Genomic DNA, 139,873 nt, shown 5'->3' with positions numbered 1-139,873 from the left:
GCCCTGCAGGAGGGATGGTGAAATACTCAGGTGAAGGAGAGAAGACTCTCTGACAATTATGAGAAAGGAGATCGAATCTTGTCATCACACGTTAATACCAAAAATGCTATTTCTTTTTTTTTTTTTAAGATTTTATTTATTTATTTGACTGACAGACATCACAATAGGCAGAGAGGCAGGCAGAGAGAGAGGAGGAAGCAGGCTCCCTGTTGAGCAGAGAGCCCGATGTGGGGCTTGATCCCAGGACCCTGAGATCATGACCTGAGCCGAAGGCAGAGGCTTTAACCCACTGAGCCACCCAGGTGCCCCCAAAAATGCTATTTCAAGGGTAGTACTGATAACCTGTTAGCCCAGTAAAATATTTGGGATAGTTAAACTTCCCATTTATATGACGCTCACTGCGTGCCCGACATAATTCCAGTGTAGGCGGGCTGCATCCATGAACACATTTAAAACTCGCACTCACAGGGGAGGAGAACTGAGGCCCAACATCACCTAGGCAGTAGGTAGTATAGTTGGCATTTGAACCCAGGCAGCCTGGCTCTTCGTCTGCCTCTCCAGGAGCTACCGTTTAGCTGAGACTTTAGCTTCCTTGTCCTAACTAGCCGTTTGGAGTAATAGCGTAAAGGTCTGTCTGCTAGAGGGGGTTGGTGTTGCTCCTTAGGGTTAGAAAGAGAGGGCGCGGCTGGAGAGTTTGCCCCGGAACAGAAGTACAGGGCTTGGGTTCCCACCCGGGCAGGAATGGAGGCGCCTCCTGCGCAGGCGCACCGGCTGGGAGTGGCGGGCGGGTCCCGCTGTGGGAGGAGCAGGCGGCCTTCCCCCTTCCCCGCCGACCTGCAGACGTGGCCGCGGGCAGGGCGACAGTGAGGAGCTGGGTGGGAGCGGGTGGACTCCGGGTAGCCCTGAAAAATGTGGAACCCGGAAGGGCCCTCGGTGCCGCGCGTGGTGTGTGAAACCTCGAGGATACCATGGCCTCGACCTGGGGGAGGATCGGCTCAGTGCATGCGCCCATTCTGCAGATGGGCAGACTGAACCCTGCCCTCCTGGGAGCGCTGACGAGAACTTCGCTTCCTTTTTCTTTGCTCGGAGCCGGGGGTTTCTCATCGGTGGAATGGGACGCTCTGGGGGCGCCTGGGTGGCTCTGTGGGTTAAAGCCTCTGCCTTTGGCTCAGGTCATGATCTCAGGGTCTTGGGATCGAGCCCCGCATGGGGCTCTCTGCTCAGCGGGGAGCCTGTGCCCTCTCCCTCTCTCTGCCTGTGTCTCTGCCTACTTGTGATCTCTGTCAAATAAATAAATAAAATCTTAAGGGGGGGGGGAAGAGGAACAGGACTCTGGGTGCCTGGTCCTGTGGGTTTGGAGAATACCAAGCACTGTGCTAAGTGCTGCTGACTCACAAGACTGTCGTGGGGAAATCAGATGAGATAACAAAAGCGCTTGGCACGCTTTTAAGCGTGTTATAGATGTGAGCTCTTAGGAACTCGCTTTTGCGTTTGTAGTCATTTTTATTAAGAAAGAGTTTAAGCTTTACTGTTTCCTGGCCTCGGGTCACCCCGCTCTCCCCGGCCAGATGTCTTCTAAATGGATCCAATGAGTCACTGGGAGAGCTGAGAGTAGCATTGGCTCAGTGCAGACAGATGACTACCAACCCTATCGCCCTGGCCCTGCAGGGTATCTTGACGGCTCCTTCACCCCGGTTAAAGTGAATTGGCGATTTGTAACTGCTCTTAAGTAGTTCTCTGGCAGGTTCGGAATAGATTTCAATCTCCTGATGAGTTTGGGAGGTTGAAAATTGTTGATGTCGGAATGGAACCCTTGGCTCCTGCCTTCCTTCCTTCGCCCTTGGGTTGATAAAAGCCCAGGGATAGGATCAACACCCTTGTCATCCCCTTTCCTTCCTCCTTGCGTTCATAAGCATTGGGGCTCCATTTGTGGACGTATAATAGAACATCTATTTTCTAGTACGTTAAAACATGTTCGTACTAAGACTAAGTTGGACAAGATGTTGTGCCAAGCCATCAAGACATAAGGAAATGACTATGATATGGTCTCTGGTCTCAAGAGGCTTACGGTGTTGAGGGGAAAGAATGTGGTAGGGGATCGAGTTAAATTAGGACTAAATAGGGATTTCACAGAAAACCTCCATTATTTTATTAAAGCCGTGGGTTGTTTCATTTTACTTGTGATTGGCCTTGTGTCTTCCGGGAACGCTGTTTAGAGCCAAAGTTACATGCTTTCCCAGTCACTTATTTGTCCTAAAAAGTAACTTAAGTACTTTACCTGCTCCTGCTCAACCCTCCACCATCACAGACATTCCCCTGCTTCTGGGAACATATTCTCAAAGGAGCTGGGTGAGGGACAGAACAGGAGAATTTCTGAGCCTTAATTTTGCTTTTCTTGTTAGCATTGTGGCTTTGGGTTTTGCTGCCCTATCCCACGGACACATATTCTTGGCCCTTAAGATCTCTTACCGTTATTTCAAGGCACAGGGAACTATGTCTGTATCATACTGATCTTCTTTTTGTTTAAACAGTAGCATTCACCATCCATGGCTCGTACCTGGACATTTAACCGTAGACCACTTTGCACTATTAGTTAACTCTCATATACGTTGTGTGCTGTTGAGCAGGGATTCAGGGACACTCTACAGTAGATGAAAAAGCACAGGTTTGGGAGATCAGCAGATCTGAGTTTGAATTCTGGTCCTGCTACTTAGTGGCTAGGTTTCTAAAAGTTTGCGAACCTCAGTTTGTTCCGCTGTCACGTGTGAAGCTGTCTTCTGCAGGAGTGTTCCTCCTAGGTATGTAGTGAGACTCAGATAATGAAATAAGATGGGAAACATCTTTTCAATTTCCCCTTCCCTCCTCCCCTTTATGTTACCTCTTCCGGGCCCTATCCAGCATTCGTGTCTATAGGCTCTTTTGAATACTAGTGGGATGAATGAAGGCCTGTCACTTAGAGTTAAATTATGAGTGTGGATTGAGGTTTTCACCCAGAATCATAGCATTTTAGAGGACATGTCTTCTGATTCTCTGTCCACTCCACTATTTGGCGTAACCTACACTATTTCTTTAATACATATTAAGTTCAGAATACTGTCTCTTCAAAGAAATAGATGAGGTTGGGTTCCAGTACCCAGGAGGTTTCAGTCTGTCTGAGAAGCTATAGATCTCCATCTCCTATGTGTGTTGCCTCTAACCCAACAACTAAACCTCTGAAAGTTGAGATGATCTGAGGAATGGCCCAAGTCATCATTTAGCTTTAACAGTCTCCTTGGATGAGCTGGCCCACCTCCCTGGCTTTGAAAACACAGTACATGCTGGAGACAGCCAAACTTATATCTGAAGTCTAGACCTTCCTTTTAAACTTGAAATATGTAACTACTTAACAAATGCACTTACCCCGCACCTACTTCAAATTAAACTTATCTGAAACAAGCCTCCTTTTCCTCCAACCCTGTTCTGCCTCCAGTGTCCCCCATCTTCCTTGCAGTCCCCTGTACCTCATCCCTCTGCCCACATCCAACAAATCACGAAGTCATACAGTTTCTGCATTCAAAATGTAACTGGACCATGCAATTCTCTCCAGCTCAACATTTGAACCGCCATCTGTCTCCTGTGCCACCATAACAACTGCCTCTCAACCATCCCCTCTAATCCGTTTTCCATGTGCCGCCTCTTTTTGGCACAGAGCTGGTCAGGTCACTTTCCCACTGACAATACTCTAATGGCTTTGCTGGTAGGTTAAGTTTCTGAGTCATTCCCAGCCCCCAACAGTCCATACACATTGCCCCACTGACTTCTCTGATGCATCTCCTACCACACCTCACCCAGTTGCCTCCTTCCAGACACACGGAGTTCTCTTGTGCACCGATGTTCACTTTTTCAGGGAAATCTTCCCAGACCTCCACTAGTTGGATAGGTTCCCTTATTATACCTACTTGTGGAACCCTGACTTTTCTTGGGAGGGTACAATTCATCTTAATTGTAATTATATAGTACTCTTTGCATCAATATTTGGTTACTGATTTGCCCACTAGTCCATAAGCTTCTTGGGAACAGACATCACATCTCCTGAGTACCCAGCCCTGTGCCTAGAATACACGGAAGCCCATTAAATAACAGGTGAAAGAATGAACAGCAAGGTGTCAGGTATCAAAGAAAATCTCAAAAACGATGAATGTGATGAGAATTCAGAGGCAGAAGAGTTCACTGGGGCCTCGGGTGGCTGAGACTTCAGTTATTTCTGAGGGGAAACAAGATTCAAAGGTGTCCGTGGGCTTTGAATATTCGGGTGACAAAGAGTGTGCCAGTTGACAGAAGGATAGTTTCATATAAAGAAGCAGTTCAAAATACAGGTTGGGAAGCAAGTCAAGGCCATCTTGTGGATGTCCTTGGGTGCTAAGCTGAGGAATTTAAACCTTGTTCTCTAGACAGTAGGAAAGCATTGATATTTTTGAGCATGCGTGGTAACGTTTGCAAATCCGTGGCAAACCCTTGAACTCTCAGTTGCCAGTGAGAGAAACCCATTCCAAATAGGCTTAAATAAAAGGGAATTTATTCACTTATATCAACTGGGAAGTCCAGGAGTAGACCTTACTTTAGGCATAGCCTAATCGAAAAGCCCAAACAGTATAACTGGTTTCTTTCTGAACCCTCTGCCCTCAGCATCCTTTGAGTAGGCTCCTTTCTCTGGTAGGCTCCCCCTCATGGTGATAGAATGGTTGCAGCAACTCCAGGATCACATCTTTCCAGACCGAAGTCCAAGAAGAAGGGATCATCAACTTTTCTGGTGGCTCTAATAGAGATCCTGGAATTGAATCTAGATGACTGGGACAACCTGGTTTGGTTCAGGTGCCCCTCGCAGGTCCAGTATTTGTTACCAGAGGAAAGCAATATGCCAGGTGGCTGAGGCCCACATAATTCAAATTCACAGCCCTGCTTCCCCAGTTCAGGGTGGAGTCGTCCCCGGCCAAACCACAGTGAAGGAAACCCGGGTGGAGTGAGTTTCCAAATGAAAAGAGAATTGTTGCAAAGTACTTGGAGACTAGACCCCAGACCAGTGAATGTCCATTACAGGAAAGAGGGTCAGTCTGGCGATATACAGAAACAAAGGAAGCAGGGAGCAGTGCCCTGCTGGGGTGGTCCATTCTTTGATTTCTGCGGTGGCCTGCAAGCATGCATCTCTGTCTCTCAGTTCTTTGCAACTATCTGAGTGCCTCTTACAACTCTCTGTTTGCCAGAGATCACCATAGATCTGCTGGATTGTCTCCAGGGCGATAAATCAGAAGGGGAGGAAGGGGCTGGGAGGCAGACAAGGTGCCTAGGAGCCCACCGATCTCCTCACCCACAAATTGGTCACCTGCTGGCATTCAAACAGAAGACACATTTCATTTCGGAAGCTGTTGCAGCAGTCTGTTTGGAGGGAGAGATTGAAAATTTCACAGGACTGTTAACCTGTCTAGGTTCATGGGGATTTCATTCTTTCTGGATGAGTTGTCATAAAAATTGGGTTGGGGCGCCCGGATGGCTCAGTTGGTTAAGCATCCGACTCTTGGTTTCAGCTCAGGTCATGATCTCAGGGTGGAGGGATCAAACCCCATTTGATTTGGGGCTGATCCCACTGAGGAGGGGCTCCCCCACTCAGCAGGGAGGCTGTTTAAGAGTCTCTCCCTCTGCTCCTCTCCCCCGCTCTCTTTTTCAAATAAACAAATCTTGTTAAAAGTTGGGTTAAAAAAAAGACCGGATTCTTTTTAAGTTTTCTCATCATTTTTATTTATTGCACAAATAACATCACAACAATAAAAGAAGAATAAAAGGTGGGGGTTGGATAGCAGGCTACTGTAAATGTCTTCTTAATAAGACACAAGGCCCGTGGCAGATGTATAAACTGTGTCTTCAATTTATCTCATATCCTCTCAATGTGCACTTGTCAAAAAAAACCCAAAAAAGCAAACAAACAAAAAAAACCCACAAAAAAACCACCTCATTTTGTAATAGTACCAAGAGGCACATTAGTACAAACTGTAATGTAGCTCTGGCAAAGTTTTTAACAAGGACTGGCTAGACAAGAAAAGCTATAGTCCATACTCGTCCCATTCAAGGAGGAGGAGCTTAAGGAGAGCCGAAAGGAATCCGTATAAAGTGTTTTTACTTTCTGCCTGTAGGCATTTCTTCTACTGCACAGTCTTCCATGTGAAACAGATGCAAATTTTCTAAACCATTTTCCATCTTCCGATGTCATCTCTTGAGAGCTGGCTAGGTCCATGAGCTCTCAACTTCCTGAAAACTCCATAGAACCACGCGAGCATTAAACACATGTTTGTGAACAAGGGTGATGAATTGTTTTGTGGCGACCTTGGCTGAGAGGGGGATGGGCTGGTGTGGGAAGCTCTCGTGGAAAGATTGCCATCTGACGGATTGACCTACTTTGATGCAGGGTTCCCCCCACCCCCTCTCCGGGACTCTTAAGTCTTTTTAACAATTCATGGCCCATCTATTAATTTAATGTGATTGAGACGAACATTTTCAGACTGTAATTGAAAGAGCATAGCTTTTTCAAATGTGTGGGGAAGACTAGCATTTGTAAAGCCTCTGGACATCAGGAGCATCTGACAGGTATGTAGGTGGTAAATTGAATAAATACGATCTATCATGTGCTGGAAAGCGGCTTCTGTAAATAGGAAATTAATGTTGCCCACAATGAGTCAGATCTGAAATAATGGTGTTTAAAACCGTTGACTCCCACTCAGGTATTTTAAGGACTAAGTCAGCCACCCCTAACCCTTTTCAAAATGCAAGGTACTAGAATACGACAGGCAGCGACCCTGAAGCATTATCTCTCCCCTTTGGGTTCATCTGCAATACACACAAACACACACACCCCAGTACAATCAACATTTATCAGCTCATGCCCTTCAAAATTAATGGAGCCATTTCCTGAATGCTTCTGCGGAGGTGTCTTTTTCCCTGTCTCTCTGACATGCAGCCTGCTGTCAGCTGATTCTCCTTCCTTTCCTGCTCTTGCAAAAGAGGCTCCTGTCTTCTCTCCCTGGCGAGGCCGAAAGAAACTTTAGCTTGCTGCCCCATCTTCCTGGCCTTCCACACCTATTTCAAGGTCCTGTCTACTTTTGTTGGGCACAGCCCCCCATAAACTCCATTCTTTCTTCCCTTCGTAGCTTCGTTTTTGTGAAAATTGAATATAATAACGATGTCATGAATTATACAGTGCAGACACCTGACTCATGGGACCAGCAGGCCGAACCTGGCCTTTCACTGGAAGCAGCGCCCCTCTCTGTTGCAGCAGGTGCTTTCTTAAGTGCAGACAATGGTGAATGGCATCACCTCCCCTTCTTAATCCCACCGTGTTTCCACCTGTCCTGGATCTTTGGGGAGCCGGGCTTTGACCCTACGTAGTCCCCGCCCTGGCCCCCGGCCCTGTGCAGTCTGTATTTCCTGAGTCGGTCCCTGATCGGCAGTGGATGGGGGTAATTCCTCCCCGCAGTGCTCTCTTCGTCAGCCCTGAGCATCCCAAGTGCGAACGTGGTTGGCAGGAGCAGCTGTGTGCTGTGCACCCATCCTGGCTCAACCTCATTAGCTGTCTTTCTTCAAGGCAGAGCGCCAGGGAAGCACACGTTCCAGCCCAGCTACTGATGCTGGAAGCCGGATGTTCGGATGCTGGCAGACTTCTCCCTGAGCCGCAGCTGCTTCCTCCTGTTTTCCTCCCGTGCATTCTTGAACCCAGTTTGCGAAAATAACATCCTTTTGACGCCTGGGCCAGGATCTAACCCAGTTCTAAATGGGTTGAGGTGTAGCTGTTTGTCAAATGTCTGTCAGGCCGAAGTCACATCCTCCCTGTGACATCTTTTAATCTCTGTACCAACTCCGGGGGTGGGCGTCGAGTTCGAAAGACCTGGGTCTGAAGGCTGGCATTGCCACTCACAAGCTGTGGGACCTCAAGGGGCCTCTCTGAGCTTCATTTCCCTATCTGAAAAATGAACATAGCCATCCCCCCTCCATAGGAATGCTGTGAGATTTAACAGGATGGTTGAAGGAAAGCCAGTGCCCTGGTGTATAATAAAGGCTTAGAAGGGGTAGCCACTATCGTGGAGAGTTTGAACTTGGCCAGGGTGCTTGACTTAAATAAGGTTGTACACCTAGCAAGTGATAGAAGAGCTATGTATCCGGATCTTTGTAAGCTGTTGCCCCTTCTCCCTCTCCTCCTTTATTAGAAAGGCTGCAGTGTCCCTACCAGAGCACTGCAAAAAAGCAACTGGGGCTCCTGGATACTTTGGCAGTGAGCTGTGCAATTAAAACCAAGGCTAATAATAATTTTAAAAATTACAGTATGATAGCTAGTATCTATTGAGTACCCACCATACGGGGTGGGAGGCGTATGCTAGGAAATTGGCAGCATCCTCTATTCTCTTCAACAGTGTTCTCCAAAACTCAGTCATTTGTGTTCTGTCTTCATGATTTTTACCATTTTCTGTATATCACCTATACCATTGTCTTATTCAACTGTCCTTAAAATCGATTCACATTATCACCTAAGTAAGCAAATTAAAAAAAAAAAAAAGTTGTTGCCACCATGGCAAATAGATAGCCAGCATCATTTATCATAAATAGAAGGTGGCCAGGAACTTAAATACAAAAACAAAGCAAAAAAAACAAACAAACAAACAAACCAAAGCAGTATTGTCAAGGTCCAGCCAGATGATGCTCTTGATGCAAGGTCTCCTCTCTGTTCAAAAGGGAGATTAGCAGGTCTCAGAGAAGCCATGAAGATATCCTGGAGCCCAACAGGTGGGTTCTCTGCTCTCAGCTGGAATGACTGGGAGAGAGGAACATTCTCACGTGTTCTTCAATGCCCTGCCAGGATGCAGCTGGCCACTGCAGTGTCTCTGTCTCCTGCTGAGGGACGCACTGCTGTGTGTAAGGCTTGCAGGGGAAGTATCCTTCTCCCCGGCTACCGATGATGGTGGCAGAAGCTCAGAGAGGTCACATCATTTACCCAAGATCGTGCATCTAATAAATGATCCAGGGTAGAGTTAGAACCAAGGTCTTTTGTCAACAACACAGGAGAGCAATGTGTCAGACTTCCACAAGTTTGATGACAGGGTCCACTCAGGGGTGCCAGAGTGCTCGCTGGAATTTTCCATTCCAGGCTCATGGTCATGGAGCTCACTGACTTGCTGAGGACCTTAGCAGCTGGGGGAACCCTGACACCCCTGGGGAGGTGGATGGTCCAGGTGGCTGGACTTGGGCAGGAGGGGAATCCGTGCAGTTGGCAGCCACATGCCACTGGACCCTGAGCTGTGGGAGTGGACTCCACCACCTCCTGCTGGGGGCAGGCCTGCCTGGGTCTGCAGTGGGACATGGGGGAGGCAAGAAAGTGGCGAGACCTGAGGCTGTTCTAGGCACGCTAAGGTCATTGACTGGAGGCACCATAGTGGTGGTGGGAAGCGGAGAAACCCCAGTCCAAATCCAGTGAACATGGGAAAATGTTAGCCTTTTTGCCTCTCGGTTTCTTAATCTGAAAATCAGGGATAATACCAATACCCTCTCTCAGGGCTCTATCGAAGATGAAATGAGCTAAAGCTTGAGTATCTAGCACCATACTGAACGCTCACCGAATAATAGCTTTCTCTTGTCCCTCCTCCTCCCCAGACAGGCCCTGTCTGCTTCCCTAAATCCTCTTTCCCCCTCCCAGCCCCGCCCTCCCGAAAATATATCTAATCTTGAGGACAAGAGTAGAATTCCTTGCATCTCTGGCTAGGGAATATAATGTCTCTTACGGATTAGGGGTGCCTTTACCCTCTGTGCTTATTGATAGTCTCCAACAAATCGAAGATTACAGCCTGGACAGGGTTTTTTTTGTTTTTTTTGTTTGTTTGTTTTTTCATTAAGAAACCCTTGGGCTTTCTGCCTGTTGCCATTCCCACCAGAGAAAACATCACGGCGTCTGACATTTGCTGAGGTCACTATTCTCTCCTGGGTGGTCTCTTCTCTCTCTTTCTGGTCGTGTGTGTCTGACCAGCTTTCCTGAGCTTGGGACTGTCACAGTGGGTTGACTCTAGGAACTCCCAGGGCCTCCAGCCCCCTTTTCTGGGTTCTGCCTGACAAGGCAGGAAGAGACACAGACAGCGAGGAAGTAGTTGTTTTCGGAGAGGCAAACCTCCAGAGGATAAGGTTATGTGGCCAAGACCTGGTGTTTCCCAAAGGGGCTGGAGCGAGTGTATCCTGTGTGAATTCATGGCAGCCCTGGTAGCTTCACTTTGTTCCTTCTGGATGGAGGATTGGGTTTCTACGAAACCAGGGAGGAAACCTTTATGTAGTAGCCTTCTGTCTTCCCCAGGTGTGCTCTGGGGCTTCTGCTCCAGTAAACCATCTTGTACAAATCTCTGTTTCTGGATCTGCTTCCCAGGGAATCAGCTGTCAGCAGAGATGCACTCAGCAGAAATGTCCACCCTCTTGTGCCCCAGCATCCGGGGTATAAGCCTGCATCTTGCTAACAGGAGACAGAGAATGACTGGCGAGCCATGTGGTCTAGACCAGAATCTGACTGTCTGCCACCCACCGTGGCGGGCTCTTGCAGACTGACTAGTCTGCCCACGACCCCAGGTTCGTTATCCGTAATAGGAGCATAGTAGCATCCTCAAGCTCATCCGTGTTGGTAAGCCAGGTAGCAGATGCGTGAGAAGAGAGTCCAGCAATGGCAGGAAATGCTGGGTATCCCCACTAGTAAATGCTGTCAAAAGCGCCCTCATTTTCTCCAATTCCTCCGTCTCCTTGAAATCACCTCTGTGGTTCACCTGCTTCTCTTCCCCATTAGCTCTTGGTCTCCTTTGCTGGCCCCTCTCCCTCTTCCTGCCCTCTAAATTCGGGGTGTTCTTCCGATTCTGGCCCTTTTCCTGCTCCCTCGTTCCTCCTTTCCCCCTGTTCTTTCTCTCCAGTGTCTCCCACTGCGTTGAAAGTGGCCCATAAACCCTCCGGGGCTGTGAATAGCCCTCCAGTCAGCTGCGTGTATTTTATTTTTTTATTATTATTATTATTATTATTATTTTTAATGCTACAGCTTTTAGGGAGGACGGGCAGACCCGTCATTTGCAGGAATAAACCAGAGCATCTCGCATTTGGGCTCCGAAAGTCAGTCTGTCAAAGCTTGTGAATTGTGTTAGTGATTTTGTTTTCAACTTACGCCCTTGAGTAAGGGCACCCTCTCATCTTGTAACAGGGGCTATTGTCAAGGCTGATAATGCAGGGAGGCAGGAGGAGGCAGAGAGAGAGGTAACTACCGTTTGATGCTCTATGACAAGAGATGGGATTAAAAAGATTCTGCAAAAGTCCTAGAATAATGAGGACAATGAACCATTATTCTCAGGGCTTCATTTTTAGACTGTTGCGGTAAGCACCCCCAATCTCCATTGTTTACACAGGAATTCCGAGACTTCCAGAAAAGCCCATGAAAATCATAGGCAAGGAATTGTACTGATGGTCTCGTGTTTCGGGTTCAATTGATCTCCGTTAAATCGATGAAAATATATTTTCTGACTTCAGAGGTTAAAGAGTGTGTTTCTAGGAGGAGAAGAGGAAGAGAGGGACTGAACCGTAAAAGGGGAGGAAGAGAGGAGACAGGAACTCATATCTGCATGCTCAATGATATCTTCTTAGTTAATAGCCAGAAAACCTTTTTATTTTTTTTAAAGATTTTATTTATTTATTTGTTAGGGATAGAGGGAGAGAGAGCGAGCAAGCACAGGCAGACAGAGAGGCAGGCAGAGGCAGAGGAAGAAGCAGACTCCCTGCCAACCGAGGAGCCTGATGCGGGACTCCATCCCAGGACGCTGGGATCATGACCTGATCCAAAGGCAGCCGCTTAAACAACTGAGCCACCCAGGCGTCCTGCCAGAAAGCCTTTTTAAGGAGGGGGTTGTCACTCCCATTTTAACAGGTAAGGAAACAGGGACTCGGAACAAGGAAAGACTCTCCGTTAGGCCACGGCAGCAGGGGTGGCCTGCACACTCCACCCGCTGGCAGGGCTGACAGGGCACTAAACAGGGCTCTGTGACGTCATCGTAACTTCAAGATGCTCTTTAGGCAACTTCAGTTTTCTCACCACCCTTGTGACATGGAGGGCCAGTGCTGCAAAGGGCATGACCAAACAAGACATTCCTACGTACTGACCTAGATTTGTTGACAATGCCAACCAAGGACAGTTTTGGGACGGATGCCTACCTCTCCCCTTCCCACCCCGCCGACCCTGGACCCTCCCCTGAACTCACACAAGGCTTTGGAGGGCTTTAATTCTGTACCTTCTCACACTATCTATGGTTCCAGTGGTGTAGCCAGATGGATCGAACCTACTTTCAGAGCTTAGAAAATTCCGGAGGCGGAGTGGCGATTATAATATCTTCACTCCCCGTACCAGCCAGCCGCCACACTGAGTGTGCCTACAACTGCAGGAGGTAACCGGCGGTGGCCCCTGGGACCATCTCAAGTGGAAGAGACCCAAAATGAGGGACAGGAAAACAGTGAAGTGGGGGCATAGGCGGGCGATGTTTTTGAACGATCCGATATGATGGAGATATGGTGCATGGAGATCACTAAGGGCATTTTACGTGTCAATGTGGAAATCAGCCTCAATTTTTACAGTCAAATGCATTATACCCTGAGACAGCCAATCTTAGGACTTCTCACAAGCATGTATGCCTCTTCCCCTTCTTGCCTATAATCCCTTTTTCAACTGACAAGTTTCGGAGCAGTTCCTTCAGAGCAATCTGAAATACCATCTCCCCAGTAAGACCAATACAACAGTGACTAACCTAATTTCAGGTTGGCTTTTTTTTTTTTTTTCCAACTGACACGTGTGTGGAAAATTCTTGCTTCTGTGAAGAGCCTTACCAAATCCCTTCTTTGATGTCCTTTTACCACTACCGCCAACACAGGAAGAGAAAGCAAAATTATTTTGAAAGAAAGAGTTTAGGAAATAAATAAAGATGTTTTCTTTCCTCTGTGCTTGATTTTTTTTTTTCTTTTTCCAAACTTAGCGGTTGAAATTTGGTGCTTGTGGTTTTGAAAACTACAATTCCCCAGTCTTTATGTTGGACGTCCACCGGGCGCTGAGCCGCCTTCCATCCCACAGTCTGTTCGGAGCGTGACCAGGACACTTCAGATTGGTGGCTGAAAGGAACACATTAGCTGTTGAGCACCTCTCCACCCCCCACCCCCCCACCCCCGGCCAACAGCTCAAAGTGAAGTACTTTTAAAATAGACTGTTGCAAGGCATGGCACGGGGTTTGCATGAATCTTAGGTTTGAGACCTCTTTCCAAGGTCCTTCTTGGTCCTTCTGAAGTCCAGTGGTTTCATAAGGTCAGAGAAAGTCATCCAGGAGAACGTGTGTGGACAAACTGAGCTACAAGCATCAATTTTGTTTTCTGCCTTCATTCCTGCAGGTGGAATATTTTCCAATTAGGTGTCCCCGTGTTATTCTTAACCAAGCCATCCTTTGTGCTTTATCGTCCTGGACTTCCTAAGCACGGGGCTGAGCCATTAGCTCCCTCTCTCTGGAAATCCACTGGCAGGAACAGAGTGTGTGCCACGGCCTCAGGTTAAGAAATCCGTTTGCATTTCTTGCAAGTGTCTTGTCCAACCTGCCCCCAACCTTCGCTTTTCAGTTCACACCCCTCTCAGGTTCTGATTTAAACGCACTTAATTAGGATGCTAATTAGAACCTAATCGGGTTGCTAATGAAGTAGTTGACAGCTCAGATCAATTAAAAAAGGGAAAAAACATCCCTGGCCTTTTGTTTGCAGCCTCCACAGGAGATGACATTCTCTTTTTAATTGCTTTGAGCCAGGCTGCGTGGAACCAGTCAGCTCCTATTGCCGCTGCTTGTCTCCTGGTCACGTTGCCAGGGCTGGCCAGAGGCTACGCTGCAGAGGGGGCGCGCAATGGGACTGTAGAAAGCAAGGTTTCTTCTTTCTGTGTGCCTGAAGCTCTAAATCCCACACTTCCAAGAGGACCACCCTGTCTACCTGTCCCTGCTCCTGACTGCTGACATAGCCTATACACACGTAGCTACCCGAAAAAGTGGCAGTGAGCATTGAAACCAAAGAAAGCTTTTAAATAATATTTCTCTTCCTTCTTCTCCTCCTCCTCCTACCCTCTTCTTCCCCTCCTCCCCTTTCTCCCCCTCCTCCTCCTCCCCACCCCCCTTCCTTCTTCTTCTCCTGCTAACCTGGAGACCGGAGTCCACACAGAATTTTCGTGATGAATTTTGTAGAAATAGCAATAGCAAGTGAAATCTCACATGGCAGGCATTACTCAGTAGAAAATAAGATTGCTTTCTAGACTGCAGACATCTCCAGAACGTGTGAGGGTTGCAGTGAGGCCAGGCCTGCGAACCCCAAGGTGATCCTGATGACCGGAAACACCAGGAGATGGGGACCCAGGAGAGGAGGCGCCAAGGAGGCGAGCATCGGAGGGCGGTACGTGCTTGCCCCGAAGAAGAGAGTGATGCAAAGCGGTTTAATAAAATATATATATTTTTAAATACATACTGAGCATTCATTGTGTGTCAGGTGCTCTGCTGAGCTCAGGTTATGGAGCAGCGGAACAAAACAAGACAGACCATAAGCAAATGATTGTAGATAAATTAAATGTGCGCAGTGCTGCCAAAGACCAATCCCGAGCGCCATAGGCAGGTCCTGCACAGACGCCGCAGACTGCCCTGCGGAACAAAGCTGCAGCCCAAAACTGAAGGTCAAGGGCGCCATGGGCTTGGCAGTGGGGCCAGAACCATCCCCCTTGTAGGAATAGCCCCTGTGAAGGGAGGCGAGCAGTTTTGGTTCTGGGAACTAAGAAAAAACCCCAGGGTAGGATTCCATGAGCTGAGGCCGGGGTTTTGCCCAGTCATGCATAGCCTTTTAAGCCACAGGAAGGATTTTGGACTGTAAGGGGCTGCGAGGAAGGCATTAACAGCTGTTAAGCAGGGGATTCTTGGGATCAGACTGTGTGCTCGAAATATCCCAGCAGCTGTGTGGGGGACTGATCAGAGGAGTCCAGATGGGAAGTGGGGGGGTCTGTGGTCTAAGTGGCCCGGGCTGGGACGCTGGTAAGGGGGAAGGGTACAGATATGTCGGCTTGAGAGGCCTTTTGAAGAAGGAAGGGGCAAGAGTTGCTGGTTGATTGCATGTGGGGATGAGGAAGAGGAAGTAGCCAGAAGGGTTCCTTAGAGTATGGCTTGAACAGCAGCTTTACTGTGGGACCTTTTGCTGAGTTTAGGGAGATGGGGAGAGAGTAGACCTGGGGTGGGGGTGGGACGATCATAAATCCAGTCTTGGCCATGTTTGGTTGGGGGTCTCCAGTGGTTATGTCAAAGAGGGCAGTGGGATTGGACGGTCTGAAGCTTGGATGAGCTGGAGATGACCGAGCCATCAATGGGCCGACAGGGGTCCGTGATCTGCAGAGCTCCCCAAAATCCTCTTGCAGGGGGAAGAAATCCCCTCCTTTGAGAGGAAACTCAAATCCAGAGGAATTCCAACATTTAATGGTCTCTGAGCAGAGGAGGACTATGGAATCAGCCAAGGCAACTAAGAAGGAGTTCTCAGAGAGGAGAAGAGGAATCAGGGAGGACCTTTCGGGGGACTGGGGTTTTGTATTCAAGGCTTTCCGGGAGGAGAGCACCATGAACAGATCACCACTCCAGGCCCGAGAGCAGTGGTTTGCAAAGGCATTTAAGCAACAGAAGTCCCCTGAGACCGAAACTTTCTGTAGATGTCACCTGGAAAGGTGGAGGCTGGGCTTGGGGTCCTGCTCTCCCTGCCTTGCTCTTGCCAGCCCCACCGCCCACCTCTGAATCCCAGGCTCTGAGGAAGGGCATCCGTAGAGCTCTGCCCTAAAGGATGCCCACTTGAGCCAACCAAAGGTCTGGCTCCTTTGCATGGAGGGAGCTTATAGAATCTGACTTCTCTGCCTTGCTCCGGGTTGAAAGCATTGGGGAGCCCCTTACCAGACGCTACACCTTCTATTCCCATCAACCCCTGTCGCATAATCTTTCAAAACTCAGCTTCCATATCACTGGCTTTGTGAACCTTCCTAGAGCCCATGATTCAGAACTGATCGTGCCCCACCCCCACCCCTGCACGGGGCTCCTCCCTGAGGTTATTTATTTACACACCCTCCTCCTCCACCAGACTTTGTTTTTCCAGGACAGGGACCAAGTCTCTACATCTCAAAGCCAGGATAATGCCTGGCACAGTGTGGGTGTTGAATCAGTGTTAGCCCAATTGGATTAAATTACATTGAATTAAACTTGGAAGGGCCCTCCGATCTGCTACGGTCTTTCCTTCTTTTACCTAAAGGTGAGAATAAGCTTCAACTCTTTGCTGGCAAGCGTGATTTCTGGAATCCCGAGTCCTGGTTTCAAGCCCAATTTTCTTAGGATCCTTCTTTCAGGGCTCTGGAGTTACCAGCGCTGGATATATATGGAAATGTTGGAGCGAGAACTCCCTGGTCTGCGAGCCGAGCCGTAGGTGGCTCTCGCTGGTTTAAATGGCATTCTCTCCGTTTCACCCACCAGGCCCACGGCGACAAGTGACTTTCTCTGGACTCATTTTTCCCCGAGCAGAAGTGGGACTACGTCTCCTGCTTGTCCTCACCACCTGTCACGGCTCCGGCTCCTTCACGGATTCCCCATCCCTTTGAATTCTTACCTTCAAGAAAGAGCCCACTTCTCACATTTTCTCGTGGAAATGCTTTTTTGTTTTCTTTTCATTTCCTTTTCCAGGATTTGGCCCAAGGATGGTTCCAATATAAAGGCTCTGCCGCGCTTTCTCTGGGTGGACAGGGTTAGGGAATTCCTCGCGGGGGAGGCAGAATTGGCCTCCCTCCCTTGGAGACTTGAGTAATGGTTCTTTTTTTTATTTTTTTGACGACTAGGTAAAAAAGTTCTCAAGAGCCATCCTTGAGCAGAGAAGCTGTAAACACTTCTCGTTCACCGTCTGTGGCTGCCGTGCTGTGACCCTCAATTTAGAAGGCACAGGCGGACGGCGCCGGGAAGCTGGCTGCTCACTTCTCTCTCCCACTTACCGTGGACCTGGGTCAGGTGCTTGCCTCCCTTCGGATCTCCCCTTCTTCAACCATTCTGCCTCCCTGGCATTCAGCCTAGGATTACCGCCAGCCTACCGATCCGGTTGAGGAAGTCGAAGGAGGCAGAATGAAGGAAAGAGCAAGGGCTCCGGACACGATACCGCATTTAAGCTCTAGACTTACTACCCACGGGAGAGATCTGTCCCTTAACCTCTGGGTGACTTGGTTTCCTCCTCTGCACATTGGACCTGGGAGCCCCTCCCTGCGGCAGACTAGTGGTGGAAATGGGCAAAAATATACAGAAAGCCCCCGGTAACGTGTCTGGCCTATGCAGTCACCTAAGAAACACTTATTGTTCAAAAACCAGATTTTTTTTTCCCCCAGGGGAAATCATTCATTTCACTCACTGTCATCCCAGTGGCGCATCCCAAATGGTCATGATGGATCCGTCTCCCCACCGTGTGCATGGAAGTGAGCACCGCCTGACGCAACCGTGGTTTGCTGTTCTGAATTATTGTTGTTAATGACACTCTTTGGATCCTTATCGATGGGATAGGCCTCTGTTAAAGAGAGATCCTTGCATGAAAAATAGTTGCTTGCAGCTGAATTCTCTGCATACAGAGAATGAAACCCAAATCGCTTTATGAATCTGGCCTGTTTTGTGTTTGAAAAATGTGAATTAATCTGTCAAAAGAAAAAGAAAAAGTGTTTAACCAATGGGGACACTTGGACTAATTGGGTGTTGATTCTGGAGCTACTCGGAGTATCCTTGGCAACTGTTTAGGGGAGCGTGGAGCTCCCCAGAGCTCTGCTTTCAGATGGAGGACACACAAAGGTTATCCTTTCAAAGCTCTCTATGTCTGTCAGCTAATGTCTGCAGGCAATCTGTGCTTTTGAGAGAGGCTGATGGATTACAAGGAAGATGTGGGTGGCCAGATTCTTCCCCTTGCATGGAAATATTACACTTTTTAAACAAATGTCTGATTTTGATTTAATAGGTCTCTGGTTAAGAGGTACCATATAACAGTATCTTAACCCTAGTTTAAAAGCAGCCCGAAATGTTACTCTTTCTTTGCATCTTTATGCTGGAAGACAAAGCTTTTCTATTCATAAACCTTTCCTGAAGGAGCTCTGCTACTTGAGTGACGTCAAATACAATGATGGGATTCTGTTTACTTTTTTTTTTTTTTTTCCAGTATTCAGTATTTGCTGGAAGCTGTTTAAGTACAACTTAGCTGCACGTGAGTGTATGCCCAAAGAACATTAGGAACACCAAAGAAGCTTAAGAGATTCATCTCAGACACCTAAAATGTCTGGCAACAAAGTCCTGGTTAAGGGGTTTGGAACATACCAGAAGATGGAGTTTCACAGAGCCACTGAAAGTTGTACTCAAGGGAAGATTTTCTTAGGAGACATGGGGAAATGTTCATGATGTATGCCAAAGAACATAAAATTGTATGTTGGTTCTGGTCTTGACCTCACTAAGGATACAAAGATTTTGTAAAGATACAAAATCTTTATCTTTGTAAATATACAAAGTTGCCCCAAGTTGTGCATTTCAGTGGAACTGTGGTTTTTATTTTATTGTTCATACATCCCCATATTTTTAACTTTTCATAATACACATTAAAAACTTCAATGGAAATTTCATTGTTATTGTTATTGTAGATTTCATTATTGTTATTGTTAAATGTTATTTAAGAAAGATTAGGATCTAATCTCATAGCTTCATGGAGGTGATAGCAGTAGAATTTTTAAATTAGAAATTGGTAGCAAGGGATAGCTGTTGGGTATTAATGTTTAGCATTTACATAACATTTCTTGGGAGGCTTTTCAGGGTTTTATAGCACCTGAGCTCTCATTTTCATACCATCCTGTATGGTAGGCAACAGGAGTTGTAATGATTTTGTGCATTTAAAAAAAAAAAAAAGCAGGTGAAAAATGAAGACTGCATTTTGCTTGCTTCTACAGATGTTTTTAAGCTGCTAGATTGGACCCTGTGTGAGGACGTATGGCCACTGCTCCTTGTTCACAGATGCATAGGTGGTCAGGATCAGCAGGAGACCTAGAAATAGCCTGTGGTCCCCTACCTCGAAAAGAGGAGACAGAGATTGAAGAGTGAGCTTGCCTAGTGTTTGGAAAGCTAATTCCCACGCCTTCTTCCTTGGCATGGAGAATGTTCTAGAGCTTTTGGTCTCATATATAATGTTATTCCTGCTGAAGCCCTTTAAAAGAGAAAGGGGTGGGGCATCTGGGTGGCTCAATTGGTTAAGCATCCAACTCTCTCGGTGTCGGCTCAGGTCATGATCTCAGGTCGTTAAGATCGAACCCCTCATTGGGCTCTGTGCTGGGCATGGAGTCTGCTTGGGATTCTCTTGCTCTCCCTCTCCCTCTGCCCCTCCCCCCACTTGCTGTCTAAATTTAAAAAAAGAGAGAGAGAGAGAGGGAAGGAGGGAGAGAGAGAAAGGAGGGACACTGAATGATTCAGGATTAAATTGGAGATGGTGTAGAAGAAAGGCTCTTGGCAGCTGGAGAAAGTGGCCCTAATTCCTGCTGGCTGAATTTGAAGCAGGTCCAAGCGTCTGGCAATCTTCTGGTCCTCTTGTGATTGTCAGACGACCTGAGCTCCTCCTCCCCAACCCCTGCTGTCCCAGTCTCCCAGATTTCTCCGTCACTGGTGTCTCTAGCACACTGGCCCATCTCTGATAACTTTCAACTTCAGGAGTCAGGGTATAAAAGAATCTGAAGCCATTCTCCCTCCCAGTTCCCAGATAGAGTCTTTAAGGGTGATCTGGCACAAATTTGGAGGAGGCAAATACACACATTCCCGACAGTTACCATCGCTGACATTTCAATCCGTGCTGACCTGAGGATGGACTTTCTCCCATAGCACTCACCAGTTTGGGACTCCAGAGAGGGCAAACGTTAGTGCAATCGTGCTGCTGTGGGAGTTCAGTAAACACCTGGTTTTGAATGGAGGTTCTCCCTGAGAACCTCTGAGTTTCTTCGGAGAACAAAAAGAAGGTAATGGGAACAGCAGTAACTACGTGAGTCAGGAGGGGGTATGCTTTGCGGCAGTAACAAGGAAATCTGGAAATCCCCGTGTCTTAATGAGGCAAACGTGGATTTTCTTCTACCTTCTTGCAAGATCTGTGCATCATCTGGGCACTTCTCCCTCTGGTGACTCTGGGAAGCAGGTGCCCTCCATCCACCATCTCAATATGTGGTTTCCAGAGTCACCGGGTCAGAGAAGAGAGCTAAAAAGTCACGGACTGGTTTCTGGACATATGTCACTTCCACTCATATTTTATTAACTCAGACTGGGTCTCAGGGCTTTGCTTAACTGCTGGGGGATTGGCCGTTTCGGACACATGGACTTCTGAGTGAGTGCCAGGTGTCTCTGCTGCTTGCCTGCCCTCAACAGAGCCGCTCCTGTAGACTGGGCGACGTTGTAAATGCTTCACCTGTTCACCCCATTCGATCCTCAATCTTACGAAGTAATCGCTAATACCTCCATTATACGGATGAGAAACTGAGCCACAGAGAGGTCAAGGCAACCAGAGCATCCCAGCTGGTGAGGGATGGAGCCAGGACTTAAAGCCAGAGTCTGACTTCAGGACCTTGAGTGCTGAACCTCCGCACTGATTATCTCCCTAATAATATTTCTCTTGGAGGGGAGGGGGGATTTCTGTACGATTATAGGCAATGTCAATAAAACACAGCGTCTGACATGTGATAGTGAATCACAGATGGTAGCGACTTCTGTCAGGACTACTGTGGGCTACCTCAAATCCTTTCTGAGTCAAGGCAGGTTATAAATAGATGACGACGGGATAGAGCTTTATTAAAAGGTATCTCTTTCATCCTGGCATCTGGGGTTGCAGGGAATGCTTTAATAGAACCTTGCAGAGAAGTATCAAGTAATTACCATTGTATGGAAGTATTTTAGCAAGCTGTGCCCATTCTTACCCTGCAAGGGCATGAAAGCAAAGTTTACATTTTAATTACTGGCCTGCCATGTCTCATTACTGGAATCTGCAAGGCTGCTCTGAGCAAAATTTAAGGACACAACAGTAGTTTACTTGTATTTGTTTTAACTAAACATCAGGGCTGGTCTTGACTTGTCCTGTAGGTAGTTACAACAAAAATACTGTGTTGCAAAGTGATGTCTGAATCCCTTTTGCTGCCAGAAGTATATTCGATGTTGAAGTGACTCCCCTGTCTCATTCCTGCCCTTTGTTAATTGATGGCACTCCTGCCCATTATCAGGAAGCCCCAGCAGCTGGAGAGAGCCTGGTGTACAGTGAGCAGGAAGCCCTGCCCCGAGAAGAGGGACGGTTTGGAATTCTCTAGATTTGCATAGACCACTAAAAGATATTATTGAGATTATAGAAGGACTGGGGCAGTGAATGGTGTGCGTAAACCTGTGTGGTTATGGCGGGTGGTCATTCCTCCCTGTGGTGCGAGACGGAAGGCAGACTCTTGGTAATTGAGAAATATTTCTAATTCTTCCCTAATTCTGGGCCCTGGGAGATGGCTCCTTCTTATTTCTCACCTTCTTTCAGAAGCCCAGTTTCTGCCATGGATTGCAGCTCACCGTCTCTGACAAAGGAAGGTGCGCCCTCCTGGGAATGGCTCACTCTCTGAGTTTAATCCCTGCGCTAGGCAATGGGCCAGGAGAGGAAGGTAAGGAGACACCGCCCCAGTGCCAACCACACACAGGGGTAAACAATAAGCTAAGTGAGACTGAACTTCAAATGTGCTCCACAGAGACACGGGGGGGGGGGGGGGAGACATGCAGAGGCGGGGGCCAATTAACTCTGAGGATCGGGGTAAGGATCGCTGAATCATGTCTGTGGGTGCCTCCTTGCCCTTTGAGACTAATCAGAACCTGGGGATGTTACTATTTCTAAGAACTAAATGGGTCGCGTTCGGTAACATGATTTCCCAGTATCCTTTTAGCTTAGGCTGAGTATCATTCTTCGGATCAGGTATTGACAATTTGGCATTGGAAACTATGTGAGCCCGATATTGGAAAAATATCGACCAGTTTCTTGAAGGAAGAATTCTGCAAAATAGCATGATTTCTATGCCTGCAACTACACCGAATTATCCAGGTATATGGCCAGCATCCAGGTGGGAATACACACGGGGAAAGTACATATCTTATAGTGGTAAGATTATGAATTAATATTTTATGAAATGGATTTCCTATGTAATATGGCCTTCAACTTGAGAAGAACCAATAATTATTCTGTTATATCCCAAACATTGCATCTTTTAAAAATCAATGGGAAAATCATTAATAGTGAGGTTCAGAAAGGGAATCTTTAAATACAACTCAAGAACAGTCACTCTTGATGGAAATTCTGACCTTTGGGCAGAGGGCTTGAAAATGGGTTTTATAAAACCAAAACACATTTTTAGGGAAATGCAGGAAGATTTTTAGGGATCAGGAACTCCTGATCATCAGGGATTTGCTATTGACATTTTTTTAAATACATCAGAACAAAACTAAGAACGCTCTAACTTTAATAAGAAAGAAAAATTCTCCCACTATGGCACAAATGTCGTACACAAAACTATGTTTCTCTTTGTCCTTTATCTCATAATATTTGCCCACATACCTGAACAAAATTTAACATAGCTTTAGACACTGGTTTTGTCCTCCCCCTACAAAAGACTGTAAGTAATTTTATCCAATACTGCATTGTTTCAGATTCTCTAAAAAGGACTTACTGGCTACATTTTAAAATGTGGCTGTCCTGGAACATTTGTTGAATTAGCTATTTGACATCTCTTTAAAAAAAATAAAAAGCAAGTTTATAGTTGAAAGAATGTCAGTCTTATTTTTGACTCGAACAGACATGCAGGAAGGTGCTGGTCACAGGGGACCAGGACACTCTCAGCTCAGAGGGGACACACCCTAAGGTCTTTTTAAGCAGAGTCTTTGAGCTGCCAGGCTGACATTCTAGAAGGCAGAGCCTTAAAGGGAGGTCCAGCACAGAGCCTGCACCAGAATCCTCTGGGACTCTGTCCTGGCAAAAACAGCAAATACATGTGGAAACAAGGGTGACATTGTGGGAATCAGAGGCTAAGACCTGCCTAGCTTGTCCAACCCTCACCAGAATGTTATCCCTTTAAAACCAAGTTGCTTTTTGAAATACAAGCTCCGGACCAGTTCCTGTTCTGTCCTGATTCAACCTGCAAAGCCCAATTGCACCATCTTCGCCTAGTCCTGGCAGAGCAGTACCACCCTTGCTTTCACAGGGCTCCCAGGGTGAAACTACGGAGCAAATAGATTAATACCCACCAGACTGAGCCAGGTCCTGCAACAGCAATTGGAGGCACAGTGCCATCTAGTGGAAAAGTGGAGAAAAGCCCCGCTCTGGTCCTTTTTTTTTTTTTTTTTTAATTAGCAGAGTGTCATTGAAATAGACCAAAGAATCAGCTGTCCTCCTTTGATATCAAAGAAGCTTGAGAACCAGAGAAGGAAATGCGCTTCCCAAATGTCACACAGCCAGCCAGAGGCAGCTTCAACATTACAGAATCTCGTCGGTCGAGCCTTGGTTCCGCCCTCTTGTAGCTGTAGATTCCACAGTAAAGAAATCAGAAGATAAACGAGCTTCTAGTGTCTGTTAGGTGGCATTTCAGACCTCTGCTGAGGTGGAGGGGAACACAGGTGGGGACCTCTGTTATTTTCTGTCCTATAGAATGCCTTGGCCGCACTCTCTCAGGGATGGGTGCAAGGCTAGAACAAAGTCAGTTGTCCATCTTGCTGCCCCTGCCTCCCCAAAGTCTATCCTGAAACTCTGCATGGGATAAGGCCACATCCATGACAATGTGTGATGGAGTAGGAGATGCAACAGGTTACCTGTGCCCCGAGGGGAGAAGAGAAAGAGGGGAAGGCAGCCATCCCCAGCCCTTCCCAAGCTCTTGCCCTCCTGTCCACTCTTTTGAGAGCCCAGGAAAAGCTTGCACCTCTGATCTCAAGCTTACGTCCCTCTCCCACCTCTTAGAAATTTCCTGCAAGCCTGTGTTCCCAGGTGCCCAGATGCACAGGCTACCCAGATCCCAGCAAAGGGATGGGGTGGAGGAGGGGACGCAGGACCCCCGTTTCCTGCACTCTAGGGACTGCCTGACCTCGGGTTAAAGCAGATTGCCGGGAGGAACCACACACCATGTGGGCTTCTCGGCCAGTCTCTAGCTAAAAGGCATGTACACGGAGTAGCCTGTTACCCACGATTGTGGAAACCGCACGCTGCATTATTCAGTGTCAGTATGAGGGATGCAGGAAAAGGTGAACGCCAATGCCCAACTTCATTCCCTCAAAATAAAATCCTAAATGTTGACTCGAAACATATGGCTAGGCCTTGGGATAAATCTTAGTCTAGTTTCTCATCCTAAAACAGCAGAAAGATTTCTTGACTGCATTCTCTTCTTTCTGAGTCAGGGCCTTCCCTGGACTCCTGGACCGTCATCATGCCGGCCAGAAGGCCGAGCTTGTCCTGCTCCAAACCGAAGATTCCTGGCAGAGTCCTGAGTCGTGAACGTGAGTATCAAGGGTGTGCTGTTAACATTTAAATGTGTTCTTTTCATTTAATTTCTTCGTAGTCGATTAGAGTAGGGGAACTTTTCATGCTGCTTTGCTTTTCTAACCCAGGGACTCAGACTCAGGGACTTTTGTGGACTGGAATGCCCCAAATTGGCCAGGATCTGACAAAACCTTCAGTGCCCAGGGCACTGGCTGAGTCCCAGTGCAGCATCGCATGGCCTGGTTTACCCCAGGACAAGTGTTCTGAGGTCTCTGGATGATGGCACTGCCTCTGGACGCCGAGCTCCGAAGGTCTGCTGCCTGGCAGCTCCCGGAACAGAAAGCCCTCCCCGCCCCCACCCCTGGGGAGGTCCCGCTTCCACCTGCACCTGCAGCCTCTCCACTGTCCCTGTCCTGCCCTCCAACATTAATTCTCCAACATGAATTCTCAAAGTGTTTGGTGAAAGCTGGCCTTTGTTGTAGCATCCAGGACTCTGTGGAGATGCAGACGCAGACAGCCCTGCTTTCCAGCCCAACACGTCCCTGCCAAAGAGGCTGTAAAGAAGATCTTCATGATGCAGACTATATTTTCCCACAGGAACACTTATAATTGGGGTCCCTTGCTCGCCAGAGGCCTCGCACCAAACGGATCGCAGTGACATCCGCAGCCTGTCCTAAAAGCCAGTATGTCCCCGAACCTCTGTAATCATCCATCAGAAGAAAATCTCTGACTCGCCTGTTTCCTCTTGATTCTGGCGGGGCCTCAGCTCATTACTCAATGTTCCTGAACTGAGCTGTCCCTCCCCAGCTGCACACGCCGCAGCCCCTTCCTTTCCTCGCTGGCCTTGATCTCGAGGCCGCGAGCCCCCTAGTTGTGCTGCACGGGGCCGGCTCTTCTTTCTTCACCGAATCCCTTTAACTAAAAGGCCTTTGAACACTTCACAATGTCCTCTGCCCTCCTCTGCCTCCAGCCCCGCATTGACACGGTGCACATGGCAGCGGGCAGCTCTCCAGCCAGTCACAACAGTGTCCCTCCCCAAGCTGTTGAATTTGGACCGTGATTAGCATGTAAAAAAAAAAAAGGTCCTATATAATGCACGTATAGGTCAGAGCTCTAAAGCAGCAAGATATATCCCAAATCCACGATGCCTGAAGGTCAATAGGACGCATTCATTTATTCCAAAGATAGGATTGATTTCTTTCTGCATGCCAGGCATTTCCCAAGGCATTCGGGACGTAGCTGTGAATAAAGCAGATAAAAACCCACATGGGGCTCTTGAGGGGAAGACATAAATGACATTTGTCCAGTGAGTCGAAAGACCGCTGGCTCTGGCGTCAGGAAGCCTCGGGAGCCAGTCCAGATGCTGTTTCCACTAATCAGCCAAGTGACTTCTCCCTCTCTGATCTAGTCTCCTCCTCCGGAGAAGGGAAAGACTTGACTCCGTCCCGAGTAAGGACTTGCACCTGAGACTTATCTAAAAGCACTTTGCTTTGTGACCCTCCTTATACTGGAGAGTTTTTGGCTTCCCAGCCGAGAAAGAAGAGCTCCCCTGCCTCTCCTTAAGTGAGGCATTCAACCAACTTCCCTTTCTGCCTCGCACAGTTCTTTCCTGCTTTGATTATTCTTTGGTCTTTAGAAAGCGTAGAACCTCTCCATCAAGTTCACCTGCCTGCCCCCTGTCTTACGCGCCCCACCGCCATATTCTCCCTTCTCCGTGACCGTGGGGTCGCAAGCATTCGTCAAGAACGGTCAAAGGATCCCATCTTCAAAGGTGTTTTTCGTGAGTGGGATGCCTCTTTGGGGCCACTAGGATGCCTTTGCGGGGGGGGGGGGCGTCTGTTCCCCTGAGCATGCCCAAGGAAGCCAGTGAACAGATCAGAGGGAGGGATGCAGTACAGTTGGTGCAACAGAACCACTGGAAACCAATTAACAGCCTGGAAACCAGAGGAAGGATGGTGGCCAAAGGACAGGCCCCCCGCAGTAAACAATTACCAGTGTGGGCTTGGATGGCAATGTAGGTCAGCTCTCAGCCAGCAAATAGTTCCACCAGTGCAAACTGTGAATCCCTTCTGGAAGCCGAATCTAGGTAAAGGTTTTCTTTCTATATTTGGGCAGATGACCACCTGGCCGCCTTGCAACTCCCCTTGGTTTCGAGAGACAGCTGGCCTTGGCTTCCACCTCCCCTCCACAAGAAAATGGCTCAGGGGCCTTTTCAACCTTGACCTTCTGGTTGGTGATCGCACAAGAGAGGGCTAGATTTTGCCTTAGAAACCAGGTCTGGACGGGGGCGCGTATTGCACTCTGGTAGTCTGACCACACTGGGTCAGAATACGGGGCCTGGTGGATCTTTTCCTGTGTTCTCCAGAGCATGCCTTTCAGCATGTAAAGGCATGGTAAAGATTTACCAGTTCTAGATGAATGTCTGGGGAATTCTAAAGTTAACAACCACACCCCAGCTTTAAGGCTGATTATGGCAGGGGTTTGGTCAAGCAGAAATGGGAGACACTGGGGTTCAGGTCGAGTCCCATAAGCAGTTCGGGGCCCACAGGCAGAGGCTCAGGTGGGTAGGGTCCCTGAGACAGACACTGAGCTCCTAACGTGGCGTGGACACAGGCTTCTATGGTATACAGAGTGCTCCTGCATTTACTCTCTCTTTGGTTCCTCAGACCCGTTCTGGAAAGCCGGCAGAGCAAGCGTCCACAACAGCCCCACGGTGCAGAGGAGGCCGAGATTCACGAAGGCTCTAGGCATCTGCTTCAAGACCAGAGAGGAAACGTCTTCCCCTAAATACCCATGGTTCCCCAGGGAAGCCAGAGTTGTCATATGCTGAGGGCCTCAGAGACCCTCCTCTCTGGTCCCCACTCTGGCGTAGCTTTGCCCTGCGGCCATTTTCCTCACTGACACCCTTTGGCCTCTAGATCATGTGCAAGGGTTGACCGAACCCCGACATCCCCTCTTTCTCAGGCACTGGATGGGGCAGCTCTCTGACATATGGCCCCAGAGACGGTTGGACTTTCTGTTGGCCTTTTCACAGAGGAACAAAGAAATGTTCTCTTTCCCCAACTTGGCAACACGCGTCTCCACCCATGAAGACACCTGCTAACGGCGAGTCGTGCAGCATTTCTTAAAATGGTACATGAGAAGTTTGCAGAAGTAGTTGTTTAGAATCCTTCTGCTCTTAGTTAACTTTGCCGGCTGAGATGTCTTCCTAAGTTAGTAACAGTAGAATCGTGCAGGACTCACCTCCAATCGACCAGACTAGCGGTAGCTCACACTGGCTCCCCTCCCCCAATACCGTTCCGCGCTGCAAATGCTGGACGTGAACCAGGTTGCTTCCAAGTCACTCTCTAGGGCCTCATTAGAGAGTGGTGAATGTTAGGGGGGCAAGGAATTCATTGTGCACCTGTAGAGTTCATTGTCTTTTTAAAATCACGACTTGGGAGACATAACCAATGAGCGCACGGTGAAGACCACAGACCACCTCATTCAACGTTAGAGTCGCTTCTCAGGTTGGGTACAAGTGAAAGTCCCCAAAGAAAGGCCAATTAAGGAAACGCTTTTATTTTTTTAATATGATAAATATTCCGCAGACATTTTGGTAGACAAAGAGCATGTGCTAGAGGCCTTCAGAAAAGCCACTCTGATGTCCGTTGGGATGCGGAGGGATGCAAGAGAGGTGGGGGAAGAGATTTCTCTACGTGATGTGCTCTGTTATCAAACAAGAGCAGCTGGTTGGGGATTTCAGGGTTCCGATGGTTCTGAACTGGTTCTCCCTTCTCTGTGGGGACGCTTCTGTCAATCTGGCTTTTGCTGGCCCTTCTAGAGCCTGTCCCTAGGATGCTCATGGGGTTAAAAGAAAGAATCCGCCTGACTAAGCTTCGCTGTTTAAAGTAGTCATTGCCTGCCTTATTCATAATGTTAGCATCAGGGGAGATGTGTCCCTGTCTGCAAATGGGGAAACAGAGGCAGAGGTCAAGGAGGCCTGCTGCCATGACCACCGAAGGTCTCAGCCGCACTCAGGCTTATCTTCCCAGGCAGGTAGGGTCAGCATGACTGTGGTGGATTCGCCCATGCTACAGGGAGAGCCGCTGCCCTGGGGGTCTGGTTCCACTGCCGCCCCGCCCCCTCTCTGTGCAGGCTGGCGTCCAGATTGTGCTAAGACAGGGATGCTGACCCACCAGGATGGCTATAAATGCAGAAGCACCATGCTGCCCATTATAATAAAGAACCTTAATAACTGCCTAGTGGCTTGGATCGAGGCCACGCTTGATGTTGCCACGGCCTTAGCTCAGACCTTCCAAACCCACGCTCCTGCTTCCAGGCTGTCTGACCCTCGGCTACCCTTCCTATGGCCACCAAGAGGTCCTTCTAGAACCAGCTTCTGATCTGGGACATGATATACTCCTGTTTAAAGGGCCAGTTCTCCTTTGCCTGAAGGGAGCAGCCGCCTACTCCTCTGCAGGGCCTGTGGAGCCCTGTACCAGCCCCTCACCTCCTACTGTCTCAGGAGGACCCTCCAGGCACGCCAAGGTTTTCATTCCGGGCAGGGCAGGCCCTTCCTGACTCCGAACTTCCGCACATGTTCTTCCCACTGCCTGAGGGCTGTTCCCTTCCAGCTTCTCTGCCTGGCAAACACCTCTTTGGTTCTTCAAGACTCAGGTGGCAGGGCGAGCCCCTCTGTGTGGCCTTTCTTGACTTTCTCAGGCAAAGGTCCCACAGTCTTCTGGGAGCAGGAACCTCCTGCCTGGTGTAGGCACCTAGGTCTTCAACGATTCACTCAAGAGCTGGCCCCTGGTTCCCACCACCTGGCAGGTCAATACCAGGCTCGGGCCCTGCAGAACAGTGTAGCCCCGCCACGGAAAACATTCTGGGGCACAGGCTCTCTGCGTCACCTTCCTTAGGAAACATGGTCAACCTTGGCACCAGAAATCGTCCTAGACATGGAAATTGTGGAATTGATTAGGAGACATTAAATGTCATTAATGGTCTCATCATTGGTGTGATGACAACGTGGAGAAACACCCAGAAGGGAATGGAACCCCCAGTAGGGGTTCCCGGTGCAGGGGCGGGGGACAGAGCGAAGGTGTTCCTTCCTACCAGACTGGAGACCGGCGCCCTCCCCAACCCCCAGCCCACCCACCCTCTGTCAACTCCGACCCCAGTGATCACTGAGCATCGGAGACACCCGTGGGCTGGCCAAAGTCACATTCTGAATTCCCACCTGCCTCGTCCAGGCCCTGGCTGGGATGTCTACCTCCCAAGAACATCCTTAAGATCAAAGGAGGGTCTACCTGGGAAGCTCTTAGTAGACACAAAGCAGGGCTCATGCCCCGCCCTTTCCTGGCTGCTGCAGCTGCGGGGAGAGGAGATTCTCAGCCGCAGCACAGAGAGGGGTCAGGGAGCGCTTGGGCAGAAATACACCCCTTTTCTCCCTTCTGTTCCTCAGGGAAAAGCTCTGCCCTCAGACACCTCTGAGCCAGGGGCTGCAGGGATCTGAACTCACGTCGGTGTTCGGGGAAGATCTGCAGGGGCGGGGCCTTTGCCGCACATTTCTGGTCAGCGTCCAAGGGTCCACCTGATTTACTCACGGAGGGGGTGGGGGTGGGGGGCGGTGCCAGGAAGCCTGGCCTCTGACCCGCGGCCCCCCTCTTCCAGGTAGCTCGGCAGGTGGCGCTGTGGAGTGACAGAAGGGACTGAGGGGAAGGATGAGGGGGGCGAGTTGGGAAGGGGGAGGGGCGGGGCAGGCTGGGGACGGACCCCGCCCCCTGCTGGGGGGCATCCTCCGGCTCCAGATGACGTCTGAGCTCAGGCAGGAGGCTCTCCTCCGTGTTCTTTGCTGTTGACAAGAGGGGTCACCATGCGCCACATCCAGTTCTAGGGGCTACGTGTGTCAGCCTGCTCAATTCTCACAACCCTGGGAGCTCGGTACACTAAAAAACCCTGGGAAACTGAGGGACAGAGGGGGTGCAATCCTTGCCCCAGCTGTCCTGGCGGGCAGGTGGGAGGGCTAGGATTGAGCCCAGGGGATCTGGCCCTAGGATGCCTGTTCTTCAACATGCACCGCCCTGCAACAGAGCTCATTTTGCCCCAGCGGCTGACATAACTCTCGTGGTGCCGGCTACCTCTGGCTGAGGCGAAGTCAGCGGCTCCGGTGTGCAGAAGAGACTCCCGGAAGACGGGGGTTCCACTTCCTCTGGTACCTTCTGCTTGCCACCTTCAAGACGCCCAAACCCAGTGGGCGGGGGCTGCCCTTGGATGTGGGACATCCATTCATTTATTCAATGCATGTTTAGCAGTCAGGCAGGGGGTAGCAAGGATCCAGACAGGCAAGGTCCCAGACCTTGTATTGGGGTTGGGAAAAGAGCTAATAAATAAATAAGAAAAATTCAGGTAATCCTAAAAAAGGAAGGAGAGAAAAGATAGGTGAATGAGGCAGAGATTGAATGGTATTGGGTGGTGGGTGGGGGGCAGGGGAGGGCGTGGACAACGCGGGGCAGCAGGGAGATCATTCTGTATGGGTCGTTCTGTATAGATTTTAAACTAAATATGTCCTAGTTCTGTGATCTCCTTCGGACTGAGAAAATGTCATCTGCCTTGTACAGAGAGCTCTATACACACCCACCCGTCTGGCTCCCTCTCTGGTTGTAGGACCGGTCTGGGCACAGGCTAGGCATTAAATAAGGGACGACTTGTACCTGGGAGGGTCTGGAGCTTGGTCAGGCTGTCTGTGCGCCTGCTTGCTCACCTGGCCCCAGGTGCAGATGCTGCGGGAACGCAGTCCCGTTCAGGCTGGGTCACTGGGCTCAGCCTGGGCTCCGAGAGCTCAAGGGCAATCACCGACCTTGAACCTCAGATTTGAAGGGTTTGGAGGAAGGAACCTGTTCATGCTTTCAGCTTGGCAGTGGTGCTTGCTTTTAGCAAAATCTCCAGTTACAAGTCTTCAAGACACCCCCCCCCTCACCGTGCTCTGTGGAGTCGGAGAATTGGAAGGATCCTGAGACATGGCCCAGCCTCTGTCTTCAGACAGGGAATGTGTGATCAACCCTGGCCCCAAAGCCCCATTTCTCTTCTTGGATATATCCAAAGACGGAGGTCACAAGCCGGGGGGCCTCTAATGTTACCAGGGTTACACTCTGCTTCAGGTCGACTCTTTAAGCCCAGGTCACAGTATTTTCATTCATTCAAAAACAGAGTTCCTGAAAGAGGCCTAATGAAGGGCCACTAGAATATTTGATGACTAATATGGTGGCTGTCTCAGCTGCAGACCAGGCTTCTGTTCTTGTGAAAATGCGAAATATTTAGAGAACGGGATCCCACCTGTCTCCACGGCCCTCCCTGCTAAGAATATATTATCTCGATTAAGGCAAGGAGCGGCGTGGGCTGCTCTATTGCCTAAGGATTAAGCAGATGGACTGAACCAACCTGCGTTGGCCAGCACTACGCAGAGCCCTCGTGAGGACACTGTATATCCTGTCCCGTTCACTGGGGACGGCAGGGTGATGGGACACCTTGCTGTGAACTGGCTGAAGGGCACAGATAAGCCAAATGACCCAAGTCAGCCTAATACCTTTGGTGCTAAGCGATTGTTTGGTCTCAAAAGCAGGATCTTCCACGGTTTCATCTGGGGGAGGTGGGTACCCACCATGTGCAGGGCCCGTTGCCAGATGCCCAGTGCAGCCTGAGGTGGAATGAGTCGTGGGCTGTTGTCAAAGGGCCTCATGGTCTGGAGAAAGAGGCCAGCTTTGTGCCCGTCCTAGGAGACAGCTCCTGCCTTGGCTGGAGAGATGCAGAACCATCTCTCCTACGCATCCCTCTGAGCCTCAGCTCCCACAGTACTTTCCAGAACCTTCCTCCATCCTCAATCTGAGATCCCCTACCATCCTTTCATGTATTCATTAATTCCACAAGCACTTAATGAGCACCTGCTGTATGCCCATTGCTGCTGAGACTGGTGCACTCATCCCTTGAGGCTCTAGTCTTCTGTGGACGACCTGCCTGGAGGTCCTGGAGGCCAGGGAGCACGTCTTCACCCTTGCGTCCCCAGGACCTGCCCAAAGCCGCTGCTCAGTGAACATCTGTGGAACCCAGGAGGACAGCAAATAGCAAGGATATCATGTGGGCGGCTCCGAGAATAAAGACAAGCATTTGCACACGTGTTTACAGATGTCACCCTTTCTCAGTAAACATTAAGTCATCAGATTCTTCTCAACAGCCCCTTGGGAAACAGTTGGGCGGGAAGACTGAGGCAGCGTGTGACCCACTCTGTGGAACACGGGACTTTTGATGCCGAGTCCTGTGCTCTCTGAACTCCACACAGGACTGTTTCTTCTCTGAGAACCTGAGGGGGGTAATGAGCCGCAGCAGCTCAGGGCAGGGAGAAACTTCCCTTCCTGCAGAAGCTGGGCTGACGCTGGGTCCAGGCAGCTCCTGACAAGTCAGCGGGGGCGGGGGGGGGGGCGGCTCTGACAGGAGGAAGCCCCAGGGGACATTTGAGAGCAGGCCTGCCCTGGGGTGTGGGTCCAGAGGCCAGTCACTGGTCTGGCCTGCTGGGGCAGAGGTGAAGAGACTCAGAGACCATAGGAGTTAGCAGCGACCTGGATAGGCCTAGCCCTGCCCAGCAGTTCTGAGCCTGCTGACCCTTAGCATGGGGGGAGTTTCTAAATCCATGCTTCCTAGCCTCCAACCCCTGAGCCTTTAATTCAGAAGATCTGGAGCAGATCACTTTAAAAAGCTCTAGAGGCGGGGTGGGTGAAGGGATGGTGCTGGGTGGCTCAGTTGGTTAAGCATCTGCCTTGGTCTCCAGTCATGATTCCTGAGTCCTGGAATCGGGTCCTGAGTCAGGCTCCCTGCTTCTCCCTCTCCCTCTGTCCTTCTCCGCGCTTGTGTTCTCTCTCTCTCTCTCTCTCTCTATCAAATAAATAAATAAAATCTTAAAAGAGAAAAAAAAAAGCTCTAGAGCCTTCTAGAGGCCGAGTCCCCCATTTCCAGTCATGATGAGTCAGAGGTTTGTGGGTGACGGTCTGCATTTCCCCAGTGCTTTTCTGCCAGCTGCACGCTCTCCTGCCTCATCTGACACGTTCCTCTGCCTGAAAACGAAGGGGGGGGCGGTGTGTGGGGTTGACTGCGGGTGTGTGTGTTGTTGACTTCTTCTCTCATGAGCAGGTGTCTGTGGCTCACACCTTGACTTTTCCTAGAGATGGGACTAAGGAATCTAGACTGGTTGGTTACCAGATGCCTTGGCTGGCCCCTCCTGGTGGGGAATGATTGGAGCAGCGACCCACAGCCTGAAGAGCCAGGACCCAGTCCAAGAACATTCCAGTAAGTCCCAGGGTGTCCCCTCCATAGCCCCTCTCCAAGGTAAATGGCATTGGGGGGCAAATGCTCTCTGTAGGTTCCCAGTGCTCCCAGTCTGGCCTTTGCCTCAGTCTGCCTCTCCCACCTCTTCCTGCCCTCTTTTAAAACCCCAATTAAAAGGCATTAGGAGGGCGCCTGGGTGGCTCAGTGGGTTAAGCCGCTGCCTTCGGCACAGGTCATGATCTCAAGGTCCTGGGATCGAGGCCCGCATTGGGCTCTCTGCTCAGCAGGGAGCCTGCTTCCCTCTCTCTCTCTCTGTCTGCCTCTCCATCTACTTGTGATTTCTCTCTGTCAAATAAATAAATAAATAAATTAAAAAAAAAAAAAAGGCATTAGGAGGCAGTGGCTGGCTAGCCTAGGTCCTCAGAGGGGTACCCAACAAATGGGTAGCTCCGTTTGTTGTAAATCAGTAAGGCCATTTTCTGCCACGATTGTACTCAGTGGGTTTCAGACTATTGTGAAATGAGGTGAAAGACTAGTATAGTACTTACTGCATATGGTGTATAGATTTCTTGTTTACATGATTCTTCCCACTAGATTGGAAATCCCAATCTAGAGCCAAGACCTATCTGATTCGTTTTTATGCCCCACCTCCATGCACGGGCGTGGCTAGTTTGTTGGCTCGATGAAAAGATATGGATGTAACTAAGATTTGATTCAGAAAAATCCAACATGCACAGAGTTCTGTTCATGACTATATGTATTTTTAAAAAGTGTAATCCTCGTATCCGGTAAATGCATATATTAATTAATAGGAATATTGAGAACAAAGACATATATCTCCCAGCCCACCAACTGCCCCAGGTTAAGGCAACAAATTCACTGTACTTTGGGTCTTTCGCTTTAACGTCAAAATTATGTTGAAAGACACGTGAGATGTTTAATACTGAATAGCATCAAAAATGTGCAAAATTAGAAAAAACTTTTTTTTTTTTTTTTACAATTTTCAACCAATAAAAGTAAAGAACATTATATCCACAGCAGTAGCTGGGGGTACCGTGATGAAACGTGAGATGCTTGTTATAGGATCCTTCGAAAGCAAAGCAAAATCCACAAGGTGTTGTTTATTTTCTTTGGGTTTTTTTTGGATAATTTGACCTACCAGTCCTATTTCTGGAAACTGTCCTAAAGAAATCATTCAAAAGATTTTGAAAACGCAGATGCAGCGTCAAGCATTGATTTCTATAGCAAAAGCTGAAAACCTAGGAATGTTCCACAACAGGAAAATGGCTTAATAAATTACAGTACAGCGACATGTTGAAATGTTACTCAGCCTTAAAATAATTAGGGAGAGGGGAGAAATTTGAAAAAAAAATTAAAAAAAGAACTTATAACCGCTGTGTTTGTTGAGGTTGCAAATGTTAAATGTATGTGCACCTGCCGGCAAGGGAGTGATGTACAAAATCAATTTCATCCTTAGGAAAGAAATAACATATGCCAAAATATTAATAACAACGGATCTCTGACGGAAAGGATTGTCGGGGTTTTTTATTCTCCTCTTCAATCTTCTCTATAATTTCTAAGTTTTGCATTAAAAAATAAAAAAGGCATGTGTTTTGTTTGGGGGACAGAGCATCGTGGATTCTGTAAGAACCTCTCCTGCCTGGAAAACTGATTAAGAAGGATGATGATGCATATTATGGGTATTTACTTTAATACTGTTTTTGCAAAAAAAAAAAAAAAAAGTAAGTACTACTTTTTAAGATCTGTTTATTTGAGAAAGAAAGAGCACAAACAGGAGTGGCACAGGGAGAGAGAGCATCTCAAGCCGAGGCCATGCCGAGTGTGGAGCCCAATACAGGGCTCGATCCCATGACCCTGAGATCACCACCTGAGCCAAAATCAAGAGTCAGATGCTTAACCGACTGCGCCACCCAGGTGCCCCAAAAAGTAAGTACTACTTTTTTAAAAAGTGAAGGGATGATCTACCCAGCAGCTGACGACCTCTCATAAGGTCTATGGCTATGGCTCTGGTCTTCATGCCTCCCTTGGATGATGGGAAGTTGTAGCTTCTACTTGTGCTTCCACTGGCTCCCTTTTGCCTGTTCTCAGCACAGCAGTCAGAGTGCTGATTTGAAGACACCTCAGGTTCCCAATCCTCCGATCAGCACCCTGCAGTGGCTCCCTATTTTACCCAGCGATGTGCCTGCAGGGTCCCCTGTGATCTGTTTCCCCCACCCCCATGTCTGATGGCTCCACCCTCCCTCACTCCAGCCACCCTGCCTGGGACCCTTCCTCTAAGAGGCTGGATATACTCACTCCTTAGGGCCTCTGCAGCCCCTCTGCCAGGAACAAGGTTCCCCCACCTCCCCTCCTCCCACCCCACCCCCACCCCCTCACCTCCAGCAAGTTCTCTGCCCAGATGCTACTTTGTCAGTTCGGTCAGCCTTGACCACCACATGATGGCTCATCCTCTACCCCACCCCCATGCTCTGCAGATCCCCCTTACCTTGCTCTGTTTTTCATGACATGTATCCGTTTCCACCACATTGCATTATTTATTCCTTATTGTTCTTTTCTGTATCCCCACATTAATTAATGTGTAACCTCCATATGGATAGGGACTTTTGCTCTGCTCTGTTCTGGCATATAGGTTCTTAGTATATACTTTTGGAACGAAATTGTTACAGATGATTTGAATAAGATGAGGGCCCGCTGGGAGCTCCATTAAGAAGGCAAAGAGTGGGGCTCCCGGGTGGCTCATTTGGTTAAGTGTCTGCCTTTGGTTCGGGTCCTGATCCCAGGATCAGTGTCGATCCTGGGATCGAGTCCTGTGTTGGGTTCCCTGCTCAGAGGGAAGTCTGCTTCTCCTTCTGTCCCTCCCACCCCCACCCGCTCTTGTGTGCTAATAAAGAAATCTTAAAAAAAAAAAAAAGAAGGTAAAGAGCAAACTGAGGCCCAGGCTGGGTTGGGGAAATTAATAAACCCTCCAGAGTTTGGATCCGAGGCTTCTGGACTTGGTATACTGAAATCTGGTCTAGGTGGACACTGCAGGGTCCCAAAGCTGGATGCAGGGCTGGAACGGGGGCGGCAGGTCATTCCCAGACTCTACTTCCCAGCTGGCAGCAGGAGAGTTGCTGCCGTTTTCCCACGGTTTGTTGGCGAGGGGCTGGCCACTCTGGGCACCAGTGGGCTGGGCTGGAGCCCACCCAGGGTGTCTGTCAGTGGCATCTGCCAACCAGAGCAGACCTGTCTCTCCCTCACGGGGCAGATGCCGGAACGCACCACTCTCAGCTGCTCACAAAAAGGACCAAGGCCAGGGCGCCTGGGTGGCTCAGTGTGTTAAAGCCTCTGCCTTTGGCTCCGGTCATGATCTCAGGGTCCTGGGATCGAGCCCCACATCGGGCTCTCTGCTCAGCGGGGAGCCTGCTTCCCTCTCTCTCTGCCTGCCTCTCTGCCTACTTGTGATCTCTCTCTGTCAAATAAATAAAATCTTAAAAAAAAAAAAACAGGTGGGTACGAAAATCTTGAAATTTGGAAGCTTTGTTAATTAGGTTGGAGGACAGTGGTTTTCTTTGCCCTTCCAAGAAATACATCCCAAGTCAGCTGCTGGGTTTGAATAAACAGAATGGAGGCAGGCAGGAAAGGAAGGAAAGGGATATAAACAACGCTTTTTTTTTTTTTTTTTTTTTACGGGAACTAATTTAATAAGAAACCTTGGTCAGGAATCATATCCCAAGAGTTAGATGGTGATTCACTGATGTTCAGTGAAGTAACAGTTCTAGTTGCATCTCTTCTCAATTAAAGCAATCAGTGGCTTTCGGATTCTCTGTACACCTCCAAAAACACTCATGTACTTCTTTCCTATGAATATGTTTGCTGGTCAGTGCTTTTTCCCGGCCCAAGCACATATTCGCGGCTGATGTGTCTGCTCGTTTTTGCAGGAACAGCCCCCCGTGGCGATATGGTCAAGTGATGTCCACTTGGGTGAATCCCCAAAACTATCTTGCCTTTTCTTCCCCCCTTAACCGATAATGTGTCCAGAATCTGACACCTCCCATGTTATCTACGGCTGCTGTTCTGACCCAAGTTAGCTCCGTCTCTCCCCTGGTCACTGGCAACGGCCAGAGCTGGTCTTCCGTCTCCCAACCTGACCCCCACAGTCAACTCTCAACACAGCGCCCAGAGTGATCCCCCCTCCCCCAGCACAGCAGACCTTTTGAGCGAGACTTGCTTAACCCTACCCATGAGCAGTTGTCCTATCCGCGGTTCAGCCTCCTGGAATAGAATTCAAGTGTGTCCAAAAATACCTCCAGAGATTTGATCTTCCGCACAAATCACTAGGGAGCGTTGCCGCTTCCTCCGTGACTTGAAAGTCTAGGAGCACAGAGGGGCATCAGAGAGGGCTACCAGACCCTGCCCTCACCAGCGAAGGAAAACGCCATATCACCAGTGTAGACGCAAAACAAAACACCCAATTTTATTTGTACAACGTGAGCTACTGTCTTGTGTGTTGGTGAGTCACCCCAAGTCCGCTCTGCTTGCATTTCGCCAACTCCTCCACCTTGGCCTCTGACCTTGGTCGGGTTTGGGCTGGTTCTGGCTCAGGGTGAGGGTGAACGGGGTCCAAACCTTGCACTTGACAGTGGTGTGTTGCCTCGTGCACGACGGAAACTGATGTTCCTGCGCTTGCTTCGCAGACTGATTCCAGATGGAGGCTGAAGTTGAATCATCTAGTTTCCTTTGCAGCTCTGTTTAAAGGGTAGGAAAGTAGATCCTCTTACCATATAAAAGTCTCATCTGAGATACACCTCAGACTACAGGAAACCACGCACCCTTTTATCTCAACTTATTAAAAAACTGTGTAGAGAGAAACTTTTTTTTATTTTTTATTTTTTGGCCCCTTGGGGCAGCGTGGTTTTATTTGACACGAGAAATGCACACGAGATGGTGGTAAAATGCTTAGACAAAAGCGAAACTTGGTTCCCGGTACACCTCCTTTCGTAATGCATGCCTGGGACAGTGATCCGTCACTAGACTTTAAGGTTTTTCATGGTAATGGAAACCTCAAGGCTTGTCTACGTTTCTTCGCTTGTGGAGTATTTCTGCGGGATCTCTGGAGTGACTACCGGCCCACGGTCACGTTCACCTACATCTCTTCATCAGGACCGCCCTGCCTTGCCGGCTGTTGGCTGGATCCCCAGGTACTTTGAGGGCAAGGACTGTTGTGTTAAAACCACCTGCCATCTGTTGGTGAAAAGTTTTTGGATTCTAAATGATGAGTCACTTATGTCTCCTGCTGTTCCTTCTGCCGCCAGAACTAATTTACCTCTTGGACTGTGTCAGGGGAGATGCTGGGAAAACTGGTCTTGAAGCTTTGTCCTACGCAAAGTTCACGTCCCTAATGATCGCTCTTCCTGGTGCCATCGCTGGAAAGGTGGGGAGGACTCGCCTTTGCAAGCCAGCGGGGAGACAGCAACAGTCTGTTTCCTCCTCACTCCAGGATCCTTCACGGGTAAATCTACAGCCCCTCACTTGGGTCGGGCTCTCAGCTCCCGAGATGGTTTTACGCTTCCTTGTCAATGGTCCCTTGGTGGGACGCCAATGCCGGTCACCCGTGTATGACACAGGGTAGGCCCTACAGTGACCACTGGTTCAATGAATGAGTGAGGTCTGTGACTACAAAGTGGTCACCCAAAGCCACCCATTAGACCGGGGTGCCCACGTGGCAGCGCCATCTGCAAAGTCACCTCTCTGATAGAGAGGCGGCTCTTGCCAACTTCCTAAGGAGAATACTCGGAATGATTTTTCAGAGAAATTCAGGAGACTCTTGCTATAGAGAGCTTGGTGCGATCCTGTAACCTGAAAGCAAGAGCTATGGGAAGGGTGGGGACCCGGGGTGCCTGGGGACGGGGACTTGGACTTAACAGCAGAGCTCAGTGTTTTCCCAAGGAGGTGAGGTCGGTGAGCCCCTCTGTCCGCCAGAGCCCAGGGGACGGAGTCCTGCTTGAAAACAGAAGGCGTGTTTCTCCGCCGACTTGGCGTCACACAAATCAATTTTTATTGTGTCATCATCCTTTTGTCCAAAAAAAAAAAAAAGTTTATCAAGGTGGCTCAAATCTAGCTCTATTCTCATGTCCTAAGATACCCTAAAATATTTCTATGTTTCATGCCTTCCACTTTTTTTTGCCACCCCCAAATTCCAAGCTAAATTGCAGCAGCAAAGCCCTAAGTGCAGAAGATTCTAGCTCCCTCCAGCATGCTCTGTTTCGCTGAAGTTTTCTACAGATTTCCTGCCTGGAGAAATTACCGAGTCCCAGGTGGGTGGGATTTTATTCTTACCACAGAGTAGGTGTGATTTCGAGGGAGGCTCTTCCCCCAGCCTCCTAGGATCAGAGGCGGATAGGCACCCAGGTCCTGGGTGGGAGGTAAAAAGCTCCTGATCAGCATCCATGCTGATCCCCCCACCCCCACCCCCACCCCGCCCAAGTCCCCTCCACTATGGTCGCTGGTTGGGACAGGTGGCCAGCTGCATGAGCTGCCCAAGGTCCAGCAAGTCCCAGCTTTGCAACCTTTGCAACCGAGCTAGTATTGGGAAATTGGACCACACATTATGAAAGAACCCACTCTTGAGTGATCTGGGTGGTGTGGGATGGGGAAGGACAAGGCGAGCCTTCTTGAGAGGAAACGACGTTGGCGTTAATCTCCATGGCGGAGTATCAAGTTGCTGGATGTAACATTTCCAGCCGCCTTCCTTATCTAGGTACAAGGCGCACTTGCTGCTGAGGCCGCCACGCTGATAGGCTTCTGGAACTCCTGCCTTCTCTGTGTACCCAGGAACAGGGAGGGCGCCTCGGTACTCAGTGCTCCGTGATGGCAGAGCTCCTGAGGGACCGACTCCCCTACTCTGAATGGTGATTTGGCCACAACGAGGATCCTGATGAGACCTGGAGGTCTTGCTGAACTCCCGACATAAGAGGACTCTGGCGAGTTGTCCACGTCAACACTTCAGAGTTGGAAAGCCAAGACCCCGTGGTCTTCAACATGGCTATGGGCTAAGGCATTCAGACGCACCACATGCCAATCAGACGGACACGTGGGCACAGGGTCTCTCGGCACGGGTGCAGCCGAGTGAGGCCCGACAGAGGAACCCTTGTCCTCCCTGGGGTTCCGAAATCACAAAACAGGGACACCACTGTCCCCGCTCCAGGGAGTCTCTGTGGGAAGGAGGCGAAACACCGAGACTACATCTCCACACCCCAATGGCGCCTTCAGGGCAAACTTGTACAGACTTGTATGTTCGTATGGTTTTAAAAACACAAAGATTCCATGAGCGACAAAAGCGAAGGAAATCAGAGTACACTGGTTTATCTCAGTTTGGGAAGACTGCGGCATGTAGAGAGTAGCTACCGATGTTTGCAAACCTACTTAGTCTCTATTTAAGAGTGGCTACTTGGCTAATCCACAGTTGTGGAAGCTATATGCTTTCTAGCTCCCAGACTATTTCAGAAACATTGATGTGTTGGGGGATTTGTATTAGTGAAAGACCTGTTCTCTCCTGTGAAGCCACATCACACAAACTGTAATCCCCGAGAAACTCTAGCCACCCGAGCCCAGCAAAGAGGCTGCTTCCAAGATAGTGTCAACTGCCTGTTTCTTAAAGATGTTTGCAAGAAATACAAATGCCAGTTCGACATTTCCTGAGCCCTGGTTATTTACCAGACTTGAATCCTCTCTGGGAAGTATTTAATCCTGCATCAAATACAGAAAGGCAAACCATTGGCTTCAAGAGAGGGAGAGTTCATTTGTAAAGGCAAGCAGGTGCTCCAGAAAGGACCCAGACCTCGGGGAAGGGGGAGACCTGGTCACGGTGGTTTCAGGAACAGCCCTGGTAACTTGCCAGTTCACTCCAATGCTGGAGGGAATTTCAACAATTGGAAGAGAGCCTTCTCAATGTGCTTGGCGCATGTGCAAATTTCACTCCTGCAGAGGAGAGGCTGTGAAGGTGGGTCGCAAGGATCACAGCCCCCCCAAGTTCACACGGCACTTGGGACTGAGCTGCCCGGAAAGCCACAGCAGCCAAGCGTGCTCCTTGCTCAGAGACCCAGGACCCCGGCTAGGGGGCTGCGGACTCAGGGCTCCCCCTCCCCTTCTTCCTGCGAGATGCCCAGCACCGACTTGTGGGGGATTCTGCACTCCCGCAGGGATCTGGTGAGGTCAGAGAACCGTCTCCTGGGCACTTCCATGGTTTCAATGCTGCAGGGCTGGTAGCTGGCCTGGTTCTTGTCCTCGGCCACAGCGACAACCATCTGTAAGGCGTCGGTGGGCCGGAAATGGTGAACGAACCTTCGGCCCGACGGCGACCTGACGGCCAGCAGCAGCCTGGGCTCTTGATCTGAGGGCTCCTCCGGGTCCCCCGCCCTGGGGGAGGTCTGTCTCCTGGTCCGGATGATGACTTTCCTCTCTGGGGAAGAAGCTGGAGCTCTGGACTCTTCTTCATTCTTATTCACTGTGCCGCTCAGCTGCAGGGAGCCGGCCTGTTTCACCACTGTTTCCACAGACCCCTCCTCCAGGCTCTTCCTGTTGATGGAAGGGAGGACTGGGTATTTATTGAGGGAGGAGGAAGCGCCAGCCGGCACCTGCTGCCGCAGCTCGGGGATCTCGCTGGGAATTCCCTGGTTTGGAGACCTGGGTGCGCAGGCTCCCGGCCTCTGGCCGCTGGGCGGCTCACAGGGGATGGCTGGAGGCAAGGAGGCCGGCGGGCGGTGAGGACCCGGCTCTGTGCCCTGCAGTCTGTGCGGGCTCGGCCGCGTCCGTCCCTTGGCGGACTTGGGCCTGAGGACGTGCATGTTCGCCGAGTCTGGCTGCCAGACGAAGCCGTCAGCGGCCGTGTGGCCCGCGGTGCTGCGTTCAGGGGGGGCTATGTTCACAGGGGCCTCGGTGGCCATTGCTTCTCAAGACCCCTAAGGAAGGAGGAGAGAAGAGAAGCCGTGAGGAAAATAAACAAAGTCGGCACCAGGGAGTGACTTGGTTTGGGGGGGTTGGATTCTTATTCTTACGGGGTTGGGCAGGGAGCAGGGAGCACCGTTGCTGATCTCAGCCCCTTGGCCAGAACTCACAGGGAGGTACGTAGGTTCTAGGCCAGGAGCCAGCATAACTTTTCTGTAAATGGCCAGATAGCCAATATTTCCAGTTTTGCCGGCCACGGGGTCTGTCACACAACTCCACAACTCTGCCTGTAGGGTGTGGCAGCCACCACAGACAGCAGGTGAATGAACGGGGGTGGCTGAGTGCCCATGAGTCTTCGCTTGTGGACACTGACATTTGAATTTCATGTCATTTTCATGGGGCACAAAAGATTCCTCTTCTTTCCATTTTCCCCCAACCATTAGAAAGTACAAAACCTATTCTTAGCCCACAAGCCCCACAAAACTGGCAGTGGGCCATCGTGTACCAAACCGGGTCTTAGACCATCTCCATAGGGACGCTGGGCACGAGGTGTAGGACCCAGAACACGTGCTCCGTGCTCACAAAGCCCCCTATCGGCAGAGCCTGGACTTGAACCCAGGTCTTGTGACCCCAGGTCCTGTTCTGGAGGACCAGGCTTCACTTTCTGTCTTCCTAGCTACCTGGAGAACCCTCCGAGGGCCTCCGTATGCGCACCTCCCGCCAGGGGTGCTCATGCGTGCTAGCAAAGTCCCATAGAAGCTCTGAGGAGGTAGTGTGGGCACTTCTCTGTGCAGGCCCCAATGGCCAGATTAAGCCTCCTTTTCCCCCCCTCACCATCTTGATGGCCCCTTCATTAACCCGGTGGCCACCACCCCCCCCTTCCAGGCCCTGGTGACATCCTTTCCTGTACACTGCGGGACGTCTAGGGCTCCCCCACCTTGGAATCCTGACCACCACCGCATAGGCTGACCAGGTGTCTCCTTGCCCTCTAAAGACCTTCTGGTAATTTCCCAGTGCCTCACAGTGCCCAAGGAGCAGCACGTCTGAGTGCAAAGGAACCAGGACCTGATGTCCTAAGTCTGGGGTTCTACTGCAGGCTCTGCTGGGAGTTAGTTAGCTGGGCAACCATGGGACTGTCAATCTACCTTCCTGATACATCCCTTTCCTCATTTATAGAATTAGCCATATGACCTTGAAGACATTATTTAAATACCTCTAAAATCAGTCCCTTTTTCCACAACAGGAAGTCGGTAATACGAAATCACATAACTGTGGCCATAAACACTGGGCTCGGGGCATATGTAGTCAAGGCTTAAGAAGAGGTAAGGTTCTTTTGCTTTTGTGTTTGGTTTTCTGTTTGCTTAGTGCTTTCTATTATTTTAGGTCCAAAAACCTTACCTGTTGCTGCAGAGTTTTTCCCCCAGGGGACCCTCGGTGGTTCTGCTCCTAGCCACCTCTGACCAACAGGGCAAACCCTGGAACCGGTGCCTGCCCCGCCCACTGCACAGAAATGCAGGAAGGTTGATTTCAGAAACTGCCCATGAACTTGGCTCAAAAATGCAAAATCATGTTTTCCTAAGAAATGTCTTCTGATGTCCCACTTTAATTGCATCCTTACCTCAAACCAACTTACACCAAGCTACCTTCGTCACACAGTCCTGAGCAATGTAATTCCAACCCTGTAGCCTTGCATTCTAATGTTATTGTTCTGTGCCTCTTATCCATGTTGCCAAATTTTAGAAAGCATCCTTTTCCTCTCCATTAAAACCATACCCAAACAAGACACAGTCTTCCCCTATATTCCCCAGGCACTAGCCAGTTTGAAAGCTATCCTTCCTTTCTTAACTTAAAGGCCTCTATGTTTGCTCCCTTCTGTCCACAGACTGGGTCTTTCCACACTTCCCATCTTCTACTTCTCGCTAGGTTTTCACACCCAATCTGGCTGCTGGGAGTTCAGGAACCTTCTCCTTGGCATGAAAAAAAAAAAAAAAAAAAAAGCCGGCCTGTCTCCTTGTTAATTTAATCTGTTTTCTGATCAACTGTGAAGAATGTGGTTTTCCCCCTGTTGGCTGAGTTCTAAAGCCTTTTACTTGTAATTAAGCAGCTCTGCACTTTAACTCAGGGTGACATGAGAAGGTCATTATTGTCCAACTGTTCTGCCAAAGATAAGCGCAATTTGGGAACCAGCTCCCCTTCTCGGTCCTCCCTCCCCCCTCCAGCAATGGCTATTAATTTGCCACAGCTTCTACAGAATTATCACAGACTTGGCTTCTAACTCCCACACATGCCTCAGGAAGGTTTAACTGTCAGTAAGTTTGGTAACTTAGAAACCTCTTCCTTAACAACTTTGATGAGGAAAGTCATGTGTTCTCGCAGGCTCTCTGCTGAATTATTTTTAACAGTAAAACTTGACTATGTGCATGCACTTTCTATACCTTTTGGTACTATATAATTATCCATGTTCGGGGGGTGTCATATTCAAGACACCCTGGTCATAAGATAACATGACTGCGAGCTATCTCAGAGAAAAAAAACCTCAATTATGACTAATTCCTATAAGCCCACTCATGGTTATTTAGAGACTAACACCTCCTTCAGGTAAAACCGTTCCATCGAACCTGCTTTCATAACCCACTGCCTCCTCCCGAGCGCGGGGACCATCTGTTACACGGAGGGAACACCAACTCTCCCCAGCATCTATCCCATAGAAAGGGGAAGCTGGGGAGGTGGTGGTGGGGAACAGGTGTTTAAGGACCTGGGCCAACCAGGCTTTTGTATCTACACCTTGGGTCCCGAACCCTGTCCACTCCCCTAGGTGCCGGAAGGCTTGAGCAGTGCCCATCATTACCAGCCCCCCCCGCCCCCGCTTAGCTCATTTCCCCACCTCGAGGCCTGGCAGACGTTCAACCACAAAGTGATTTGACAAGATCTTGGTGTAGGCACCCATCAAGCCACCAACCAAATAGGCAAGTGGCCTGTTTGCTTAAACAGAATAGCTACACCCCAGAGGCCTGCTAGGAGTCAGGAAACAAACATCAGTTAACGGTTTCCAGGGAACTGCCAAAAGGGCAGGTACCCATTGCTTAAGATGAATTGTCCAATCGACTGGAAAGGAAGAACATTGGACAGGAAAGGTGGAGGCCATATTCCTGCTTTCCAAAGGAGCCCACCTCTTAGCACAGGGTCAGACCACCCCCTTTCACTGGCAACCCAAATCTAAACCCACAGCAAATGCAGTAAAATACACCCACCCACGTACCATCTGCTGGTATATACCGAGCATGCATAATTTGAATTGGTCTTTTAAAAATGTTTATCAGTTAATACTATCCCCTGCCAACAACCCCACCACCCCCCAGCCCCAGTCCACCCCCACCTCTGTAAGGCTTTCAAGATGAAAGCACTCAGAAGAATCAACAGGAGATGGTAGTTGGCCTGAGCAGGAGAAAACTTTGGTACCATTCCCAGTTCTACCCCCGGCTAAATGATTAGAATGCGCTGTCCCACGCAGAGTGCAGAGTGCCACCTTTACAAGGGGGAGTGGAGAAATTGGACCACAAGCCACCAAGTGATCAAAGGTTTGGAAAAGGCAGTGGGGATGGTTGCAAGAGCAGCGTGGGGGAGGGGAGGAGGAGGAGGAGGAGAGCTTAATTATTTCCAAGTAGGGACATCTCTAAAAGGAAAGGAGCTGAGCTGGAACAGCAGAAGCAGACATTTGGAGGAGGGGCAAGAAAGAACGTCTAGAAAGTGAGAGGTGCCTTGGGTGAAAGCACATGGGTCTGGGGGAGGCTCTGATCTAGTTCCCGTCTCTCCGAGGGCAGGACGTCCTTTAGTCCCCGTGGGTCTGTCTGTGTCCCAGTCCGTACTGCCCAGCCAGGAGCGCGCATGGCCCGGCTCCCAGCCCCTTCGGCTTCCGCGGAGCCCGGGAACTGTCCCATCCGACAACGGTGAGCTGGGCCGGGCTGGCTGGCTTTGCCCCGGAGTCCGCTTCTCCCCGGGACCCCTTCCTGTCCCCCCGGGGGCGGCCTGTCCCAGGGCGGCGGGCGCGCTCACCTGGCCGCTGCTCCATCCGCCCCGAAGTCGCCTGGCTCAGTCCGGCTGGTAAACAGCCCGCGTCTCCGGGGCAACGGGCTGGAGGGGGCCACGTGCTTCCGGTCGGTGGGGCACCCCGCCCGCCCCAGGGGCGAGCGGGTGGGGGGCCTCCTGGGTCCTCACCTGGGCGGGGCTGGGGAGCACCGTATGCTGTGACCTGGGGGCAGGCCCCAACACTCTCAGTGTCCCCAGTTTGGGGAGTGGCTGCTGGACTGATTCCCGGGGCACCCTCCATGCTCAGCGGCTGATTCTAGGGCTTGTATTGAGTTGGGGCCTCTCTCTGCCTTGTCTGTTCTCAGGGCAATGTCTTTAACACCAGCGCCACACTCCCAGGGGCTTCGGGATCAACTACATCTGCCCCGTTTTGCCTTCTCTAACCAGGACCCCTGCACTTCCAGCAACCCCATCCACCTCCCCCATTCGTCTTTCAAGTGGAAACCGCAACCCATTGCCTTCTAGGCTTTCTCACTGCCCCCGCCCCCCCCAAACCTGCTTGTTTCCTGCCCTGACCAGCCCAGAGTCCTTTACCCAGGCCATTCCCTTTGGAGAATCCCCCCGCGCCCTTGTCCTGCTGCCACTCGGTCCCTCCCACCTGATGAAATTCCATCAGTCCACTTGCATCCAGGGGCTGAAGACACCTTGACCAGTCGCAGACCTTGGCATAATTTGTGGAAAGGTGTGGTCTCCAACACCTACTGGACCCTTAACCCCAGGCAGAAATCCCCCCACTTCCCAGTTCAGTTCGGTCTCCTCTCTCCTTTGGTGGTTATTTCAAACCTTGTCCTCACTCCTGAAACCTCACCCCTCTCCCCTCCCCCTCCTCCAACGCAGAAGAATCCTTACTTCCCTCTTCAGAGACAAAAGAGAAGCCATCCTATGGAAGCCTTGTTAGTGTTCTGTCATCAGACTACACACTTGCCTGCTTTCCTCCATCCCTCCTGCTCAGTGGGAGGGGACATATCCTCTGCCTCTGTCCAAGACCTACTCCTCCAACGGCCCCGAAGCCAGTCCCCTGCCAAAGGCCACACACATATGCTCCAGACCTTTGTTCCTGCTGTCCCTGATGGCTGGAAGAGTCTTCTCCATCCTCCCCAAGCTTTGCCTCCTCTCTTCCTTTGCCTAATGCCCACGTAGCCTTCAGATCCCAATTTGAATGGATGAAGGCTTTCTTTCAAAATGGAATTAACATAGCTTCAAAAGGAGCCCTTACTGGACTACTATTGTGTGCCAGGCATGGTTCTAGACTCTTGGAATTCGCAGACCAATAATTTCGTGATTGTATTATTGGAGGGTAATGTTAGTAGACAAAAACCAAATTATCAGAAGAAAGAATCAGGGTATCCTAGCATTGTGGCCGGATATCTGCTGTCTCGTGTGTGCTGGACACACGGGCATGGGATTGCGCTAGGGCACTACTGTGACCCTCCTCTGAGATGGTTACAGTCTGGTTGAGAAGGCGTGTCACACGCCCTTGAGGAGTTATAGATCAGATTGTTTTCAAAATACAGTTTGAGCCAAGAATGGAAGAGCGGGCAGGGGTTGGACGTGGTTATATGCCTCTGACACCGACAGGAAGGTCTTCGGGCCCCAGGAGGTGGGGATCATTTCAGCAGTGAGGTTCCCTCCTGTCCCAGGAAAGCTGTGCCTGACCTGTGGAAGCTGCGGGTGAGCCATGCCACCTGCTGGGGTTGCCTCCTCCCTGGCTCTGGACATCTGGGGTGGCACCTGGGGCCCCAAAGAGGTGCATGAGGTGACGATCTTAGGAGCCGTTGGCTTCGCAGCTCTGTGCTGGGTGGCTTCTTGCTTGTAAATGATTCTGTCAGAAATATCTAAAGCAATGCTCTTCAGGCCTTTGACGCCCACCCAAAAAAGATTAAAGTAGATTCTTCATCAGCTATTTTAATAACACCTAAGGATTATGCAATCTTTTGGAAAATCAAATCCGCTTCTCCCCCTACCGTGTGTGTGTGTGTGTGTGTGTCCCTACGTGGGCACGCACTGAAATGGGGCTGATGCCTGGGGTCTGTTTAATATTCAGCAGGACGTGTCCTTTGCTCCCCAGTGCTATGTAACGCACAGTGCCAGGGGAAGCTGGGGGGAAGGAAGCAGAGCCCACCCGCCAATGGCTGTGCCTTCCTGCTCTTTAGAGAGAGCCCTGACTTTGCCACCTTTGTCTCCCCTTTCTTTAAAGAACGTGTCTTCAAAAGACAAACCCTATAAGGCCTAGTCTCTGACGCGCGTGCAAAATGGACTCTCAGTAAAGGTGGCCAGAGGCACCTGCTCTGCCAGGTTCAAAGTGGGGTCACCCTCCTTCCCAGCCGTGGTTCCCTTACTCCCCAGATTCCTCCGTGGGTTCTAGCCAGCTTATTGCCCAAACGGGCCTTTGGTCTTCTCATCTCCAGGATCGTTACTCATGCCTGCCCCTGCTTCTTTCCTCGAAGTCAATCCAAATTGACTGATCCTTCAAGGCCCCTGTTAAAAAGTCAACTCTTTCATGGAGGCCTTTCCTGACCACCTCCTCCCCAACCCCAAACCACATTGATTTCTTTTGGTCCAGTGGAACGTGTCCAAGATGGCGCCACCAGGTCAGTTCCTCCGATCTTCAGGGCTCTCTTCCAGAAAGGCATCATTGGCCTCCTTTGCAAAACAAAACAAAATAAAAACAAAAACAAACAAAAAAAAACAATGGACCCTCGGGATCCCTCAAGTTCTTGAGTGGCCGAGCTGTTCCAGAACCCCAATCTGACTGATTCCACCCCGTACTCCAGAGCCCACCCACATGGCACCTTTACCTGCACCCGCCTGTTGCCCTGGTTGTGAGGTAGTGGGCATGGGCCCTGGAATCCGGGCTTGAGTTTAAATCCTGGCCCCACCGCTTGCTAGCTTGCTAGACACCTTGGGTCACTGATTAGTGTTTTCTGGACCTTGGTTTCTAACTCTTAGAGGTAGATGGTTAAGAATGGGATTGCGTTGGGCGTGAAATCAGATGCTACGTGGAAAGGTCTTAGCATGTGCGGGGAACGTGTGACTGCTTGGGGAGGGTTAGTGTTCATTATCATGTTGGTTTCGCCTTCCGTGTGTCCCTCCGTCAGCAGGACCTGAGCTCCTCGGGGCTAGGAACTTGCCTGTGTCTGAGTCCCCTGCTTTGCCCGCACAGTGCCCACTTCATGATATGCGCTCAGCAAATGAATTAAATTAATGAAGAGACAATGCCGATTCCACAGCCGGCTTTTCCACCAAGGGACCCGGCTGACTGCCGTTTGGCATCCCTCAAGGATAACTGGTTTGAAGTCTAAATGACCTCCCCCAGGGCTGGGCTGAAGGCAAGAGCTTCAGTGTCTCAGCAGCTTGTCCCCAAAGAGCAGGTGGCCTCTTTTTGAACTAGCAGGTTCCAAATTTTGGAGTCTATACCCAGTGTACTATTCTGCCCTCGATCCCATTAGACGTGTTGATTGAGACCGTGGGTAATCTTCAAGCAGAAGTAGAACAGGGTGTGTGCCCTGGTGGAGAGGCCAAGACGCTGGCACAATTACTATGCATCCTGATGCCTGAGCATCCCAACAGGACCTGCAAGAGGGAAGTTTCTAGATAATGAAATCTACCTCTTAAAGTGCAAGATTCTACTGCTTCCCCATATTATTAGAAAACATCCATTAATGTTGTGCCTCCTTCCCTGTCTTCTTAAGCAGAACATAGCAAACATGGTACTTCACCTTGGCTACTGTTGGCCAAGTGCTTTTGACCTCAGGAACTTGTTCAGTCTTGCTGGCAATCTGTGGGAGGGGCAGGCTCATTGTTTCCACCTTGCGGATGATGAAGGGAAGGTTCAGGAACTTTCAGTGGCTCTGCCAGGAAGTGGGGGGCCCCCCCGCTCCTACCCTCTTTTCCAACAGAGAAGCCGGAACGGTTTGCCCCCATCGCGGTCTCTTACACAATGCACCTTTTCTTGATGACTCGAAGTCAACAACACTCCAGGTGCAATGGTGTTACTGCCGCCAGAACTATCCGTCCCCACACTCCGTGGTTCCAGGTTTGCAGGCTTGGTCCGTTACCATTTTCATCACTCCCTTCTCTCCCTTGCCCGCCTACTAAAAGCCACCATTTAACTCCCTTCCCGTTCCACTGCTGGGTCTGAAAAAAAGAAGCTGACCCCTTGCTGGAATTGTGTCTCAAGTAAGAACGTTCACTGTGTTTTGGGTAGGTAGAGCCCTGGGCACGTGCCCTACAGGGAAGCAGGAGAATGGCTCAGGGTTAGGGATGCCAGTTTTGGTGTCCACACACCTGCGGCGAGTCCTGGCTCCATCAGTGTGCAGGACAAAACCCCTCACTCCTGCCAGTCTCTGTTCTCCCATCTAGAAACTGGGGTGGATCATCTGGGCCACAAGGGGAGACTTGGAAGAGAATTAAGGGAGATAATCCACAAACAGTGCTTAGTCCGTGCTGGCCCTGGGGAGCGGATGGTTTTGTTTATGTTTCTGTAACTCAAAGCATCATCAGACCCTGATCACTTCCTTCCTTCATTCATTCCTCAAATACGGATTTACCTCCCCCTCTCCGTGCCTGGCTTTCTCATTCGCACGATGAAGTTGATAGCGGCATTTCTCCGGCCGAGGGCTGTGAGGACGTACCGAGTATCTGTCTGCAAAGTGCTCAGAAGCCTCGCAGGGTGTGGAAGTGTGACACAAAAGTGACTCATCCTCACCATCATCCTCGTGTGTGCCAGGCCCTGCGTGTGCCGGGAGGCACTGGGAACAAAGAGGTGAGCAAAATAGAATGAGCTTTGATGATGGAGCTTGTGGGTTCTTTCCTCCTCATTTTCTCGGTGGGGATAAAGCCAGCCCACATTTCAGCGTTGTCTACATCAGATGAATTGATGGGTCTGAGGGCATTGCTCACCGGCACCTGCTGACCCGCCGGCTGCCGCGCTAGAGGCTGGAGCTGGAGCTGGAGCCCGTGCCGTGCTCCCCACCATGCTCTCGCCCTTCGTCACGTCCCCCGGCCTCCGGCCCTGTGCCCCTGCTGTCACCTCAGTGCAGTCCAAAGCACCCGCAAGAGGTCAGTCAAAGGAGAGGACCGTGCCCGTCCCGCCTCAGTCACAGCCATGGAGGCCAGTAGACGTCTGTGAAAATGCTCTGTCACCCTCTAAAGGCCACATGGGCAAGAGGTCTAGGCAGGGAGCCTGGTGAGGTGGAAAGAGCGCTGAATTGGGAGGTCGGGACCAGAGGCTCAGTTCTGGTCCTGCCACTTGGTAGCTGTGAGTCACTGCTCTCTGAGCCTTGCTTTCCTCAACTGCCAAACGGGAAAGTGATAGGCTTTACCTGTGGGGTTGTAGGAGGAGCCAATAGGAGTGGAATACAAATTTAAGGTAGTTTAAGGCTCCCTCCAACTCCTCCTTTTGAAGGTGAGTTCACTGTTTATCACTCTACATGGGACTAAGTTGGCCTCCCTGGACACAGATTCTGAGACGGAGAAGTGCATTCTCGGGAGGATCCCAGGATGAGATGTCCCAGGAGAGACATCTGTCAGGAAGTGAACAAAGATGGATTGGAGAGAGGGAGAAGCTGACACATAAAGGGAGAAGCTGACACACAGGGAGAAGCTGACAGAGAAGGAGAAGCTGACACACAGGAGTAGAAGCTGACAGAGAAGGGGAAGCTGAAAGACAGAAGGAGAAGCTATGCACATGGTGGGAGGTTGACAGAGAGGGAGAAGCTGGCACACAGAGGGAGAAGCAGACAGAGAGGGAGAAGCTGGCACACAGAGGGAAAATCTGACACACAGGGAGAAGCTGGCACACAGGGAGAGAAGCTGACGCACAGGGAGAAGCTGACACACAGAGGGAGAAGCTGACAGAGAAGGAGAAGCTGGCACACAGGGGGGGAGTTGACACTCAAGAGGACCTGATGCATAGAGGAGGACTTGGCGCCCAGAGGCACACTGATTTCATTACCAGTAACACACCCGAGTCCCTTTCTTTGTCTCTCCAAAGCGTCATCACCTGCTCATCTAAAAGACGTGCATGCCTTCTTCTTGGACTACACCATCGCACGGTTATTTTTGCAGACTCAGAAGAGGAAAGGGAGCCAGCCTGTAGAGACGGAACCTAATTTAAAAATTTCCCTGCAGCACTTGGAACGGAGGCTGAATGAGACCAGGCCTGGTCCAGGCCGAGCCTTACATCCTCCAGCAGAACCAGGCCAGAGAGGGGCAGAGGTAGCAAGGACACCTGACGCCCTGGCCCGGGGCCCTACAGCAGGGAGCTCATTCTGAAGTTTTCCCGGGAAACTTTGTCACAGAGAGTAACGCTAGCCAAAGCTCAGTGCCTATCAAATTCTCTGGGCTCAGCAGAGGTACTGTTTGTACTCCGAGTCCTGCTGTTATCAGATCGAGCCTGATTCCCGATGGGCCACATCAAGGCCACTTGCACTTAGAGCTTGTACCGGAACAGGGGTGGGAAGGCTTCTGGGGACAACGGGGGTCCCTGAGCCTCCTCTGTTGTCCTATGGCAAGCGAGCCACATATGAGGACACCTAGTGCTGCAAATAGTATTAAGAAGGGTGTGTTTCGCTGTCCTAGCATTTTTCGGTACCGAACAGATTTACCTGCCTTGTTTCCAAGTCTGCGAAGCTGGGGGCTCTGTGGGTTCGAGAAGGCTCTTCTGACAGAGCCTCTCAGTTTGTGAGGATGAAACCATGGAATGTTCGCAAAGACCTCGAAGAAAACAACATGTGACATTGAGGAACTCCTTAATAACTGTTTGAAATTACTGACAGGTCTTTTAGACTCACTTGATAGGAGGGGAAGCCCAGGTTCAGAGGAGCTAAGCTCTTCTGAAGGAGGAGCTTCCCTTCCAAGGAGGGAAGGAAGACACGGGTGTGGGCCCACCGTGCTAGCGGGGCTGGACTTCCCGGCGTGGGATTTCCATCACGAACACCCTGGATGCCTTTAAACTTGGGAACAGTGGAAATACCGACTCCTCAAAAGAAAAAAAGAGGGGACGGTATTGCCAGAAAAAGAAAAGAAACACTTGTACTCTTCAGACAACAGAGCCCTTCGTATCTTTATATTTAGGCTCTAAACACCAGAAAGGGTATCATATTCAGAGATAATTAGGTTTGAAAAAGATCCCTTTGCTCTGAGCCCTAAGCTGTGATTGGGGTTTGGCACCCACATGGCCTCGCCTCATTTTGGTTATTTTCAGGAGTTTGGCTGGCAGACCCCTCATGAGCAGAGAAAGGTGTGATCGCCCTGCCCCCAACCCCCTGGTGTCCTCGAGAATGAAGGCCATTGGAGTTCTCGTGGTCTTTGCCTCCTGCCGTAAGTAGTATGGAGCTGGGAGAGCTCCAGGGCTCTGTCCTCCTGTCTGGGTGTCCGTGTCTCTGGGCAGCCCCTTCTGACGTGGCATTGGGTTTGGGGGAAATCAGGTGTTACTCAAAAGAGAATCAGAAGTGGAATAGGCGCCCACCAAAGTCCTCCTCCTTCTGTTACTTCTACAAAATGGGCTGGTCCCAGCACTGGGACCTCATGAAACTTTGAGAAAATCAAAGGTTGCTAACCATTTGCTAAGGAAAGGGGGCCTTGACTACTGTTTTACCCCACACCCCCTTTGGAAGCCTCTTATTTTTTCCTTCTTTGCCTTTGTTTAAAGTCATGTAGATTCCAGAACAAAAACGCAGACATATATCTAGCTAATTTAGGGACAATTAATTCTCATCAGAAAGGCTCTCTTATGGTGACTTATGGAATAATGGATAATTATAAGTCATTGCTACCAAGAGATCAGATAACACACCCCTGCACAGTGAGAAAGAACTTGCTAGCAAACTCTGTTGAGTTTGTTGGAAAACTCTTTTGACTCGGATGGGTTGGATTCATAGAATTTTCTCCAGATCCATTTTTCTGTCTGTTTCAGCTTTGTAACTGTCAGGTCTCTAAGTCAAAATGTCAGAAAAGGAGCTCCCATTTTCCCTTTAGTCTGGGGTGGAATTTACAGTTTTCAAGATGGTGAGTCGTTTGGGGGGGAGGGGATATGCAGGGAGGACCATTTCTGCAGCCCTTGTGGTGGGCTCTCTACAAGATCAGTGCCTGGCCTCTCTTTCTAGAGGTGCTGCTGGGGAACAGCTGTGACTACCCCAGGCTTCCCCACCCCTTCTGTGGTGCTTTAGGACAATAAAACCACAGTTTCACATGGGGAGTCTCCTGTGAACATGTTCCACACGCCTCTGTCTCTGTGTTTCTTCCCCAAGTTCATGTTTTTATGTTATTTTATTGCAAAATTAATATATGCAGGTAATTAAAAAGTAAAATAAATGACTATAACAAGCTGAAGCCATTTCTTATCCTTCCCAGATCCTGGTCCTTTTCCTACACCCAAAGGTAACCACTCTTCAGAGTTTGGTAGACATGCTTCTAGACTTTTCCACATGTTCATTTCAACCATTTTAATAGAAAAGTATTACTTGGTCACAAAGTATTACATGGTCACTGTAAAAAAAAAAAAAAAAAAAAAGAGCCAAATAGCATAAAAGTATATAAATGGTGTCTATCTTCTTCTTCACCTACTTCCTCAATCCCACTGCTCAATCCCGGAGAGATTGCTATTAAAAGTAGATGTTTTCAAGACACAATTTAGTTACTCTCCCTCTGTTCGTAGATATGTGGGTGGTGTTCAATTTTTTTGATACCACAAGGGACAAGCTGCAGCAAACATCCCTCTGTGTGTGTGTCTGTGTGTGTGTGTGTCTGTGTGTGTGTGTCTGTGTGTGTTCTACCCCCCACTTCTGTAAACATTCTGTAGAAGTAAAAATTGCCAGGTCCCTGTATATTTGCAATTAAAAAAAAATAAGATTGAGGGCATCTTTTCTGCCTCTTAAGAGATTGTACATGCCTGAGGATATTAGTAGGAACTGGCATCTCTGGTTATAAAATTTTCCCATTAATGTTGCATGAGACCCAAGGGTGTTTCTGCCTGGGGTGCTGGTTTTTCACTTGGCGGGGCGGGGGGTGCGCTGTGGGGAGACGTAGTTGACGGTAATGTTCCAAACATCATGGAAGCTGGGTTCTTGTCCTGGGGTGGCAAGAAACTGGCTCTGGGGCACAGTGTTCTCTGATCCTATTCCTTTCCCCAGGAAAGGGGCTGATGATCTCGGGCCATGCCCACGTCTGGGGGCATGTTTCGGGGTCTCTTGGTGTCCCAGAGGCCACCGCTCTCGGTTCGAGTCACCAGGCTGGCATGTTCTCACTCCCCAATGTCTTCTTTCTTGTGTTCTGGCTGGCAGTGATGGCCCCTGCCCACAGCAGCTTCTGGCAATTTCAGAGGATGGTCAAACTCATCACGGGACGGAGTGCCTTCTTCTCGTATTACGGGTATGGCTGCTACTGTGGCCTTGGGGGCAAAGGGACCCCCGTGGACGACACAGACAGGTGAGTCTGGGGGCTCCTTTCATGTGCACTGAAACCCAAGCCTGAGGCGAGGCAGGGTGTTAGGACGCTCACGCTGCGAGAGACAGAAGCCCATTCGCAGTCCCGCAGCCACCATCTTGAAATCCTTGTGTCCAGACGACGTGCCCCGAGTTCTCGTGCTGCACCAGGCCTTGAAAAATCATCCAGTCAGTCCTGCCCAGAGCTTGAGAAACGTCTTCAGTTCTCCAACGTCACGGCAAACGTGATCTTCGCTGGGCAACCCAGTTTTTAGGATTAGACCGCGGCAAGGCCGCCCTGCTGTCTCCTGGGCCTAATTCCACATTCCGGGAGAGAGAATCCCAGTGGCCCAGTTTGGAAAAGTTGTCCATCTGGGCGAGGCCACATGGCCCATTGTGGCTGCCAGGCCTACTCTTGAGCGTGGGGTGGGGAGTGTGAGTCCTGAGAAGAAGTGGAGGTTGGCATAACCTGGCGAGGGCATGGGGAGGGAGGAAACAGGAAAGATTGTACATCATTCATGTGGAGAAATACGATGTTTCTCACCACTTTTAAGCTCCTGTGTTTAAATCATGTTCTTGTAGTGGGACCCGAAATGTCACTCCTGGAGCTTGATTCCTTGGGGCTGGGCTCCTGAGAGCCTGGAATATTCCATCCAGAGGAATCCCAGAGCACTACAGGGGGACAGACACAGATGGAATCCCCATCCTGTGCTGAGCACTGGGATCGGTGATTGGCAAGTGGGACCTAACTTAATCCTTACATATCCGGTGGCCAAGGCAGTGGTCCCATCCCTAGGTGACAGGCAGCAGCCATGAGGACCCCCTAAACCACCATGGCAAAACCTAAAGACACGCCAGCCCCTGAGTGGCCAAGTTAGGATTTGAATAAGAATTTGCCTGTTTCCAAATCCGGACCCTTGACCCACTGTCCCTCCCCTTCCAAGCCCAAAGGCTGATGACAATTTTAATACCATGAGACAAAGACGACAAAGAGCAAAGAGCCCGCTCCCAGGTAGGGTTGGTGAGAGGAAGGACGGAAGCATCTGGCCCAGAGCATTTGCTTTTCTGTGTCTTAGAATCCGGTCCCCGGTCCTGCCCCAGCTGCTTTCTCTTCTTCGTGTTCTCCCTTTCGGCCCTGGGCCACTCTGAGCACCATGAGAACATGGTGCTTTGGGTGTTTTGGTGAGCCCTGTCTTCTCAGAGACTATCACAGTGCTTGGCACATGGTAGGTGCTCAGGAAAAATTCATTACGTGAATGACCGAGTCACATGGACCTAGGTTTGAGCCCCGTGTGTGTGTGTGTGTGTGTGTGTGTGTGTGTGTGTGTGAGAGAGAGATTTTCCAGCTGTATCCTTTAATGAAATTCCCCCCTTGGGAGCTCATCTCCTCCCCTACAAAAATAGGAACAACAATCACACTTCACAGGGTTACATGGAGGAACTAATGAGATAGCAGAAGGTACTAGAAAGGGCTCACGAAATGTGAGTGGTAATGTTTATATTGTTAATATCTTCAGGAACTTACCTCCTTGTTATCAATGCTTTCTCGCTCTGGGGAGGAGGCAGGGGCGTCCTTTCCAGGGTCCACCCATGGCTCCCCCCGCCCCTCCGTCCCCCATCCCCGATACCCCGAGGCCCTCCCCCATCACCTGCTCTGGTCTGGCCCCCAGATGCTGCCTGGCGCATGATTGCTGCTACGGGAAGCTAAAGCAGTTTGGTTGCCAGCCCGTGCTGAACAGCTACGAATTCCACATTGCCAACGGATCCGTGGCCTGTGAGTAGCCCTCTCTGCAGGGACATGACTTTGAACCTGGGCCTCTCCTTAATGCCTGCCTCCTGGTAGAGGAGCGCTTTGAGATGAAGATGGACAGTTCTAGCAATCGGAGCTTCTTGAGAGTGCTTGCTTGGTCTCTGGTCTGTCCTGTCCGGGGCTGCATCTCCAGCACCTTCCGGGAGCCTGGGGTATAACACCTGTTCGATAAGTAGTTGTTGACTTGAGATTACATTGCATCTTGCAGCTTTGCTTGGCAACTGTTGCTGTCGAGAACATTCCTCTGTCTGTCATGTGTTAACAAAGCAGCTTAGCTGTCTTTCAGTTGAATAAATATTTGTTAAGGGCGAGGACATGCCAAGCCCTGGTAGGTGCTGTCAGGGGCGGCTGGGGGGGGGCGGTGGGGGACACAAAAGTAATTAGGAGGGGTGGGGGGAGGGAACCCATGTGTCATCAAGGCCATTTGAGGAGGAGAGCAAAGAACAGGGGCGGGCAAGCCTGAGTGTCCAGCAGGTGGGGAGTGGCCCCCGCTATCCCAGAGCGTGTTTGGAGGCTCCTGGGGTGTGTGTCTAGGGAAAGTTTGGTCTAAAGAGCAAGCACTTTCGAAGTCCCTGGCTGTAACTTTCTCATAAATGTCATTCTTTCCGGGGGAGCCAGTGATTTGAGTGTCCCTTCCGGCAACTGGCCTCCCACCTGGCCTTGCAGAGTGACACAAACCACTTTCCTCCTTACGTGTATTTGTGCTCGGCTGTGAGTGTGTCGGGATTCACCTGCCCCCCAAGGTCAGGGAACAACCACCTCCCTTCCTTTCATTCCCCCCCACCTTAGAATGGGTGCTCAGTGCCCAAACCCTAGGGCTTCCCAGCGCCGCCCCCCCGAACCCTGGAGCCCTCCCTCAGGACATACCAAGACGGACCAAGCATTAGGACTATGTGGTGTCCCTGACCCAGTGGTGAGACCTGAGCCGGGCAGGGGTGGGGGATGAGGCTGGGGTCTCAGAGCCCCACAATGGGAGGACAGATGGTCAACGTCTCAGCCTCCACAGCCCTCAGCCCCCGGCCACACTGTCAATGGGGAGAACCCCGATTTCCCACGTGAGCTCAAAGAGACTTCTGTGCTGGAGCTCTCTGGCCATGACGGTGCTCATACCTAAAGCCGTGTGTCTCCTCGGAGATCCTGCAGACCATGTGCAGGGGCTGGGATGGGGTCAGGGCCTGGTGGGTGGCCAAGGGAAGAGGGCCGGAGGAAGTTGCCCCCGAAGTGTTGCTGACTTTGACGCATGATGCCCTCAGAGGCAGGGACCAAGCTTCTGGCTGCCTCTTCTCACCCTTCCTCCCCGCCCCCACCCTTGGCAGGAGTCAGGGGGGCAAGCCTGGCGGTTGGCTGGAGCAGGGGCACGCAGCAAAGGTGCCCCTGACTCTTCTCAGCCTGGCTCATGGTCTCCCTTCCATATGGTTTCTTCTCGTTGCTTTTCCTCTTGATCACAACATTTGTCATGTCAAGTGTTACTTTAAAGGTGCTTGAAAAGTTACCACTTTTAGAGAAAATATCCTCGAGGAGCTCTGTCCTCTGGTGCCCCCAGGAAGTGTGGGGACTGAGGAAGAAGGGAAAGGGTGATCTGAGAAGGGAAGTAGAATTTCAGCCGGTGCGGAGCACCTGCCCACACTGTGGTCCCAGGTTTGGGGCGAGCTTCTGCCCTCTGCACCTGGAGCAGCTTTGCTTTGCTTTGCTTTGCTTGCTTGCTTGCTTGCTTGCTTGCTTTCTTTTTTTTTTTGGTGCAGCTTCTTTAACAGTCCTCCTCCCTCTCCCATGTAGGGCCAGAGCCACAGCCTGGGACCCCAGGAGTTGGGGAAGACAGTGATCTGAGTGACCAGATGAACCCCTCCCCTCCCCCCACCAAGGTGGCACACAGAAGCATCCTCTGCTTGACACCTGCTGGGTGGTGGTGGGAAAAGTTTGCTACCTGGGCTGTGCTTCCCACAGATCCTGCCAGGCAGCCAGTTGCCCCTAAAGCTTGAGAAGACCTCCTAGAGTCTGGCACCCTGTTAAGGGTGTTAGCATGGGGAGGGGGTAGGTGCTTCCTAGACAGTGAGTACCAGGCCAACCCCCGTCCCCCCCACCTGACCTTGCCAAGCCCCAGCTCCCAGGAGGAGGGCCAGGAGCTGGTGATCTGAGTTCTGATGGTGGGTCTGCTGCTGGTACCTGCTGAGCCCACAAACCAGACCCAGGCACATTCATTTACTTGTCCAGTATTGCCTGAGCGCCTACTGGGTGCCCACCCAGAGCCAGTGCTGTGCAGGGGCTGGGACGCAGAGCAAGGCAGACTCAGGTCCTGCTCTCCTGGCATTCTCCAGAGCCGAAAGCACCCTTGGGGTCCCTTTAGACCAACCTCTCATTATAGGGACAGGGAGACAGGCTCAGAGAGCATAAGCGTTTGATCTGATTAACAGGCAAGACTAAAACACGTGTGTCTTTAGCTTTTCCAATGCTCTGGAACGCACTGCTTGGCATGAGTTTTCTGGGCCTCAGTTTTTTTAATCCATAAAACAGGTGCATTAGTGACAGCAGTGGTCTGTGAGCATCTGTGATGGGTGCTTTACACAGAGCACGCTAACCCCTGGGATCCTCCTTTGAGGTGAATGTGATTATCAAGAAGGGCCCTGAGGCTCAGAGAGGTTAGTTGAGATGTCCACAGTCACACAGCCAGGAAAAGAGTCCTGAGTCGGTCCCAGGTTGTCTGGTCCCAGAGCTGGTGCTCTGGCCTCGCACTGCACCCTCCCCCATGGTATGGGGCTGGTTAGAGGGTGTTATGGGGGTGTGCTTGGTTGGAGGGCTCCCACAATTGCAAGTCTTGTTGGACTTGCCTTCCTTGTCGGCAGCATCCTCATCAGAATGCGCAGCACCGGCCCAGCGGACAGAGAAAGGCAGATGAATTCGGCTCCTCTGTGATGCCCCAGATCTTTCTGTTCTAGCTTTCTGTTCCCCGTTAAGAGGCCCAGAGAGAGCACACACTTGGGAATCAGGCTTAGAGCTGGGTCTGAATCCCAGCTCCACCACTTCTAGCCAGATAATTGCATGACTACCCTGGGCCTTAGTCTCCCCATCTGTAAAATGGGGCTAATACTCTGCACTTTGTAAAGTTGCTAAAGTAATCGCACTACAGGTCTGGCCCATAGCAGGTGCTTAGGCAATGCTTTTCCTCTTAGAAGCCGGGACTTCTTTTTGCTCCTAAGTTTTCTTTTCCCTTTTACTTTTGCAGAAAAGCACTGGGATTTTCTTCATGACTGTTAGATTTCTCAGAAGCCTCTCATCTGCCCCTGTATCCCCTCAAGCTAACGTTATTAACTCCCTAGAGAAGAAAAGCTCTTCCCACCTCAGTTACACTGCGGTTCAAAGTGCAGCCCCGTAAGGGTTAACTCTATCCCCACCACCACCAACCCCCAACCTTCAAGTTCTGAAATCCCTACCCAGAGCCTGGCCCCAGGTTGCCTAGCAACCTGCAGCTGATCCTGGGATGCAGTTAGTGAGCAGGGAAGGGAAAGGAAAACAACTTGGCCTGTCCATGTCTTTAAATGTCACTGGGAGATCAGTGCAGAGAAAGGCCTATAACCCAAGCCCTGGGGCCAATTTGCCAGGTGGGGACGGCCGCCCTCAAGCAACCGGGGGGACCAGGGAGGTTGTTATCCCTCCTCTGAGTGGGCTTATGTAAGTTCTTGGCATTTGCAAGGGACTTTAAGATTAGCCAGCAGAGACACCCACCCCCTCCACCCACACAGCCATGTATGCGTTGTGCAAGAGGCCATGGGAAGCAGAGACCAGGTTCCAGCCCTGGTCCCTCTTCCACCTCTATGTCTGACAGCCTCTGACTTCTCCCTCCACCGACGAGGGAAGGTGAACATGGCAACCCTGGAATTCGTGGTGTGCAAAGCTCTTCCTCCCTCATTACTGGATGTATCCCTCACAACACCTCACCACTGACACATCGCCCTTTTTTTTCTCCTCACATTTGTCTCTACCTGAAATTGCCTTGCTTGTTTATGCATCCGCTCTCCTGCCAACCAGAATGTGAGGTCTGGGAGGGCAAGGAAAAGGCCTGCCTTGTGTGGGGGGCACTCGTCCCCATTAGAACCCACAAAGAAGGACACCCTGAGAGCTATGCAAAGTGGGGTCTCCAGGCTCAGACCTGTACCTCCAGTGCCGAGCCAAAGGCCAAGCACATGTTCAGAACTCAATACGTGTTTGATGAGTGAATGAATGAACTCATAAAATAGTCAATGCTAATGTCTGTTTCCCAATTTGAAAGCCGAGGAAACAGGCTTGGGGACAAGCAACTTGCCTGAAATCCTAAAGCTCGCAGGCAGTGGGTCTGAATGGAGAGAACCTGCTTCCCGCTGCCTGGGAAGGGGATCTTTTGCTGCCACACAGAGGGTGAACCTCCAGCCAGTGGGGCAGCAGCGCCTAGGGACGGAGTGCTCCCTGGATGTTTAGGTTGGAAGATATGTAATGAGAAGGCATACTCCCTGCCCAGGGAGCTTGCCTCCAGGGAGCGAGTCAATATTCCCAAATATTGAGAAATGAAGTGTTCCAACAAGCCAACAGGATACAGAAGGATGACGACAGGGAGAGGGAAGGACAGCTACTTCAGGGGGCCGAAGAAGCCTTGACGGAAGCAGCATTTAGCCAGTGTGGCAGGAGCAGAGGCCATGGGCATCGGGACCGCGGTGGCTGGTGTCGCACGGGGAAAGGGTCCGCCGGGCTGGGCCGGCAGGTGAGGAGGGCGTCTTCTCCATCCGTTGCAGGGGAAGCCTCCAGAGCATTTGCTGCAGGATACAGTCTGCTCTTGCTTTAGAAAGATCACTCTGGCCACTATCCATGGTGGTTGGGGAACCGGGAGGAGAGATGGGGAGCCATTAGTGAGCACTGCGAGAAGCTTCCACGGGGCGTGGAGTGGAGAAGGAGAGAAGCATCGGATGCCGGGTGTTTTGCAGGTTGATTGTCAGGGGTCGCTGATGGATAAGATGCGGGGTGTGGAAGAAAAAGACCGAATCCAAGGTTCCTGGACCCAGCGGCTGCGCGGAAGGTGTTGTCTGAGCTTGTGCAGATGGGGAAGAACAACAGGCTACGGAGACCCAGCAAGCACTTGGCATGAGGCTTCCTGAGTTTCAGATGCTTATCAGACACCCAATGGGGAAGTCAAGTGTCCGGGAGCATACGGGAGTCTCGACCTCAGGGGAGACACCTGACTGAGGCAAGAACCCAAGAGCCATGGGCGTTCGGATGGCATTTATTTTTCTTTTATAAATAGATTTTATTTATTTGAGAGAGAGAACACAAGCAGGGGGAGAGGCAGAAGGAGAAGCAGGCTCCCCACGGAGCACGGAGCCCGATACAGGACTCAGTCCCAGGACCCTGGCATCATGACTGGAGCTAAAGGCAGACACGGAACCGACTGAGCCAAGCAGGCATCCTTCAGATGGCACTTAACTCCCTGAGACAAAACCAGAGGCCCAGGGAGAGAATTTAGAGAGCAGGGCAGAGGCCTGGGACACAGGCAGGAGGAGGCCTGTCAGCAGCCCGAGTTCTCTGTGGTGAACATTCCTGTACAGCGTCCTGCTTCGTCCCGTCGTGGAAGTCTACTCCACAGACTGAGAGAAACAGTCCTGAAGCCTTCAGGTCCTTTCTTCAAGACTCAGTTCCTGTCTTGGCATCTCCACGAGCAAACCGAAAGATGCAGGGACTGGATTCAGGCTGGTTGGGAAGAGCTGGCAGGCAAGGAGGACATTTCTCGGCCCAGGCTTCTTCTCCTTCTAGGTCTTGAGGGGCCTGGCCCGGCCATGGCTATGGGATGCCCCGGAAATAATAGCTCACAGTCATTGGGATGCCCCGGAAATAGTAGCTCACAGCCGCTGGCCCCAGTTCAAGATCAGTTCCAGCGCGCCTGGGGCCCAGGTGAGGTGTTCAGAGGTCACACTCTGTGTCAGGAGAGGGTCAGAATCTGTGTGTCTGAAAGGACCAGACAAAGCCAGAAAGGGACAGCGAAGTGAGAGAAAAGACAAAGGACAACAGAGATGGAAAAGAGGAAGCGAGGAACTGAAGACAGAGGTAACCAGAAAGAGGACAAGAGAGAGGAGGGGATCCAAGCAGAGTGACGGTGGCCTGGATGAGTAACAAGTGACCTGGACGAGTGGCAGGCCCTTTCCCGAAGAGAGCATGGTTGAAGGGGGGCAGTGCCCTGCATCCAAGTAGCCCCCCGAGGACACCAGCCACAGGTCCAGGTGGGCCCCTTCAGACCGCGGCAGGAAGCAAGGGGTGTGCTGGGTACGAGGGAGACCAGAGACCCGGAGGGGACAGGGACTTGAGCGGGGCTTCTGGGGGGAGCTGAGGCTTGATGGATCCTGAAGGATTTTTCTCAGATGGAAAGAGGGAGTGCGAGGGCAAAGGTGACCCAGGTGTCGGGAACAGTGGGAGTGGCAGGAGCCCAGAGCCAGGGGCGGGAACATCCCTGGCACACTCCAGGAGGGCACACGGAGGGCACAGCTGGAGTGTAGGAGGGCTGTCGACGCGTCTTGAGAAACGAAGTCTCTGGGGAGGTGTGGGAGGACAGCTTGTTGCCGGAGTTGGACTTTAGTGGGAGAAAGGCAAGCGAACGGAGGACGGCCGGCGCTGGGACCAACTTCGAAGGGCTCCTCTTCTTCCCAGAGGCATCACCATCGTCATCACCGTCAGCACTTACGGAGCACGGTGGGTGTGCCTGCCACGTGCAAACCGCTCCCTCCGTACCCTGCGGCCAGAACCCTCACAAGGAGCCTGCACCACAGACACCATGATTTATTTTTGACACTTATAGTTCTCATCATCATTTTGTAAATGTGGATGCTGCAAGTAACTTGCCCATGATCAACAAACTGGTGAGTCTGGCTGCCTCCCTTCCTCAGCCCCAACCCTCACCCTCAGAAGAGAGCAGAACACACACACACACACACACACACACACACACACACACACACACACACACACACAGAGAGCACTGCAGCTCTGGCAACTAAATAAAAGATCTCCATCTAGTGGTGACTTGGCCAAAGGGCAGACACTCAACCCCAAAGGCCCAGAGAGAGGCTGGCTGCATTCATTTATCTGAGACCCTCGGATGAGCACACACTATGTGCTACCATCTGTTCTGCACACTGGGGATGCTGTGATGGACAAGACAGACAAAACCCTGGCCTCGCAGAGCTCACACTCTGTCGAGGGGAGACAGACACGTGCACGCAAATGCATAAGAGATGCGTGGGTTGCGCAAAGCACAGTGAATGAGATAGACGGGAAAGGGGCTGCTGGATGACGCTCTAGGTCAGGGGCCCGGGAGGGCCTCTCTGAAGAGAGGAAATCTGACCACGAACCAAAGGAGGAGTAGGATCCAGTCACTTGAAGATCCTGGAGAGCAGTGTTTTAGAATGATGAGAATAAAGGCCCTGGGACAAGAGGGAGCCAAGCATGTGACAGGACAATGTTCCCAGAGCACAGCAAAGGACAGTGGGGGAGGAGAGGTTTGCAAGGGCCAGATCACAGCAAGGCTGCTCTCCGGCCCCTGGTGAGGATTTGGATGTCTTCCCGCAGTAATAGGAAACTGCACTGGGGCTTGAAGCAGGAGAGTGGACCTGATGGGGGCGACAGTCTAAGAAAGTCCCTGTTCATTTCCTCCTGTTAGGGAGGAAGAGCTGGTGGGGACCGGGAATGCGGGAGTGGCCAGGAAGGGGGAGAGAAGAGGGCAGAGCGTGAGGTCCTCTAAACAGAGAAATCGGTGGCGTTTGCTGTGGACTGGATGTGCAAAGTGGAAGGAGGGGAGGAACCCAGGCTGCTGCTCACTTTCGGGCTCGAGTAGGAGGCAGTGCCGTTTTCGAGCCGCGAGCGTGGGTGAAGGACAGGTTGGTGGGCGGAGGGAGCACTACATTGAATGTTCCCTCCTGAATGCCTTAAGCTGGAGATGCCTGAGTCATCCCAGCGAGATGTCCAGCAAGCAGCTGGATATACGAGGTGAGTTCTGAGAAAGTGGTCCTGTGTCCTTGGTCTGCGTGCCCACTCAGGGCACCCCCATATGCAGCCCAGCCTCCCCCTCCCCGTTTCCTTCCGGGCTTCTCTGGCATGTCCAGGTGTGACCAGGGACCCAGGAGACAGACTCCAAATTTCCTCCCTTTCTGTTTCCAACCCTTGACCCCTTGCAGCAAGCTCCCATTTTCCCACACCTTAGAACCAAGCGGAGCCCCCAGTGACCCCTTCTCTCTCTGCAGGTCAATGTGCCCTTGACCCCAGCGTCAGCTGCCTCTGTGGGCTGCGGGCATGCGAGTGTGACAGGCAGTCTGCCTACTGCTTCCGAGAGAGCCTGCCCACCTACGAGAAAAACTTCAAGCCGTTCTTCTCCAGCCGACCCCGCTGTGGCAGGCATAAGCTCCAGTGCTAGGCAGCCATGGGCCTCCTCATGGGCCAGCATGGGATCCAAGGTCACCTGTCCTTCCTGAAGCCTTCTCATGCCATCCTCAAGAGGCTCTAGTTCCGCAGTCACCCTTCAGGACATGGCCTCGGGTACACCTTTGTCACTCGACCCCAGAAAGCAGCTGATCAGCAACGTAAAAGATAAAATCCTGGCATGCTATGGAGGGAGCCCCTGCATATAGACACAAATAAATAACACTTTCCGATAGTCCTATGGGCTCAGAAGCAATCAACTGGTGGTAGGATGGAGAGCTATTCTGAACCCCAACCCAGGAATTTCTAGAAGGGGAAGAGGATGCAGGATCTACCCTAAGTTCTCCCTCCACCCTGATCCCCAAATCAGGATGCAGGGTGGACTTAGGAACAGGTCACGCAACCCACATCCAGGTGTGGGCAAAGCTGGGATCTTGCAAAACACAGTCTTGGCACACAGCCAAGGATCTGAGAGCTGCACTTGGACTTCGTTTCTCCTCTGTTCCAGTTCTGCTCTCCAAAAGCCCTCAGGTAGGAAAGATTAATGTCATTTCCATCTCTCCGGAGACAGAGCATGAAGATATTCACACCCACCATTGCCACATGGGTGTCCCAGGAAAATGTCACAGAGATGGAGAAAGGACCTGGAAGGGGGCATCAGAGGGACCCAAAATTTCTACCCAAATTCAGAAGCTCCTAGTGCTATCAGACTTAGAATCTAATGAACACCAAAGTGACCTGAGCTGAGCGGATTCTGTTCTTTTTAATGCCCCACTGGCATGGCAAAATGCACAATTGGCCACAATTGTCCTTAACCTCACTGCATCCTTGGCTCTCGTGAAGGAATGCGCAGCTTTGTCCATCAAGAAGTAGAGTTTATTTTTGCCAGTGGTTGAATCTGAACTCTGCACCAGCCCTGTGAGTTATTTTGGGCAGTAGAATGTAGTGGAACCTAATGATGGTCTGCCAGTTCCTGAGCCTGGGCCAAGGAGACCTGGTGCTCTACTCTCTCAGGATGCCAGGCTCCGCCAAGAAGAAGCCTGGGCTGGCCCAATGGCAGGTGGGAGCCAAAGTCCATCAGCCCCGCTGTGTCCACTCAGACATTGGACATATAAGAACTCTTGGCAAAGGTCAGCAAAACCTATTCATTGTTGACCATGACCCACAAGAGAAGCTCTCTGGGACCAAAGAACACTTTCCGGCTGAGCCCAGGCTAAGTTGCCATTTGCAGAATTGTGAGCTGAATAAAGGCTGCCATTTCAAGTTTCTTAGGTGTGGTGTAGTCTGTTACACAGGATAGCTCACCGATATAACGGGTCTTTGTTCCTGGAGACTCCAGGTTCTCAGCACTGTGCTGCCCTTGGAGGCCAGAAAATATTACAGATGTGTCCTCTGACCCATACCTTGAGGTCTGGGAGGAGGAAGGCCATGGTCATATAATAAGGGAGAACATGCAAGGGGCTGTGATCACACAGTCATCCAACAAACATTTAGTGAGCCCCCACTGAGCATTGGGCACCCCCACCAGCGCTGGGCAGTAGGGATTCAGAGATTTTTAAGAAAACAAACAAAATCAGGGCTCAATGTCCTGGGGAGAACTTCAAGAGCCATAGCATCCTTTAGAAGTTCAAGTTCAGACACTTAGAATCTGGACTGAGTGATGCTTCCCTGATGGGAAGACAGTAAGGGAAGCCAGGGGTGGTCGGCAGAGGGTCTGAGAGCTGGTGCTCTGTGCTCTGCCTCATTCAGCAGGCAAAATCGAGTGGTAAACTCACCTGCCCTTCCTTCCTTCCTTCCTTCCTTCCTTCCTTCCTTCCTTCCTTCCTTCCTTCCTTCCTTCCTTCCTTCCTTCTTTCCTCTTTCCTTCCCCCCTCCCCTACCCACATGCTCTAGTCATTACAACCACAGAGGAGGAGCTTGAGGTCAATGTGTATCTATTGGCGATGGTCCTAAAGGTCTGAGGTAGGCGGTTGCAGAGAGGCGGGTGCGGACCTAGTGTGGCCGGGTCCCAGCCAGGCACCTTGGCTCCCAGCAGGATTTGGACCACAGCAGAGGCAGGCTTAGGGCTCTGGACGTATTGGGCCATCTGCCACCAAGGAAGAGGCAGGCCAGGACTGCACTCTGCATGGGGGACAGAGGTTCCAGTGAGAGATCCAGGCCACCTTGCTCGGGTCTGAGACGTGGGACTGCAGAGGGATGTCGTTGACTTTCCCTGGGAAAGCCTGCTCTCCTGGAAGGACGGCCATTCCCCTGCCCGCAGGTGCACGCCCAGGGCTGCTCCAAGCCAGGCCCTGTGCTAAGAGCAGAGAAACAAAGAGGCATCAGACTCCAAGTGGCTCTCAGGTCAGGCGTCACAAGTCCACAGGCAACCACAAAGCAGGCTGCAGAATATGCTGGAACAGGGTCCACGTGGGGAGCAAACGACGGCCGTCCAGGAGGGCCAGGCCAGGCTGCCCAGAGGAATGCTGAGGGTCTGACCTCTCACAAAGTGGGCTCTCGGGGTGGCCCAGCGGGGTGTGCAGAGCTTCCCCATAGAGGGATGGAAGGTAACTCAATATGCACACACGCGAGAGCCTCTGCCACCTGCCTCTCCCCTTCTCCGCTGGGGGGCCGGGGAGGGCCTCCTCCATCTTTGCCCTCCCCCACCCAGGGCAAAAATCTGCATGTCAAATTCTTTCTCTCATATCTCACATCCCACATCCAATCTGTTGGCACTCCTTTCAAAATAAAACTAGATTCTGTATGTATTTATAAAACACTTAGTAAAATGCACACATTAAAAAAATAAAACGAGAGAGGAAACATCTAGAATCTGACCACTTCTCGCCACCTTCAGGGCTGCCGTGATGGCTGGTCCGAGCCGCCATTCCCAGGGTGGGCAGTGGCAGCTCTTCCTCATTCTCTCCGCCCCCCAATGCTGGGCCTCTGCCATCTCTTCTCCACGCAGCAGCCGGTCAGCCAGCACAGTGCCTGGCGTCCCACCAGGTCCCTGCTCTACCCATGCTGGACAATGGCTCCCCATTTCCCTGTAAGTGCCAACGTCCTCCCGGGACCCAGGAGGTCCCCATAACGCCCCAGCCTGCTTCTGGACCCAGCTCCTACGCTCTCTCCCTGCAACACCTCATGCACACGGGCATGCTCCCTCCAGAGGACCCGGCTCTTCCCTCTTCCTGGAATGGGCTTCCCCACCCGCTCACTCCCTACCACCTCCAGCTGCCCTGGGATCTCCCTGTCTTTATAAAGCTGGTGCCCACTAGCCTGCCGGATGCTGTCCACTGGCCCCTGGCACTTCCCTCCTCCCTGGTCCTGCCCCCTCCAGCTCTGTTCTCTGCCACTCGACACCCGACCTCTGTCTCCCCAGCCAGAGTGTAAACTCATGAGGGCAAGAAACTTTCTTTTCTTTCTTTCTTTTTTTTTAAATCGCAGATGTATATGCTGAATGGGACATGGTCAAGAGAGAATGTGGAAGGTAAGGGGATGGCCAGGAGCTCAAGAGTGGAGAGCCGGGAATGCGGGGAGGGGCTTTCCAGAGCCAACACAAGTGAGGTGGCGGGCAGGGCTGGGTGAAGGAGAGCCTTGCCGCCCCCCCTGAGAAGCCTGGGCTTGATCCTGGGAGCAATGAGATACCCCTACCCCATTCTCTGCAACATGACCGCTCTCCGCATGTGTGAACTTGGGCAGCTCAAGCGTCTTGAGGCCTAATATCCTCGGGGGCAACCTAGATGGCCGAGAGCGTGGCCTGCGGTGATCAAGGGGGACCCACAGGGAGGTGACAGGGACTCTGTAAGGTTCAATCACTTCACCACTGGGCGCTGTTGGAGTGAGAGCCCCGCCTCCAAGGGGACAGCCTTTGAATGTGGATGCATTTTTTACAGCAGCTCTCTACAGATTTTCCCCCGGCTGTTTCTTGCTGCCTGGGGAAGCTGTCAGCCAGCGAGGGAGGTGGAGCGGCGGGCACACCCTCCACCAAGGTGCTAGGCTCAGTGCCCTCCTGGGGAGACGCTCTGCAGTCGCCACTTTGGGCTGACCGTGCACATGTGGGCTGAGTCTGGAGTCACTATTCTGCATTCCCACTCCTGGGGTGTCCGTGAAGCTGTGAAAGTCTTGACGAGCAGACGTGAGGACCGTGGCGTATGGCCGTAGGGGTGTGGCTGTGGGCCTGAGCTCAGGTGGTGTTGGGGCGTGGTGGGGAGTGAAGTGACTGGGTTTCTGGGTCAGTGAGTGCCTGGGCTGGTGGCTCCTGGGATGGGCCAGGCATTGCTGGGCTGGCTGGGAAACGGGGTCCCATCCAGATGAGAGAACAAAGTAGGGCATTGTCCAGGCCCTGAAACCCTGAGTGGGGAGAGGGGGAGTCCACGTGTGCCCCCCCCGGAGTAGCCCCCCATGTCCTGAGTGCTCACCTTGTCCAGACACAGAGTAGAGACCCACCTTTAGGCACGGGCTGTTAAAAGTTCCAGTTTACTGCAAAACCACACAGCTAACACGGCCAGAGCAGGGTGTTGTCAGACTCTGTCCCCGCTACCCCACGGTCCCCCTCAGCAGGCTTGTCCCAGAAGGAATTCAGAACTGGAGAGACTCAGGGGTGGGGAGGGCAGTGACCGAGGATGTTACTCCAAGGGTTTAAACACTTGCCCTAAGGGGAGGCCTAGGTTCTGGCTAAGCCACTAACTCATGGTATGGGTTCATCCATCCATCACACGGATATCCAGCGTGGTAAGACTGGGCTGGGCACTGTGGACTCAGTGGGAGCAGCAGGGGGTCTCCCCTCCACCTGAGACTCCCAGCCCAGGCAGGGACACACAGACACCAACAGCACAGTGAGGAGCAGGGAGCCCGGCGGCAGGCAGACCTCGGGGGGCCCCCCATCCGGACCTGCAGCTCTGGGAAGCCTTCGGACCTGCCCGAGGATAAGTGGGTGTTAGCAGGCAAGGTAGAGAGGAGGGGAGCCCGTGATCCAGGAGGGAGGCTGGTGCAGAGTGGGGAGGTGTGGAGGGGGTGCACAGGAGCAGAGGTGAGTGCAGAGCAGGGGTGGCGTGGGAGAGAAAGCCCAGGTCTTGAGGAAGGCATCTGGAGGAAGGATGACCTCGCACAAGCCCCGCCTCTTTCTGAGCCTGATTTCGTCCTGGTCCCGAAAACACAGCATTTGTGTAGCTTTGTGTTACTGATCACCAGAGGGTCTCAGGAATGACTCATCCTCATTTCACAGATAGAAATAGAAGGCCCAAGGGAACAGGTTGGCTGGAGTCGGAACCCATGTCTTCTGATTCAAATCTCATTTCCCACCCCCTTTCTCAAGAGGAGGGGGCTGGATTGGCTGCTCTCTGACACGGAGGCTCCGGAATCAGGGTTCAAACCCTGTTTCTGCTGCATGACCTTGACCTTCTCTGGGACCCCGTTTGCTCCTTCTAGAAATAAAGCCATCACTAGCCCCCACCTCATGGGGTCGTTAAGAGGATTGAATGAGATAGCAAACACAAAGCCCTGAGCACCTGCTCGGCATACAGCAGGCGCTTAATACATCCCATTCTTCTTACAGGGCCCCGACAGCATGAGATCCCGGATGGGCGGTCCGGGTAGAGGGTGCGAATTCCAGCTGGGCTGCTGTTGGCAGGGCCCGGGCTCCACACCCGCGTAACGGGCAGCCCTGCCTCCCGAACTGTGTTTCTTGTCACACTTGGTGGTGTCAGCTGCTTGTTAGAAAGCCACAGCTGGGTAGCTGACAACCCGCATCGCCGTGCCAGCCTCTGGGGAGGAGAGGGCCGCCTCTCTGAATTCACAGTCCGATCCTGAGTTGGGGGGAGTGGTGGCTCCCAGGCCCAGTGGAGCAAACCCAGGGCTGGACAGATGCCAGGTGCCCACCTGTGGGTTCATGGCCATGCGTGCTGCACGGAACCTTGCTACTGTCTCTCTCCCCTCCTCCTCCTCCTTCTCTGCTGCTCTCCCTCTCCCCCTCACACCCATATGCAAGGAGCCAGATTTTCTTGCTAACCCACAGCTTTGCGTTTGCCAGGTTTCCATTTTGGGGAGAAGGTCCCCCATGAATGTTCCATTAGCTCCTTCTTCCTTCTACCTACTGCTTTTTGCCAATCTGGCCCTGCAGACCTTTGGTCCAAAACGTCAGCCGAGGGCACCAGTGTCCGGTGCGGACAGTTTCCACTCTCTGCTCCAGACTCCGTGCTAGGGCATTCCCACCCGTGGCCTCATTTCGTGCCCACAATATGCTCTTCATTAGGACCCTCATTGTGCAGGGCAGAGGAAGGGAGGTGGCGTGTGCATAGGTGGGTGGGGGCGGTGTTGGGCTCAGGGCCATGTGGCTCCGTCTGCTCTTTGCAGGAGACGGTGTTGATGGCAATAAAGGATGACAGAGGCAATGCTGGTCACCAGTTGGTCATGTCCTTGTGCTCTCCTGGGCCTGGCCAGTCTGCAACAGGGTCCAGAAGCAGAGGGACAGGGGATGTGGAGCATAGAATGGGCGGTGACCAAGAATGACCACTAGGTGTCACTCGAGTCCTGGAAAAGAGCTGGCAGCCCCTCCTGGAGGGCTCTGAAGAATGGGGTAGGGAGAGCTGTGCTTCCAGCGAATGCAGAATTCTGACCTAGATTTGGGCAGAGATGCTGATGTGGAAAACTAGAGCTGGACGGAGGTGCAAGTAAAAACCGATTGTATTCAAGAACTATGGCAACGAGGGGGAAAAAACTTCAGTATATCAACTGCACTCACCTGAAACAGAAAAATGGGGATTTACAGCCAAATGAGCAGGGCAGGGGGAGGCTTCTCTAGGTGGAGAATGGCTAAGATAGTGAGGGGTGGGGGGCTCTTGCTAAACTGACCTAACAGGAGTCTTGCTGAAGGCAGGCCTGGTGACCGCACCGGCGGTGGGGAGTGCGGCGTGGGGGAGGAGGGAATTTGACCAGGTGTTGAGGACAGGTGGGCGCTCTTACCACACAGACATGGCAGATATCTGGGCACATGCCAATGATGTTAGAGGGGCACAGAAGCCCAATGGTCAGGCCTGATTGAGGAGAGGTCTCAGAGGAGCCTGACTGAAGTTTGGTCGAGGAGACAGTCTTCGTCCGTCCCTGTTCTTGTTCGAGGAAAGAAAAAGACATTCTCCTTTCTGAACAATACGCGTCCCTTTCTCATCAGTCATTTTGTTCAGAAGTGGCCCGCAGAACCATCTGTGAGGCTTGGTAGTAGAGGATGTTTGCTGGATGTTGCAAAGTACCAGGCATTTCAATGAGGGAGATTTCCATGCAAATAAAAGAAAACCAAAGATGAATGGCTGGACCTGGATGAAACCCAGTTTCTGAGCCCAGAAGGCAGCCAGTGGAGATTTCTAGAAGTTGAGCCTGGAGCATCTTTAGACGGTGAAGTGAGAACACCAGAGGAAATCTAAAGGACCTCCTGGCGTGTGACTTGAATGTCCTTGGCGATGGCCCAGCCATGAATGTCACCGCCATGTCTATTCCTCCGAGAAGAACGTGGAAGCATCCGGCCTCAGCTCCCAGGGCTTCTTCAGATGCTCCCCCTAAGGATCTGGGCAATGGTGTTTAGTTCTCAGTGACTGCAGGTCAGCAGGAAAATCAGAAAAGTCAGTTTGGAGAGTTGTAGCTAGATCTCCAAGGAGAGATCTTCTTCTCCAGAAGATCCAACACCAGGTGCAGAAGGCAGAACCCAGTCCAGCTTACAGGTGGGCATCTAAGTAGAGAGGAAAACAGAGTTTCACCAAGGGGCGAAAATAGCTCAAAAACAATGAATAGGACTATCATTTAAAAAGCCAAGGACATGCGCCATAGTTTCCCATTGGAACACTGAAAATCTGTCTCTACAGACACCTCCCTTGTTGATTCCCGTTTCTACAATACATCTGATTTCATACAATTCATCTGATTCCCGTTTCTACAATACATGATTGTTCACACAAGGGCAGTGAAAAAGGTAATTGACCCATAGGCCTTTTAAACTTTGCTTTACTGGAATCTTTTGTAAGGAATCTCAGGCTAGCCTTTCAAGAGCCTCTCAAGGTTAGGAAGCAAAGTTAGAAACTCACCACCCGATTTTTCTGGCAATGCCTATAGATTTGGGTGAATTCGTCTCCTTTCAAGGTCCCAGTATAGCCTAAGGTCGCTGGGTCTGCCAGGAAATGACCTTCTCTATTCGCCTGCAAGGCCGGGAGCCCTGCAAAGCCAGGTCCCGGGCTGGTTTTTCCAGAAGGGCTCCATGAATCAACCTTAGTTTCTTCCATTGTGTTCTATGCACATCATTCTCAAACATGACATTCCAGCCAAGGCCTTGGGAATATAACGAGTTTCCAATGACATTCTGTCATAAGGAAACGGATTCTTCTTGAACTTACGCAAATAATTATATTGCCATGAAAATAAGAATACTCAATGTAAGTTTCCAAATTCTGGAGGAATCGGGCAGGGAGAAACGATAACCTGTTTTGTTTCTGCTTGCAAAAGTACCATCTACTAAATTGTCATGAATTATAGACAGCTTGAGATAGAAGGGAAAACAGTTCTGCAAACCCAGAAAATAGAACATTTAAAAAAAAAAAAACCCAGCAACATTTGAAGGGAAAACTAGAATCATCCTTCACTGGCTAATTCAGTCCCATGTAATTAATTCTTGCTCTGCTTGATCTTGGGTTCGCAATTTGATGAACCCGTCAGCTTCTCTACTGGTTCTGGAAACCCTTACTGAGGTCAGCAATGTGATCTAAAGGTCATTGAATGTCATCAGAAGTCTGCTCCCCACAATACCTGCCCTAGTCCTTTCCAGGGGTCTCTGAAATTGTCCTTGCTAATGAAAATAGAGCATTTTGGCTGCCCGGTGATTGGCATAACCTTTCAGGAAAGCATCAGAGGAAAGCTTACTATCTGTAAATGACAAGAGGCTTAAAATAGCTGCGGTTAAAGATCTGATGAGAGCTCATTATAAAACAATTAACCGACAAAGGAATGTAATCATCTCTGTGACATACAACACATTAAGATAATAACTAGAATTATGACTGATAACATTATGCCAGGATGTTTCATAAGCAACAAAGCATAGACAAATTTCTACGAATTTCATACAATTTCTAAAATATTTATATATTTAATTTAAAATATTTACCCATTCAAGTATAACAGGAAAGTTAAAGTACTTCTTCTGATCTGACAGTGCCGTCCAAGCAATCCAACATGTCGAATAAACCAGATTATTTTTAACATCTCTCCTTTTACAAGGTGAGAGAACAAATCCTTGGAGATTTTCCAGGGACCCAGTGCAAGGTCAGTTTAAGACCAGGATTTCATTAAGGAGTTGATTTTTGGGAAGGCAAAATTGTAAGAAAAGTAAAAACGAAACAAGTCGTAAACCCCTAGCTCTTCTCAAAGTGAAAAGTCTGGGGGGTGGGGGGCCGTGCCCAAGTGGTTCAGTTGTTTCAGCATTTGACTTTGGCTCAGGTCACGATCTCAGGGTCCTGGGATGGAGCCCTGCTTCTGGGGCTCAGCAGGAAGCCTGCTTCTCCTTCTCCCTCTGCTCCTCTCCACGATTGTGCATGCACATTCCCTCTCTCTCTCAAATAAATAAAATTTTTTTAAGAAGCGAGAAGTCCGTGTTCTCTTAAATAATCACTGACATGGTATGGTTAATGTAAACACAGGAAATTATTCGGATAAAACATAATCTTTGTTTTCTAGGCAGTTTTACTTAAAAGATAAAGAAAAGCTTTCTACAATCTCATAGAAAGAGCAGACGAATCATCCAAGAAGTTTGTTGTTTCAACAGAAAGCAAACCAAATGCTAGTTTTGCATCTTACACCATTGCGCTCATTTTTAAAACTTTATAAATCAATCAATTCAACGAAGCCAGCTTGACCACACAGGAAATTCCTTCTCACAAACCCTCTACAACTTTCTATAGCCATGCAAATTTTTTTTTGCCCTATATTTTCCTCTTTTTCATTCTGAAATAACTTTTATTTTATTTTTTTAAAAGATTTTATTTGACAGAGAGAGAGATCACAAGTTGGCAGAGAGGCAGGCAGAGGCAGGGGCCGAGGGGAAGCAGGCTCCCTGCTGAGCAGAGAACCTGATGCGGGGCTCGATCCCAGGACCCTGAGATCATGACCTGAGCTGAAGGCAGAGGCTTAACCCACTGAGCCACCCAGATGTCCCTAAAATAACTTTGAATCAACCTCTAAACAATTTGTACGTTGAAGACAAAATTTTTCTCCTTTTCCTTAACAGAAATATAGCCTACATTCTTGCATAATTTCCATGCAGTTTTTTCTTTATCCTTATTATTCCTAGAAATTTCTAGCAATTCACTTATACATAACTGGGATCTTTAACCCACAGGAATCTCAATTTCCAGTGAAAACAAGGAAGTAGACACTTGTTAACTGTCTGCTATATGTCAACATTCTATAGTAAATTAGTAAATTTTATGAATATACCATCTCACAATTCCTAGAAATACTTATAGTTCTTCTGGTACAATTTTTCCTTTTTATTAATAAACCCAAAGGTATTTCTTCATACCTTATAAAAGTAAAAAGCCAAAAGTATATAAGCATATACTTGTGTTTAGTTATTAATGTCTTAGTGGTTTATCTGACTTGGAAATGATTTAGATAGTTAATGACTATCTATTACTTAATTTAATTAGCTTAACTGTTAAGATGGCAAGCTACTCAATGTCCACAATAGTCAAACTATGGAAAGAACCTAGATGTCCATCAACAGATGAATGGATAAAGAAGATGTGGTATATCTATACAATGGAATACTATGCAGCCATCAAAAGAAATGAAATCTTGCCATTTGCAACTACGTGGATGGAACTAGAAGGTATTATGCTTAACGAAATAAGTCAATCAGAGAAAGAAAACTATCATATGATCTCCCTGATATGAGGAAGTGGAGATGCAATGTGGGGGGTTTGGGGTTGGAAAAGAATAAATGAAACAAGATGGGATCAGGAGGGAGACAAACCATAAGAGACTCTTAATCTCATAAAACAAACTGAAGGTTGCCAGGGGTAGTGGGGTAAGGAGAGGGTGGTGGGGTTATGGACATTGGAGAGGGTATGTGCTATGGTGAGTGCTGTGAAGTGTGTAAACCTGGCGATTCAAAGACCCGTACCCCTGGGGCTAATAATACATTATATGCTAATTAAAAAATTCAAAAATTATTTTTAAAAAGCTGGCAAGCTACTAAAAAAATTATGGAAGCTGTTCTTAGGCGAGCATAGAAAAACATCAAGCAAAACTCTCTAGCATCTCAAGCTATTTCTGTTAACTATATTAACAGTACCTGCACGTTAGGCAAACATTGTAGAAACCAAAACCTAAAAAACCTACAGACACGGGTTTTCTGTTTTCTGCAGTGCTTGATCAACACAAATGAACAGATAACAAGCAACTCACTTTTACTGCACCTTGACTTAACAAGCAACTCACTTTTACTGCACCTTGACTTAGACATTTTTTCCTTAGGTTCAGTTTATAATTTTTTATAATCTTAAACACCTAGTCGGTATGACATTATCTTATTTAACTACTAAACCCCAGTAGAATGAAACATATGCTCATATCGTCCTTTCCTGCTGGTAACTCAGAAGACATTTCTGTTTTTGTTCCACCAATGCCGTTAAACCAAGATTTGCTCGAATCATATGGGCTTGGAAAATACCTGGGTTCTTTTCTAGATTTCTGTGTGATTTAGGAATACTTAATTAACAGAAGTGCTGATTTCTATCCAAGCCCCTTTGCACAGAGCTCCATGAAGAGATGTCGTGAATTAATCTGGCAATGCTATCTTGAATAGAATGATATCCCATATATATTACATACATTCACACACACGCACAAACTATTTTACAGGCAGACAGAGACCTTACCAGTTTCTCTCTAAAAATTTAGCCATGAATAGCAAAACCTAGTGATGCACGCTCTCTGATTTATACAAAATAGTTGGATCTGGTCTTCACTCCGTTGTGTATTTTTTATCTGAATTGTGTTTCTGGCAGATGGGACAAGCTGAGGTTGTGTATTCAGCATGAGAGCTAAGATTTTCACTGGTGTTTGTGGCAGAGACTTTTAAGCTTTTCAGTTGCCCCAATATGTAATTTTTTTAAAAAGAGGTTATTTATTTATTTGGGGGGGCACAAACAGGGGGAAGGGCAGAGGGAGAGGGAGAGGCAGACTCCCCACTGAGTGGGCAACATGATGCGGGGCTCGATCCCACGACCCTGAGATCATGACCTGAGCCAAAATCGAGAGTCGGAAGCTCAACTGATTGCACCACTCAAGTGCCCCCCCACCCCAATATGTAGTTTTAAGGAGGCCATGGAATACATTTTAAGGGAGAGATTTGAGGGGACGTCAAGCAGCTGCTGGGATGTCTCCAAAGCCCTTCTAAATGAATAAAATATCTAGTTGTTTCCAAAGAGCATTTTCCTTCTTAGCTTTAGGTGGTTGCTTCTAGGGGTCCCGGAGTCCCTTAAGAAATGCTTACGGAGGCAGAGAGCTAAATATGCAAGGACCCAAAGGGCTGGCCTGGGCAGGGAAAAGGTCTGGCAGGGGCAGGCAGAGGGAAGGAGGAGGCAGGGGTTCGAAGGCATCATATAAGAGGACACAAGGGGTCTGAAGGGAGGCTCAAAGAAGGTGTGGGTGCGGGGCGTGGGAAGGGAGAGGTCTTAGAGGAAGCAGTGAGTTTCCAAATTCAGCAGAGGGTCAGGAAGGAGAGGGGTGCGCTTGAGTCAGCTGAGAAGTTTCCTTGGAAGAAGCAGGATCAAATAGAATAGAGAGGCATTCCAAGAACCAGGAAAAGTATTCCAGCCTCGGGAGTCAGGGAGTGGATCCCCACTCGAAAGGGCCAGGAAGAAAGACTTGCAGCCCAGCAGGTCTCTGTCAAACAAAGTAGCCTATACCTCTCATCCGGCTTCACAGAGTGTACTCAGAACCTTAAGAACCAAAACCTATCCTTGCCGGGCCTCAGTGGACCTTTACACAGAGCCCCGGCTCAGGAGTGGGGCTCACAGTGGATCCCCCATCAATCAGTCAGGGCTGAAGACAAAAGCCTCAGGATGTCCGCTTGGGGTCCTGGGTGACATGGCGAGGGGCCCAGTATGATAACTCTGTTCTCACACGAGTCATGGCACCACGGCGGTTAGAAAACCAGAGCCAGGGGCACCTGGGTGGTTCAGTGGGTTAAGCATCTGCCTTCGGCTCAGGTCATGGTCTCAGGGTTCTGGGATTGAGTCCTGCATGGGGCTCTCTGCTCAGCAGGGAGCCTGCTTCCCCCTCTCTCTCTGCCTGCCTCTCTACCTACTTGTGATCTCTCTCTGTGTGTCTAATAAATAAATAAAATCTTTTAAAAAAGAAAAAAAAAGAAAAGAAAAGAAAACCAGAGCCAGACAGTCGTTTCGGTGGTAGAAACAGATTCTATTCAAGAACTATTGCAACAAGGGCCCGTATGGAACTGGGCTCTCATTCTCAGTAAGACAATTATGAACACTCCCTTTTCTTAGATGGGGACGTATCGCCAAGGAGTGGGAGAGAGGCTGGGGGACGGAAGACCACCTGGGAAATGGGGGAGGGGAAGGAATTTGATCAGATACTGGGAGGCCCACCCCTTCTCCCGAGTGCGGTCCCTTCTGGGACTGCCACAGACACACTTGGGGCTTCAGTCTCCATGCTCCCCACGCTCCCATGACACCACTTGGCCCCGTACGGCCAGGTTATCTCAGGTTGCCCCCACCGCCAGCCTCTGGGCTTCCTTGGGTAGAGTCCGAGACTGATCAGAGATATACCCCCACCCCCCGGTTCCCGATGACCATCGGTACAGGTCCATTGAATGAATGAACCAATGGACAGTCTTGTCCAGGAGCTTTCAAGCTTTGAAAGAAATTAATGAAGAGTGTCTTTTTCTTCTTACAGTAGTTCGTGTGAAAGCTCAATACATAATAGAGGCAAAGCAGAGCTGTTCAATGGAAGATTGAGGTGGTGGGGAGCAGAGCCCCAGAGATCATTCCAGATGTGCCCAGGAAAACACATGGCTTTGGGGAACAGTTTCTCTGGTCCCCTTGCACATTGGGAAACTGATGCCCACAACAGGGAAGGGACTTAAATCAAAGAAGGGGCGGGGGGGGGGGGGGACCAGGACTTGGTGTCCTGTGGATTTTCAGTTGCTGGCTCCACTGTGCCCAGCTGCACAGGTCATCATTAAGAAAGTGCAAGGGAGGGCAGTTAAAAGTCAGATGCAGGGTGTCTGTCTGGCTTTATCAGTTAAGTGTCCTACTCTTGGTTTTGGCCTCAAGTCATGATCTCAGGGTCATGTGAGAGAGCCCCAAGTTGGGCTCTGTACTCAGCTCTGAGTCTGCTTATATATCTCTCTCTCTGCTCCCTCCCCCAATAAATACATAAAGAAAAGAAATCTTAAATAAAAAAAGTTGACCCCGAGGAGTCAGACCCAGCCCCATCACTGACAACCTGTGTGACTTTGGACAAGTTACTTTCCCTCTCTGGGCCTCAGATGTTCAGCAGTAAAGGACGGGGTGCCTGACAAGCACCCAGCCCAACAGTTATTGTCATCCGGCCCTTGCAACACACCACTCTCCAGCCTTCCTGATACTCGCTTCTCTGCTAGAGCGGGACCACTGCCTCCAGGCCCCGGGGCAGGAAGGGGACAGGCCATGCCAGATGCTGGGTGTTTTCCCAGAGCTTTCCCCAGAGCTCCAAACCCTGGAGGGAGTCTCTGTGCCCTCCCCTGATGCCTGGTCAGTGCGCACCCAGCCAAGGAGGAAAGGACCAGCAGGGGGAAACTGAGGCAGGAGGACTTTATTAGATTGAGGAGGGCGTGCTGAGTCCTAGGGAGTGTCTCTGGGGTGCAGCATCCTGAACAGGCCGGGGCAAGGTGGTGGGGGGGGGGGGAGCAGGCAAGACTGTTGGCCAGAGAACCTAGTCCCAACACATGGGCCCAGACTCTCTGGGGTGGAGGGGTGTGCAAGGTGGAGAGGCACAGCCCAAAACCTGGGTCCCCACGGGGGAAGGGCGGAGGCTTCTGCAGACCCCAAGTCCAGCGGGGACACTGGGTGCCCCATCGTGGTCCCACCCCTGGCTTGGTGGGGGCTTCGGCTCAGAGATAACGGGCCCTCCCAAGACAGCCAGGAGAGGGTAGTTCGTTAGCTGGAAGACGTCAGCGATGAGGCTCACAGCAGACCACGGCCACAGTGACAGCTGACGCCAACGGCTTCATCTTCAGTCTCCGAGGCCGGTGTTCTAGAAGGTGCCACTAAGCAAGACGTCTGCCCCGTCCTGCTGTTTGGGGGGTGGGCAGTCTCTCCCTACCCCCATGCCTCTCTTGCCTCCAGCTTTCTTGGCCATGCCTGCTGACAGCAGCCTACGGGGTGCTGGCAGGGCAGGGCGAGCTCCTGGTGGCTGCTCTCGGTGTCCAGGTGAGTCACAGTGCTGGGCCAGGGGGTCATCGGGGTGAGGCAGGGCGTGCTGGTTACTTGGAAGCCGCTGAGGTCAGGAGGTGAGGCAGGCAAGACAGGGGAGGGTGCACCTGGAGAAACAGCAGGGCTGGCGCAGAGTCAAGAAAGCTGCACCCACCCCCCCACCGAGGCTGACCCTCCTCCACCTCGGCCCACAGTCCCACGGGCTCAGTGGGAACCTGGGCCCAAAGAGGGTCCTGCAACCCAGGCTCCTTTACCTGCCCAGACCCCTCAGGTCTGGGTGCCTCTGGGCCCCACCTCTCTCCCACTTTCTCCGCTTCCATCCCTCTGCATGCTGCTGCCTCCCCACGGCCTTCCTGAATCTTCCCCACAGCCTCCTTCCTGGACCTGGTCCCTCTTGCCTTTGTCTCCCCCTTCACGGAGGTGGGTCCCCGCCCTCGGCCTCCTCCCCATGGAGAGGACTTTGGACCCCAGGGTGCAGCCTCGTCTCTCCCTGGCAGGGAGAGAGGGGTTTGGGGTCTCTCCACCCACTGGCCTGGCTGCTGCAGGACAGGAGGTGTGGGAATGGGGGGACAGCCCTGTCGCCTCCACGTCTGCCAGGGTTCCAGGAGCCTGGGGTTGGGAGCTCCTCTGGGCCATGCCCTATGGCAGGCCTGGCTCAGCAGGGAGGCAGAGGAAGAGCTGTGAGTTCTTGGGGACATATCGGTGCCCCCATCTGGGTCACCCTGCACCGAGGGGAGTGCCACTAGGAATGTGGGTTCTGTCGGAGCCCTGGAGACCGCTCTGAGGCCAGACTTTGGGGCAGAGACGCTAAGCACTGTGGTCACCCTCTGATGTCTGGGCCACCTCTGACTCTGGGCCACCTACCCTGGAGCTCCAGGGAGAAAGCAAGGGTCACCCTGAGTCCTCCCAGGGGCAGCCAGGAGGCCCCCAGAGCCCAGACCTTGGGACCAGCCCGCCATCGGTCTGGCAACCTGTCTGAGAACACACAAGCTCTGAGGTTGTGCCGGCAGCTAAAACTCTCAGTCTCTAAGTCCCCGGGGTCCAACCTGGAGGGTGAGGCCGAACAAGTCAGGCTGTGGCCAGGAGCAGAGGCCCCACTCAGGGGACCTCCTCTCTCTCAGGCCTTGCCTTCCACACTCAGGAGAAGCCCCAACAAGCTGCATGTTCTCTGCCAAGTCTAGGATCGGTGGCAGAACATGGCCACACCCAGGGCCGGGCTGGACCAGCCTGGGGGCCACAGTCAGAGCCCAGGCCTTCCCGAGCCCTCGGGAGCCTGTCTCACAGAGGGGCTTCAGGGAGAAGCAGCCAGGCAGTCCTTGGACTCCCAGTCTCCCCCCGCCCCAGCTCCCCCTGCTCAGTCTGTCTTGTCCCCAGAGGGCACTAGGGAGGTGCAGGGGGAGTGGGGTCAGTGTGTCTCCAGGCCACCTCCTCGGGCAGTGGCTCGTAGATGCTGCAGTTGGGCGTGGGGCCCTGACAGTAGATGTTGAGGTAGTTTCGATACTTCTCGTTGTACGTATGGTTCCGGAGACACAGAACCACACTCTTGTCACATTCGCACGTCTGCTTGTCGCACTCCGTCTCGTTGAGCTCACCTGCGTGGGGCAGAGGTTCTAGTGGGCCTCAGAAGGTGGTCCCATGGTGGGGGGATGGGCAGCAGAGCCTCACTGGGGGTTCACCCCTGGCCCACGGCTCAGTGGGCCCCGCCATCTGCGTCCACCGCCCTGCCTGTGGCTCTGGGGCGCGCTTCAATCGGAGAAGCCCTGAAGTCCAATGGGCCACTTTATAGATGGGGAAACCGAGGCAGGCACAGAAAAGGGGGGACTGGTTTACCTAAGTCACCCAGCCAACCTAAGGCAGAGCTGGGCCAGACACTCAGGGGTCAGGAACTCCCTGCCCCGGGGCCTCCTCTCTTCCATCACGGAATCGCAGGACCCCTGCCCTTGGAGGGAGCTGGTGGTAAGGAGCCTCGGTGGAAGGCTGGCTTCCTAAAGAACCTGGCGCAGGGCCACCCACGGGCAAAGGCTTAAGACCTAGTCACTGCTCCCACTGCCACCGTTGCTGCCAGTGTTGTGAGAGCCCAGAAACCCTCCACCCTGGCCGTATCGACCTGAGGGCTGCCTGGGGATCTGCCGGGGGCTTATGGAAACAGAGACTGCTGGGCCCAGGCCCCATGGCTTCGGGTTCACTTGGTCTGCATGGGGCCCGACAATCTGCATTTCTAGCAAGTTCCTAGGTGATAGCGATGTTGCTGGGTCAGGGAACCCTCTTTGAGAACTGCCCCCAGCTCAGTGGTGTGCATACTTCTCAAACTTTGCATCAGCAGAATCCTTGCTCTTAAATGAAACTCTTTGCAGGAGGCTAATGTATCAAATGGCCTAAAGAGAAGCACTTAGGCTATCAGATGGGCTAACGGGGCCAGCTGGACCACTTAGAGGACCCCCATGCCCTGACTCCCCATGACCCCAGGAGCCCCCACAACCCAACGTGAAAACCACTGCTTGGGTTAGTCCACTGCCTTTGGGGATCCCTAAAATGCTTTAATGAGGGACCACCCCACTCTCCCAAGCCAGCCCCGCCAATCCACTGTTTGAATAGCAGAATACAGGGACCTCAGCTCCCAGAGGGCCCCACCTGAGCCCAGTTCCCCACCAGAGAACAGGAGACTTGGGGTTTCTTTGCAAATCTGGGCTTGCTGGTGAGCTTGAAGAATAGTGAGCAGAACCTGGTTAAGCCAAGGAGACAAAGGGGAGCCCGGGGCTGCCCATGGGGCCGGGCCAGGAGGCACCTGCTACCTAAGGGGAGAGAGGGCAGGGACACTTGAGCCATTAAATTGGATGCCACATCCCTCAACTGAGCAATGGCCTGGAAAGTCCATGGCAAGGGAGGGAATGTTGCCAGGCCTGGTTCTCATCGCTTAAATCCTGGAAACACTGAGCATCCTAGGATGAGACCATCTTCCAGCAGGGTCCCAAAGGCAGAATTAGAAAGAAATAAGTCTGTTCTGATCCAAACTCTTCCAAGGACTCATGGAGAGACTGGGGCCAGGTAAGGGAACACCTTGGGTAGGGTTACACCCAGCAGGAGGTTCTGGCAGAATCCAGGTTTGAACCCAGGTCAGCATGTCACAAAGTCTCACCATCACCAGAGGATCTGGTTAAAAACAGATTTCTGGGCCCTCACCCAGACCCACTGACTTAGAACCGCTCCTTAAACCCCGAGAAGCTGAGGAATCAAGGATCAGGGAATGAGGGTACTCATTCAGGCTGAGCACATCAAGATGAGGACCATGGCTGGGGTTCTCAGATTTAACGAACAAGAACAAGGGGCCTGGCTAATTTGAATTTCAGACGAACAGTAAATATTTTAGTATAAGTATATCCCAGATATTACATGAGATATACTTATGCTAATTCTTACTTTTATACTAACAGTAATTGATTTTATGCTAACATTGAATTTTTTTAGTATGAGTATGTCCCATGCAATATTTAGGATAGAATGATGTGAAAATAGTTTTCATTGTTTATCTGAGACTCCAATTTAACTGGGCACCCTGTCTGTTGCCTGGCAACTGTGCACACAGGGTGGTGGGGAGAGGGACTGGCAATCTAAGCTCTTCTCCTAGGTTGGGGAGGAGGGAATGGCAAGGGGAGAACTCACTGCAGACGACCTCAGTATTATTCTCGATGGTGTGCTCATAGTGGTCCACATAGGGGTGACAGCCCAGGTCAAAGAGCTTCTGGTAGCAGCAGTCATGGGCGTGGCAGCACCTAGGGGCAGGTGGAAAAGAACAGGCGATGTAGGCAGGCTTGGCCTGTCTCCTACTGTCAGAGATCCCAACTCTCTGTACCAGTTCTTACAGATCAGACCTGCAGACTCTGGCCCAGAGGGGGCAATCACATGACTGAAGTCACACAGCCCGGCAGAGCCCGGCCAGTGCCCCAGTTTCTTGCCCATGATCTTGCCTCCCACCTTTCCCCCTGAGAGCCCTGAGTGCAGCTGCAGGAGGCAGGAAGCGTCAGGCTCCCTGGCAATGCCGTCAGGATGGGAAAGAGGATCAGGGCTCAGTCAGTGTCCAAGGAGCCTGCCTGGCTATAAGAAGGGGCCATGCCTGGCTATGCGGGATGGCCAGGGAGAGACAAAGTTGCAGGGACAGGAAGCAAATGTAGTGTGGCCAACTCCATCCCCTCTGGTGGAGGAAGGCAATCAGTCAACATGAATCTATCAAGTCTCCCCCTTGTCTCCTGCCCCCCATGATGCCAGACTTAGTGCTGGCTGCTTCTGGGGAGATAGGAGCAGAAAGTAACCATGCCTTCAGTCAGCAGTCTGATGGAAGAAGCTCAAGCCCTCCATCAGAGCCCCCTAGGGTGATGGGGGCGAGAGGGGTCACAGTCCTTGCTTTTGCTGAGCGTGAGCTGTGTGTTCGTTGCTCCCATGTGCTTTGGGGGCAGGTCAATGTTTCCTTCCTGGCAAGAGTGCAAGTTCAAATGCCTCCAAGACCAAGACTTGGAGAAGGACAGTAAAAAGCATCCACGACAGTGGAGGAGGGCATGAGTCAAGGTCACTAACTCATTGGACCAGCCTCATCCTTTGGGGAAAGAGTCCTCTCCCATCTGTCAGAGATGGAGACCAGTCCAACCCTCACTGTCTCCCCTCCCTGTCCTGACACAACAGCAGCGCAGGCGCTCCGGGACCTACCAGTCCACCTCGTCCATGGGCAGCCCGCGCCCTCCCAGCCCACAGTAGCAGCCGTAACCCACGAAGGACAGGATGGCGTTCCTCCCCGTGATGGCTTCCACCATGGACTTCAAGTTAAGCAGGCTGCCGCGGGCCTCGGGCAGGACTGCAAGAAAATCAAGGGGTGCTGTGAGTGTCCTGCCTGGTGGGTGCCCACCCCTGCCCCATCTGAGTGACTGTCCTCCCCACACCCCAGGGCCAGGGAAGGGGGGCGGGAGGGAAGGTGAGCACAGGCAGGAAGGGAAGCCATGTATAAAAAGCTGTGACAGGGGGTTCCTGGGTGGTCCTCAGGTCATGATCCTGGGGTCCTGGGATCAGGTGCTACATTGCGTTGGGCTCCCCACTCAGCGGGGAGTCTGCTTGCCCTCTCTCCCTCTACCCCTCTCTCCCTGCTCATACTCTCTCTGTTTCAAATAGATAAATGAAATCCTTTTTTTTTTTTAAGATTTTATTTATTTATTTGACTGACAGAGATCACAAGTAGGCAGAGAGAGAGAGGAGGAAACAGGCTCCCTGCTGAGCAGAGGCCCCGATGTGGGGCTCGATCCCAGAACCCTGGGATCATGACCTGAGCCGAAGGCAGAGGCTTTAACCCACGGAGCCACCCAGGCACCCCTAGATAAATGAAATCTTAAAACAAACAAATGAACAACCACAACCGTGAGGCACCAGGGGCCTTAGAAAGTAATCATTGTTGCTATTTGTTGAGGGCTCTGTGCCAGGCTCTGTCCTAAGCCGCTCCCAAGCATTAACTCACTGAGTGGTGTTATTATCTCCACTTTATAGAGGAGGAGACTGAGGCCCAGAGCACCCAGCAGCTTGCCCGAGAACATTATCAAAACTGGTAGGGATAGAACTTGGACCCGGGCAGTGAGATCCCAATGCCCAGTCCACTCACCGTAACGGGGTTCACAAATGCCATGTGCTCCCCTGAACACAGGGCTTTGGTTCTGGGCCCTGGGCTTGGTCGGGTTTCTCTGCCTCCAGCAAGGACTCAGTGTCCCTGCCACAGTCCTGGGGCTGGTGCCAGTCACGATGAAGCCAGAGACAATTCAGCGCTCTGGTCGTTAAGCAAAGACAGATGGACAGACACACAGACAGACACACACACACACACACACACTTTCTCCTTTGGTCTGTGTCTCGCAGGAAGCAATAGCACAATGACCCCTTCCCGCACCAGCAAACTCAGCAGCTTCCCCACACCTGCCAGGCCAGCCCACCCTGGCAGACTCTCCCCTCCCCGGCTCCCCGACTCCTGGGCCCTGGGCCTGTGCTGACTCAGCATCTCCTCCACGCTCACCGCTGAGTCAATCCCAAGCCAGGTGCTTAAGTCTTTTCTCGGGGGAGATCACCCAGCACGTAGGCAGGAGAGCCACTGCAGCCCCATTTAATGGGCTTGGGGATCCCTGCTCTTCCTGAGCCTCCCTGTCTGCTGGCTGGGTGATTTTTGTCATTACAGAATATAAGGAGCAAAGGAGAGAGGAAATGGGGAAGGAGTTGGGACAAGTGCTTTAAGAGGATGCTGCAGAGCAAAGTACATGTGTCAGCGGGATTTGGGGCAGGGAGAGGCAGGACCCCATGTCCCATGGGCCGGAGCCCATCCCTGAGCTGCACAAGGGTGTGAGGGCTGTTGGTGAGGGGAGGGAGAAACCGGATGCTACCTCTGTCCCCCAGGCCTTCCTCCGGCAGCTGGTTCAGGGTGGGCGTGCCGAGCAGCACAGGGAGTCCGATCTTGAATCTGACCTTGGAAGTCAAACCCAGACACCCGAGGGTTTGCAAACAGGTTTCTCCCTGAGTGCTGCGGCACTGCAAGCAGGTCGCATAAGCTCTTTGACACCATGGCCCAAGCTGGGGAGAACACCACACTCCTGCAGGGTGCCCTATGGGGTCCTGGCCTCCTGGCTCCCTGGCCCGAAGCCCCCGCCTCCTGCCACTGCAATCTGGCCGCGCAGGTGTTACCCTGGGGTGGGGGGTGGAGGAGCTTCCCTCCCCGGGGCGCCCTGACCAGCAGCTCCATTCGAGGTGGGCATGATCACACGAGCCCTCCACACCTCAGGCACAGGGACACACCCCCTTACATTCCCACGGACACACACAAACTTCAGACTCTCCTCTGCACACCACACTCTGGGGCACACACTCACCCACACGTACCTCATACACAGTCACGTGTTCACGCCCAGCGGCCTCACACTCAGACACACACAAGTCACCCAGCCATGCATAGTGCACATAGAAACACACTTCACTTGCACACATTCCCCCGCCTCACAGACAGCACCCTCAGGAGAGATGCACACTCACACTTGCCCCTACACACTACACGTGTGTCGAAGCACACACCTGTGACACGCTCACAGACATCCCCCACATGGATACACACTGTTACGTACACAGTCCTGCTCATACTCACCCACAAACGCCTCACACACTCACACACCTCACACCCGCAAACACACCCATGATCACACATACACCTCATACACTCAGGCTCACATCTGCACACACACACACATGCGGCCTCTACAACCCACACGCGTGCTCCAAGCAGAAGAGACGGAGTCCATGCTAAGGAGCAGTCCCCGGCCAGCGCTAGCGGCTCAAGGCAGATGCTTGTTTTCTACACAACAATCATGTTAGCAGCCGATTCAAGTCCCCCCCTTTCTCACTTCTGGCCGTGTTGAACCCTATTTTGTACCTGGTGTCTCTTTCTTTCCCTCAAACCAGGCTGCGTTTGGATGCTGTATAACAGGCAGGAGGAGAAGTCAGCGAGGGGTCCGGCCACCTCCCACCTCCCCAAGACACCTGGTTGTGTGGGGCCATATTTGTGTCAGGAGCCTCAGCTGTCCCCAGGCAGTGCACCTGGGAACAGCAGTCCCAGGAAAGGAGGGGCCCCCAGGCTCTGCCCCCAGTGACTTGAGCGTTCACAGATACCTGCTACACACACCTCATGCCGGTCCCAGTGTCCCAATTAACATACACCTACACGTTTTCCCGACATGTGCTGAGACACACCTCTGCACGCAGAGATAGACATGCTTACAGCCACACACAAACTCATTACCTCTTGTCTAATGTACACATGTACACAAACACCCAGGCTGTCCCAGGGCGGCCAGACGCCCTAAGCAAACACGACCGTTTTATGACGCTTGCTCAGCTCTGGGCCCTGCCGCCTTGCAGGCTCGTAAATGCCAAGCCAAGGGCCCCTGGTGTGTTGACGGCTGGCCAGGGGAACAAAGAGCCCCAAGACAATGAAGGGCTCCCTGGTGGCCCAGACAGGCAGCCCAGGCCACAGGCTTGTTGCCAGCCAGTGGCTTGAGAACCTAGGTGCCCAAGGTCACAGGAGAAAGTCTGGGAGCAGGAGAGAAAGAGGAGCCTCCCCAGAGCCTTTACTCACCGCTGCTGACCAAGATGACCGTGGCGAAGAACTTCTTCATACCCAAGCTAGATCTGAGAGAGGAGAAAAGTCCAAGTCCTGGGTCCGTCCCTTCCACTCTCCTGCAGCCCCGGGCCTGCTGTTCCCTCCTGGGCCTCATTAGAGGCCCCATCAATGGTGCCCCTTCAGGCCTCTGTTCCTGGCTCCCCGGGCTCTGTGGGGCGCTCTCCCCACCTTCCCAGCATCTGCTGAAAGGATGGTCCCCAGGATGGCAGAGCCAGGAGGCACCGGAGCCTCCTTCCTTCTTACCCTGAGTAGGAGTACACTTCCTGCACCAGCTTCCAAGACAGGAAGCTCACTGTCCCATGGGGTCGGGCCACTGTCACGGATCAGAACCAACCCCCTTTCCATACACACTCCAGGAAGTCACATGACCCAACCTGCTGGCTGGGTCTTGCACTTGAAGCCAAGAGACCTGGGTCCCTACATTCTAGACCTGGCTATTCTTCCAAATGGCTGTGTGACCTCGGGTAGATCTCTTACCCTCTCTGGGCCTCAAGTGCCTCATGAGCATTGACTAGATGATCCCAAGGCCCTTCTGGTGCTGCAAATGCAGTGACATATCTCAGCCATCACTCAGAGACTTAGAGCTCTTCTTTCTGGAGAAATGAACTCTAGGCACCAGTTCCCCAGCCCCATCCCTGCTTCTCCCCATGGAGGATTTCATCCCAGGGTAGTAGGCACATACCTGGAGCTTCTCCAAGGAGAAGAGGCCCTGAGGCTTGGGCCCCTCCACCCAGAGAGATGCCTAACCAGCACCTTCTTCCTGAACACTCTGGGGTTGGCCTGTGCCCCATCTGCCATGTTCTGTGTTCTGGGGGTCCAGCAACATAGGGCTTGTAAGGTCTGTGATCTCTCTGAAGGCTCCGGGGACAGGCCCCAGCTTCACACGGCCACACGCACTGGCAGGGTAGCGCTGGGGCAGCGCCCCTGGGCAGGAGGCTGGTGACACTGCCCTAGAAAAAGGAGACTCCACCTCCTCCCTCCCACAGCCACCGCCCTGCCCACAGCTGCCTGGTACGGTCCCTGCCCCAGGGAGGGTGCAGGTGGGGGTTTGCACACCTGCCCAGGAGCTGGTCCCTCCCTGCACAACTGGAAGGAAAATCACCTGGAGGTTTCCCTGTTCCCACCTGAAACGGATGTGAAACAAAAAATGATTCAGTTACATTTGTTAAAGCACAGGGCAGGGGGTCTGGCACAAGGGGGCATTGGAGAGAAGTGGGGCCACTTCGGTGGGGGACAGAGACTGTGTCTGACTCCAAATACGGGGTCAACAGATGGAAAATTACTAAAGGGGCGGGGGGATCCTAGCAAAACCCACCTGACAGGACTCCTGTAAAGGACAGGCCAGGGTGACATCACCTGGGGGTGGGGGTTGATGGGGACACCTGTCAGACATCGGGGGTGATCAGATATGGAGGCTGGGGGCTCCTGGCTGAGCTGGCTCCCAGAGGTTCTTGGAGAGAATGCAGGTCAGCGCAGAGACGAACACAGGAGTCCGAAAGTCCAGCCCTCTTTGAAGAAGAGTTCAAGGGAGCCCGAGGAGGGCTTGGTCAAAGAGGAAGTCTCTGTCAGGGGCTCTCCGTGTGGCTATGCCCATGTCTGTAAAGCATCCGTGCACAGCTGGAAGGGTGCTGGTCCAGAATCTGTAAGGAATGCTCTACCCACACCTGCCAGCACATCTGTGAGGACTGGAGGAAGCCACCCGCCCCCCCCCCAGCTGTCATCTGAAAGGGCGAGCCCATCTGCTCTGGGAGCCGTCTTCTGCGCCATAGCACCACTGGGCTAACCCACCACTGGGGGTTGTCCTGGGCATCCAGAGTGCTGGGTAGCGTCCCTGACCTGAGACCCAGCAGGGGCCCCCTCCTCACGCTCCTCTCCCCAAACCTTGCCAAGTTGTAACAACCAAAAACTGTCTCCAGACATTTCTAGAGGTACCCTTGGGAGCATAGCTGTCTCCAGTTGAAAGTCTGGTGGCCTGTGAGTTGCTGCCATTCGCCTCTCTTGGGGGTGGCAGGTGTGTGGGAGGAGAGGGACAGGAGAGAAACAGAACAGGGCTGGAGCCCTGGAGCCCCCAAAGGTTTGGACAGTTGCACCGACAAGGGCTTCAAACTCAGCACCGCCTCTTCTTCGCTCTGAGAGCCCAGCAGGAGGGTTCCCTACCCCGGCTTCTGAGTCTGCAGCTGTAACCGGGCCTCACCGAGTCAGGATCACACGGACAGGTGTCCAGTCATCCGGGACCTGTGGCAAGTTAAAGATCTGTGGCCCAGTTAAAGATCTGACTGCTACTGAGCAGAAGCCTGTTCTCCAGCCCTTGAGGTGAGCTGAAATGTTGGGAAGGGGAACAAGGAAGAGGGAGAGAAGAACACTCTAGGAAATTAGCCCATACCACCTCTCCCACCTTCATGCCGGCCTGTGTCCCCCAGCGTCCCCAAACTTGCTGACAAGGGACAGAAGTGATCCCGTGGGGCTTCCCTTCCTACCCTTCACTTTTCCAACTTCCTCTTCTGGTTCTGCCAAACCAGGGGGCCTTTGTTCCCCTTCTCCCTGCCTCCACCTCCCCTGGCCCACTTCCTCTCTGTGGATGCCAGGCCTCCTCTTTCCGAGAAAGTGACTGTATCCAAACCCCACTGCGCCCACTCACGTGTCCCTGCACGGAAGGTACTACCGCACACTTGCTTACTCATTCCTTTGTAGGTACCTGTCCATGTTTGGACTTGTGGATCTTGACCCTTCCCTCGGCCTGGGAATCCCAGAGAACAGGGGACTAGAACTTTATCCAAATGTCTGGGGGGTTCCTCATGGGACAGGGGCTGCATTGGTCCCCAGCAGACTGGGAGATCCCTGAGGACGTAGCAAGACGGGAGAATGAAGCTGGTCTCTGCTGTCGCATGTCTGCACAAAGCTTTTTTGCAAACACCTCTTAATGATATCACTCGCTCGAGGAAGGAAACAAGAGCCAAGAAGTAAGGCCCAATACAGTCCACACACTGAAGATACAGCTCCAACCTGCTGATCTATGCAAGAGGCCATGGCCAGAGCGGGGGACTCCTGAGAGCCTCTGAACTGCCTTTTTGCCATTTTCCCATCTCACATTCCCTCCCTGGCTGTGCTGGTTGGGCTGTTCTCTAGAGACAGTGAGTCCCTGGGGGGTGAGGGGAGGGGTTGGGATGGCTTCTTCCCTCCCCCTACTTCCCTACTTCCCCTGAAGCACAGGGTACTCAACACCAGAAGTCAAGAATAAACCGGCCAACCCAGTCATTCCACTGCTATGCCTGTAAACCAAGATGCACACCCGAGTTGTCCCCAGCAACAATGCAGAGAGCACAGACTGTGGCATTCTTTGTGGTGCTCCCTCCACAAATCAGAACAAACGTCAGTTAGGAGGTGAGTGAAGCACATTAGTAGACATCTATCTACAATTGTGTCTTCAAAAATTTGGTGATACAAAAAACAAAAACCCTGGGTATTAAGAGTAATAACAGTTTTATTAAAAAAAAAAAAGGGGGGGGTGGCAGGGGGAAATAAGGAAGTTGGTGTGCCCGTATATAAAAATTATCTGGAAGAATATACAGCAAAACATGAGTAATGGTTATTTTTAGACAGTAGGATAACTGGTGGCTTTGTTTTCTTATTGGTGTTTTTTTTTTTATTAAAATGAATGCAAGACAATATATTCAATAATCAAGATGGAAAGGCCAATTTCCTTGAAAGAGACAAGCTCACACATCTGGAACTATCCCTATATCTAATAAAGAAATTAAATACATAGATTAAAACATTTTCATAGGAGCGCCTGGGTGGCTCAGTTGTTAAGCATCTGCCTTTGGCTCAGGTCATGATCCCGGGGTCCTGGGATCAAGCCCTGCATCTAGCTCCCTGCTCCATGGGGGGCCTGCTTCTCCCTCTCCCACTCCCTCTGCTGTGTTTCTTCTCTAGCTCTCTCTCTCTCTGTGTCAAATAAAGAAGGAAAGAAGGAAAGAAGGAAAGAAAGAAAGAAAGAAAGAAAGAAAGAAAGATAGATTGATTTTTAAAAAAACATTTTCATAAATAAATTCCAGGTTCATATAACTTCACTGGTAAATTTGACCAAATACTAAAGAAGAAATAATACAAGTTGTATGAGACTGCTAGAGCTACTGTAGCAAACTACCATGGGTTGAGTGACTTAAGTAACAGAAATTTGTTTTCTCATAGTTCTTGCATCTAGAAATCCAAGATCAAGGCACTGGCAGGTTTGGTTTCTTTCTGAGGGCCTCTCTCTTTGACTTACAGGGGGCCATCTGATTTCTGTGTCCTCACAAGGTCTTTCCTCTGTATGGGTACATCCCTCTTGTCTCTTTCATGTCCAAATTTCCTCTTTTTTTTTATGTCTTTAAGATTTTATTTATTTATTTGGCAGAGATCACAAGTAGGCAGAGAAGCAGGCAGAGAGGGGGAAGCAGTCTCCCTGCTGAGCAGAGAGCCCAGTGCAGGGCTCAATCCCGGGACCCTGAGATCATGACCTGAGCTGAAGGCAGAGGCCTAACCCACTGAGCCACCCAGGTGCCCCCAAATTTCCTCTTCTTATAGAGATACCACTCTAGGGGCGACTGGGTGGCTCAGTTATTTAAGAGTCTGACTCTTGATTTCAGCTCAGGTCATGATCACAGGGTGGTGAGATCCGGCACTCAGCAGGGAGCCTGGTTTAGATTCTCTCCCTCGCCCTCTGCCCCTCTCCCATTCTGTCTCTCTCTCATAAATAAATAAATAAATCTTTTTAAAAATAAAGACACCAGTCCAATTGGATTAGGGATCACTTAATGACCTTATGTTAACTTAATCACCCATTTAAAGCCATATATCCAAATACAGTCATGTTCTGAGATATTGGGGGTTAGCATCAACATATAAATGGGGGGGAGGAGGCACAATGCAGCCCATAATTACCAATTTCAAGCAAATTCTTCCAGGGAATTAAAGTGGAGGAAATGTTTCCACTTAACTTATTCCGATAACCAGGATTATTCTGATACCAAAACCAGATACAGACATTACAAGAAGAGAAAACTACAGATTAATATCCCTCATTAAGATACATGCAAAAATTATTTGGGGCTTCGAGTCCAATGTGGGGCTTGAACTGATGACCCTGAGATCAAGACCTGAGCTGAGATCAAGAGCTAGACTTATAAATAACTGAGCCCCCAAGGGGTCCCTAGAGACAAAAATTCTTAACAAAATATTAGCAAAGAGTCTGGCAATATAAAGAAGGAAAAAAGACCATGAGAAAGTGGGGTTTATCCCAGAAATGAAGGTTGGTTTTACATTAAAAATCAACCAAAAATCTATAAAGAACTTAGCAAACTCAACACCAAAGAACAAATAATCCAATCAAGAAATGGGCAGAGGACATGAACAGACATTTCTGCAAAGAAGACATCCAGATGGCCAACAGACACATGAAAAAGTGCTCCATATCACTCAGCATCAGGGAAATACAAATCCAAACCACAATGAGATATCACCTCACACCAGTTCGAATGGCTAAAATTAACAAGTCAGGAAATGACAGATGCTAGCGAGGATGCGGAGAAAGGGGAACCCTCCTACACTGTTGGTGGGAATGCAAGCTGGTGCAACCGCTCTGGAAAACAGCATGGAGGTTCCTCAAAATGTTGAAAATAGAACTGCCCTATGACCCAGCAATTGCACTACTGGGTATTTACCCTAAAGATATAAACATAGTGATCCGAAGGGGCACGTGCACCCGAATGTTTATAGCAGCAATGTCCACAATAGTCAAACTATGGAAAGAACCTAGATGTCCATCAACAGATGAATGGATCAAGAAGATGTGGTATATATACACAATGGAATACTATGCAGCCATCAAAAGAAATGAAATCTTGCCATTTGCGACAACATGGATGGAACTAGAGCATATCATGCTTAGCGAAATAAGTCAAGCGGAGAAAGACAACTATCATATGATCTCCCTGATATGAGGAAGTGGTGATGCAACATGGGGGCTTAAGTGGGTAGGAGAAGAATAAATGAAACAAGATGGGATTGGGAGGGAGACAAACCATAAGTGACTCTTAATCTCACAAAACAAACTGAGGGTTGCTGGGGGGAGGGGAGTTGGGAGAAGGGGGGTGGGGTTATGGACATTGGGGAGGGTATGTGCTTTGGTGAGTGCTGTGAAGTGTGTAAACCTGGTGATTCACAGACCTGTACCCCTGGGGATAAAAATATATGTTTATAAAAAATAAAAAATTAAAAAAAAATCTAAAAAAAAATCAACCAATGTCATTAACCATATTAACAAACTAAAAAATAAAAACTATATGATATTTTTAATAAATACAAAGAAACAGCCCATTTGACAAAATCTGACAACCATTTCTGATTTAAAAAAAAAAAAAGTCAGCAAACTGAAATAGAAGGGAACATCATTAGCTTGAAAAAGAACATGTACAGAAAACCTTTGCAACTAACATCATAACTAATGGTGAATGACTGGTTGCTCTTCCCCCAAAGATTAGGAACAAAGTGAGGATATCTACTCTCACCATTTCTACTCAACATTGTACTGTTTGTTTTAGCCAGGCAAGAAAAGAAATAAAAGACTTTCAGATTGGAAAGGAAGAAGTAAGATGTCTCTACCGGCATAAACATGGCAGTCCATGTAAAAAACACTGTAGAATATTTAAAAAGCTACTAGAACTAATAAATGAGCTTAGAACATTATGTAATAGAAGATGAAATTGTAAGAAAATTAGTTGTACTTCTATATATTAGTAATGAACAACTGGAAATTGAAATTGAAAAACACATAATAATATCCAAAAATATGAAATATTTAGGGATAAATTTGATAAAATACATGGAAAACATGTACACTGAAAACTATAAAACAATGTTCAGGACAATCAAGGAAGACAAAAATAAATGCAGGGATATACCATGTTCATGAATCAGAAGACTGCATGTTGTTAAGATGTCAGTTCTCCCCATTTGCTCTATAGAGCCAATGCACTCCCAATTAAAATACTATAGGCCTTTCTTATAGAAATTGCCTAGCTGGTCCTAAAATTAAAATGAAAATTTAAAAACCTTTAGAATATCAAATCAACTTTGAAATGAAGAACAAGGTTGCTGAACTTACATCATCTGATTTTAGGCTCGTAACGTGTGCATTGGTATAAAAATAAACAACAAGACCAATGGAACTAAATAGATGATGCAAAATCAAAGCTACACAATTATGGAAAAAGCATTTTAAGATTTTACTTATTTGAGAGAGAGTGAGAGAGCATGAGTGGGGTAGGGGGTGCAGAGGGAGAGAAGGAGGGAGAATCCCAAACAGATGCCATTGAGCATGGAGCCTGACACAGGGCTCAATCCCCAGACCCCAAAACCTGAGCCAAAATCGAGAGTTGGTCACTTAAATGATGAGCCACCCAGACACCCCTGGAAAAATTTATTTTCAACAAAGATGCAAAGGCAATTCTATGGAGGAAGAATAGATTTTCAATAATAGTGCTAAAATAATTAATCAATAGTGCTAGAATAATAATCAATAAGAAAGAGAGAGAGGGATGAAGGAAGGAAGGAAGGAAGGAAGGAAAAAAGGAAAAAGAAAAAAAGAATATCCATTCAAGCCTCTCATTATATACAAAAATTTATCAGAATGGATTATAGTCTGATGAGGGTGCCAAGACAATTCAATAGGGAAAGCCTTCCACAGATGGGGCAGAGACAACTGGATATCCACATGCAAAAGAATGGAGTTGGATCCCTTCCTCACACCATACACAGAAGTTAACTCCAAATGGATGACAGATCTAAACGGAAAAGTTAAAACTACAAAACTCTTAGAAGAAAGCATAGGATTAAAACTTTGTGGCTTTGGGTTGATGAAGTTTTAGATACTACAATGAAAGTACAGTGGGGGGAAAAGATAAACTGAAGTTCATTAAAATTAAAACCTTTTCCCTGTGAAGTATGCTATCGAGAAAGTAAAAGGACAACCCACAGAATAGGAGAAAATACGTGCACATCCCTAATAAGGGACTTGTGTCCAGAATATAAAAAGAACTCTTACAACTCAGCAATCGAGAAATAACAACCCAACTTGAAAATAGGCAAAGGCTTTGAATAGACATTTCTCCCCAAGAAGGAAACAAATGGCCAAGAATCCTATGAAAAGATGCTCAACATCATTAGTCAGTAGGGAAATGCAAATAAAAACCATAATGTGATACCAATTCACATCCGCTAAATGGCTATAATAAAAAAGACAAATGACAGCAAGCAATAGTGAAGATGTGGAGAAATTGGAACCCACATACATTGCCTCTGGGAATGTGAAACAGAGCAGCCACTTTGGGAAAACACTTCAAGGGTTCTCAGAGCACTAAACGTGGAGTCACCATGCGACCCAGCAATACCACTCTTGGTTATATACCAAAGAGAAATAAAAACACACATCCACACACACACAAAAAATTGCACACAGATGTTCATAGCAGCATTATTCATAATAACGAAGAAGTCGCAAAAACCTAAATGTCCATCAGTTGATGGACTGACACATAAAATGTGTCTTATCTGTACTGTGGACTGTTATTCAACAATGAAAAGGAAAAAAAATATTGATGAAACATATTCCAACATGGATGAACCTTGAAAAAGTATGTGAAATTAAAGAAGCCAGCTACAAAAGGCCACATATTATATCATTTCATTTACATAAAATGTCCAGAATAGGCAAATCTGTAGAGACACAAAGTAAATTCATGGCGGCCTGGGGCTAGGGATGGGGGTGGGTACGGTGGAGGTTGGTGGGGAGGGAGTGTGTGACCGAGGGGGTTAGAGAGTGACTGCTAATGAGTAAGGTTTTTTGGGGGCGGTGTGGTAAATTAGATTGTGGTAATGGTTGCATAACTGAATATAGAGAAAAAAATACACCAAAGTGTATACTTAATATGAATGAATGATATGGGACTAAAATTATATTTCGATAAAGGCATTTTTTAAGATTTTATTTATTTATTTGACAAAGAGAGGGAGATCACAAGTAGGCAGAGAGGCAGGCAGAGAGAAAGGAGGAAGCAGGCTTCTTGCTGAGCAGAGAGCCTGACGTGAGACTTGATCCCAGGACCCTGAGATCATGACCTGAGCAGAAGGCAGAGGCTTAACCCACTGAGCCACCCAGGCACCCTAAAGGCATTTTTTAATGGATCATATTATTCAGCTTTAACAAGGAAGGAAATTCTGATTCATGTCATCTGGATAAAACTTGAGGACATTATGTTAGGTAAAACAAGCTAGTCACGAAAAGGACAAACACTATATGATTCTACTTCTATGATGTTCTCCAGAATAGCCAGATTCATAGAGACAGAAAGTAGAATGTTGGTGGCCAGGGACTAGAGAGAGAAAGGGATGGGGAGTTAATATTTAAAGGGTGCAGGGTTTGTTTTGCAAGATGAAAGGCATTCTGTGGACGGACAGTGATGACGGTTGCAAAAGTGTGAACGTCCTGGGTACCATTAACTTGTACACTTGGAAATGGTAAGGATACCAAATGTTAGTTTTGTATATATTAATAAAATATTTATAAAAGTAAATATTTAAAAATGGATCACAGACCTAAATGTAAAAACCTAAGCTTATAAAATTTCTAGATGAAACATAGGAGAAAATCTTTGTGTCAGAGGAGTCAGATTTCTTATTACAACATCAGAAGAACAACATATAAGAAGGAAAATAAACCTAATAAACTGAACTTCTTGAAAATTCAATTTCTGTTTTTTAAAAGAGGCTCCTAAGAGCATGAAAAGATAAGTCACAGACCAGAAGAAAATATTGCAAAAATTTGATTAAGGACTTATATCCAGAATATATAAAGAGCTCTCAAAACTCAATAATAAGAAAAGACCACAATTTTTTAAAATGAGTAGATGATTTGCACAGACTCTTCACCAAGGAAGATAATAGCTGACAAATGAGCATATACAAAAGGTATTCAGGCTCATGAGGCATTAGGGAAATGAAAGTTAATACCACATGAAATTCTACTACACATTTATGAGAGTGCCTAAAAGATAAAAGACTGACCGTACCAAATTTGGGGGATGATGTGAAGTAACTGAACTTTCACGTACTTGTGGAAGGAATGTAAAATGGTATGGCCACTCTGAAAAACAGATGGGCACTTTCTGACCAAATTAGACATACACCTACCATATGACCTGGTCATTCCACCACTTGCTTTTTACCGAAGGGAAAAGGAAGCACGTGTTCATACAAAGACATATACACAAACATTCCTAACAGCTCCCAATTATAAATGATCCAAGTGTTCACCAACCAGAAAAAGGATTTTGTATGTGATGCATACATATACATATACAGTCATACAATGGGATACATACATGTGATACAGTCATACAACGAGATACCAGCTCCGCGGTTGAAAAGAGGGGACCCCTGTTCCATGGAACAGCACAACCTCCAGGGGGGCCCGAGGGAACTCTCTTGGGGAATGGAAGTGTTTCCTGTGGTGGCTGGGGGTGTGGTTCTACAGTCTGCACATCTGTCAGAACTCATTGAACTTGACACATTTATTGGTACATTTTATTCTATGTGAATCGTACCTCAGTAAAGTTGATTTTAAAAGAAACAAAGAACCTTTCTAAGAAAAAACAGACGGCTTCTACATTTATAACAAAAATGTTTTATATATCCATATCTATAATGATTGCTTTGCCAAGTCATCCCTAATCATTAGACAGCTGACTGTGGAGGAAGTGAGGCATCAAAGGACATTGCTCCCATTTCATGGAGGCGGATACTTGAGGCAATAAACCGGAGGGCCTTATGAGTCAGGGAAGGCCTGTCTACAGGCAGTGTCTGGAGGACCACACCAGTCCCTCAGATCAGATCCCTGCACTGCAGGCACTGTTTGTGTGTGTACACTCAGGGTGGAGAAGGGGAGCAAGCAGAAGAAAGAGGATGATGACTAATAGAAGCTCACCTCCTCCAGGGAGCCTACGTGGGTTAGGCTTCTCTCTGGGCTCCCTTAACACCTGTGTTAGTCTGCTCCAGCTGCCATCACAAATCCCACAGGCTGGGTGGCTTCAACAACATTTATTTTCTTATACTTCCAGAGGCTGGAAGATGCAGATCAAGGTGTCAGCTGGGTTGGTTCCTTCTGAAGTCTCTGTCGTTGGTTTACAGATGGTCATCTTCTCCCTGGGTCCTCACATGGTCGTTCCTCGCTACCTGTCCCTGTCCCAAGTTCCCCTTCTTAAAAGGAGTCCTATTGAATTAGGACCTACCCTAATGACTTCATTTTAACTTAATTACATCTTTAAAGACTCTCTCCAAATATGGCCACATTCTGAGGTACCGGGGACTAGGATTTCAATATGTAAATTGAGGGAGGACACCATTCCTTGTCCACATGACCCACAGCTACAGCCCACTAGAAAAACCAGACTTGGGAGTGACATTGGGTCCAATTAGCCCTCTGTTTGAGTGGTTTGACCCTTTAAAGTCCCACTAACCCCTCTGGAAGTGAGCAAATAGTACCAGCATCTAAATTGTGCTTTGAGGAGGGAGTGAGAGCAAAGGCTTTGTGCAAGGCAAAGCGCTGTTATTTTCCACGGAGTTAATGGTGTATCCCTCTAAGCTAACCCTTTTACCGGGGCTCACAGGGCCTCTGGGTCATATCAACAGTAAGAAATGCCTCTGGTTTATTATCCAGCCCATGTAAGTCAGAACCCCCTTGAGCTCCTAATTCCCAAATAAAGTCTTGCTGTTATTTCTGGGAGTCTCTGTAGGAGCCTTGGGAGCCCCAGGCTTCTCCTAGTCTTCTCTTCTGCTCCCCCATGTGACCTACACAGCTATTCATGGAGGTCTCAGCACCCCAAAGCTGCAGGCTCTCAGACACTCATTGGGGCCACCCCATCTCAGAGCCACTCTTGCTCTGCTCAGAGGAGGGGACATTTCTCCAGCTCCACACTGTGCCCTGTCTGCTCTCCTCTGTCCCCTGGGAAGTACCTCATGACCGTAGCCTAGGCCTGAAACTTCCGTATGGCCCTCTCCATGGGGCTCCAGCCAAATCCCCCAAACAAATATCTTGGTGTCCACAGTCATCCCCCCATTCTGACTCCTCAGGCAGATCAACTCACCTCCATCCAAATCATCTCATGTAAATTAGTATCCCCACCGGGAGCTGGGCCACCAGGGGTTGGCACAGCCCAGGTTCCAACCAGCTCTAAAGTGTCTGGTTGCCCTGGGGACATAATGAGTTCCCGGTGGGGATCTGCCTTACTCCTTCCTCTCTGCATCCTACCCAGGGTGCTGTACTTGTTGGCAGCTGGCGTGTAGTAGGTACTCAGGAAATGCCTATCAAATGGAGCCATTTGCTGGTTTCCCATGGAATTTCTTGGAAGTGTGGTCTTTGCCTCCCATAAGCCAATTATCAGTAATGACACTGGCTGTCATTATGGAGAGCTTACAGTATACGAGCCAAGCACCACATATGCCCCTTGGAATCCTTACAGAAACCCCGATGGGGTGCTTTCTCCTTTCCCTCCACCTCATTTAACAGATGAGGAAACAGATGAGCAGTGAGAATCCACATCAGGCCAGGCGGTCTGGCCCCATTTCCTTCTGAATGCCCAGGCTCTGCCGCCTCCCAGGTTGGGGTGGTGCTGGAGGAAGGCAGCAGGAGCAAGGCTGGGGCTGGGAACAGAAGAACCTTCTGGCAATGACCACCACAAAGCTGCTGCCTGTGGGGATTTCAAGTGATTCTGAAAGTACATTCCATGGCCACTTGTCTGTGTTTAGGTCACTCTGAATGAACTGAGAAGTCAAAGTGGAAATCCCCCTGCTATGGGTGACCAGCCCTGGGTCATTTAGAAACAAGACACTCTGGGTCTGAGACATGTGGGGAGGTCAGTTTGCCCAGCTCCTTGCTTTGGTCAGAACTTTCGATTCGTTCTTCCTAGGAGGAAGGGTCACCAGGTGCCATACATTTCCCGATCACTGCCTGTGTACCTGTGTTCCCTGTCATTCCACCTGAACTCATGACAGAGAGCCAGCAGGGGATGCATCGCTGGCCCCATTTCTCAGACGGGAAAGCTGAGGCTCAGAGAGATGAAGTAGTAGAATTAAGGTAATGCCATTGTTAAGCTGGAGTTCAAAGCGGCAGGAGTCTGATTGCAAAGATGTCGAAGGAATTTTCACAATGTGAGCACGCCAAGGTAACCAACACCCAGCCAACACAGGAGATCAGAGACAAAGCTCAGAGCCTCCAGGGAAGCACCCTTTCCTGAAAACCTTTGGTAACTCCGAGATTCCTCTTTGATGCTTTCTGCATGTTCCGGTGGATGGAACCCAGGCCCCGGGACTGTGGCAGTGAATGGAGCTTTGAAGCGAGGGATGGGTCTAGGGGAGGATTCCATCACTGGCTAAAAGGACAGGCTTCCCCCTTGGGGATACCCGTTAGAAGATGGGGTCCACCTTCTTCTCTTCTGCAGTGAGGTGGGGGAAGCCAGTTTCCAGACTCAGGCCAATTCTCACTTCTATCTCCATCAGTGTGGGGAGGGCAAGAAAGTTTGGTGGAGCCCCTGGGTTGAATAGTTCATCTGTAACATGGAGATTAGGGCAGTATCTACCCTTATGTTACGATGTGTGAACCATTAAGAGCGGTGCCCAGCTCACAATAAGGGTGACTCTGGCAGATCTGTGTTCAGACCCAAATTCCCTGTGTACCAGCTATGTGACCCTAGACAACTTTCTAACCTCTCTGAGCCTCACTTTCCTCACCTATAAAATGGGAATAGCAGTATCTTCCTCAAGGTGCAGTTGTGAAAATTAAATGAGACAGCAGCCCAGTGCCGAACACACAGTAGAGTCTCAGCCAATGGTAAATATTCCTAACAGAATTTGCACGCCAGCATCTAAGCCCCTCCTGCTCCTTTCCACCCGCCACCAGGAGGTCTTGATGGGTTGCAGTCTAATGGTATCATCAAGTGTTTTTCCTGCCATTTCCAGGGAAGTAAAAGCACACAGAACTTGCTAACAAGTCCCGAGGAACAACCAGGCCCAGTGGAAACTCATATGTGCCAATGGGGACAGAAGCAAGAGAGTTTCTAAATTCTTACAGACTTCAGAGAATGGAAGAGGCTTAAAACCTTGCTCTGTGGGGCGCCTGGGTGGCTCAGTGGGTTAAAGCCTCTGCTTTCAGCTCAGGTCATGATCCCAGGGTCCTGGGATCGAGCCCCGCATTGGGCTTTCTGCTCAATGGGGAGCTTGCGTCCCCCTCTCCCTGTCTCTGCCTGCCTCTCTGCCCACTTGTGATCTGTCTGTCAAATAAATAAATAAAATCTTTAGAGAAAAAAAAAAGAAAACAAACAAACAAAAAAACAAAAACAAAAACAAAACCCTTGCTCTGTTCCACCCCAGCAATTCCACTTCTGGATATCTATTTTAAAGCAAATACTCTTTGGGGCGCCTGGGTGACTCAGTGGGTTAAGCCTCTACCTTCGGTCGGGTCATGATCTCAGGGTCTTGGGATCAAGTTCCGAGTCGGGCTCTCTGCTCGACAGGGAGCCTGCTTTCCCCCTTTCTCTCTGCCTACTGCTCTGCCTACTTGCGATTTCTCTTTCTGTCAAATAAATTTAAAAAATTTTTTAAAAATAAAGCAAATACCCTTTAAACATAGACAAAGCTTTAACATCCCAGCGTTAACCATAATAATGAGTGGTGGGGGGAGTGACTGAAAGTCATAATAAGGAAAAAACAATCTATAAAAACAGACCCAGAAATGATCCCAATGACAGAATTAATAGATAGAGCTATTAGAACACTTATAATAACAATATTCCTTATGCTTAAGACAGGAAAGCTTGAGTGGGGTAAGTAGAATCATAGATTTTTTTTTTTTAAAACCCAGATCAAATTTCTAGCAAAAAACAAATACACTCAGAGGAAAGGAATAGTGGACAGGACTAAGGCAGATTTGACAACACAGAAGAAAAGGCTAGTTGCTTTCTGTTCATTGAAGCAGGAATGGTACTGATAAAGATGGTGGTGATGGTGGGAACCATCATAACTACCATCTGTTGATCTCCAGCTTTGGACCAAGCCCCATTCACCTACCATGTTGTTTAATTCCTGCAACAGGCCTGTGAAGTAGGTACTGTCATTGTTCCATTTTACACATGAGGAAGAGGAAGACATGATGCTCCAGGTGAGGCAGCTGGAGCTCCAGGGAGTTTAGCCTTAACCCAGGTGGTCTGGATTTGAACACCACCTGCCACGCTCTTCACCTCCATATGATGCTACACGGCCTGAGCTGTGGTCACTGTGGCGGCTTTCTTTCCATAGGTGGGGCCTGGTACAGTGTGCTGGATGCACATGGTCTCTAAACTCCATAGTGACCAGAGAAGGGAGGTACTATTGTCCTCATATTGTCCCCACCAGCAAATGAGGAAACCAAGACTCATGTAGGGGGAGTGATTGGCTCAGAGTCCCAGTGTTGGTAAGAGAAGGAGCCAGAATTTGAAGCAGGTCCCTCTGGCCCCAAACCTAGCCTTTCAGGTGTGCCCTGGGATCTCAGGACATGTCAGGGACAGTGGTTCTGAGGCCTCTTTGTAGCATGAATGGTATGTCTTCTCTCCCATTAGGGAAAAGCCTCTGGAATCAACAAAGTACCTGTGGTCCTTGCTGGTTTTGCTCCTACCCAAATGATAATTAGATCAGGAGAAGCTGGGATTCTGAGAGGTACCCACATTCCCATCAGGAGCCCAGATCTAGAGGATAGTATGGTGAAGTCCCACACTGAGAGCATGTAAGGGAATGACCACAGAGCCCATAACAGGAAGACATGTCGCAGACCATGCCCGGGACATATGGTGAGCTTACTGCTTGCTTATTTTGCATGAAGATTATTTTCTCACAGATGAAGTGGTCGATTGGTGACTGAGTCAAGGAACAAAGGAAAAAAATTAGACTCGAGAAAGAACTCTCAGCAGTGACTCTTACTGGCACACTTTTTTGGGTGAATTGGCAGCAAGGTCAGTCTGTGGACTATGTCCTTGAGCGCCATTTAACAGGCATGGGAGAAAACCAATCTCTACTACCAGTGGACCCTCTATTAAAGCTTGAAAGGTTACCAGTGGAGTGTTTGCGGGAGACCATCTCTAGAATGCCTGCTACCACTCACCCTAGCTAGGCTGGGTCCACACCATGGAATGTGTTGGGATTCTTCTACGCAAACGGAGGCAGACCCACAGAATAAAATGGCAACACCCATCAAATGCCTTCAAGTTGTGCCCATGCTGAGACGCTCAAGTTCACTTTAGGAACAGAACCTATGAAATAGTTCTGGACACAAACTGAGATCTAGCCTCAAAGATGTCTCTCACTGTACCACTGTATGGACTAGTATTACAAAATTACAAAAAAAAAAAATGAGTGGAAACAACACATATGTCCATCAATAGGGGATTCATTAAATGTACAGCAGAGATGTGTAAAGGAATACAGAGTTGCCTTGCCAACTGTTACCACAGAAGAATCCTTAATGACATGGAAATAGGTTCAAGCTATATGGGTCAAAGAAAAGACAAAGGACGACTTGTAACATTTTTCTGATCTGGAAAGGGAAAAGTGTGGAAAGGTCCGTAAAGCTATAGAACCAGAAGAACAGACACAAAAGGTTAGTGGTAGAAATAACTCAGGTGCCTCTCAGTGGGTGAATGAAGTTGATGGGGTAAAGATACCAAAATGAGACAGGATTTAGCTGTGAAAACAAGGCCATCCGGCCATTTGTGACATGAATGGACCTTGAGGACATTATGCTAAGTGAGATAAGTCAGAGAGAGAAAGACAAATACTGTTTAATCTCACTTATCTGTGAAGTCTGCAAAAGTCAAACGCAGGGGGCACCTGGTTGGCTCAGGCAGTAAAGCATGAAATTCTCAATCTCAAATCCAGGGTTAGTAGTTCAAGCCCACATGAGGCATGGAAAGTACTTAAAACAAACAAACAAACAAACAAAAAACTTCATAAAAACAGAGAGTAAAATGGTGGTTACCAGGAGACAGAGAGGAGCGAAAATAGGACAAGTAATATTCATAAGCAAAAGCTTGCAACAAGTAATAAATAAGTCCTAGAGATCAAATGCACAGTCTAGCGAATACAGACAACAATATTGCACTATAATCACTCAACTTGCTAAGAGATTAGATCTTTATTCCAACCACTAAAAAGAAATTATAATTCTGTGACGTGACGGAGGTACTAATTATTGCTAAATTGGCAGTCATGGTGTAATATATGAATGTATCCACTCAACATGTTGCACACCTGAAATTTACACAATGTTATATGTCAAATATATTTCAATCCCAAAGAAAGGGAATGGTGTATACCGGATTCACAAGCGATTTTAAATTGTTTTGTCTATGATTTTCAAGTCTCCTCCACTGAATGTGTTCATTTTGCAATCAAAAGGTTTAAAAAAAACTGGTATTAAAAATAAAAACCATAAAATTCCCCGTTGCTAAAAACAGGAAATGGAAAGAGTGTGCTGGATGCCAGAGCTGGGAAGGACAGGGGTGGGCTGTGCCGGGTGGGGCGACTCTGATATAAAAGGCTGCCAGTATGGAAAGGTACTTCCAGCAGCTGCGTCCACTGCTCTGTGCTGGGACCATGGAGCTTCCCCTGCTGTGCACGCTGCTGGTGTTTGCTGGTGAGCTGGGAAGGGAAGGTGGGACGTGAGTGGGCGCTGTATCTTCTTCCTCAACTGAGCCTTTGCTCTGATCCCCTACGCTGGCCCCCAGTCCTCAATCCTTCTGCCCCTGCAAGGAGCCAGCAGCAGTGGCTGGTCCCCTAGAACACTGGCTTTGGCCGGGGAGCTCTGGGCTGCCACGCTGTGCAGCATGCCTCTGGTTTGCCATGAGGGTATGCAGCTAGAGGCTCAGACACTGGGGCTAGCTAAGCAGGTGCCTGCAGGGCTTTGGACGCCAAGTTACAGAAAAGGATCTCCCCGCTTCACTCTGCTCCCCTTTGTCACCTTGACCAGATAATAACAATTTTTCACTTATGCACAGTACCATGTACTTTTAGAACCCTTTCTTTCATGTTCATTGTCTCCTTCGAACCTGGGAAGAGGGTCCTGTTAATGGTGGTGGGAGATGGGGCGGTTTCCATTCAATCTTGCGCAGATCAAATGTAAAAATGTGCTTGCTAGCAAATCGGTGTTTTTGTTCCTCAATCCATCCAAGTATCCAGTGTTAGAAAGGATTTGTACTTTAAAGTGGGGCTTTATATAATCCTGGGACTACTACATTTTTTTAGAGGAACACATCTCCAGGGCTACAGCAAAAACCATCGGGGAATTTGCAGTCAAGCTACAGGAACTCATCTCTCAGATATAAAGAAGCAATACGCTGGAGAGATAAAATACACAGGCGAGCCTGCATTCAAATGCTGTCTCCTAGCAGGATGACCTTGGCCGAGTCACCCCACCTCTCTATGTCCTCACCTATAAAATGGACACAATAACACCCTCTTCGTAGGGTTGTTAGAACTTTGAAGAGAAAATGTATCCAAAGGGTTTAGCAAGTGGGATTAATAACACAGCATGTGCGTGATGAGCCGATAGCCTTGTAACTCTTGGGGGAGGGGCGCCCATCCCCCTTGGTGGCAGCGAAGGATAGAAAGAGTTGCCAGGACAGGAATTACTGACAAGCTAAGCCAGTTCACCAAAGGTATCCTGACCCCAGATGGAGCTCCTCGGTGTCTCAGGACTGGTTTCTCCTTACTGTAAAATTATAAGAGATAAGACTACCATACCAAAGCATTCTGAACCAAAACTCAACGTACAGCTTGCTTGGCAAGGGAAAACGACATCATTCAAGTGTGAGTTTACTTGTGTATTGCTAAGCTGACATGGAAAGAGCCAGACTTGGGGCAGAAAGAGGGAGGAGGTAGACCAGGAAGGCAAGATTCTGAACTCAGGTCCCTGGTTGACGCACAAGGTCGGGGGGAAGTCCGCTGTGGCTTGCCTCCAGTTTCCTTAGCACAGAAACTGGGCTTCCGGTGGGCCTGGGATGGGTCATTAGTCCCCTTAAGACTTAGCAAGGGTGTCCAGTTGGAGCCACCGTGTCAAACAGGAGTAACAACATGGGTTCCTGTACATTGAGGGGACACACCAGGGACAGAACAGACCTGCAAGTACCAGACACCCCCGGTCGCTTTTAGCTGCAGCCCAAGGCAACCTGCTGGGGATCTCACCCTTGGCCCACTGTAGGATCCCTTCCCAAATCTCCTCTTCCCACCTCCCCCTCCCCCAATTTAGGGCTCACTCCCAGGTGAGCCACAGGAGAGCTTTTTTCTGTAGCTTTCTCTAAGGGAGGTGGGGAAGAGGGTGTGCAAGGCAGGGTGCAGGGAGAAGGGTGAGTCTTCCTGTTACAGACTGGAAACTCAGTGCAGAAGCAGGAAACGGTGCCAAGCTGCCTGGGATTTCAGCCCTAGCTCGGCCACTGTGACCCAGTACGAGGCTCGAGCTGCTCATCTATCAAGTGGGCATTAATCGTAGTTCTTGTTGTATTAATATCAGTTTCTTAGTTCCCAAAAGTATACCGTAATTACGTAAGCTGATCATAACTTCAAAGGGAAGTAGGCGAGGGGTGTATAAGATCGCTCTGTAACTCCTTGCAACTTTTCTGTACCTCTAGAAAGTACCAAAATAAAAAGAGTAATTTATTGGGTGGGGGGGATTTATCTCACAGGTTGAATGAAGTCACTAAATGACTACATGAGCACGTGGTTCAGCATGCTCCGTTGGTTCAGCATCCCAGGGTCCTGGGATCAAGTCCTGCTTTGGGCTCCTTGCTCAGCAGGAAGCCTGCTTCTCCCTCTGCCTCTCCCTCTGCCCCTTCCCCCTGCTCGCGCTCTCCCTCTCTCTTTAAAAAAAAAAAAAAAAAGAAAAAGAAAAGAAAACGCAATAAGCCCTCACTAGTGCTGTATTTTTAACAGCCATAGTGCACAGTGGCTGTTGTCATTTTATTATCCAAGGTCACTGGTTTGGTGCAACCGGGCACAAGTGCCAGGCCTGTGGTCTGCTGGCCACCTCTCACGTTCACGTCCTCTCTTTGTTGCTGGACTCTTCTGCAGGTGTGATTCCAACCCAGGGCGGGATCTTGAACCTAAACAAGATGATCAAACAAATGACCAGAAAGATACCCCTCGTCTCCTACTGGTCCTATGGCTGTCACTGTGGACCTGGGGGCAAAGGTCAACCCAAAGATGCCACAGACAGGTAATCCCTTCACGGGCAGGGCGGCGGTCCTGTCCTGTCCTGTCCCGTCCTGCCCGCACCCCGGGACTCTCCCCTTTCCTGTTCTCCCATGGATTCGTTCCACGAATTCATTTTGTGGTCTGTTCTAGCAACCCTGCTGAGGCCCGGTACCGTCCAGGCCCTCCTGGAGCTTGCCTTCTGGCTGGTTCTGCAGAGTCTCCGAAGGCCCCCGGCCCTTCCAACCCTGATCTAGTTAGAATACCCACACGCACTCCCTGCTGCCACAGCATGCTAGTTTTTGTTTGTTTGTTTGTTTGTTTTAAAGATTTTTATTTATTTATTTATTTGATAGACAGAGAGAGATCACAAGTAGGCAGAAGGCAGGCAGAGAGAGAGGGGGAAGCAGGCTCCCTGCTGAGCAGAGAGCCCCGATGTGGGGCTCGATCCCAGGACCCTGAGATCATGACCTGAGCTGAAGGCAGAGGCTTTAACCCACTGAGCCACCCAGGCGCCCCTGCGTGCTGTTTTTTTAAAAAAATTCCTACTTCTTTTTTGCCACCGTCTTGTGCAATCTTCACCAGGCCCCCTGGGGAATCGGCCAGGAGGGAAGAGAGCCATCCAGACCCAGGGCCACTTCCCTCATCCACCATTTACAGGCTGTGTGACCCTGGGCATGTGGCTTGACCTCCTTGAGTCTGTTTCTTCATTTGTGAAATGGGGATCATACTAGTGCCCCCATCACAGGGGAGCAGTGAAGATGAAGGGAGTATTCACGCAGGAAACACATGCCTGGCTCACAGGAAGTCCTCAATAGGCCTGAGCTAGTGCACCCTCCATAGCGTGCGCTCAGTTTCCCCCCTCATGCAGCCGTGCTCCCTGCCTGTCCCTCCTCCTGTCCTCTCTCTCCAGGTGCTGTCAGAATCACGACTGCTGCTATGGTTACCTGAGGCAGCACCAGTGCCGTGTCCACACAGACCACTACAACTACACCTTCTCCGACGGGGACATCCAGTGCCGTGAGTGCCGGGGGTCTCGGGTTTGGAGTTAGAGGCTGAGGAAGGGAGGTCTGGCGCTTACTGCCTTCACGTGCTCTGTGACAATACACAAGCCCCTCAAGGTGTCTGTTTTTCTCGTATGTCCAGCGACAGTAGCGGGGTTCTGGAGGAATGGGGCTGGGAGTAGGGAGAGGTCCAATGGGCGTTTGGATCTGGAAGGGTGGAGGACCTCAGCTTGGATCCCAGAGCCACAATCAACCGGCTGCGTGACCTTGAACACATTGTTTAACCCCTCGGAGCATCAGTAGTCTCATCCGTAAACTCAGGATGATAAGAGTGTTCTACTCCCTAAAGTTAATTCCAGAGCTAAAATGCAAGCAGACCGAATGAGCCTCACATGCTGCCAGGCGCATGCTCAGATCAATCACTTGGGCTAAGTATGGTATCAAGTTACAACTTACATTGTTACTGGTCCTCAGAGCAGCCCGGCCAGGAGCGGCATCACCCTGATGATCTCCATTTCACAGACAAGGAAAGTGAGGCCAGAGGGACGAGGTGTTTGTCCAGGGTCACCCAGATGCAGGTGACAGAGCCTGAGCTAGACCTCCAGTCCCCCCCGGCCCTGGGCCCCTTCCTGGAGACAGCGAGCAGCTCCCAGGCCTGGGAATCAAGTGGGCTCATCACATCACTGCCTATTCATTGAAGGCTTAATAATAATAGCAACAGGGGTGCTTGGATGGCTCAGTCAGTTAAGCATCTGCCTTTGGCTCAGGTCATGGTCTCGGGGTCTGGGATCAACCCTCATGTCGGGCTCCCTGCTCAGCGGGTAATCTGCTTGTCCCTCTCCCTCTGCCCCTCCTCCCCCTCATGCTCACTGTCACTCTTTTCTCTCTCTCTAATAAATAAATTAAATCTTTCAATAATGATAATAGCAATAATAATAGCCAACATTTATTGAGCACCTACTGTGTGCTGAGCGCTTTGCTTCTCCTGTACTCTCAGCAGCCCCAAGGCCAGCTCTTACCTTCATCCCAAGGAAAGATACTAAAACTGATGCACCAAGGTCCGTTCAGCCTTAGTCTCTGCACATGCTGTCCCCTCTGCCTGGAGCACACCCCCTCGGCCACGGCGGCTTTCCGTAGGGGGAGCAGACCCCTCCCACCTCAGCTCAAATGGCTCTTGGTGCTGAGTCCCCTTCCCCCATTTTACTGTCTTGTAGACCCTGCCTCATCCCTTACTTCCACGAGGAACAGGCTATGATCCCCATTTCTGTGCTTCTCGAATATCCGCTGCCCCCCGGGAGTGTAAACCCTATGCGTCAGTTTGGGTCAGTCCTGTCCCCCTAGGGCCTGCCATAGGATGGGTGCTCAATTGTCTAGTAAATGGATGAATAAATGAAAAAAGGAGCAAGGCACCCAGGGAGGTCACCATACATGCCCAAGGTCATGCAGCTAGAGCCCAAGCAGCTGGGCAGGGTACTCTAGCTGAGCAAGGACAGGACTGCCTTCAGAAACTCCCTCCAGGCACCCTAAGGCCACCCTGAGCTTTGCTTCGGGAAGGAATAGACACTGAGCTCTGTTCTCCTCCACCTGCAGCGGATAAGGGGAGTTGGTGCGAGCAGCAGCTGTGCGCCTGTGACAAGACGATAGCCCTCTGCCTGAAGCAGAACCTGGACACCTATCAGAAGCACCTGCGTTACTACTGGCGACCCCGCTGCCAAGGCCAGACCCCCACGTGCTAGGAGTAGCCCAGCCTGCTGCCCTGCACTCCCTCCTCCGTTCCTCAGCATCTGCGGCTCTGGAACTCCACCCCTGCCCCAGCGTCGGACCCCCTCCACTGGCCTGGGAGGGTCTCAACCACGCCCCACCCTCCTTCTTGTTCTTGGACCTTCCAAATCTTTCCGACTGAGGCAGACACTCTCTTCTGATTGTGGATTAAGATCTGAGAAGAAGGCAAGTCCAGGAAGCCCCCGAGGGATGGTGTTTAAGCTGAAGCTGCAGGTATTAGGGGTGGGGACTTGGGGGCCATGGTGCGGCGCGTCCTCCCTGCCACAGCCACTCGCCAGCCCGAGTCTCCCCCTGTCCGACACACTGTCCAAGCTGCAGCCGGGATGGCCTCTCTGAAGGGCAATGCTGACCCTTCTGTCCACATGGCTCTACTTCTTAAAACCCAAAGCCTCCCACCGCCCCCGCCCCAGGGAGGACATCTCACAGAGTTTGGGACCCGCATTGTCCACCACTATGTCGCTCTCCCAAACTAGGCTGGGCGGTCCTTGTGGGAAGCACCCATGACTGTTTTGGACTTGTTGCATCTGTGCATCCAAAGTCATGCCCAGGATCAAGAAGGAACTCCACGAATCCCTCGGGAGGTAAAGGCCAGATGAAGCTGCCTGGTCCTCTTGCTCCAAACGCAGGTCCGCACGCACACCTGGTGTGTCCGCTCCTGCTTCTAGCTTTCTCGGGCTGGAACTTTGGCGGAGCCTCCTCCTGCCATCCCCAGGTGGCCAAGCCCCACCGAGGCTCCTCAGGGTCCCAGGGCCACTTGCAACAGAAGCCTCCCCTGGCTGACTCCTCCTTGGCTCTGAGGGCTTGTTCCATCCTCCAGACCCACATAGCACTTTACGGGGCTGTAGTCTACCAGGTTTGATCTTAAGTGGGATTTAACATTTGGCCTTTTCTGATCCCCTCCTGCTGGACTAGAGGTCCTAGAGGACACGGGCTTTGTCTCTCATCTTTGTTTCCTCTGCTCCCCGAAATAGCAAAGGGGCTCGATTAATGTTCGTAGACAAAATGATCCCATGATGGATGGATGGAGGTTGTGGTAGATGCTGCTGGTACCCAACCCAGATCCCCACCAGGCCCTTTCCCCAATCCCCAGCTAAGCCAGATGTTTGGCTGCTGTGTGCTCACATCTGTCTCCTCCTCCTTGTCTGCTGGGAGCTACCACCCCCCCACCCCGCTCACCTCTAACCAGTGCCTAGAGAGTGTAATACCAGAAGGACGTAACTGACCAGCCCCAGCCTCTCTGCAGGACCACCGGGCAGCATGGAAGCAGGCTTGAGGCCAGATGTCCGGAACACCTCTTTGCTTAGCTTCATACCCTGGTCCGGCCTGTTTCCCTTGCTGCCTTACAGGTTTCTCCTGAGAGCATGCCCTCAATAAATCGCTCACTTGCACAAGAATCCTGTCTCAGGCTCAGCTTCTGGGGAAACTGACTTGTGATGGGTGGATGGATGGACGGGTGGCTTCTTCATATAAGGATCTGTCATTTATATGTAATTATCTGTGTCCCCAGCAACAGGGCTGGAGCACCAGGAGCTACTGGCCCTCCAGCCTGTGACACACATAAGTGAAACAACTGTCAAAGCATGTTTCCTATTTTCCCATGAAGTTCAGTGGCTCATGAGGCAGGTAATTGGAATTAAAAACCGTGGGCACTGGGTTCAAATATTAGTCATACCCCTGACTGGCCATGTGACCTCACCTAAGGAATCTTGGGTTTCCACACATGTAAAGTATAGGCAAAAGTTAGAAGAAAATAAGACAAGGTCAGCGGATTAAACAAGATTTATGCGTAGGTAGCTGTCAGCACCATACCCCACACATGGTAATGCCTCTTTATTTAAAAAACAAAACAAAACAAAACAAAACAAAACAAAAAGATGTATTTATTTTAGGGAGAGAGCAGAGGAGAGGGGCAGAGGGAGAGAGACTCCCAAGCAGACTCCACGCTAAGCATGGAGCCCGTCTCCGGGTTCGATCTCATGACCCTGAGATCATGACCTGACCTGAAACCAGGAGTCCATCACTTCACCAACCAAGCCGCCCAGGTGCCCCGATAATGCCTCTTTAATGTTACCTGTAGTACTCTTGCTCTTGTTGTTATGTAATGACCACATCTGAAATCAAGACCCATCAGGAAAGAATAGTTAATCGATGTCCCCCTTCTTTCCACCCAATTCCTCTCTCCCATCCACGTGACGGTGCAAGCCGTGTCAGTAAGATCCTGGTGCACAAGGTTCATTTATTCAAGAGCTGGTGACCCTGCTTGTCCATTAGCACTCCTGTATGCCAGGCTCTGTGATGGTGACAAGATCCGTCTTGGCAGGCTTGGGCGTTACTGTCCTCATCTTACAACCTGAGGCTCAGAATGGGGTCGGCAACCTCCGAGGTCCCACAACCAGCAAAAGGCGAAGCCAGGATTCCACCCCAGACTCTCCCTACTTGGCCCCTGGCACCCTGTCCCATTTGTACTGGTCAGGAGGCTTCCTGTGACTTGATGGGCTTCAGCAATGACCTCATATGACAAGAAGTCCAGGGGTTAGGTGGCTTTTTGGTGACTTGGTGATGGCATCAGCACCGGGGGTCTCTCCAGCTCATGGACCACCTTGGCCGTGCTGTTTTGCCCCCCCTCCCCACCTCGTACCCTGGGTGGCTCCTCCCAGCTTCCAGATCACAGCTGTAGTCCAGACCCCAAACTTGGACATGATAACATCCAGCAGAGAGCATGCGGTCCCTGTTGTGTCTGTTTTCAATGAGCCTTACCACCACCCGCAGGACTGACTACCCCAAACCCTAGTGCTTCAAGGTGATGGGATTACTCTGGTTGGTGTCGATTCCTCCGGTTTTACTTACCCTTGAGAGGAGACCGGGTCAATGTCCCAGAGTTGCAGGTAATGGCTACAATGAGAGCGGTTGGGGTTGTTGATAGGATGGCCTTGGGTGGGCAAGTCCAAGGCTGGGTCAGGAGCAGGACCGTGCCTGTAGCTAAGCACCTGGGGCAGGGCCTGGTGGTCACAGTTGCCTGGTGATCGAGAGTTGTTTGTTATGAATGAATGAATGATGAATAAATGAATGAATCCCAGGTTGGTAAAGACATGGGACTTTGGACCAAGAGGTGGGACGGGCACATGGGGTCTCAGGGCAGCCAGGACTGAGTCCGCAGAGTAAGGTAAGACCCCGCTCCCTCCCGTGCATTCTCATTCTGGGCCAATTTCCAGTTTCTGGAATAGTTCCTGGAATTGGGTAAGAGGCATGAAGGAAGGAGAGACTCACCGGCAGTTTCCGTTCTCCGCGCCCATCTCTCAAGGAGCCTGGATGCAGGAGGCAGACAGAAGGACAGGAGTCACCGTGCTTCCCCGCCCCTTCGGGGGTCAGACTCACAAAGGAACAACCACAGGGGCAGGAGTGGAGCCAGCACAGAGCTGCCAACACAGAACACCTGGGGTGCCCACTCCCCCACTCCCCACCCCTCCCTGGGGCATGGTATTGCATCTTCCAGCTGCAGAAACTGAAACTTGAGGGTGAGTCACTTGCTGATAAGCGGCAGAGTAGGGACTCGAACCCAGTTCGCTCTGGCTCCGGGGCTGTGTCTCCCCCTACCTCCCACACTCTTTCCTGGGAAAGTTGGTGAATAAGGGCCCTGGGTGCTCCTTAGTGGGTAAGAGGATGAGGAGGTAAGAGGGGATGTGGCCAGGCAGGAAGCAGCCTGGGGAGAGAGATGGGAGTAATATTGTACTGAGAGGAGCCCATCACAGCAGGGCTCACTTAGAGCCCTCAGGGTGGGAGCCCTTAATCCCACTGCTGGCTGAATCCCCAGGCCACCTGGACCCAGGGTACCACCTCCAGGGGGCAGGGGACCCAGCCTGGGGCATGAGGGGCCTTCTCCACAGCTCTGCCTGTTTTCCCAGTAGGAACCTCTCCCAAACACCCAAGCTCCTTCCCACAGGTCCTCTCTGTTGCTGTGATGTGAGGGGGTGGGGGGTGGAGGGGTGAGGGGGTTGGGGTGGCTGAGGCTCCTGTGTCAGTACCCCTGGAGGGGGCTTGGGGGTGTTCCCTCGGAGTGCAAGGTGTCCTTGCTCACTATTGCGGACAGACCCGCCCCGACCTCACCGGGCAACCTGGACAACAGGGAGTGAAGGCCTGGCTCTCTCTAGAACTTGGGGTTGGTGGAGGTCCTCTTTTTCTTTTTTTCCCACTTAAAATAAAGGAGAGATTTTAAAGTAGTCTGTGAAAACTCGAAGCAGGTCAGAAAAGGCAAGGCGGAGAGGTTCCTTCCTCTCTCTGCTTTAGGTTCCTGGCCAAGCCTTGCTTTGGCGCCTCTCCTGGATGCACTTTCCCGGCTCTTTCCAAGACCATCCCCCTTCCGTCAGGAGCTCAGCCAGGAGTCACTCCCTGAGAAAGATCAGGGTCCTCCCAACCTAAAGCAACCCCCTCACACCCTGACTTATCTCAATGCTCTGCTTGCCTTTTCTGTTGGTTTTCTTAATCACTCATCCAGCCATTTGTTTATCTTAGATTGGAAAAACTTAGTTGATCACCTCCCAGCCCCTCCCTCAGAACGCTCAGAAATCAGCCCCTCCCTCTGCCCAGGACACGCCCCTCCTCCCAGGACACGCCCCTCCTCCCAGGAGACCTTGCTGTCAGAGATCATTCTCCAGGCCGGCTATCTCTTTTGGAGCCCCTCCCCCGGGCCCAGGCTGGCCTGGGGTGGGGCTCTCCTTTCCCCTGAAGCCCCAAGATGAGTCTGCCCCAGGCCCTGGCTCTACGGATCCCTGCTGTACTTGAGTCTCCTCGGTCCCCAAAACCCCAAGTCTGGGCGCCACAGAGCAGCAGGAAGAGGAAATAATTAAACCAGGTGGTTTCTAGCTTCTTAAGAGGGAGATGGGAAAATGCCGTTTTTCAGGGTTCCCCGGTGCTAAGAACCTTCTACACATGATCTCTTACACCTGCCCCCCCCCCCAGCCGGGTATTTTGACCTTCTTTTATAGGGGAGGAAGCAGGCTCTGATAAGTAAAATATCTTGCCCGAGGTAACTCAATCAGCAAGAAGCTGCAGAGGCTGGGCACACGAGGCCAGACCACACCAAGCTCCGAGTCCCAGGGCCACTCTCTCCGGCCCGGAAGGTGGGCTCCCGAAGGGGGAAGTTCTGAAACCTCACAGTGGACAAGAATTCCCAGGAGGAGAGTGTTTAAAATGCAGGTTCTTAGGCCAGAACCCAGACCGGGGAGGTCTGATTCTGTAAGTCTAGGATGCGACCCAGGAACCTGTATTTTTACCAAGTGCTGCTGGACATTTGGCTTCAACTGGCCCAGCAACATTTTTCAAAAAGGGTGCAGGCTGTCACCGCTAACCCCAGGTCCCCATTACCCACTCCCCCTATGGCTAGCATCCAGAGCAGGCAGAGTCTGTCCCCATGGTCAACTGTGGGGCTGACCAGCCCATTCATGCCAAGGTTGGTTCCTCCTGTGCCAGCACAGCTCAGCCAGCTGGAAGCCTGGAGACCCACCTTCTAGATCAGACTCCATGCAAGCCTCGTTCTCCTGGCCCCCACTTATTCCTCTGCCAGGTAGGAGGGGGCAGGAACCTGCTTCCCAAACCTCAGCCTTTCACACACCACCATCCAGATGTCTGATTTAATAATTCAATTTCCTCCTCCTCCTCTTCTTCTCCTCCTCCTCCTCCTCCTCCTCCTCCTCCTCCTCCTCCTCCTTCTTCTTCTTCTTCTTCTTCTTCTTCTTCTTCTTCTTCTTCTTCTTCTTTTAACTTTTCTTAACCTAAATAAATGTATTTAAGAAGGAAGATAATTCCATTCTGGTATAGAGAAAACCAGTATCACTTGTCATCCACAGAAGGTGACTGAAAACAAACAAACAAACAAGTCAATGGAAATAAAACTCTTATTGGAGAGAGAAAAGCAGGACCAATAGTTGGGTCAACTAGCCAGTACGGGAGAGGCGCTGAGGATGCCCGGGCTCCACGCAGAGACCAACTTCAACTGGTGGTATTCTGAAGGACTAGAAGGAACTAGAGAGAGAGCAGGTCAGGTGCTCCGTGAGCAACACTGTTTGTCCTCTTCTCTGGCGAGTCCCAAGCCAGGTGGGGAATGGGGGGACACCAGCTGGTTGATGCTGTAGAAGGTTCTGGAGACAAGGGAGGAGGAACACAAGATCTGCTCTTGGGGAGCACAAGCACACAGGGGAAGAAGGCAGTCACGGAGTGCCGGACCGGGAGCTAGGAGACACCCACGCTAAGCCAGCTTCTGTGATACTCTTGCTCCAAGGCCTCAAAAGGGATCAGAATATGTCATCCCAGAATATGCCACTTTGCATAGAAATTATTTTGAGCTGAAGACAGTTGAGAATGCAAAGATGCGGGAAGAGTTCTCTGTCCATCCCTTATCTGCCTCAAAGCAGGACATAAATTTCCTTTTGAGGAAACTGCCCCCAACCTTGTACTTGGAGAGAACAGCAGCTCTTATCATCAAAGCTGGGGAGTCAACTGCCAGATTGGTTTGCATAAACAGACTTTTCTAAAATAGCCTTTCTTCCATTAGTTGCCCCCATATAGCTCTTAGTCATTTCCTCACAGGTTATGTTCCTTTAAGTCCAAACCCTCTCTCTGCTATAAAGGAATCCTCTGGGTCTTATCACTCAGAGTTTCACTTCTTTTCTGTGAACTCCTGTGCATGTCAATATGAATAAATATCATGTGGCTTTTCTCCTGTTAATCTGTCTTTTGTTAGTTTAATTTGCAGGCCCCCATGGACTACATCTAAGAGGGTAGAGAAAAGTTTTCTTCACCAACACTGGCCTACAGTTCCCTGTTGACCCCATAGCGGTCAGGGTGAAAAGGCTCATGTTAAATGGAAAGGTGAATAAAACAAGATGAACAATTTGACTCTGTGGGGAAAATGCACTACATGAAAAGTTGGCAGGAAAAATGCTCTAATGTAGTGGTCAAGAGTGTGGGCTCAGAGTCCCACATATAAGGTCTGCCAGCTTTTGGGGTCTATAGGATCTTGGGCACAAGTCACTCTTTGGGCCTCTATTTATTTATCTATAAAATGGGAATTATCATACTGTCTTCACAGGCTGTTGTCAGGGGTGAATGACAGACCTCTGGAAGGCACTTGGCACCCTAGAGACCAGCCTGTGGAACACATAGCAGTCACTGTCAGGCTCATTGTTGAAGGACTGTTAGCAGCAGTGGTCGTGGGTCCTAGTGGTGGCATCCCCATCATTATTTTACTGTTGTTTCTTTCCTTCTCCCCAGAGCTCGTGCTCAGCCAGGCCTGCTTGTTGGAGCTCTATGGCACTTGCAGGCAGGCGGTGGAGAAGACACCCCTCCTTAGCCACCTCATTGTGGCTGTCACTGTGGCTTGGGCGACCAGGGTAGCCTGCGGTGCCAGCAACTGGAAACGCATCCCTCCTGGGTCAGCAGGCGTGCTGGCCAAGGTCTGAACTGAAACCTTGTCTGGGCATCGTTTAAAGCCGGGGCCGCCATACTGATTCAGCACAGCTTTCCTGGGCGAAGAGGGCGGGCTCTGGGGTTCATTCCCTTCTGCATTGCTTACCAGCTGTGGTTCCTGGGGCAAGCTCCTTGACCTCCCCGTGCATCAGTGTCCTCACATACAGGATAAGGTGTTTGCTGTACTTCCTTTGTAGGTTAATATGAGGATTCAGTGGAACCATGGCGAAGCACACTTAGGATACTATCTACACTGGGATCTGCCCCATTGTGTCAGACACCAGGCAAGGCAGTGGGCGCTCATGAAGAAATGCCAGTCCAGCCCCCAAGAGGTCCCTGTTCCCATGAGGGGGAGAATCCCCCAAACTTCAGCTTCTGAGAAGCTGGTTCAAGTGCTGACAGCAATAACTTCAAGCAGGACCTTTTTCTCTCTATCCCTCAGTTGCCCCCTCTGTAAAATGGGGTGTTTTGAGGTCCTATTGGATCATGGATTTGACAACACTTTGCGAAGCATAAAATATTAGAAGGTTTTTAATATGGAGAGTTTTCTATGGAGAGTTCTACATAGAAAGGAAGTGTGCAAGCTGAAACACGTTAGAACTTGGGCTGGATGCACAGTATGATAGCACAACCGTGTCCAGATACAGAGATCCTTAGAGAAGATAATAAGAGGTTGTAGGTTTACAATCAACACGTTTATTTGAAACCTGAGTAATCTTGGCGTCTGGCAGGAAACCAATTGTGCAACATTCCAGATTTATTAAATCAGCTGTTTAGAACTGATGATTCAAAGAGTTTTTAGGCACGGCAACCAAACAATGTTCAGATTCTCTGCCTCAGGGGTTGTCAAACCTGATAAATGAGTTGTTTGCCAATTCCCAGAATCTATCATTTTGGTGTTGATGGACTGATGAGTCTGAGATGTGATTTTTTTTTTTTTTTTTTTTTTTGCTAGAAGATCCATCTCCCTTTCTCTCCAGCTCCTTGCTGGAGAAAGGACAGGGCAGCTGAAGTAGAATGAAAACATCAGTGCAGAGGAATTCACACAATGACCAGGAATCTTCCAGGAAAAGGTAAAGGCAAAGGAAATCCAGAGGTGGGCAGTAGTTAAAGGGGTAAAAGTAGATTCTAACCAGGGCACCTGGGTGGCTCAGTGGGTTAAAGCCTCTGCCTTTGACTCAGGTCATGATCCCAGGGTCCTGGGATTGAGCCTTGCATCAGGCTCTCTGCTCAGCAGGGAGACTGCTTCCCCCTCTCTCTCTCTGCCTGCCTCTCTGCCTACTTGTAATCTCTGTCAAATAAATAAAAATCTTAAAAAAAAAAAAAAAGTAGATTCTAACCAGGAATGATTGCAATGGGAGACAAGAGCCTTCACATACAATAGGGCTCAGTTCAGAATATAGGATGGACATGTGGGGATTTACAACCATGGAGCAGGTGGGCCTGGAAAATCACTAAAAGAATATACATCAGAAGTAAGGGGCGGGGGGGATTCCAGCTAAGCTGACTGAACAGGATTCTTGCCAAAAGCAGCCCTGGCTGATCAGACATCACCTCAAGGATGATGAGGGGTGAGGAACCTGATCAGATATCAAAGTGATCAGATATCGAGGATGAGGGTTTTGGTTAAAGCCCCTTGGCAGGATTCTTGCTCTTAAGGATGTGGCTGAGTCAAAAAAGGTCTTAGAAGAGCCTGACTCAATTTGGACCAGAAGAGTCTTCATCCGTCCCTCTTCTTGTTCAAGGAAAGAAGAGACAATCTTTCCTCGGAACACCATGAGTCCTTTTATTATTCTGCTGCCTTTTTTTTCATGAAGGATCAGATAACCCACTACTTGGGACCTGGCCCTAGCAGCTAGCTGCTGGATGGTCTGAGCAGTCAGGCATCAGATAGGGGAGTTTCTATGAAAATAATGGAGAGACGAAGATTAGTCATGGGGAGCCAGCCCAGTTTCTGAGACCCAAAAGCAGCCAGTTGGAAGAGTTCTAGATGTGGGGTTGGAGACATCTACGGGACGGAGTGAGGACAGCAATGATGATCCAACGACCTTGCCAGCTTGCGGTTCGAATGTCTTTGGCGATGGCATCGGGCATTCCAGTAAACGTTCTGAGTGGCTCACACGACAGCAGACACCATCGATCATGAGTTCTCTAGATTTTTTTTCAAGTCGTCCAGCTTCTGTTTATAGGGCATTGGGAACCCGGCAGTTTCAGTTCTCAGGGATGCGAGCCAGGGAGGTGGGAGAATAATTAGAAACTTCAGTCTGGGGAATTAGAGTCAGATATTGGAGAACCCCAAGGGTGAGCTGTTGTTTTCTGTTAAAACACGAAATTTCTCTCTGCAGTCAGCCTCCCCTTTCTGACCAAAGATAATCTAAGCGCAGCTGATCTTGTTTACAAAATTATTCTGGTCTCATCCAACTGGACATGATTATTTACATAAGGATGACAAAAACAGATTTTGACCACATATCCCTTTTTTAGTTTGCTCTGTCCTAGAAGTTTTCACAGGGAATCTCAGATTAGACACTTAAGAAAACTCTGGAGGCTGGGAAGTCTGGGAAATCTTCACCAGACTTTGCCTTCTGTATCCATAGATTTGGGTGACTTCCTCTCCTTTCAAGGTCCCCAAGATATCCTGTGGTCCCTGGGTCTGCCAGTAAGTTACCTTCTTTACTCATCTGCAAGGCTAGGAGCCCTATAAAGCCATGGATTAGAACATTTTTTTTTTTTCAAAAGGGCTTCATGAGCATTGGTTCCATGAAGTCAACCTTAAGTCCTTAAAACTATGTACATCGTTCTCAAATAGGACATTCCCATCAGAGCCTCAGTTACATAACCAATGTTTCCACTGAGTATCTGTTGCAGGGAGAACTGATTCTTAGTGAACTCAGGCAAATAATTATATTGCCATGGAAATAAGAAGACTCACTAAGAATTTCCGAACGTTGGAGGGAGCAGGTAAGGAGAAGACATAAATATTTCATTTCCGTTTACAAAAGTAGAGTCTACTAAATTGTTATGAGCACAGACAACTTACAAGACAAGAAAAAAGGCATGAAAAATAAAGCTGAAAAATAGAACGTTAGAGACCCAGCAATGTTCTAATGATCCTCGCTAAAGTGACTTAACAAAATTCTTGCCGTTGGGGACGAGACTCAGGGACAGAGCCCAGTCAAACAAGGGCTTAGAGGAGCCTGGGTGAAAGGTTGGGTAAGGTGAGCCTTTGTCAGTAACAAACTTACAGGGGTGTTCTTGGTTTAAACAGTGGAGACGTGAGTAACACATTTTAAGAAAATATTCTATCATAAAAAATGAAATATGTTTTAAAGATTTATTAATTTATTTGGGACAGAGAGAGAGATCGGGGGAGGGGCAGAGAGAAAGGAAAGAATCTGGAGCAGACTCCCCACTGAGCACAGAGTCCCATCTCACGACCCCGAGATCATGACCTGAGCAGAAATAGTCAGATGCTTAGCAGACTGAGCCACCCAGGCGCCCCCAAAAATGAAAAATGTTTTAAGTAAATTTTTTAAAAATATTTTATTTATTCATTGGACAGACAGAGATCACAAGTAGGCAGAGAAGCAGGCAGAGAGAGGAGGAAGCAGGCTCCCTGCTGAGCAGAGAGCCTGATGCGGGGCTCGATCCCAGGACCCTGGGATCATGACCTGAGCTGAAGGCAGAGGCTTAACCCACTGAGCCACCCAGGTGCCCCTTAAGTAAATTTTTTAATTAAAAGGGAAAGTTATGAAATGTACATGGGTTAAGTGGACTAGGATGGTCATCTATAACTCAGTATTGTTAGGAGGGCACACCTCCTACACCTTTACCCCTGGAGGCACCGTCTAGAATTTAGAAATGTGCAAAAATAGGGCTAGGACTACAGGTCAACCTAGTCTCTGTGGATGTCAACAGGCTGTCCCCATGGGTATATGCGAGTGTACCAGATAGGTCTGGCTCATCTTTAGTGACCTGCCCTGCTTCCCGCTTTCCCCACACCTGACTGCTTTGCACATCTGGGTGCAACTGGGAACTTGTTTACAAACACAGATTTCTGGTCCCCAGCCTGAAAGTTGGGACCCAGTCTGGGGATTTGTTTTGGCAGCAACAGGTAATTCAGAAGTAGGCCTTCCACCTGTCAGGCCAGAGGGCAGCCCGAGAACACATCAGGTACCTGGGGCAGGCGTCGGGGGGACGAGCTATCCCAGCTCCACTGGGACTAAACTCCTAACCCTTTCTATCCCAGCAGAAAAGATGCACGACGCTAGGAGGTCGAGCTAGAGTCACAGGGTCACCTGGCGTGGCGGTCTGGCTCAGTGACCTCGCCAAGCCTGAGCATGTGTGAACTGGGGCCTTCGTGTGCAAGCAGCACTGTTCTTTGCTGCTTTGGTGGAGATGGTGTCCAGCCGTCTGTGCCGGACCAAGAGGCTCTGTGGGGAGGGAGGCTGCTGGCAGCACCACCCACCACCTTCCTGCTTGGATGTAACTCGCCTCTTGGTTCGACGCAAACTCCTTCATCGAGCATCTCATTCTTGCCACGGTGGGGAGTGGCTGTCTCCTTCCCCGACTGCGCATCTTGAGGGAGAGGTTGATGTTGTGTTGTGATGGCTATTCTGTGTCCCCATGCCTCACCCAGGTGGGCAGTGAAGACCTGGTAGGTGGCTTGAGTGGACACATGACTGGTACTCCACGGGAGCCCTGGAGAGGAACGGTGGCCTCTGCTGGAGACACTGGGACAGAGGTCATCTGGCAGGAGCACATAGCTGGCCTGGGCAGGTGGGAGGGATTTAGCTGGTAGGGGTGGGTGGACAGGTGGCCCGGGGTAGTGGGCAGACAGAGGCTGGAGGTGCAGAAACGCACAGCCTCTGACCGGATGCAGGGCTCACTGCCGCAGGCCCACAGGTGCAGCCTCACCTGTGAGTGCTGCTATGCTCGCCTGAGAGAGATCAATCACTGTGCTCCCTGTGGGGTCACCGCACCTGTGATGACAGCATCACCAACGCCCACGCTGAATGTGGTAAGCACTTCACGGGGCAGCCTTCTGCCCTGGACATCAACCTCGGCCTCTAGTGCTTGTGTGTAGAACCAGCCGGTTGCAATCAAACTCTTGGGCTTGGGTTTGGTGGTCCTCTCCCACAATAGGTGCCATTATTGAGTGCCTACTGTTTGCCGGGCACTGCAACAGGTAATTTACGTGCATCATGTCATCAAATATTCCCAACAGCCTTGAGGAAGGTATTATTAGCCTGTTTGACAGCTGAGAAACTGAGGCTTGGAGAATTAGAATCACAGGCCTGGGGTCACTCAGTGAGGAAAAACACAGAGCTACCACCTTCAAGCCAAAGCCCTGGAACGCTGTCTCCCCAGGACTTAAACTCATGGCTTAGTTCTCTGTATCCCAGCCAGGAGCCAAACACCTGTGTTTATGTCCAGTTCCTCTGTTGTGTGGTTCCAGAACATTCAGGGACTCATGCCATCATGAGCTTGGAGGTCCATGGCCAGAAGCCCTGTTCCAATCTAAGGCTTGAGGAGAAGGATGAGGGGGCACAGGGGCCCCAGACCCCAGGGGTGCCTTTCCGGGTTTGCGCAATTAAGGTTCAGACAGGGAAGCCACTCAGATGCCCGCAGCTTCAGACCCAGGCAGGTCTGTGAGCAAGGGTCTCTCAGATCCTTTTGATGACAGCCCACAGAATTTAAGAAATTTCACACCTGGAACCAGCCAGCCTCCAGCAGACACACACACATACACACACACACACACACACACACACACACACACACACACCCCTACCAGAGAGGCACAATTTGCTGAAGCAGCACTTTACTGCTTGTGATATATTAACACGTGCACAGCACACACATGTGGCACACACACACACACACACGTGCACACACGCACGCACATGTACACACCAGATGCAACCCTCAAAACTGATTTCACAACCCACTCATGGACCAGGGCTACGGTTAAAATTATCTGTCAAACTGTGGCCCAAGGTCACCCAAGATGTTTGCAGAGTCAGGACTAGAACCTGGTATCTAGTTCCCAATACTTCTCGTTATTGAATTCCGATTAATAGAATGCTAGCCCCGTTGAGTGCGGAGGGAGCAACTGATGGTCTGGGTATGAAGTTGCTACTGCTAGTCAGGGTCTAACAGCACATTTCTCCGAGTGCTCAGAAGACAGAGTGGAGGCTCTGGGTCCCGGCTGTGGCCATCAGCTCTCACTGAGCCAGTGGAGTCTCAGGTAGCTAGGCTCCCCTCACGCCCAGGTTTTCTGTATGCACCTAAGTCTGCCTCCTGGCTGTGGTTCCCTGCTCACTCCCTGAGCGTCTCTGATGTAAGGCAGCACAGACAGACACAGCAGCGTGCCTGGGGTCTGACACAGGGCACACTCACCGGACACGCCCACTGTGCCAGACCCTGTGCCAAGCAAGGAAAGATGAGCCGGCAGCAGGGAGGCACAGGCTCCCTGCCCCGGGGAGCTTGGGCTCTGGATCTGTACGGCCCCAGGTTCAAATTTCCACTCTGCTTCTCTTGGGTGTGTGGCCAAGGTTTCATGCTTGGCCTCAATGGACTTGCCCAGGAAGCGGGATTGTGACACCTGCCTGTCAGGTCGTCGGGAGGATGAAGGGACATAACTCGTGGGAAAGTCCCTGGCATGTGGCAGGTGGTCAGTAAGTGGTAGCTTTCATGATTATTATGACTGATAAGGAACAAAAGCAACTCACGGGTAAAGGAGAGGGGACAACATCCCAGAAGAGAAGCAGCAGCAAGAACAGAGGCAGAGTGGAACCCACAGGGCAAAATGGGAGGCGCGGAGATCTGGGGAAGTGGAGAATGGTTGGGAGATCGAGTGGAAGGGCAACACAGCCAGCCGCGGAAAGACCTTGAACATCAGCCTGAAGAACACAGCAATGGGGAGCCACTGAGGGCCTTAGAGGGAGGGAGTGGCACAATTTGGAGTATGTGAAAGAAAAGATGGATTAAGGATCCTTGACTGATAGCAACAAACCTGCACCAGGGCTTGACTTATGCCATGGTGGTGAGCTTTCTGAGTTCAGCAGGGAAGGGTATGGTCACCATCCTAAGAGGCCTCCAAGAGGCGGCAGAACTTCAAGGGAGGCTCTTGCCACCTGAGTGGGATAGGATGGTTCTCTCTGACGGCAGCAGAGGGGAGCACTCTCGTGCTGGCACAGGTCCGGAGAGCAAGTGTCAGAAACAGAAGCGGTGACCAGAAGTTGGCGTCCTGTCTGGTCAGGTTCTGGACACATGGAGCAGTCTGGAACCTCATCCCAGAGGCAAGCCAGTTGCAGGAAGACCACACCCCCTTGCTAGACATCAGGGCACCGAGCTATCTCCCCTGGCTCCTGACTGTGTCTCATTCATTCATCTGATCATCCAGCCCCTTACTCAGTCAGCATACACTTGTGACGCCCCAGCTGTGTGCCAGGCACGCCGCTACGTCCCAGGAAGCCGGCTCTATCAACCAGGGTTTGATCGGAGCCCCAGAACAGCAAGGAGATTCCGATATAAAAAATCAGGAACTTTGGGGACACCTGGGAGGCTCAGTTGGTTAAGCGGCTGCCTTCAGCTCGGGTCATGATCCCAGCATCCTGGGATTGAGTCCCACATCGGGCTCCTTGCTCAGCAGGGAGCCTGCTTCTCCTACCACTGTGCCTGCCTGTGCTCGCTCTCTCATTCTCTCTCTCTCTCTGACAAATAAATAAATAAATAAAATCTTTTTTAAAAAACCAGGAACTTTTTACGGGGATTGGACTTCCATGATTGTGGGTACCAGTAAAAAAAAAAAAAAAAAAAAAAATTCTATGAGAGGCTGTTTCTTGTTCTGCTGGTGCTGTTGGAATACTGTGGCCCAAGTGACAGGGAGAACCAAAACGGCAGGGGTGAGTGGAACCCGTGAGGATAGTCCCGGATACCCTTCACCATCTCGTCACCTCCAATGGGAGGAGCTAAAGCAGGAGGCCCGGCAGGACCCGGAGCAGCTGTGGTCCTGGTACTTCCTGACACCGGCACAGTGAGACAGCCGATACAGGACAACAGGTGTCAGCCTCGACAGGTGTTTATCTCACGCAGAACATCTCCGGAGACCCACACCAGCCTGGGATTCTGCAGGGATAGAATTTCTGGGAAATGCAGTTTCCACAGAGCCAAGGGACATAGGATAGATCCAGGACAGTCCACCCCTTGTGGGGGCCTCACCGTTTCGAGACATGACTTCCCTGATGGTTCTCCTGTCACTCAAGAGCTAGTCAAATAAGAGAGTCAGAGAGAACATTTCCTCCCAGGTTTTGGTGATTCCTGGATTTCATCATTTCCCCAGAGAGGTTCATGGCAGCGAGACAGGATCTGGACCAGTCACCATGGAGGACCCCAGTGGGGTCCCCCTCTCCAGAGGATTAAGCTAGAGCTCCAACTGGCCTAACCACCCAGGGATGGCCTCTGTTATCCAAGACAGTTAGAGCAGAGAGGAACCTGGCCCTCAGGTGGAATCCAAGGGATCATCCTGAGAACCCCCTAATACGGACGAGTCCCTGAACCACCCGAAGTTCTGTATTCTCTCTTTGTGGACCGGAGTAGAAGACAGTGGAGTTAGCAGTCAGGGACTAGGGCTTAGAACCAAGATCTAAGGTCCAACTCTACCTTCTGCTGTTGATGTGCTGTGTGACTTTGGAAAAGTCTCCTGATCTCTCTGCACCTCAGTTTTCTAGTAGATTAAAAAAAGCTCCCCCACGGGTCCTTTCAGTTCAAGCCCATCTCAGCCTGTGGTGTTGCTTTCCCAACCTCACAGCCTCCCTTGTTCAAAAACACCTGCCTGCGCCCGTCTTAATACTGGTGCCCCGAGCTGGGATGCCCAGAGAGGACAGCCTGCAGTCTGCCCGTCCTGCAGGACCTAGCACCAAGGCCACCCCCGCCTGCCACCTGACCCTGACGGGAGGTGGGAGAAGCCAGGCCTGGGATCTCTTATCCATCAACCAGGATATCACAACTGGGGAGAGATGGCATTAGAGCAAAGATTCTGACTCTCCAACAGCCCTATTTAACTTTGGACTTAGGACGTGGTTTTGATTTTTAAAAAATTATTTTTTGATGATCAAATGGGACATTTGAACGCCCTTCCGTGAAACTCTGTCAAATACAGACGCAAACTTTTCTAAGACATTAGGAGTCATTTCATAAAATTAAATTTTATTTTGGAAACGTTCAGCGTTGGAATTTTTAAATATAGATCCCATTTATCATACGGTTATTTTGGGGTTTGTCGACGTAAGGAAACCAAAGGTCCTTTCTTGGAAGGGACTCTCCTCTGTTTTGGAATGTGCGCTTTCTTCCTGCAATCTTGGCATTAGAACATCCTTTCTTTGATGAATCAATAGATGAGGTGGGTTTTTTTTTTAAGAGTCCTTGCTTGGTAAAAATAAACCCCTCCTCTGAAATATATATATATATATATATATATATATTTTTTTAGAAAGAAACAGATTCTTTTTTTTTTTTTTAAGATTTATTTATTTAGGGTCGCCTGGGTGGCTCAGTGGTTTAAAGCCTCTGCCTTCGGCTCAGGTCATGATCCCAGGGTTCTGGGATCGAGGCCCGCATCGGGCTCTCTGCTCAGCAAGGAGCCTGCTTCCTCCTCTCTGTGCCTGCCTCTCTGCCTACTTGTGATCTCTATCTGTCAAATAAATAAAATCTTTTTTTAAAAAAAGTAGGCAGAGAGGCAGACATGGGGGGTGGGAAGCAGGCTCCCTGCTGAGCAGAGAGCCCGATGTGGGGCTCGATCCCAGAACCCTGGGATCATGACCTGTATCGAAGGTAGAGGCTTTAACTCACTGAGCCACCCAGGCGCCCCCCCCCCATTTTTTTTTTTTAATGTCTTTCTTTATGACATGCCAGAACCTCAGGGTTCCTGTGTCAGCACCCAGGTGACCTCTGGATTACTCACTTACATTACGTGAAATGTTCTCCTTTCTTTCTTTCTTTCTTTCTTTCTTTCTTTCTTTCTTTTTTGATTTTTTTGATTTTTTGATAAACATATAATGTATTATTAGCCCCAGGGGTACAGGTCTGTGAATCTCCAGGTTTACACACTTCACAGCACTCACCATAGCACATACCCTCCCCAATGTCCATAACCCCACCCCCCTCTCTCGAGCCCCCTCCCCCCAGCAACCCTCAGTTTGTTTTGTGAGATTAAGAGTCTCTTATGGTTTGTCTCCCTCCCGATCCCATCTTGTTTCACTTATTCTTTTCCTACCCCCCAAACCCCTCCACGTTGCATCTCCACTTCCTCATATCAAGGAGCTCATTTCTTTTTTAAAGAAACGGGAAGTCAGAGAGGTTTGGTAACAAGCCTGAGACCACACAGCTGGAGAAGCCAGTGCTGGGATTGGACCGTGACCCTCGCTGGCCCAGAAGCCCAAGCTGGCTTGATTCCCAAGCATCTTCTTCTCCCCCCCCCCCCAACTCAAGGTAGAATGAAACCCAGTGCTTGGCTGGAGAGACCCCCCCAAGGTGTCAGGAGGTGAACTCCAAAGGAGACTTGGATCTGGTCTCTGAAAAACTTCTCTCTTTTTTTTCTTTTTTTAAAGATTTTATTTATTTTTTTGACAGAGAGAGAGGTCACAAGCAGGCAGAGAGGCAGGCAGGCAGAGAGAGAGGAGGAAGCAGGCTCTCCACGGAACCTCAATCCCAGGACCCTGAGACCATGACCTAAACTGAAAGCAGAGGCTTAACCCACTGAGCCACCCCGGTGCCCCTGGTCCCCCGAAAAGCTTCTATTTATGAACCCACACTCTCTGTTCCTGAGAGTCTACGGTAAAGTTGGGGTCCAGAGCCCCAGTGGCAGAGGGAGAAGAGGTGCGGGTTATTCCCCGGAGCAGAGGAAAGTGCCTATGGGATTTTGTCTTAAGAATAAATTTTATTTAATATCTCTATGGCAGACTTATAGGGTCAATTTGGCTTCTGCCTTGAGCAAACATTCTCTAGAGGGTGGTGGTGAGAATCCAAGATTACAGAAACTGGAAAGTAAATGCATCTTCCTGGATTGGGGGGTGGTGCTGTCTTCAGGGTAAGGGGGAGAGAGCCAGCCTGGAGCTAGGGGCGAGCTCACAAGCGGAGGTCAGGGACCCTGACCTTACCATGTCCTACCAGCAGAGATCCTCTCCTGGGACTTTGTGCAGCATGAAGAGTGGCCGTGGGGCTCCTCCAAGCCCCATGGGCCATGGAGAGAGAAGGAGGGCCGAGATCAGGAGCCTCTCTCAAGAGCCTAACAGCAAAGAACCCAGCAGCATGAGTGAGCTCCGTGGTATAGAAGGGGAAAAAAGCCTCGGTCAACAGTCGTCTTTGGGAAACTTTAAGTAGAAAGGGTTGTAGCTCCTCAGGTTCCTCTTTAGACAGTAGGCGAGCTTCTGGTCACAGGTGCAGAGCTGCTGTGGGCAGAGGGACCCAGACCCTGCAGACAGGACACCAAATGCACAGTGAGGAAGGGAAAGTAGGCTCGATCAACAATGCCCCTCGGGCTTACTTCCAGTCTGAGCGGACTCCCCAGTCTGCTTCCTGGCCCAGGAAGCTCTCAGTCTGATGAGGGAGGCACAGCTTCCAAACTGGGAAATGTGGGATCTGATGGAAGAGGCACAGCTCCTGCCCCAGGGAGAGGTTTTGGCTCCCTGCCCTCCGGGGAGTCCCCAGTCTGGTGGTAGAGACACCTTTTCTGCCCTTGGGAGTCCCCAGTCTGATGGTAGAGTCAGCCCCTGCTCCGGAGGAACTCCAGCTCTCATAGAGGATACACCACCCCCAGACTTAGCTCTGAACTCAGATGGATTCAAGATGAACTTGAACCCCAGCTGTAGCTGTGGGCACTGGCAAGGCTCTGAGTTCCAGTTTCCTCATTTGTAAAATAGGAAGACTAAACATGCCTCAAAAGGTGTTTTGGGGAGCAAGTAAATGGAGGTAAGCAAAGCATTTGACACCTGGTGAATCATCAGTCTGCAACGTTTTTCAGCCCTTCCCCAGAGGTCAGATGTGGCTGCAATAATCCTGCCTCCCTTGCCCGCCCCCCAGCTCTGCCCTCCAAGGTATAGGCTGGCTAACATCTAGGGGAAGCTGAATTCAGAACCAGCAGAGACCCAGGTTCTATTAGTGGCTCGAATGGGAAGCCCCAGTCTTACCGCAGGTGACCTGTCCTTGTGCAAATCTGTATGTATATGGCTGTGTCCTGATTTGGCAGCCTTTCTCCTCCAGCCACGCATAACAGTAATCATGGGCCCAGCAGCACCTGTCATTGCAAGAGGCATAGATCCTGAGCAGAGGGGGCACGTCACTTGAGCAGGGGCCACTAGGTGGGTGTGGTCTGGCAAAGAAAGAATCTAGGGATACGGCTAGATACATCTCTGCTCTTCCACTGAGGCTGCCTGCCATCGGCAAGGGGTTCACTGACCCCCTCTTTCCTCCAGGAAAGCCTACGTGAGCCTACGTTTCCCAGCCTTCCTTGCAATTGGGTGTGGCCATATGACTTGGTTCCCACCAGGGCATCATGGGCAGAAGGGATGCCCACCACTTCCAGACCCACCCATGAAACCCTCCCACACTGTCCATCTCTCAGCAGGATGGCGATGACCCTGCAGGGGACCCTGAGGCCACCGGGGATAGCAGAGCCACAAGATGGAAGGAACCTGGGTCCTGGAATTCACACATGATTCACATGGAACTGTCATGTGAGCAAAAAAACCAAACTTCCAGTATGTGAGGTGCGGCCAATTGCATTTCTCGTGTGTGTGTTGATTTACAGAAAAATAAAGAAGGTCGTACAGAGTGTTCCCTTTTACCCCACACCCAGTTTTTCCCATCATTAACATCTTATACAATACACTTGTTACAGTGAACAAACCAATGTTGATGTCACTGACTAAATAATCAGTGAAATCATAACACAGCATTATTGATTCATTAATTATAAAAAGTCCATAGTTCATTTAGGTTTCCTTAGTTTTTACCTAATATGTTTTCTTACGTGAGGATCCCATCCAGAACGCCTCATTACATTTAGTGGTCATGTCTCGTTAGGCTCCTCTTGGCTGTGACAGTTGCTCACACTCTCCTTGGCTTTGATAACCTTGATGTTTGGAGGATGATGGGGAGGTATTTTGTAGGATGCCCTCTATGGGGTTTGCCTGATGTTTTTCTCATGATAAGACTGGGGCGATGGGTTTATTTTGCTTCTCTAATTACTCCAGCTTTGACCAATGGGAGCCCTTCCCGTTGGCGCCTGTGCTCCCTCACATATCTCTATCAAGGGAGAACTTCCTTATCTTTTGGCCTTATAGGAGACTCCAGACTCATCCTGTATATTTTCTGCCCTGGTTCTAGAACCAGTCAGGTCTCCAAGGAGCCTTGGTTCCCCTTTATGGCAAATAGTGTTAGAGACCACGTTTGGGCACTAGGAGTTGCTTACTGCTCTTGGGATGTTGTTTCATTTAGTCCTCTCAGCTGCCAGAGCAAAATAAATGTGTCTCTATTAACCCGTGTTTGTACACACATCTGTACCTATTTCTGTATGCAACCACCTGTGCCTATATTAAGCTAAACAGGAGTTCATACTGACGTCTTCATCTCCAATCCATCGCCCCAGAAGTGAACTCCAACAGTGGAAAACTTGGCTCCCACCATCTGCCATCCATTTGCTCAATGGACCTATGCCATCATCCACACCAGGAGTCTCAGAATTTTCCAAAGAACCGTCTCTCTGTCTCACATGTTCTAGAATTTGAACACTTCCCAATCAAGAAATGGAACCTAGGTCCCTTTCCTTCCAAAGTCTTTGTGACTGCCTCCACCAATGGACACCATAGAATTTCTGAGGCTAAACCCTTTTTCATGCAGTCTTGGAACACTCAGTCTTGGAACCCCATGGTCACTTGCTGTGGGGAAGTCCCAACAGCCTTGGAGAGGCCTACGTGACAGGAATCGAGGTCCCCAGCCCACAGCCTCTACTGAGCCCCCAGTCAGCAGCCAGAAGACGTGGGAGCGAGCCATCTGGAAACTGGATAGTGCAGCCTTGTTCGAGCTGCCCAAGCAGAAGCCGGGTGGAGCAGGGACAAGCCATCCCACCAAGCCCTACCCCAAAGGCAGATTCGTAGCAAAATAAATGGTCATGGTCACTTGCAGCCACTACACTTTGGGGTGATATGTTCCATAACAACAGACCAACTGACACGCGTGGTCACTGAGAAGCATGACGTTTCTAGATGTGTCTTGGGCCAGTCAGTTAACCCCCCAGATACACAATTTTCTCACATATAACATGGCCTTTGAACACTCATCTTCCAAAACTGACACGGAATTACTCGAGCTCATGTGGGCACAGAAGCTGAGCATAAAGGATTATCGTGGTAATCAGCTCACCAATCAGTGCCATCCCTGGGGATCCCTTGACCACCCCAGCCACAGTAGCAGCCGTAGAAGCCATAGTTCATCAAGGCGTTCTTCTTGGTCACCTTCTCAATCATGGACTTGAGCTCCAGCAAGCCCCCGCCTACAGCAGGAGCACCTGGAAGACAGCCCCCGGCCCCCGGGGAACATGCTTCTTATCGGGCAGGCACCTGCCCCTGCCCCCACCCTGGGGCTTGTGGGGACCCAGGCATCTCTTTCTCCCCATTAGTGTGACAGGAGCAAGAAGGGGGAGGCAAGCAGTAGAGCTAAATGTCTGGACTTGGAGAATGAGAACCGTGGGTTCAAATCCTGCCTCTGCCACTCATTTCACAGCATGAGGTTGAGTGTGTCACTGAATCTCTCAGAGCCTCTGACTCCTCCTCTGGAAATGGGGTGGGGTGGGAGGGCCCAAAGTGAATGCCTACATTTTAGACTTATCCTAAGGGTTAAAATGAGAGAAAGCATGTGTCTTTTCTAAGCAGAGAAAGTATGTGAATTTCACTAGGCAGACACCTAGTGAACGACCAAGAAATGGGAGGTCTAATTAATAGGGTACCTTTCTCTCCTGATGATGCCATGTATACCATTTAGGACATGAGGCCCAGGACCTTAGCAAGGTGGGATCCCTCCAGATCACTGAAGCCAGCTCCCTTGCCTTCCAGATTGGGAAACAGTAGTTTGGAGGGAAAGGTTCAGGGTTTCACAGAGAGCCAAGGGTTCCCTCCCTACACTAGATCTCCACCCTCTGCTCTCCGGCAGTCTCCAGGGATCTGGCAAGACATTGAAGATTAGGCCAGCCTGTTGGGGTGCTGTGCATATGGTAATGGGGCTCCCCTGTGCTATGCCAGTTCTCCCCAGCTGGGAGGTATTAGCAGGGGCACCAGCCTCTGCAGAGAATGACCCAGGACTGAACAGTTACAGATGGGTCTTGTTCTCATTTGGGTTTTATTTTGTTTTGTTTTGCACCAAAGGAAAAAATATGCCTCCCACATTTGCAAGCCACCTGTTGTCTCATAGCACAGTCTTCACTCGTCACCACCTGAAATCGTGTGACAGCCCCATCTGGGGGCTGCATATCACCCTGGGTCACAGAGGAGGACACAGAGGCTCAGAGCCGAGATTCAAACTCAAGACTCCCCATTCTCAAAGACTAGGCTCCTTTCCACTACCCTATTGTTCCTAGAGGTGAAAGGTCACAAGTTCAGAGGCCATGGGGCCAGCACTTACTACAAATGAGGAACCAAACCAGTGGGAGAAAGCCGTTCATCTCGGGATTCTGGAAAAGAAAACACATCCCGTGACATGTCTCTCAGGAGATACATTCGGACCCTACCTCTGGGTCCTCGCCAGGCCCGACACACTCCTGTTGGGCAGCATGTGGGTGACCTCAGTCAGGAAAGAGGCAGAAACCGTAAGGAGTTGATCCCAGAGCCCTCATGGGGTACTTTCCCCCATAGAGGTAGGAGAGGACTTTCCCACCACAAAAGCCCCAATGCAATAGCGCACTTCGCAGACCATGTGCCCACCCTTTGGGGCCTTGTTGTGGTTGGTGGGTCTTGAGCACTTTTGCCCACACAGGCCCCTTCCTCCAAAAAAAAAAATTCTCTCAAGTGCTATTTTACAACTGTGTTGGCATGGAAACGAACCCAGTCCAGGCTGAATGTGGTATTACCTATTCATGACTCTTACATTCGTTTTTTTTCCTCCTGATTTTCTAAGAGTTCAAGTTCAGACATTTCCATGGGCCCCAGGCACTGTGCCTACCTAAGGAATAAGTCGACCGGAGGTACGCATGAGGGCTGCAAAAGGTAGGTGTCCTTGTTCCCACTGAGAGCTCACATGGAGCTGGTGGAGAAAAAGGAGTCTCAAAGGGCTCATGGAACTTGCCAGAAGCCATGCAGCTAGTAAGAAGCGGAGGAAGGGCTCAAAGCCTGGCCCATGCACCTCTCACGGCAGGACACAGCCTCCTGTCATGGAGGGTGAGTTGCTCTTTGAGCCATGGAGCCTGGAGACCCCAGCTTCCCTCCCCAGCACCTGCCTTCGGCAAACATCTGAATCACCCACTTGAGTGCCGAAAAGTCACACCCAGAAGGCAGAGGACATTCCATGTGTCTTGGGCCAGTGCCTGATTCCAACTTGGCCTCTCAGAGGTTCTTTACCGGCAACTGCCTGTTTCCCTTCCTTTCCCTTCCTTTCCCCAGAATCCTTGTTTATCCACAGCTGCTCGTTTGGCTGATGGTTTGCCAGGATTTCCCCTTCGGCGCCCAGCTGTCTCTGATCCCTGAGGCTAGAGGTCATTTGTGCAGTGTTGGCCCCGAGCCCCCGGCACCGCCCGAGGCCTGGCTGCAAGCACACACAAGCTTCTGCTCCCCGGGGCTTCTGGCTACCCGGGCTGGCCTCTCCCGGCCGCCCTTTGTCCAGCAGCACCTCTGCGTTCCAAGAACATTCCTCCAGGCTCTGTCCATCCATGGCCTCTGGCCTGAGAGCTCTAACCGGCCAAGGGAAAAGGCTCTAGACCCTATCCTTCCACACTAGTCTTCCTCGGCTGCTTCCCAGAGCAGCCACAGGAGGAGAGAGACAGCCACCACGCACGGGGCATCCGCAGCGTGCCGGGTTCTGTCCCCTGTCGCTTCAAGCCTGCCGAGGACCCTGCCAGGTGACTATCGCTAAACCTTCTGGCACGGTGTCTGTCCCTTCAACTTGCTGAAGGAAGGGATAACAGTCATTGATCCCACGGATGGGGGAAATGAGGCTCGGGCAGGGGGACGTGAGTTACCCAGTGCTTCGGCCCAGGACTGTGACTCTACTCTCCTCACTGCCTCTGAGCAGCCCCTGTGAACTATTCACGGGGTCCCTTTTCCATATTTGATGATGCTTTGATGTCCTGTGGATGCTTTGCCGGCCTGGGAAGACACAGGCCCTCCCGGGAGTAGCTAATTTCTAGAGGGAACAAAAGACCCCTGGGAGTCTGGCTTTCATACAAGCAAACCAGCCAGTCCGCAGCTCACACCCCAACCCCTCTGTGGAGCTCTTCCACTTCCAGCCAGCATTTCCACTGCCCTAAATCATGCCGGGACCAGGAAGCAGGCAGCGAGGGGCCCCCACCCCCACCCCTGCCGCCCAGAATCCACTGAAATCCTTGGAGCCGGCCAGTCCCGAACTATTTCCCCTGCCCTGCCCTGCCTTGCCCGTGGAAAACACAAGAAAGGCTCTGGGCTGAGCTTGCTCTCATTTCTTCCGCCTGCTGATCGGCCCTGGTGCTTCCCTGCTTGTCCCTGACCACGCCGTGGGTCCCCTTCTTTCAGAAACCGTAAATAACAGGCTGTCTCCTAAATGGCCGATCTCTTGGCCTCACGACACCGGAAAGGAACCAAACTCCCAGGCAGGTTTTAGAGCACCTTGGGGTGGGGCCGCTGGTGGCGGGAACAGCGTGAGGCCCCGTGGGAAGGGATCTGATGCAGAGAGGTCTCACGGAGGAGGCGACCGAGGCATGGACACAGCTGGCCCAGTGGCCAGGAAAGTGGCCCATCTCTGGAGCTCAGAGCCAGCCCCCAGGAGAAGGATGTGGAGCTGGCTATTTTTATCAAGCGACCACAGAGGGAAATGAACACAGCCGCGAGATAATTTTGGAGTCAAGTGGTGGCTGAGGTCATGAGAGGTGGAGGGAGTGGAGACAGACAGCCTAACAGAAGCCCAAAAACGTGGGGGTCGGAAGTGGCCGGGTCCCTGGAAGGAGAGGATGGAGCAGCTGTCCCCCCCGCCCCGCCCCCACCACGGTCAGGTCTCTAACCACAACGGATGGACAGCTCCGAGCCCCACAGCACAGCAGACATGTGAAAGACAACCCCCTCAATCTGGGGGGATGCACTGGGGGGTCAGGGGCCTCCTCCCCCCTCCCTGGGCCCTGCCCACCACCTCACCTCAAGCAAGGCAGCCCCCAGAATGAGATTCCTCACCAGGGAGACCTTCTCTCCGTCTCAGGCCTGCAGAAGACACAGGGGCTGGGCCCTCGGGTTTTAAAGGCCTCTCTGCCCTCCTCCCATGCTCTGGCCTGGGCCGGATCCAGGAGCCCTGACGGCTCAAACAGGAAGGCCTGTTTCTGCCCCCTCAGGACCCCAGAGGACTTTTTGCCTCTTGTGTCCCGAAGCTGCGATTCCTTGGAGCGTGTCACAGTGCCCGGGCGATGTTCAGGAGAGACACACCTAGGAGGGTCTAGCTGGGGCCACCCGTGGTCCGGGGCTCTCCAGCAGGGAAAGGAGAGCTGGAATCACCCTCCCAGGGTAGCCGCCCTCCTCCGGTGACCCTGCGTCCCCGTGCAGTCCTCATTCAGTCTCCCTGGGGTTCAACTCAGGGACAGCCATGGCAGCCAGGCAGCACCCCCTCTTCCTGTCACTCCTGACCTGCCAACCCCCAACTCTGGTCTGCTCCTGGGGTGGGGCGACCCACGAGCCTCTGAGATCCCCACTCTGGAGACGCTGGGAACTGTCGCCGGCACCTCCCTTTGGGCACCGGACTCTTTATGGAATTCCTACACTCCTTCTCTCTGGGAAGGAGATCCCACCAGGCTTGCGGTGAGAGCCATGCAGGTCACCGTCCCCACTCAGCCACGCGGGAGCTGT

At 50.6% G+C, this 139,873-nt stretch overlaps 5 protein-coding genes and 1 long non-coding RNA gene across 16 annotated transcripts; 3 read left to right on the top strand and 3 right to left on the bottom strand.

The window, feature by feature from the left end:
* Positions 1-38,373: 38,373 nt before the first annotated feature.
* Positions 38,374-47,358, bottom strand: UBXN10 (UBX domain protein 10). 2 transcript variants are annotated; one of them, XM_082684493.1, is made up of 3 exons: positions 46,921-47,177; positions 42,607-42,881; positions 38,374-42,498 (listed from the first exon to the last, which is right to left on the bottom strand). In XM_082684493.1, exons 2-3 carry the CDS (start codon positions 42,864-42,866, stop codon positions 42,051-42,053), a joined length of 708 nt encoding a protein of 235 aa, XP_082540619.1. In that variant the 5' UTR covers positions 42,867-42,881; positions 46,921-47,177; the 3' UTR covers positions 38,374-42,050. The 2 variants fall into 2 exon arrangements, with proteins under 2 accessions (XP_082540619.1, XP_082540618.1); XM_082684492.1 differs by having other exon boundaries at positions 38,374-42,881; positions 46,921-47,358.
* PLA2G2C (phospholipase A2 group IIC) lies at positions 43,758-67,879 on the top strand. 7 transcript variants are annotated; one of them, XM_082684506.1, is made up of 7 exons: positions 46,223-46,445; positions 46,689-46,814; positions 51,546-51,718; positions 54,161-54,276; positions 56,238-56,382; positions 58,049-58,152; positions 66,438-67,879. In XM_082684506.1, the coding sequence occupies exons 4-7, from the start codon at positions 54,183-54,185 to the stop codon at positions 66,605-66,607; spliced, it is 513 nt and encodes a 170-aa protein (XP_082540632.1). In that variant the 5' UTR covers positions 46,223-46,445; positions 46,689-46,814; positions 51,546-51,718; positions 54,161-54,182; the 3' UTR covers positions 66,608-67,879. The 7 variants fall into 7 exon arrangements, with proteins under 7 accessions (XP_082540629.1, XP_082540632.1, XP_082540626.1 ...); XM_082684500.1 differs by lacking the exon at positions 46,689-46,814 and adding an exon at positions 50,920-51,156 and having other exon boundaries at positions 46,335-46,621; XM_082684503.1 differs by lacking the exons at positions 46,223-46,445; positions 46,689-46,814 and adding an exon at positions 43,758-44,189.
* A 13,551-nt stretch (positions 67,880-81,430) lies between these two features.
* On the bottom strand, positions 81,431-91,206 carry PLA2G2F (phospholipase A2 group IIF). Of its 3 annotated transcripts, XM_082684489.1 has the most exons (9): positions 90,938-91,206; positions 90,211-90,263; positions 88,472-88,553; positions 87,706-87,827; positions 86,769-86,913; positions 85,731-85,840; positions 83,496-83,662; positions 81,969-82,177; positions 81,431-81,891 (listed from the first exon to the last, which is right to left on the bottom strand). In XM_082684489.1, the coding sequence occupies exons 1-8, from the start codon at positions 91,051-91,053 to the stop codon at positions 82,121-82,123; spliced, it is 852 nt and encodes a 283-aa protein (XP_082540615.1). In that variant the 5' UTR covers positions 91,054-91,206; the 3' UTR covers positions 81,431-81,891; positions 81,969-82,120. The 3 variants fall into 3 exon arrangements, with proteins under 3 accessions (XP_082540615.1, XP_082540617.1, XP_082540616.1); XM_082684491.1 differs by lacking the exons at positions 87,706-87,827; positions 88,472-88,553 and having other exon boundaries at positions 85,741-85,840; positions 90,938-91,181; XM_082684490.1 differs by lacking the exons at positions 87,706-87,827; positions 88,472-88,553 and having other exon boundaries at positions 90,938-91,180.
* A 16,668-nt stretch (positions 91,207-107,874) lies between these two features.
* On the top strand, positions 107,875-114,736 carry PLA2G2D (phospholipase A2 group IID). The gene is made up of 4 exons (XM_082684510.1): positions 107,875-108,007; positions 110,437-110,581; positions 111,470-111,576; positions 113,151-114,736. Exons 1-4 carry the CDS (start codon positions 107,920-107,922, stop codon positions 113,294-113,296), a joined length of 486 nt encoding a protein of 161 aa, XP_082540636.1. The 5' UTR covers positions 107,875-107,919; the 3' UTR covers positions 113,297-114,736.
* Positions 114,737-115,904: 1,168 nt separating this feature from the next.
* On the top strand, positions 115,905-122,019 carry LOC309841512. The gene is made up of 3 exons (XR_014299160.1): positions 115,905-116,857; positions 120,609-120,790; positions 121,759-122,019. It is a non-coding gene; the product is annotated as an uncharacterized lncRNA (long non-coding RNA).
* Positions 122,020-131,396: 9,377 nt separating this feature from the next.
* Positions 131,397-139,585, bottom strand: PLA2G5 (phospholipase A2 group V). Of its 2 annotated transcripts, none has more exons than XM_082684512.1 (5): positions 139,175-139,585; positions 136,482-136,530; positions 135,228-135,372; positions 132,995-133,101; positions 131,397-132,279 (listed from the first exon to the last, which is right to left on the bottom strand). In XM_082684512.1, the coding sequence occupies exons 2-5, from the start codon at positions 136,519-136,521 to the stop codon at positions 132,158-132,160; spliced, it is 414 nt and encodes a 137-aa protein (XP_082540638.1). In that variant the 5' UTR covers positions 136,522-136,530; positions 139,175-139,585; the 3' UTR covers positions 131,397-132,157. The 2 variants fall into 2 exon arrangements, with proteins under 2 accessions (XP_082540638.1, XP_082540639.1); XM_082684513.1 differs by having other exon boundaries at positions 139,211-139,495.
* Between the last annotated feature and the right edge of the window lie 288 nt (positions 139,586-139,873).

Source organism: Mustela nivalis (genome assembly GCF_964662115.1).
Source record: "Mustela nivalis genome assembly, chromosome: 10".
Lineage (NCBI taxonomy): Eukaryota > Metazoa > Chordata > Mammalia > Carnivora > Mustelidae > Mustela > Mustela nivalis.
Note: the sequence above shows the minus strand (reverse complement) of the source record. Positions and strands in the feature narration are given on the sequence as shown.

Excerpts from the sequence above, each read along its gene's own strand:
- UBXN10 (XM_082684492.1), bottom strand. The coding sequence starts at position 42,866 with ATGGCCACCGAGGCCCCTGTGAACATAGCCCCCCCTGAACGCAGCACC.
- PLA2G2C (XM_082684503.1), top strand. The coding sequence starts at position 54,183 with ATGAGCAGAGAAAGGTGTGATCGCCCTGCCCCCAACCCCCTGGTGTCC. Across the intron at positions 54,277-56,237 it reads CGTGGTCTTTGCCTCCTGCC|TGATGGCCCCTGCCCACAGC; the intron begins GTAAGTAGTATG and ends TCTGGCTGGCAG. Across the intron at positions 58,153-66,437 it reads TGCCAACGGATCCGTGGCCT|GTCAATGTGCCCTTGACCCC; the intron begins GTGAGTAGCCCT and ends CTCTCTCTGCAG.
- PLA2G2F (XM_082684489.1), bottom strand. The coding sequence starts at position 91,053 with ATGGCAGATGGGGCACAGGCCAACCCCAGAGTGTTCAGGAAGAAGGTG. Across the intron at positions 90,264-90,937 it reads TCTCCTTGGAGAAGCTCCAG|ATCTAGCTTGGGTATGAAGA; the intron begins GTATGTGCCTAC and ends CTCCTCTCTCAG. Across the intron at positions 86,914-87,705 it reads CATTTGTGAACCCCGTTACG|TCCTGCCCGAGGCCCGCGGC; the intron begins GTGAGTGGACTG and ends ATTTTCTTGCAG.
- PLA2G2D (XM_082684510.1), top strand. The coding sequence starts at position 107,920 with ATGGAAAGGTACTTCCAGCAGCTGCGTCCACTGCTCTGTGCTGGGACC. Across the intron at positions 108,008-110,436 it reads CACGCTGCTGGTGTTTGCTG|GTGTGATTCCAACCCAGGGC; the intron begins GTGAGCTGGGAA and ends ACTCTTCTGCAG. Across the intron at positions 111,577-113,150 it reads CGACGGGGACATCCAGTGCC|CGGATAAGGGGAGTTGGTGC; the intron begins GTGAGTGCCGGG and ends CTCCACCTGCAG.
- PLA2G5 (XM_082684512.1), bottom strand. The coding sequence starts at position 136,521 with ATGAACGGCTTTCTCCCACTGGTTTGGTTCCTCATTTGTA. Across the intron at positions 135,373-136,481 it reads GGTTTGGTTCCTCATTTGTA|GTGCTCCTGCTGTAGGCGGG; the intron begins GTAAGTGCTGGC and ends GCTGTCTTCCAG. Across the intron at positions 132,280-132,994 it reads ACAAGGACAGGTCACCTGCG|GGTCTGGGTCCCTCTGCCCA; the intron begins GTAAGACTGGGG and ends TCCTGTCTGCAG.